Raw genomic sequence first — 123,261 nt, 5'->3', positions numbered from 1 at the left:
CAAGGCTGCAGTGGGTTTGGTGTGTTCAAGGGACAAGAAAAGGGCCATTGTGGCTAGTGGGATGCAACCAGGGAAGAGTGGTGGTAGGAGACGGAGTTAGCCAAGGACAAAATCTTATGGGGGTTTAGTGCTCTTAGTAAAAAGTCTAGATTTTTTTTCTGCCTGTTATAGAACACCTTTGAAGGGTGTCAGTGGGGTTTTAGCAAGGAACCCATGCAATCTGGCTGCAGAGCCTGTGCTTTTAAACGTAGACCAGCGGCTCTCAAACTGCGCATGCATCCACATCAGCTGGAGGGCTTGATGAACCATGGATGGCTGGGCCCAGCCCCAGAGCTTCTGAGTCAGTATTGTGAGGTAGGGCCTGAAAGTCTGCATTTCAAGTAGGTTCCCAGGGTATGCTGCTGCTGCTGCTTCCGGAACCAGACTCAAGAACGACTGCTCAATATAATTGACTTTGAATGTGACTTCCCTATAGCACCTAAGATGGAAGAGAGGAGGGACTTTCAAATGTACTGGAATAGTAATGATATTAGGAACCACGTATGTCACTCTTGCTATTTATTAAATATTTATTTATTTATTGGCTGTGTCAGGTCTTAGTTGCGGCACACGGGATCTTTTGTTGCAGTGGGCAAGCTTCTCTCTAGTTGTGGCCAATGGGCTCCAGAGCGCACGGGCTCAGTAGTTGCAGCACCTGGGCTTAGTTGCCCCACGGCATGTGGGATCTTAGTTCCCCAACCAGGGATCAAACAGGCGTCCCCTGCATTGCAAGACGGATTCTTAACCACTGGGCCACCAGGGAAGTCCCACTCTTGCTACTTAAGAAGACAGAGAAAAGAAGAGTAGAAAGAGGGAGGGAAAAATTTAACATTTACTGGATATCTCCTATATACTAGGCCTGTGCTAGGCAAGTCATATAAACTTCATACAAGAGAATGAGTAGGCTGTGATATCTCCAATCTTACAGAAGAGAAAACTGAGGCCAAGAAAGGTAAAGCCACTCATCCAAAGTTACACAGCAGGAATAACTAAGATGGAAAGAGAATTCAGGTTTTTCTATCCTTGTGATTTTTTCTCTAAGTCATCTTGGAAATATGGTCTCTGAGGGCATTTGGAGAGAAAATGTCAAAATGGTAGAAAACTGAAATCCTGGGCTGCTGTCCAATGCAGGGCATGGGACTGCCCTGAAGGAGAAAGTAGTGGGACTTCCCTGGTGGTCCAGTGGTTAAGGTTTCGCACTTCCACTGCAGGGGGCATGGGTTCAATCCCTGGTCAGGGAACTAAGATCCCACAAGCTGCACATGCTGTGCATGGCGCAGCCAAAAAAAAAAGGAGGAGGAAGTAGTGATGTGAGGAAAGGAAGGGACAACTAGGAAGATGGTGTACCTGCTTTACCTTGAGAGAGGTGGCCATGGAAGAGGCGTCACTTCTCCTTTCAACAGCCTTGGATTTCAAATGTCAAAGGGGATCAGTTCCAAGTAAGAAGGTTCTATACCAGAATCCACATGGGCACGGGGAACAGAGAATGGAAGCAAGAGAAGGAAAGGAGTCCTGGATTCCAGGCCCATCTTTCCCACTTACCTGATAGAATGGTTGGCAAAGTGGTTCAGCTCCCCGTGCCTGTTGCTGCTTCTCGAAAGAGAAAAGATAATGAATAATGTGTGGTTTGACAATGGCGGTGGAGGCTATTAACGTCTGAGAGGTTTCAGTGAGAACACAGGTGTCACCACTTTGTAAACTGTGACGCCAATGTGAGCAGTTGATCCCTTTGATGGTGGCTCTTCTCCAACCACAGATGTGTTCCATTCACAGGCTTCATCCAGATGCAAAGCGTGAAAGTGAAAACATTAAGTTTTTGATGGAACCTTCACCGAAGGGTCTCTGCTGGGCCCCACCAGAGGTTCTGATTCATTGGTTTTGGGGTAAAGCTCGAGTTTGCCTTTCTAACCAGCTCCCAGGTAAGGCAGGTGGGAGGGGCTGATCAGATGGCTCTGTGTCGAGGTGTGCTATGATAGAGACCAAAGCGGACTCCCCAAGCTCAGCCTGTTATCTAAATAATAATAACCCTGAGATCTATTGAAATGCCTATTCAGGGACCGCTTCTCCCTCTGGTGCGATTTGTTAAACCTTCATGTTTAACAACTTCCCCAGGTGATTCTGACGAAGATTGGAGAGCAAATGAAGAGCAACACTGACTTACCTTTGTCAGGCAACCAGATGTTACATGGTTGTACATTCATAGCACCCAAAGCAGAATGCCAAGAAATTCTGCACGTGAGGTCCCAAGCAAAGCTCCACTCCTTTCTGAAGCCCAGAGCGAATCATGTCACCCTCCTGCTTGAGCCACTGATTATTTGGTGCTAACAAATCCCGAGTGGAGCAGTGATGGTTTTCCCAGGCCAGACCCAGGCTACCTTTTCAAGCCTTTCCTCTACCTGACATGCGTCATGTGCTTGAGCCAATCTAAACTGTTTTACTTACCCCTAAAAAGAGCCTTCTGTGTTGCTTTCTCATGTTTCACGTGTCCAGTCGCTTGCTGAGGAACGGAGAGACCAAGGGCAGCTCATGAAGGCTGCACCTCAGCTAAGCTTTGAACAGTAGTGTGATTTAGGGCAGGAAGAGGTGGGGATCAGTGCACGAGGACTCTCATCTGCCGGAAGCAGCAGCTTGAGGAGACTTGGGAAGAAAGGGCGGGCTGCAACGCAGGTCATGTGGTGGTGGCCAATGAGCCTGGAAAGCCAGGCTGGGGCTAAGTGAGGAAGAGCCTCCAGTGGTCGTCTCTGTGTATGAGCCACGTGGCAGCAGCACACAAACTCACTCCTTGCCCTGAACCTAAAAGGATCAAAGTCCAGTGATGATAGAGGGATGAAAAACTTAATATGCTACCACAGGAAAGAAAGAGATGAATTAATACTCAAAGGCGAGGCACTGTGGAAATTAAAATACGTAACCTGTATCTTTTTTTATTTTTATAAATTTATTTATTTTTGGCTGCACTGTGTCTTCGTTGCTATGTGCGGGCTTTCTCTAGTTGCAGAGAGTGGGGGGCTACTCTTCATTGCAGTGCGTGGGCTTCTCATTGCGGTGGCTTCTTGTGGAGCACGGGCTGTAGGCGTGCAGGCTCAGTAGTTGTGGCTCACGGGCTCTAGAGTGCAGGATCAGTAGTTATAGCGCACGGGCTTAGTTGTCCATGGCACGTGGGATCTTCCCGGACCAGGGCTGGAACCCGTGTCCCCTGCACTGGCAGGCGGATTCTTTACTACTGCGCCACCAGGGAAGTTCCCCGTAACCTGTATCTTGATTTAATTTTTGATCACCCACACACCCCTTGCAGCCACCTCAAACTGCAGTGGTTACCGTGACACCTCTGAAGGTGCATTTGCCAGCCCTGATTTCCCAGACTTGACTTACTGGGTGTGCCGCATACAAGGGCAGAAAAGTTACAAGAAAAAAAAGACTTAACAGATATTTTGTACATACCGTGGTCTGTTCCTCCTATCTGAGCAGGCAGTGTTTTCTTAGGTGATAATAATTTTAATAAAGCAATTACATATACATATATAGAGCAATTTGTAAGTATAAGAAAATCAATAACTATGAATCTCTAATATATATAAAATGTAATTTAGGTTTTCATTAACATGGAGAAATTAAGAAATGGATGATCAGGATTTAAAGCTCATCTGAATTATTTCTACTACTATAATCATGAATATTGTATTTATTTTAATTACTTTAGAAAACATAGCACATGTGTTCTCGTTATAATTATATTAAAGCAATTTGTGAATCAAAGAACAGACCACAATAATCAGAAATTGTATAAACTATTCTTTTCTTTTAGAAATTGTATAAACTATTAATGAAAGGGTTCAGCTTTAAATGAGACACATTTCTCCTGAGTGCTGAAAGAAATGCTACCTAATGGCTACATATGTTGTTAATAAATTAGGAAAAGACTGAAAAAGTAATATACAAGTCCTCATGCCCCTAAGGTCAGAGTGATTAATAAACGACCACACTTTATATTAGTTTTCACTTCAAAGAACTAAATTCATCAAAATACAACATACTAAATGAGTGTAAACCATCCTTTTTCATCTTAAATATTAGATGAAAAAAAAATTTTTGTTTAAGACAAGTACTTTCCAGAGTGGATGCATTTATTTTTCAGATGCAAATATATCACCTTACAACACATATACAATAGGTATAATTTCTGAAAATCATGTCTGCCAGAGAGATCTGCAATCTCCTTGATTCATATGCCTTAATCCTTCAATGCAGAACCTCAGCATTTCACACTTTAATCAGAAAAGGGCTCTGGAAAGAACCTGTATCAGCTCAGAAAAGGAGAGAATTCCTTCTACTTTCTGAGTTGATGGAGATCAAACAAGATGACTTCTCTCATTTTACATCAAACATAAAATCTAAAGTAATAATCCTAACAAAGAATAGGTCAGTTCTAATTTTTACTTTTCTATCCATAACTACAGTGTGACAGAACACAAAATTAATGGCCCTAATGTAAACCAATTTTACACATGACAAATATCACATCTAATTTTTTTATCTGAAATAAACAATAAAAAAGGTAATATGGTGATCTGAAATTAAAGGTTGCAAGTCTTAAGTACCCAGTTTTCTAAGATCAATTAGAAAAAGAAAAAATAACAATCAAGTATTCTAAGCATTTTGTATACCTGTAAAACATAAGGTCTTTCTAAAAATTAAGAGTATTCCAATCAAACACACATAAACTACCAACTAATGAAAAGCATTAGAAATCCTTAAAAAACCTGAACACTTTAAGCAAGTATATGTGAATTTCTTATAAAAGTGAAAAATATGGAAAACAAAAATAATTTTTGACCCTATCATGTTAACTCTTAGTGTACAGGATGAGATTTACAGTAACAGTCAGTTAAAATGAACACTGAGATTGCTTTACGTAAGTAAACGGTGATCCTCAAATGACATTAAATAGTTGCTTTGACTTTTTGGGGTTTGGATTTGTAATAAATATGTAATAAATATCTGTAGTACTTTGAACATGTTCAGTGCTATCTTTCTCCATTTGAAAGTCTTTCTCCAGAGTCATAATGTCTTAGAGGCGTGCCAGAGGGTGGGGAGTTGGGACTTTGCAGCAAGTCCACTAACAAAGCAATCTTATTATCTATGTGCTCCTGGAGTTTATATATTCGCTGATCAATGTAGTCCATAAGTTTCTTTTCCATCAGTTCCATATTTTTAGAAAGAATCTTTTCCAAGTAGGAACAAATGGATTGCTCTTCCATTCTAAAAGTAAATTAAAAAAATAATAATGTAACAATTTTCCCTAATATTATAACAAAAACAACCAAACTGTAGTACGATAAAGCAGCCAACACACATTGCTGAAATTTGTCTCCACAACTATACTGTCTCCATACAGCACATTTCCAGGTTCTAAAAATACACACTCAACAGGTGACCGCAATCCTGAATGCCCAAAGCATTCTATTTCTTCAATTCTTCAAACATTTAAGCATACAATTGAAATGAGAATATAAAAATGAAGATGATGGAATTTCTACCCTCAAAGAATGGCTCTTTAGAAAGGGTCCTTTTGATTTTGAGCTCCAAATCTAAAGTAATCTTGCAAGATTTTTTTAAGGTTTTCTAAGTACTTCCCCAAGCAACTGTACAATTTAAATAGTTTTCTTTTTTAATCCACACAACTTTATTAAATTACTGGAAGCTTCTATGAACAACTGTGTACAGGCTTTTGTGTGGACAGATGTTTTCATTTCTCTGGGATGAATGCCCAGGAGCACAACTGTACGTTTAGTTATTAGAAACTGCTAAAATATTTTTTAGAGTGGCTGTACCATTTTAAAACCTCACAGGATTTAAAATGAGATCCAGTTTCTCCACATCCTCATCAGTACTTGCTGTTGTTACCACTTTTAAACTTTTTATTTTAGCCATTTAAATAACTGTATAGTGGTATATTGTCGTTTTAATATGCGTTTCCTTAATAGCCCTGAGGTCAGTCACACATCTTTTCATTTGCTTATTTGCTTTTTGTACATCCTCTCTGATAAAATGTCTATGTCTTCTGCCCATGTTCTAACTGGATTTTTTTAATGTTGAGTTTTGACAGTTCTTTCTATATTTTAGATATGTCATTTGTTGGATACATAATTTGCCAATATTTTTCCCCACTTTGTAATTTGTATTTTATTCCTCTTAACAGAGTCGTTCACAGGGCAAAAGTATTACATTTTCATGGCATCCAATATATCAAATTTTCTATTACCTTGCTTTTGGTGTCATATCTAAGAAGTCTTGTCTTAGGTCCCCAAAGCTTGTCCCCTATGTATTATTAGAAAAGTTTTATAGCTTTATGTTTTACATTTAAGTCAACAATCCATTTTTTTTTTTCTTTTTTTTTTTGTGGTATGCGGGCCTCTCACTGTTGTGGCCTCTCCCGTTGCGGAGCACAGGCTCCGAACGCGCAGGCTCAACGGCCATGGCTCAGCTCACGGGCCCAGCCACTCCGTGGCATGTGGTATCTTCCCGGACCGGGGCACGAACCCATGTCCCCTGCATCGGCAAGCGGACTCTCAACCACTGCGCCACCAGGGAAGCCCTACGATCCATTTTGAGCTAATTTTTATATAAGGTATGAGGTTTGGGTCATGGTTCACTTTTTGCCCTTCGGATATCCAATTGCTCCATCACCATGTGTTAAAAAGACTGTTCTTCCTTTATTGAATTGCTGTTGCACCTTTGTCAAAAATCAGTTGAGCGTACTTTTGTGGGTCTATTTCTGAGCCCTCCATTATGTTCCATTGACCTATGTGTCTGTCCCTCTGCCATCACTACATCATCTTGAATACTCTAACTACATAAGACTTCGACACTGGGAAGAGTGATTCCTCCCACTTCATTCTTCTTTTTCAAAGTTGTTTTAGCTATTCTACCTCTTTTGTTTTCATATAATTTTGAAAATGATCCTGCTTATGTCTGCCAAATATTGTGGTGGGATTTCAATATGCATAATATTAAGCCTGCATATCAATAGGGAGAATTGACAACTTTACTATGTTAGAAATTGAATTGGTAATTTAACAGTTTCCAGGAAAGAAATAACCAGGCCCAGCTGCTTTCCTTAGAGACTTCTACCAAACATCTTAAGAAGAGATAACACCAATTTTACACAATCTCTTCTAAGATGTAGAACTCATCTTATGAGGCCAGTATCACCCTCGTGAAAACCGGACAAAGACAGTACAAGAAAAATACAGACCAGTATCTCTAATGAATTAGATGCAAGAATACTCAACAAAATATTAGCAGATCAGATCTAGCATTGTGTAAAAAAGAATTACAGCCCACAACCAAGTGGGATTTATTCTAGGTATACAAGGCAGGTTCAGTTTTTGAAATTAATGTAATTCACCATATGAACAGACTACAGAAGAAAATTCATGATCATATGAATGGCCATAGGAAAAGTATTTGACAAAATCCTATACCCATCTATGATGAAAGAAACTCGCAGGCAACTAGGAACCAAGGAACACTAAGCCTCACAGTCCCTGAGCAATCTGACTTCTTTCCACCTTTTACAGTCTTTGTATGTTTGCTGGATTATGTCCAGGGATTTTATTGGTAAAGTGGGGTATCTGAGAGAAATGGGGACATTCCATCTCAGCTGGACCCAGGAGCAGTTTTTAAATATTTAGGGTTTTTTTCTTTGGGTTTTATTATTTGTTTGTTTTGTTTCGTCATATCACAAGTTAACACTGATGTAGACTATCAACTATTAAAGACTACTGTTATCCTTCCTTGTCCTGCCCAAGAAAGAACCACTTTTTTTTCAATAACTTATTAAATTCCTCAAATTTCAATGCTATTAGAGACATTAAAATTTCAACCAATACAACTACCTCATTTTACATGGGAAAAATGTCTAAACCAAAAGATTTAAACACTAAGGCAAAACTGTTAAGCTAGAACTATGATTAGAGTCCTGAATTCCAATCTAGCGCAAAATTTGGACACATTACATCTATATAAAGGTTGAGGAACATACTAAACACTTAGCCACCCCTCAATCAAATCAGGACTGGAAAAAATTGGAATTATGAAATCAGGGGATAAGGGCCTGTACACTAGAAATAATTCAGAGCTGAAAAACGTTTGGATGACTCCAAAATTAGCCTAGGTCACACACGATCTACAGAGGAAATGTTACAATGGCTCACTTCATACAATCAGGCAAAAAATGTACATATCGTGGTCACCACAGCTCCTCTCCATTCATGCAGACAACTCTCTACTCTGACCCTATCTGCTGCTTGTACCCCTTCCATCAGATGCCTGAGAAGTGCTCGGCACCTCCAGTTTGACCCACTTCTTTCAAAGCAATCCATCCTACTCTGCTGAGTATTTCTTTCCTATAGTGTGTTAATGGTGAAATGTGAAAGCTCCTACAATCCTCTCTGGAAACATTTTCAGGCAGTAATTATTGAAAAAACCTGCTTTCCTCCACCTGCCTCCCCCCTCCCGCCCCCAATCGAAACCACACTTGTCTTAGACACTCACGTAACACCAACAACGCCTTCGCCGGGCTTGGTGATGCTTTCCTGCCACTTGGTGTTGGGTCCCACACGGAGATGGTTCACTTGACTACACAGATTCTGCAGAACAGGCAGCAACTCAGAGTTAGGTATATGTGAGCTGTCACTTGCTTTCTTTGGTAACAAAGAAGATACTGCATTCTTAAGATCATTCTCAGGAAGAGAATGGTTTTGTGGCACAATTTTACACTCTTGGAGGCTTGTCATATTTCCTCCACCAGCTGGCTGCGTACTTTTATCAATGTAAGCTTTTAAGTCTTCAGCCACGTTTCCAGATGTCAATCCAGTCCTGGAAGGGAAAGGTGTGGGGGATGACTTGTCGAAGGCCCCTGAAGCAGATGATGATTGCAGTCCGATCATGTGCTTGAATCCAGTGCTTCCCAAAAATGACTGAAGCTGCTGTCCGATGGGAATACAATTCTAAGCAAGGTAAATAAGCAAATGTTATTATTAACATGAGTGATAATGACAGGTAACCTCTGGAGTAACTCAGAGTCAGGCAACCTGCCTACTTTCATTTGATCCCCAAAACTTTCACATGGAGTAGGCTATAACTACTATCCCAATATCAAGTTAGGAAACCAAGACTAAAGTTAACTTGGCCAAGGTAACACAACTAGTCAGTGGCAGAAGCAGGACTGGAACCCAGGCCACCAAACTCCAGAGTCAGGACTTCTAATCATTTCAGTAGTTTTGCTAAGGAAAATATTCAAATAAATACAAGCATACTTAGTAAAATTGCATGGGCATATTTTAATGTTTCCACTACAAAGGCCTCCTTAATATATGGTAAAAATGTAGTATTCTCAGCTGAGTCACAGTAATTGATAACTTTCATAGAATTAAAAATCATCTGCCCGCCGTCACATATGGTAAGCCAACCTAAGGATATGCAACTTATTTTCACTGGAAGACAGACCAGATAGTTACATATTTAAAGTATGATGTTATATGAGTACTTCTGTGACATTTTCGATGACTAAAAAGACCTACCTTTTGGCTAAGTCTGCCTTAATAATTTGGAGGGTAATGATTATGTTTTGTGGCCTCAACTCAACCGGCTACGCTACATTATTTCCTGAGAAGACTCAGGCTCACCTTTGAGAGCAGGTTACACTGTCTCCTACACAGGGCCATGTTCTTGCTATGCTCTTCAATTTTTCCACAAGAGAAAAGCAAAACTACCTCTAGCCTATCTAAATGTTAAGTTATACACCTCCATCCTAAATTCTAAACACAGAACTCTACTAGGGATTCTTATAGGGAATATCATCTCATACTTAGTGTTGCTCAGTATCTAGTGAGAGAGACTGAGAAAATTACACAAGATTAGGTGAAGACCCTCAGTCCGTATATTTTCTGGATATTCTAAAAACTGATTCTTGGATTAAGCCAGCCCCAAACTCATTCATTCAACAAATATTCACCACAAATCTACTCTGTGTTAGGTACTGTCTCAGTCACTGGTAATAAGCCAGTGAACAAAACAAATGAAAATTGCTGATCTGTGGACACTACAATCTAGGGAGCAGGGAGAGACAAACAACAAAGAAAAAAAGAAAGAAAGACAATACATCCTGTGAATAGAGATGGTGATAAATACTTTAGGGAAAATACAGCAGGATAGGGGAATGCCGGGAGCAGGGATGTTGGTAGGGTGGGAACAACAAAGGCCCCACGGAACTTCTACTGAACTGCCTGTTGGAGAAACTCTCTTTATAAAGAAATCTTACCTTCTTCTATTGAATGCAAGTTTTGAAAAAATCTTAAATTATTCCTGAAAACGAGGATTACATACAATTATATTTACAAAATTTAAAAATTAGACAACTCTCCTTAGGTGAAAAGGAGCTTTACTCAGTCATAAAGGAAAAACTCAATTATTTTTGGTAGTGGCAAAATTCTGGTACTGCAAAAAAATTTTATGATAGAAAATTGAAAATTCTACAAAACAGCAATCACATAAATAGTGGAATCAATGTCAAAATCGTACGCGAAAATTAATTTGGCAGAAATTATAATTAAAAAATCCAAATGGAATTAAGACATGCTATATGAGTTTTTCTATTTTGATATACAGTAATATTTTATTATAATAAATTCACTGATTATAAAAATTAGTCATATTTTTCTAAGATAAAAGCTCTTACGGTGATTATTTTTCACTTTGAATTAAATGTTAAGAAATTCACAGGTTAATCTATATGGCAGTGCAGTAAATGACCCAACCTTAGTTGCTGATGACTATTCTTCTGCTCCTTTTGTTTGACTTTATTCAATTCTTAATTTTCTTGAGCTGTCGTATGTTGTCTTGCAAGGCACCTCAAACCCTTTTAAAAGTAGGCAGAAGAATATGTATAAAATAATTCATACGTACTTACTGTTTAGGGTCCGTGTCATATATTATGTGAAAAAAAAAATTACAGAGCAGCGTAAAAAAACATGAAAGCATTTATGTAGAATTGTGTCCACATACTTGTACATGTGTATACTTAATTTCATATATGTACACATATACCCCCAGATTTTTGAAAAACTGTTTATCTCTGAACATCTTGTAGGATTTCTCAAGACACTGTCTTTAACTTTTTTAATTATAAAGAATTTGAACAAGTATCACCTTGAAAATGCAAGAAAAAAGATCTTTTTACTTTTTTAAGATGAAAAAGGTAAACAGTGAAAACCTTGAATAACTGAATATATTTTCTTTGAGAAAGTCGGGCACAGCTTTCCCTCAGATAACATTAAATGACAACTATATGCCAGGCACTTTGACTCAGAATTCCTACTCAATTATTCTAAATTGCTAAAGCAAAAACAAATGAAAGTCAGCACATGTGAACTTCAAATACAAGGAAAGAAGAAATCACTTTAAGAAACTTTCCAGGAAACAAGGAACCACAAGGCAAAGGTGAAGCAGGGAGTCTAGAAAGCTGCTCCCCAGGTCCTTTCTTTCCTCATCAGGACAGGCCCTGCCCCAATTAACATATGAAGGTTCCAAACAGTGTGGGTTTACACCCCTTCCATAGAAGGAGAGGTTCTGATCATGAAACATCCCTACTTTATACTCAACAGATAGTTACAGAGCTTAAATGACTTTCCAGGAAGACGTTCCATGGATTCCTTGTTTGTGGACAAAAGCAATCCTAGAGAACCAGGTATATCCTGTGAGAATCATTCATAAATACAGCCTCCCCACGAGAAAGAAGACTTTTATTAGCATGTTTAAAAGACGATTTAACAGGATCACCTTCTTTCTTCCCCAGGGGGTTTCCCAAATGTCCCCATAGATAATGATTTAGCACGTGTGTTGGGGGGTTACAACACACGTGCTGTTGGTTGGAGGACTTGTGTTTCTATATGATAGAAAATGCGACAGGACACACACCAAGCTTGGGAATAGGATGAGAGTTGGGAGAACCGTCTTACAATATACCTTATGTACTTGTGAATGGACGGAAATTCATAGCAAAGAAAATGTATTATTTTGGGAATGAAACAAAAAACCCTAAAAACATGGGCAAAAAACCCCACAAACTACTATTCACGTCATTTCTTTTCCAAAGTCAAGGTTTTAAAACATAAAAATCAGTCCATGAACTGATTTTACTTAATTCATTAACCCTCTCTAATGTTTCCAAAATTTTCCACACACAAAAACTTTGTTTTTAAATGTTTAATCTCTATGTCCACTGGATCCTTCCCCTCAAACATCTGTTCTTAAAATATGCTATGCATAAGACTCATCTGGCATTGCCTGTATAAGTAGGTGAGTCCTGGATCACAAGCTCAGTGTTTCAGGTCACTGGTGAGGGCCAGGATTCTGCACTTTATAAACATTCCAAGGGATTCTGATACCGGCAGGTTCCTTATCTCTATCATTCTTGAAACAACCCACTTTACCCTGGCTACCTCCACATTCTAACTACCCATTTATCATCTAATCCCTCAAAATCTGGTTTCCATCTCATCACTATTCAAACTGACCCCCTGAAGATCTCCAAGGAGTATTTAGTTGATAATCCAAAGGGCATATATATTATGTAAAATTTACTCGGAGCCATAAACTAGACAGACAGGTCGTCTTTGCACAAAGCTTATATCTTAATGAGATACACAGAACAACACATAAACAAAAACAGGCAAGAAAGCGCTGATGAAAACACATGATACAGATGTGGAGGAAAAGGCTAATATTTTAATCAGGGTGGTTAGGGAAGGTGTCATTCAAGATGGAACGTTTAAGATGAGGTTGAAATAACAAGAAAAAGGCAGACTTGCTAAGGCCAGGAAGAGAGGATTCTGGCCAAAGAGAACGGTTAAGAGGGCAAAGGTCCTGAGGTGGGAGCACATCTGGATGTTTGTGGAATACCCACATCAGAATGTCTAGAGCAAGGCATCTAAGGAGATGCAGCAGGAGATGAGGCTGAGGAGGTAACGAGGGCCCAGATCTCAGGTGAGAGCGTAAGGAACCTGGATTAGTTCTGAGTGTCAAGGGAAGCAGTCGGGGGCTTGACACAGGGGACGTGGAGTCTGATGAGGCCATGCTGGCTGCACTGTGGAGAGGGAGCGTGGTGCAGGAGGACCAGCTAGGAGCCTCCTGAGGTATGGAGGTGAGATGCTAGTGCCAGAGCAAGGAGAGTGCGGACGCTGTTCATTTCAGAGCTCTCCTTTCCATGCTTTCCAAGATCATGAGCAACTCTCCTGCTCTCCTGTGTCTGCCTGTCGATCCAACGATCCTCGTCCTAAATTAATATCGGCAAATCTCACAAAAGTTATGCAAGCTTTTAAACTCATATTATTGGTTTTAACTTTCATCCTATGATCTTACCAGTATTATCGTTTAGATTGTAAACACGAAGAAATTTATCCTCAAAAAGAGGAAGCGATGCCAAATAACAGAACTAAGAGCTTTGAATTCAGGTCTCCTGACATCAGATCTCTTGCGACTCTTAAGCACTGCCGTGACCTGCTCTTCTGGTTCCCTTTTCCTCTCCCCGTATTCTTAGCAAACGCACCTACTCTCCCAGGGTCTTCCTTCCTGGCTCCGGTCTCTCCCCTCACCCGCTTCCCCATCATCTACTAGGCATGCTCTTCCCAAACCTCCCTCCACTCCACCAGCCCCACCTGTGTTTCCATAGCCTCACATCATCACCCCAGGGCATGTGTTATTCACATCTAAAACTCAACACTCCCAAATTACACTCCTTTCCCCCAAGTCGCTTCCCTCCTTGGGTTCCATGTATATTATGGTAACACCATTTTCAAAACTTTAGTTTCACGTTTGATTCTGTTTTTCTCCCACAGAACCCATCTTAAGTTAGTTGTCAAGTCCCAATGGCCCCACTGTTGTAGCATCTCACAATCCAGCATCAGGTTACTCCTTCCAAGTTTAGACTCTCATTAACTGTCCTCTGGATGATGGAAATAACACAGAGCTGCTTTCCTTCTTGTAGCCTCACTTTCTGTTGACGCATCTTTCCTACTGACTCATCTTACACATAATAGCGGATTGAATTTATTAAAACAGAGCTAAAAAACACCCACAAACTCTATAACATCATTCAAAATCCTCTAAGATCCAGCCCCAGTCTACCTGAAACTTCCCCTCTCACTTCTTCACTCCAGAGAAATGAACTTGTATTCATTTCCTAACTACATCCTATTCCTCTAGCACTGAAGATTTAATCCATACTGTTCTCTACCTCTTAAGTTGCATCCGTCCAAGTTTACTTGCCTAATCCCACCCTACCTCTTTAAAGGCCTAGACAAAACGCTACTTCCTTTAATAAGCATCTCTTAGCATTCCTCATCATTCCCCACTTAGATACCCTGACTCTCCTAATAAGACTACAAATAAAGATCCTTAAAGACAGGCTGATCTTTGAATCTTCGAAAGTTAACCAAAACAGTGTCTTATACTTCAAGAAGGAGCTTAATAAATGCTTGCTGAATGAATGAGCAAGAGAATTCATAGAAAACTGTGAAGTCTGTACCAAAAACATTTTTTTTGCAAGATGCTATTTTTACCTAAGTCAGTAAAGGTAACAGTCAAATCAATAATAAAAGTTGAGGGACTTCCCTAGTGGTGCAGTGGTTAAGAATCCGCCTGCCGATGCCAGGGACACAGGTTCAAGCCCTGGTCCGGGAAGATCCCACATGCCACGGAGCAACTAAGCCCGTGTGCCAGAACTACTGAGCCTATACTCTACAGCCCACAAACCACAACTATTGAGCCCGCATGCCACAACTACTGAAGCCCCCACGCCTAGAGCCCGCACTCTACAAGAGAGGCCACCACAATGAGAGGCTGAGCACCGCAATAAAGAGTGGCTCGTGCTTGCTGCAACTAGAGAAAGCCCACGCACACCAACGAAGACCCAACGCAGCCAAAATTAATTAATTAAATAACTTATTTAAAAAAATACAAAATTTAAAAACTAAAAAAAAAAAAAAAAAGAATTCTGAACCAAAATAAATTGTTAAAAAAAATAATAAAAGTTGAAAGGAAAAAATTTATGTCACCACAAGTCTTTGTAAGAATCCATTATTTAAAGAATTTTAATGGTATTTGGAAAGAAATCCATTTCTACTCACCTGCTGTTGGAATCTAACCATATTCATCAGTTGCTGAGCTCCAGGTGATAACTTTGACCCCAAGGACTCTATGATGGTTTGGACCCTCTCCAGGTCTATCCTTGATCCTAGAGCAGGACAGCCTGCTGAAGAATTTGCCAAAACTGGCCTCACGTGTACCACAACTTTACTGATGAACACACACTGCTTTTCACCAAAGGACAGCAACTAATATAAAACAAAAGTTCAGGAAAATTAATAATGATAATAAAAACAATCATTATTTAAGGTCACTTCTTGTTAATACTGCAGTAAGACTGAAGCATTCAAGAATCTGAAAATTAACTTCAAGTACATTTTTAAGTTTTCTCTAGTCATAGTCAGAAAAAGGCTAAAAAGTACTACATGAATTTAAAAAGTCTTACTGCAACTAAAAAGTTAAGTGTAAATAATGTTTTACTTAATAATTTAAGGAATTAAGGATAAACTATACCAATCTGAAACCTTAACATACTGAAACTTGCTATAATATTATTTAATACAAAATAAGACTCTCTAGAAACCCATGCAAAGTATTTGCTGAAATACTAAACATAAGTCAGTATTTTAGAACTTAAAAGGAATTCTAAAGGAATTCTAAGAGAATGTCCAGATGACTTAAGAGAGCGCAATGGTTTACATATAGAAAAGATGAGTTCACGATGATTTTCTAACTTGTGAAAAGAGTAAATAAAGGTCAAGCTTTGACCCTAGCTCATCTGGCTTCTATCCCAGTAGCTTTTCCAATGCTTTATGCTTCTTCACGTTGTCCATGCTTCTAAACCAAAAGACATTTCATGTTTGGTGTAGGACAACAAAGTAGCAAAGTGGAACAAACACAGCATTTAGAATCAGAGAGACCTGTGTTCAGTGATGGCTCTGCCTGGGTGACCACGGGCAAATGCCAAACTTGAGTCAGGAGTAAAATGAGTTCACATGGTTGTTATGAGGATTATGTGTTAAAATTTCCAGTATATATCATTGAGTAAGTGCTCAAACATATGCATCAGTAACTATTACTTTTAACTTACGTATACTATTGGCCCAGAAGAAGCTTTCATACAAACCCAAGGATTTCCCTAAATGAAACACTCTTTCACTCCCTGGTACTTCCACAGCACAGTTTCAAATACCATTCACCTTCACAGACATAACAAACCCATATATCACACAAAGACACAGGCGAACACAGACCCATGATCTAAAAACTCAGTGTGGCACCAAAGATGTGACTGTCATCAACAAGTAAGTAAATACCTCATGAAATGTAAACACCCACATTCCAACCTCCATATTATCCCTGTTCTGCTTTTTAACCCCCAAGCCCTTCAAACTAGCGAATGTAGTACCTATTTTACACACTGAGTCAACCTATTATCTGTCTTGCCCACTATAATATTAGCAATGTGAGGGCTCCATTCCAATTTATTTCATAACTGTCAATTCCTAAATGCCAAGTACAGTATCTGGCATCAATAGGCACTCCAGTATTTGTTGGATGAATGAATCACCTTATTTAAATGACTTCAGAAGCTACTAGTATATACACCTAAAACAACATCTTGGGATAATCAGTTCTGTGCTCTTCTGTAAGTAATAATCAGCATAGAATTTTAGAGATAAAAATAATCCAAGATTTATTTTCCTTAGTCCCCTAATATTACCCATGAAGTAGGTCCAAACAGGTGAAGAAACTTGCCCAAGGTTATTCTGCTAGTCAGCAAAAGAGCTCACTTAATAGTCAGGGCTTATGATTTCCAGCTCCGTACCCTTTCCCTAGATCTGATGACATCAGGAAAGTTCACCTTAACAATATTTTTCATGCTGAAGACAGCAGTCCAAATCCCTTTAACTTTGTGGTGCCCTTGTCTGAAACTTCTCTAACTATATTCTATCTTTCTCCATATTTTGGGACCAAAACTGCTTGTGCTTTTTTTTTGGCACCTAAGTTTTATATAAAGATAAAAAATTTTATAAACTTATGTATTATTGTAAATAAACTATACCTCGATTTAAAAAAAATATTTTCATCACAGTTTTTCAAGGCTTAAAAGTACAATATCACTGTATTATCAATCGTACATGTAATGACATTGCTGTAAATAATAAATGTTCAAATTTTGAAAGAGGTAGACAATTATTTAGAAAAGAATTTCTTTTTACATGTTTACTAAGTATTTCTGAACTAAAACCAGGGACCAAGTTGGAATAACTACATTACCAAACCTACAGATAATAAGTATATATAGTAGAAAAACAACTGTAGTTTTCAAATTAGTTAAAATTTAGGAATGACTTACCTTTATTTTACAAGCATGTGTGGAAGACTCCAATTTTAGATATTTTTTGTACAAAATAATCTTTTCATGTTCACTAAAAATAAAAAAGATTTAATTTATATTAAAAAATTACATATTATCACTTTTTAACAGTTACATTTAAAATTAAAAGTTCCCAGGACAATATTTAAATCCTTGGATTCAGTTTTCCTGGTGAGGCGTAAACAGCTGGGACTTCCTACTGAAGTGCACTGGTTACAAAAACAACATCTGCCACTTACTAGCTGTATAAGAAAATGAAATTAGATATCAAATGTATACTTACGTAGCACAGAGCACACTGTAAAGCTCAATAACGTACCCATTATGTCCAACATGCACGGTATATAAAACACTTCATATTTTGATTCATATTAAGGAGAGATTAGGTCAGAATCTTTGTAAGAAATCAGAAAAAAAAATCAACAAGTATAAAAATGGGTTAAATAAGTATACTGGTATGGCTCAGCGTCGGGCTCACGCACTATGTGTAAAGAGTTTCCTACAGGAAAATGTTCAAAGTTCCAGACTGATAGACAACTTAATTTTTGGAAAACAGATCGCTGTGAGTTAAAGAAAACAGACAAGAAACACTTACCAGAACTTCATCTGATCATAGTCTTCCACTAACTAGCTATGATCTTTTACCAACTACTCTCTCTTCCACTAGCTCTCAATTTCCACGTTTATAAAAAGAACTAGGCTGATCTAGACTGTCTTTAAGATCCCTAAAGGTCTAAACTTTTATGTCTGCTGGTATGTTTTTATCTTCTCTCCCCTAGTATCTGGCACCAAGGTCAGATACAATGTCAGAGAATTAATAAATATCACAAAAGCTCAAGAAAATAAAACACTACTTCAGAAGAACACTTCCACACGCATACGTCACAAACCTGTTATCCAGAACATTACAAACATTCTTGCCCCTACTGGTTCCACAGTACTCCTCTCCTGAGTATACTTCCATATTTCTTGCTGAACTTAAAATGCCAATAGAAACGATTTCTTCACCTCCAGGAGGGTCACATCTCAGGTAAAGGAAGCAGGGGTTTTCATCTTGGCTGTTCACGTTCCTTTTCAAAATCACCAGATCCTGGCTGAAAAGAAAAGGAAGAATATTATACAGTTCTCTGAACACTGTCATTAACCCACTTAATGGGCCACAGGGGTTGACATGTTATCCTACTCATTTACATTTGCATTTGGAGACCAAGCGCCTTGCAAAGCACTGACGAAATGCTCAATACAGAACTCCCAAGGAAATGATGCTTTAGAGGTGAGGGCTCTCCACTCTCTTTTCCCTTGACTTCTGTAATACATTCTAAGCGACTTCCTATAATTGCCTGTCCAGTTAATGAAATATATGTACTGTGCAGCTAGTGTAAATTAAAAAACAGTTCAGAAGTGGGTGTGGGGCGGGGTGCAGAATGGAATAAAGGACCAAAGTGTGCCATTTTCAAAACTAAGCTGAGGAAGATTTTCGACATCTGGATTTTTTTTTAATGCCTATTTTGGTCGACAGGAGGTTTTTGTTTCGGGACAGAAAGGCGGTTCTGATCCCGACAGGGGGCCTCAGGAGCCGACGTGACGGACACAAGGGGGAAGGGGGTGAAACGCCGAGTCTTCAGGTCACCTGCCCCCCGTCCCCTGCGCCCGACGCTCACGCCGGAGTCGCCTCCTCTTTCCCGCGGGCCCGCCCCCACCCTCCCGCCACCCAGGACCTGCCCCCTCGCCCTCGCCACCCGCACAGACCCGTCACCGGCTCGGCTCCGGGTCCAGACCCTCTCCCCTCACGGCCCCCGCCTCCCATCTCGGCTCCCCCAGGGGCGTGGCTGGCACCGATCACAACCCCAGTCCCCGCCGGCCCGGCACACCCGGTGGCAGGCGGCGCCAGCAGCTCCTCCCAGTCGGCGTCCCGGGCGCCGAGATCAGACCGGGTGAGATGGAGACTCTGGGCCAGGGCTCCACACGCGGCATCCCAGGAAGAGGCCAGCGGCGGGCGGCGGGTCAGTGGCGGGTGTGCGGTCTCGGCCTCCATCTGGCCACCTACACGCCAGGCCAGCTCCGGAACCTCTCTTACAGCTCTTTAATTTCCGCCAGACTGAGGGACTGTAAAGGAACAGAGCGACTTCCGCCTCGTCCGGCTGCAAACCCCAGAGCCGCAGCTTCTCGCCGGGGTGGGGAGAGAGCAACTACCGTACATGCGCATGCGCACGCCGGCCGGTTTGAGCAGATGGTGCAAAATCTGCGGAGGCGTGCGGGTGAGCTGGAGTCCGGCGCATGCGCACTGACAGCCTGGTCCAGCTGCTGGGCTGTGCGCAGGCGCGATGCGGTGCGCGTGGGAACCCAGTGGTGGCTTGACGTTGGCGCCGGAGATGTCGTGTGGATGCTGGTGTCTGGACTGACCCGCAGGGTTGGTCCGGTGAGGAGAGTACGTCGTGAGGTAGGTGTGATGTCGTGGCGCTCGAGACCTGAAGGACCTCGTCCCGACCCTCGCTGTCTGTGTCGCGGACGCGGAGCATTTCCGCGGACTGCGGTGGGGTGCGGGGGGCTGGGGACGCGGCGGCCGGGCGGTGGAGTCGGCTTTTCAGAAAGTCCTCAGCCCGCTCCGCACACGCGCTCTCTCCTCCGAGGGTGTCAGGTGGGTGCCGGTCGTTCGGCTTTAGCTGAGGAGGAGGTTGGGACGGTGTCGCCCTTGGTGTGGGGCCGGGGCGGGTGGCGTCTGAGGGAGGTCTGTGGCCTTGGCCGCCCTCGTGTCCCCCGGGCCGGGTAGCAGGTGGAGAAAGGCCTGGGCCCGAAGGGGGTGGGGTCTGCTCTCCCGGCCCCGGGAAAAGCGAGCAGGACGGCGGCCTCGGGTCTGCCGTGGAGCAGAATGCGAGCTGGGCCTGGAAGACCCTGAAGCTTTGGGTCCGGGGAAGTGGGAGCGGGTGGCTCTTTCCAGATGCCCCCGGGATAGGAAGGTAGATGGTCCCTCCCCACCACCACTATCTGTCCCCTTCCTGAAGAGGCCTGTGCAGATGAGTTTTCCACCTTTTGAAAGAAAAAAGGGAGTTAGAATATAGAAAAGTGGATTGTCAGAGTTCCAAAGGCCTTGAGTGTAAAGGGCCTAATTTGCAAAGGTGTTTTAATACTGCCGACGCATTCTCGGTTGTCTACATCAGTATTTTTGTCTTATAGTTCCTGCTTCCTATATATTAACTTTAATTCACAGGACCAGCTTTGGACAGCCCAAAGAAAATAGGCTTTTCTTCAGAAACACCTGTGTCCACTTTTAGGAGCCAGGTCAGTACTATCACCTGGACTTTGACTTTCTTGAATAAGGCTGAAGGACCAAGTCAGGAAACTAGACTCCTATTGTCTCCCCTTTTTTTTTTCGCACAGCCAGTAAATCACCAAATCTTGGTTTTCTTAGAGGAAACCTGTTCTATCTTTCTTCGTCTCTGCTTCTTCTGTTTTCAAGCACTAGCTTTCATTTGAACAGTTCCGGGAGCTTCTTTACTGTCATTAGCCTTCGTTCTCAGCCACTTCCACTCCATCCTCTGCACTGCCCTCTTCTCCTTCCGGTGCTTGCTGCTCCCACCTGCCTCCCTGCCCTCCCATCTCCCCCACCTGTGCGCAGACTTTTCCCTCTGGAATGCCTGTTCTTTTGGAACAGGGAAAATCCTGTGCATCGTTCAGAATGAAGCAGATCTCCACTCTGCTATAGAATTAAACTCATTCCTCTGTACTACTCTTATACTTTTAAGTTATGTCAAAGAAAAACCCAAACTGGACAGTAAAAGCAGATTTTATTCAGAACTATGTAATAAGGGAAAAGACCTCAGTGTAGGACCAAGCTCAATTCTAAATACAGCATGGACAAGTGAGAATTTAAAGCCAAGGAGCAGGGTAGGGGGGTCAGTGGATAGAAAATTACTAATGAGAAACCTCAAGGGCCAAGATGATTGTGCCTGAACCTACCTAACAGAATTCTTGCTGGTGAGAGGCCAGGGTTATTAGACATCACCCAGGGGATGATGGAAGATGAGGAACCTGATTAGCTATCAAGGGTGGTCAGATATGGAGGATGGGGGATTTGGAATTAAAATAAGTTGACTAAATTGACTTAGCAGTGTTCTTGCTAAAACTAGATTTTACAAGGAAATGCCCAGATGAGCCTAGGAGAAGGTTCAGGAGCCTGAATAAAGTTTGGCCAGGCAAGAATCTTTGTCAGGTACTATGATTCTCTTATTGTTTCCGACTTTATCGGTTTACATATTTGTGTTCCCTACTATGTAGGCTTGCTGAGGTTAGTAATTATTTTATGCCTGGTAAAGGGGTTGAGTACAGGTTTGTTGTATGGAATTGATAGATTGGTGAGAGTTGGCTGGCAGCTTTATCACAAAATAAGAGATGCAGAAAAAGGCAAAAATAGTAAATTCAAGCTTATGCTTTTTTCTTCACAGCCAGGGTGGTGGTTGTTCAGAACTGACCTCACTCTTAATACGCTAAACTGCTCTCATCATGAATTACAACTGATTTTTTGGCCCTATTTTTCCCCTTGAAATAAATCATAAAATATATGTTGGAAACTTACCACCAATATCACTAGGATGTACTATGCAATTCTTTCACTCACTCATTTTAAAGTTTATTACAGCTTAATGTGTAAGAACTCAATATGCTCTTTAGAGGCATATTTCCAATCTGTTTTCAGAATATGAACCAATGCATATATGAAAGGTACATTTTAGAAAGAAGTGACTTGTGGTATTAATTTTCTTGGGCCCATTCATTTAGTAATATGACAGTTGAGGTGTTGACCATCTTAATTTTAAGTAGAATGAGTTCTTACTGTATTTGCCCTGCCTTTTACCCAGGAGTATACTTCCCAGCAAGGTGGTTTTAGGAACTTAACTTTCCTCCCAGCTGGTACCACTTGAGTTGTACCTCTTCTCCTCCCTTCCCATTCTTTCTGGTCCCTGCAGGCCCTATGGTTGCCTGGAGTTCCTTTTTCTCACCCTGCCTCAATGCTGGACCTGCAATTAAGTTAGAAGCAGGAAAGAAAGAGTAACCTTCCTACCCCTTTTTCCCCAACTTCATTTATAGCTGCTCGCCACCGCCACGTCATTTATAACCTCTGTTCTGGTTAGTCCAACATTGCTGGACTGTATACAGTTTTCAATACAGCCTGGCTTCAGCCTTTCTGAAGACATGTAGAAATTATGGGGAAGCTCTTGATGTGTAGCTAAATCTGCCTACATCCATGATTATCACCTGTGTGACACCTTCTTATCCTAAAGCTGTTTTTGTAGTAAAGGGTTAACTTGTTAAGCGTGGGATGTTCAAAACTTGCCCACATTCCAAAGAAAGACCTGGTTCCTGACCAACTCCTGTCTTATCCTCTAAGCTGCTGGAATATCTGCTTAATAAAATTGTCTTTTTAACTATGGGCCTCAGCCCCACCAGCTAGGTTGTGCTAACAGCATGATGTGTGGTGAGGGCTATACTTTTTTTTTTTAATATAAATTTATTTACTTATTTTTGGCTGCTTTGGGTCTTTGTTGCTGGGAACGGGCTTTCTCTAGTTGCGGCAAGTGGGGGCTACTCTTTGTTGTGGCATGTGGGCTTCTCATTGCGGTGGCTTCTCTTGTTGCGAAGCATGGGCTCCAGGGCACATGGGCTTCAGTAGTTGTGGCACGTGGGCTCAGTAGTTGTGGCACATGGGCTTAGTTGCTCCGCAGCATGTGGCAACTTCCCGGACCTAGGCTTGAACTTGTGTCCCCTGCATGGTCAGGTGGATTCTTAGCCACTGTGCCATCAGGGAAGCCCCCAGGGCTATACTCTTTTAGTTTGGCCTCTGAAGAAGGTAAAGACTAAGAAACTAATGTCAGCACATTGGTGCTCCATGCCTACCTGATTGACCCCCAATAAAAACCTTGAACACCAAGACTCAGGGGAGCTTTCTTGGTTGGCAGTACTCTGCACATGCTGTCACACATCACTGCTGAATGCTTGCACCTGGTTTCTCTTGGACTCTGCTCCATGTGCCTTTGCTTTGCTAATTTTAGTCTGTATCCTTTCCTGTTTAAGAATCTGTTATAAAGGCACAAACAGCAACAAGACGTGAAGAATTGCGCATTCTTCCATTAGTAACAGCAGTTATATGGGGAAAGTAGTAGAGTTTTATTAGGAGATGGTGTGTGCAGCTTTAAAACAGAACCCTGCACTACGGTTACATGCTGTTCTTGCTTCGCTGTCTCTGCCCACTGTCACTACCCTAGAGTCTTAGTAAAGAGAAGAATTAAAATTGGGGAAAAGATTTCTTTAAAGGTACAAATATAGGTATTGGGGGTAAGGTAGGTAGTAAATCCCATAACCATGTTTTACTGCTAACTGTACATGCCTTATAACAGATTCTTAAATACTCTGGGTTTCAGAACCTCTTTATACCCTTAAACTGTTGAAAACTGCAAAGAGCTTTTGTTTAAGTGGGTTTTATCTTCTACATTAAAAAAAATTAACAACCTTATTCTGCTTGGATCTACAGCAATGTACACTAATGTGAACGAATCCAGAAAGAGTGGCTTGAAAAGTAACCAGCATGAATAACATGGTATCATCTGTGGAAAAATCCACTCCAGCTTCAGAATACCTGGCTTAAAAAGAACTTTCATAATGGACCCATTTCATGGGATTGTTTTATCCTGCATTCTTGGGGTCTTAGACTGCTTACCTAGAGTTTTAAGATCTATGTGAACTAACTCTTCTTTTGGTAAGTTAATAATGAAACAAAATAGTATCCAAGCTAAATCAACTATTGGATGTGTTTTATTATTATTATTTATTTTTTGTGTGTGGTACGCGGGCCTCTCACTGTTGTGGCCTCTCCCGTTGAGGAGCACAGGCTCCGGACGCGCAGGCTCAGCAGCCATGGCTCACGAGCCCAGCCGCTCCGCGGCATGTGGGATCTTCCCGGACCGGGGCACGAACCCGTGTCCCCTGCATCGGCAGGCGGACTCTCAACCACTGCACCACCAGGGAAGCCCTGGATGTGTTTTATTATTTTTTGTTATGTTTTTGTGACACTTGTACATTGTGAAGAAGTAACTGAGCAAAAATTCTACATAGTATGTTCACAACTCATTTTGAATATTGTGTGTTTTTTATAAAAATTACCTGTCTTTATGTATAATTGTAGAATTTTGAGGTATGTTTATTAAAGTCCTTCCAGGGATATGTTGTACTATTAGACTGCAGGTTAAGGGGAAGCTATAGAATCCTTTTTACCAGTTTTACCTTTGAGAGTTGTGCTTTTATATACAACGTAATGTGAACAGCCAATGTAAATTTTTAAAATTTGTAGTTATATTTATCTCTGTGCTGTGCACATTTTATTTTTCTCACTTTCTCTCCTCAAATAAATTATGAGCTTTTTTTAACACCAGACGATGTCTTTATTTATGTGTGAATCCCCAGCATTTAAGGCAGTATTTGGTACACAAATATCAAGTGAACAATGAATGGTTAACTTTTGCAGTGTTAAAATACGAGGCTCATTTATTAGGCTTTCGAGGGGGTTGACTGTTTTAAACATCTTTATAATAATTTTAAACATATGACACCATGATGGAAGCAAGGAAACAGTGAGAATCTCTGTTGGAAATCTCTAGGAATTGCTTTCTTCTGAGAAAATTGTTTTGGAAGCTTAAGGAACCAAGGAATTGACATCTGTTTCATCTGTGAGCCAGAGGTTGGTAGCACTCAGATTCTTCTTAGCAGAACTGCTTCTTGTACCTTTGATCTTTCCTCAGACACTTTGGTGGTTCTTAGCGTTAGTGAGATTGATGATTATTCTGGGTCTAAGTACCCACTTTCAGCGTATTAGGTCATTTACTTTGCTTTCATCCTAACAACACCAGGAGCAAAGTGGTCTTTGAGAAATCAGAAAAACGCTAGATACTGTAAAATTAGTTCAAGATTTGGTAACGTTTGAGTATCTGGCTCACACTTTAGGCTGTCTTTGTTAGGTTTTTTTAAAGAAGCTAAGAAGGACAATAAGACTGGTGACATGATGATTCAACTGGAAATGACATTGATGGTGATTATAGAAAAGGAGCGAATAAGCTTATAATTTTTACTTTGGCATAAACTTTAGAGGAGGAGTTGTTGAAATGGGTATGAGCAATACCTCATTGGAGAGTAAAGTAAGGAAGTTCATTTTCACGGACCTATAAGTGGGTGGCAGCCAAGGAGACCAGCATTTACTAAGTGTCTGCTAGGCCACAAAGTAAACACGTATTAGTTAATCTTCTCAGCAACTACAAGTGAGATTTTGGAGAGGTTGTGAACAATGCCATGCTATCAGAGTCATTTTGAGGTTAAGGTAAAGCAGTTCAAAGTCTTTTTAATAGTAAAAATCTGTTTGTGACTAGAAAGGGGTTCCAGAAGGCTTAGCTCTAAGGATCAGTAAAGAAAAGAGAAGATGGACAAAAGTGGTGAGGGATGAGGTCTTATGGCTCTTGCTATGTTTAAATAAACCTGGGCTTTGGCAGTTAGACTGTTAGCAATTTCTGTTAGTGATTAAAGAACTTGAGTGCTGAGTTGGTAGAAAACAGTGTTAAAAGTAACCAGAGGAGAAAATCTGCTTCTGAAGATACTGGGGATGTCAGAAGGTGGAATCTCAGATTTTCTAAGTCCCCTTAAGAGGACTTCATTCATTATACAGATCGGAAGCTTAAACCCAGAGTTGTCACACATTGCTTTTTCTGCTCACTTGCTCTCAGATGAATACAGTTCCCCTTAAGGTCAACTAACATGTTTGGAACAGGCAGCTGGATCACAGTGAATTGAAAGCTCTCATGAGAAGAACAGAATGAACACCCCCAACATGGGAAGATTTAGCTAAAGCTAAAATTGGAACTGGGTGCTGGGTACCTCCTACAGCCCATGTGGTAGTCTAGGTGAGGCAAGAGTCCCATGCAATGCCTGTGGCTGTGAGTGGCAGAACTGATAGAAGAGAACCAGCAAAGTAAGGTCAGTCAAGCAGTCTCACCCCAAGTTCAAAGCAGAGTGACTGCTCCAGCATGAAGGATTACTGACCAGCCTCCATTCTCTTCTGAGGATCAGAAGAAACAGGATGATGACAGCTAACACTGCCCATGTGACATAACCAATCTAATAGTGATTTAAATCAAGTTTAACAATAAATCCTAAACAGGAGTGACCTGTGTGCCTTCACGTTATGTGTTTATATGTGAGGGAAAATGGGTCACAGATGTCTCTTGAGGATGGGTCACTTGACTATATAAATTCTGGAGGAAAGGCAGCAACTCTGAGTTAGATATATGTGAGTTATCACTTGCTTTCTTTGATAAGGAGATACTACATTCTTAAGATCATTTTCAAGAAGAGAATGGTTTTGTGGCACACCTTTACACTCTCACAGGTGCGAAGTATTTCCTCCACTGAAGTACAGCCAAGAGTAGCTCCCTTCCCTAGGGCAAAGTGGTCAGTCCTGGGGCTGAGGGAAGAAGGGAGTGTGTGAAGCAGGACATAGTTCACATACCCAAGTGGTCTGGGCCCCATTATTTGACCCAAAAATTCACGCACCCGGACTCTCAAATATTCTGTCTCTGGTACTAAATGCAATGTTACCATGTTGGCACCCTGCTTATTTAAGAGACCACATATTCAGTAAGTATCTCATCACACGATTGTCCTTTTCTGGGTCTCAGGTGGGAGTGAGGTCTGTGAAGAAAGCTTTACAAATTCAGGGTTGTACTCTTAATTATGGCTCTATGCCAACATCACATGCTTATTTTTGAACCTGTCCTTGAAAAGCATGTCTTTTTAGATAGTGGACACCTAAACTTGAAGTCATAATAGTTCGTTTTGATGTTCTGGAATATAAAACAATTTTTATAAAAATTTTAAAAAATCATTTTGTTCCAAAACAGGTTGTTAAAAAAGATAACTCGTCCAAAATAACTGGTGAATTCTACCAAACATTCAAAGAGGAAATTATATCAGTTCTTTTCAATCTCTGAGAAGATAGAAACAGAGGGAATACTTCCTAACTCATTCTATGAGACCAGCATTACCCTAATACCAAAACCAGACATTACAAGATATTACAACAAAAAAACACCAACGACCAATATCTCTCATAAATACATATGCAAAAATCCTCAACCAAATATTAGCAAATTAAATCCAGCAATGTATAGAAAGGATTAGACACCATGACCAAGTGGGGTTTATTCTAGGCATGCAAAGCTGGCTGAACATTTGAAAATTGATTAATGTAATATATCAACAGGTTAAAGAAGAAAAGTCACAATCATATCAATAGATGCAGAAAAAGCATTTGACAAAATCCAACATTTTCATCATGATAAAAAAAAAACCTCTTAGCAAACTAGGAATAGAGGGGAACTACAGCTTGCTAAAGAACATCTACAGGGACTTCCCTGGTGGAGCAGTGGTTAAGAATCCACCTGCCAATGCAGGTGACGTGGGTTCGAGCCCTGGTCCAGGAAGATCCCACATTCCACAGAGCAACTAAGCCTGTGGGCCACAACTACTGAGCCCGCGTGCCACAACTACTGAAGCCTGCGTGCCTAGAGCCTGTGCTCTGCAACAAGAGAAGCCACCACAGTGAGAAGCCTGTGCACCACAACGAGTAGCCCCCGCTCGCTGCAACTAAAGAAAGCCCATGTGCAGCAACGAAGACCCAACGCAGCCAAAAATAAATAAATAAAATTTCAAAAAAGAACATCTACAAAAAAACCTACAGCTAACATCATACTTAATGGTGAGAAACAAGATGCTTTCCCACAAAGATCAGGAGCGAAGCAAGAATGTCTCACCACTCCTATTCAACATCATACTGGAAGCTCTAGCTAATGTAATAAGAAAAAGGAAATGAAAAGTATACAGATTGAGAAGGAAGAAAGAAAACTGTCTTTGATGACCTGACTGTCTATGTAGAAAATCCCAAAGAATCAACCAAAAACTTCTGGAACTAATAAGTGATTATGGAAAGGTTGCAGGACACAAGATTAACATACAAAAGTCAACTGCTTTCATAACACTAGCAACGAACAAGTGGAATTTCAAATTTAAAACAATATGATTTACATTACACCCTAAAAATGAAATACTTGGTATAACCTAACAACATTTGTGCAAGGTCTATGTGAGGAAAACTGCAAAACTCTGATGACAGAAACCAAAGAAGGATTAAATGAAAGGAGATATTCCATGTTCATGGATAGAAAGCCTTAATATTGTCAACAGGTCAGTTCTTCCCAGTTTGATCTATAGATTCAACACAATCTCAGTCAAAAGTCCAGTAAGTTCTTTTGTGGATATCAACAAAATTATTCTAAAGTTTATATGGAGAGGCAAAAGACCCAGAATAGCCAACACAGTATTGAAGGAGAAGAACAAAGTCAGAGGACTGACACTACCCAACTTTACTGCTACAGTAATCAAGACAGTGTGGTATTGGCAAAAAGAATAGACAGATCAGTGGGCAGAATACAGAGCCCAGAAATAGACTCACACAGGTATAGTCAATTGATCTTTGCCAAAGAAGCAAAGACAATGCAATGGAGGAAAAAAAGTCTTCAACAAAATGGAGGTAGAACAAACAGATAACCACATGTAAAAAAAAAAATGTGATACAGGATTTTTATCTTTCACAAAAATTAATTCAAATGTAATCATAGACCTAAATGCTAAATGCAAAACTATAAAACTTATAGAAGATAACATAGAAAAAAGATCTAGATGACTTTGGGTTTGGTGATGACATTTTAGATACAACTTTAAAGACACGATCCATGAAAGAAGTAATTGGTAAGCTGGAATTCATTAAAATGAAAAACTTCCACTCTGCCAAAGATAGTGTCAAGAGAACAAGAAGACAAGCCACAGACCGGGAGAAAATATTTGCAAAGACATATAAAGGACTGTTATCCGAAAGATACAAACAGCCCTTACAACTCAACAGTAAGAAAATGAACAACCCAGTTTAAAAATGGGTAAAAGATATGAACAAAAACCTCACCGGAGAAGATAGTCATCCCTCAGTATCTGCTGGAGATTGATTCCAGGACCCCCATGCATACGTGCTTGTTAGCAGCATAGAGTTAACTTCTTCCACCTGGTGGGGATTTCAGTATCTGCAAAACAGCTCAAAGGACTTGGCTCAGAATATTATCTATAACCCTTGAGGAGGAACTAAAGGTCCTTGACTTTGTTTAATGACTAAACTATTATTATTTTGTCTTGCTTGACTGTTTTCCTTTCTTTCTGCATTTTCTCACTTCTCTGATTAAATTTACTGTTTGGAACCTGGGGAAGGCCTAGGAGGCTAAAGTGTTCCTACAGACAAGAGGCAGGCGGAGGACATGGTGGGGGGGGGGCGGGGTCTGTTCTGGGAAGGCCCCATAGGGTCCTGTTTGGTTACACTACCCACCTATTAGAATATTTTAAACCCTGACAACACCAAGTGCTGACAAAGATATGAAGCAACAAGAACTCTCATTCATTGCGGTGGGAATGCAAAATGATACAGCCACTTTGGAAGACAGTCTGTCACTTTCTTACAAAACTAACATACTCTTACCACAAGATCGAGTAATCACGCTCCTTGGTATTTACCCAGATACCATAAGTTGAAAATTTATGTCCATGCAAAAATCTGCACACAGATGTTTATAGTAGCTTTATTCACAATTGCCAAAACTTGGAAGCAACCAAGGTAACCTTTGTAGGTGAATGGATAAACTGTGATTCATCCGGACAGTGGAATATCATTCAGTGCTTAAAAAGATACAAGCAATCAAGCCATGAAAGACGTGAAAGAAGCAAATATGAAAAGGCTGTATGATTCCAACTATATAACCTTCTGGAAAAGGCAAAACTATGCAGGCAGCAAAAAGATAACCAGCTGCTGAGGTAGGGAGAGATGAATAGGTAGAGCACAGAGGATCTTTAGGGCAGTGAACCTATTCTGTATGACACTGTAATAATGGATACACATCATCATACATTTGCCAAAACTCATAGAATGTATAACACCAAGAGTAAAGCCTGTGTAAACTGTGGACTTCGGGCGATAGTATGTGTAGGTTCATCGATTGTAACAACTGTACCACACTGGATGTTGATAGCCAGAGAGACTGGGGGCGGGGGGAGGTATATGTGAACTCTCTGTACTTTCTGCTCAATTTTGCTATGAACCTAAAACTGCTCTTTAAAAAGTCTATCTTAAAATAAGTAAACAAACAATAACCATGTTTAAACGAGAAAAAAAAAAGGTTGCCTAGGAAAAGGGGAGGAAATGAGTGTGAGTGTGGATAAGTGATGAAAAATAATAAAGGAGAGGGATCTTGCACTGGGCCTATGACAATAAAATGTCATGAAATGAAAAGTATGTTTAATTCAATGCTCACCTTCAATCCAAGAGAAAGAAAATGAGATTATGTGTACATGCTCTGTAATCACAAATATATCAGATTTAGCATTGGGTTATTGATTATGTTTTGTCCCAGTATACACTGATTTTCACTGACTTGTTCACATTTTAAACATAACTTCATATGACTAAGAAGTAATCTCGTAAAATGAGGTGAAAGCTAGAATATGAATTCAATTTTTCTATACCACATCCCTACAGAGGGAATTTGTTTTATACTTCTTCACAGCTTAGCATTTCTTTTTTAACACTAAAATACCTAGTGTTTTCTGCATGAATGCACTGGACTTGAAGTCTGGGGATGGTCCTTTCCTGCCTTATTTCTTCGCACTTGCTGCCGACTGGCGGCGTTAGGATGCAATGACTACTATTTACTTTGCCCTTCCACCTATCACATCTGTGAGGGGCAGCGGAGCACAGTCGTCGGACCCAGATTCGACTCCTATTTTTTGATTTCCAGTAACTGACCTTCCAAAGACTGCTGGAGGAAAAGACTCGAAGTCTCTTCAGCGATTTTCCTAGGCAAGGGACTTCATCGTAAAAACCAACAAACAAAAGCCCGAGGTGCAGATCCTAATGGTTTGCAAGTTTCCGGAAGGAAGGATGATTCTAACTGAAGTTTGTCTAACTTTACGACCCTTTAGGAAACGTCCAGGTTTTACAAAACGCATCCCCGTGGACTTACCAGACTAGAGGACTCGCCTCACAGAAAGCTTAGTACCAGGGGTTCAGGCGACCAAGGGGACGACCTCGGATACAACCGCGACCACGCATGGTGTTTGGAGCCGAAGGCTCGCCCATTCCTCCATTGCGCCAACAGGCGGCGCAAGAGGGCGGTGGGAGTGTGCATGCGCAGTTGGCGGACATTTCTGTAGACAACGCTCACAGCCACCTCCGGTCTCTCGCGACAGCATGAAGGCAGGCGAGGACGCCAGAGGAGCGCGCAGCGAGAAGCCGAGGAAGTTAGGTCTCTGCGTCCTCTGCGGACTGCCCGCAGCAGGAAAGTCGACCTTTGCGCGTGCCCTCAGCCACCGTCTACGGCAGGAGAATAGCTGGGCCGTGGGCGTCGTCGCCTATGATGACGTCATGCCAGACGCGTTCCTAGAGGAGGCGAGCGCTCGCCCATTGGTCAGTACGGAGGGGGCGGGGCCTAGACTGCTGTAGCGGAGGGAAATCTACAAACTCCACGATACTTGTACTGGGTAATACCTGGTGTGGGAGGTGGATCTCTGATAGAGGAGGGATAGGAGTTCGAGGAAAGGGGAGCTGGTTTAACACAGAATGAGTTGACTAGAAATAGGAAACGATGCAAACAAGCCATCAGCATAAGGTTAGGGTCTGAAGTCAGCGTACAAGGTGGAAGTCCCCCATAATCAAATATCCTCCTGAAAATCCTTTGGGAAAGTTGTTCTGAAAAGAAGGACAGAATCTCTCAAAAATTCCAGCACAGCCAATTTAACATTCAGCCAGGCGAACCCAGGTATTGTGGGGCTTTAAGTTATGCGATTTGGGGAAACCCTTTTAAAGAAAAAGGGTACAAAATTATAAGTGACAGCGTACTTACTAGGGCCCCTCCTGTGACAACAGATTCTGTACAAATGAAGGACTTGGCCTCTGAAGCTGGATCTTCATTCAACTGAGGGTAAACCTGCTTCTGCCAGAATAGGAAAAGATGGCTCTTTCTTAGTTGACCACCAGATGAAGTAATAGGCTTTGTATTTAGGGGTCAGCTTGGGTTCCCAGTACATACTTCTCTTTAAGCCCCCCGATCACCCTCAGCGCTGTGAGATGCATCCCCTTGAGAAAACTGAGACTTCCGCGGGGAAGAGTAGATTCATGTCACCCATCTCATGCTCACTCTAGAGAAAATACTCTTTGATGAACATATTCTGAAAATTTTAAAGTTATTTTTGTCATTTAGTGCCGAATGTAGATGAATTCACATAAATAAAATTCACATATGGTGTGATTCCACTCTAAGTATATATGCCAAAATACAGTACATTTGGCACATGGAAGAATTTTGAACTTCTCCACCAAAGTTATATACTTCCTCATTCTTGGTTAATTGGGAGGTAAATACAGTATCAGGCCCCTGGTAGCACCAGATTTACTTAAGTAATAGTATTTTTACCATTATGGAGAAAGCTGGAAGTTGTTGATAGGGATTGTTGTATCTGCTGGGGTTTTCCCTCACTTTTCTTATTATATTTTTTCCACTCTCCCCCTACAGACCAAGGCCATGGAGCTCATCCAGTCACCACGAGTAGGATATCTCACCTTTTAGGAAGTGATCGTGTTTCTGTTTCCTTTTGAGTGGGTTTTGCTGATGTATTTGTTTTATGTGCCATAATCTCAGTGATGTGGTAGAGCATGGACAGACAGGAGAGGGATCCTGATCTCCTGTCCTTGTGTTTTCCCTCCAGCCTTGACCTCATAACTATGTCAGTGTTCACCAGAGCCTTTGAGTAGTGCAAGACTACTTTTATTTTCAAGCTGTTTATTCTCTTCTCCTCAGTCTGCTTCCTCTATCTTTCCCGATCCCATTCCAATCCTGTTGTTAGCCTGAGGTCTTTTCATCTGGACCCAGGGACCTTTCAGCTGATCCTCTTTCTATCTACAACTTTTCTTATTTCAAGGGCAAATGAGCATTGCTATATCTTAGCTAGACTATTTTATCTTGGCAGGATATTGTTTTGTTTTGTTTTGTTTTGTTTTTGGCTGCATTGGGTCTTCGTTGCTGCACGCAGGCTTTCTCTAGTTGCCACGAGTGGGGGCTACTCTGCATTGCGGTGTGAGAGCTTCTTATTGCGGTGGCTTCTCTTGCTGCGGAGCACGGGCTCTAGGCGCGTGGGCTTCAGTAGTTGTGGCTCACGGGCCCTAGAGCGCAGGCTCAGTAGTTATGGCGCACGGACTTAGTTGCTCTGCAGCATGTGGGATCTTCCTGGACTAGGGATCGAATGCGTGTCCCTTGCATTGGCGGGTGGATTCTTAACCACTGTGCCACCAGGGAAGTCCCAGCATATTGATTTTGGTTCCTCCTTTCTCCTGGATGGTAACAGCTTTTCATTCTTTCATTTATTCACTTATTCATTCAGTCATTTCATATACATTTCTGGAGCATCTATTAGGTGTCTGACCCTCTGCTGAAGCCTGGATATACAGTAGACTATTGATCTAGCAGGGACATAGAGATACCTAAACAATGTAAACCCTGTTAAAGTGGAGACCCAATATACACAGAACAGGGTGTCATGATAGGCAAGGGACGATCTGAGCTGCCTTTTGCATGGTTGAGTCTGAGAAGAGTTCACAGAGAACTAACATCACTGAGTAGTTTTTCAGGCAGAGGGAACAGCGTATATGAAGACATGAGGATGAGAAAGCAAGTTGTGTCTAGAGAACTCCAAATGGTTCAGAAATTATCATATGGAGCAGGGGGTTGTTGAGGCATGACCACTCTACTGGCCAAAGCCTAATATAAATTGCAATTCTACGGTATTTTGCAGCCATCCCAGTGGAAATCGCTTCGCCAGGAACTGTTGAAGTACCTTGAATACTTCTTTCTGGCTGTCATTAACGGGTGTCAGATGTCTGCCCCACCCAGCAGGACTGAAGCCATGTGGGAGGATTTTCTAACCTGCTTGAAGGATCAAGATCTGATATCTTCTTCAGCACTTGAGGCCCAGTCTCACTATCTCTTAACGAAGACTGCTGTTTCTAGACCTCTGCTTTTGATTTTAGATGACAACTTTTATTATCAAAGTATGAGATACGAAGTCTATCAGCTGGCTCGGAAATGTAATTAACACATTTTTTTTCTTAGACATTCGCATATCAAAATCACTACTGTCTTTAGTGAGAACTTGATTGGATTAGGAGGTTTATATGGATTTACTTAATTTTCAAAGCTACACGTTCAGTATTGCAAATGGTCTTTCCTGCTGCAGGTGGGATAACTTGTCTAAGTACGTTTATTTCACATTTTGGAAAAATAGTACCCGAGTAATTTTGTGGGTTTTGGATGGTTTTCAGATTCATTAGGCTTCTGCCAGCTCTTTTTAGAGTGTTCTCTCGAGACCTGTCTACAGAGGAATGGCCAGAGACCACTTCCAGTGCCTGCCGAGACCATCCACCTGATGGGAAGCAAGATAGAAAAGCCCAACCCCGAGAAAAATGCTTGGGAACACAACAGCCTCACAATTCAGAGCCCAGCGTGTACTTCAGAGGCCAGGTAGCCTACTCAAAGGTGTCCTTCACTAGCTGCTTTGCTGAGCCAGGCACTGTGCTGAATGCTTTCCCTGTATCCAGCCGGTTACTCTTCACACAAGCCTTGGAGAAGGACATTATTTCCCCTTTCTTTAGAAGAGGGAACTGAGTGAGGAAGTTTAGTTTGCCCAGAGTCACTGAGATTGTAAGTTACAGGTGAGACGTGAACCCAGGTTTGTTTGCAAATGTGTACTCTTGTTAAAATTATACTGTTTCCCAGAGGTCAGGGCAGGGAGTTCAGAGTAGGGCACATCTCTGATACTCTTGTTGAAGTAGCATAGTCTAAATAGACTGCCCAGTAGTCTTCTTATAGAGAGAAAAGGAGTGGAACTGGTACTAAATCCTAATTTGCCTAAAACCTACACTGCTTGTGTAGATGTGAGGCTTGTGGCTATGGTGCCTAATGCATTTCATTCCTAAACTAGGTCTTGAGAGTTCGAGAGTTCTGGAGAGTTCTAGTTCAGCACATTTCTGATAGAAGTTTCACTGATGATAGAAATGTTCTCTGTTTGCCCTGCCCAGCATGGTAGCTGCTAGCCACATGCGACTGACCATTGAGCACTTGAAGTATAGCCCGTGCAACTTACTACCTGAATTTTAAATGTTATTTTAATCACTTTAAACTTAACTGGCTGCATGTGGCCTGCGGCTGCTGCATGGGACAGTGCAGTTCGAGAGGTATATTGCCCACAGTTCCTTAGTTCCTGCCTGACTGTTGTCCGGAGGGGATCAGCAGTTTTTAAAAGGCTAATTTTTTAAACTCATTCCTCAAAATGTTTTGTTCCCAGGATACAGTTTCCACGGATTTTGTAATACTCTTAACATTCTAAGGAAAAAAGAAAAAATTCGATTTAAGTAACTGTTGTTTATAGGGTTAATGAAATAAGCTATGGCTGAGATTTCTAATTTTAACTTCTCATAATATCTTGAAACTCTGAGAAGGCGAGCATGTAGCCAGTTGATGGCTACTCTTTCTGGAGTACTGAAAATGTTTTCCTTTGCAAGTGAATGGCTGGTTGAGGCATTGAGATACCCCATTTTACCCCATGAGAGCAGTCTAAGGTTAGCATCACTGCTCTGGGGGCCAGTTCTTGCTAGAAGCAAGGAAGAGTGTGAGCTTTGCCAGTGTCAGTGCCAACCCTGAACATAATCTGCAGTTTTGTTTTGGGTCTTAAGAATATGGTCCAGAATAGTCATAGGATGGCTATGACTGAAGTCTGAAGTCTGGTGGCCCTGAATTGGAAGTTGAAAGATGATGTGACAAATATACCTTTCCCAGGCTTCTGTGAAATACTACTGCTGCTGCTGCTGCTGCTACTACTACTATACTACCATCACCACTACTGCTATTACCACTACCATTACTGTTACCACTACCACTACTAATGCTACTACTAGTATACTATTAGCAGGAACAGCTGTCGAGCAGATACTATGTCCTGGGCAAGTTCTGGACACTTTCTACGTATAATCTGACTCAGTCCTCACAACAACCCTTTGAGGGCAGATACAATTATCCCCCTTTCATGATGGGACAACTGAGGCCCAGGTAAGTAAAGTAACATATGCAGATAGTAAATGGCAGAGCCAAGATTTGGACCCATTGCAGTCTCACTCATTCCAGAACCTGGGCTCTTTTCTTTGTGAGAAAGATCACGTTGAGGCGAAGGTTTAATTCAGTGACTTCACTGGCTTACGTTTTTTCAGTGCTACTCCTTGTATCTGAGTAAAATTTAACCTCCTTACCATAACTTGCACACTCTAACCCTGATTTCTTTTTTTTTTTAACGTTCTATTCTTTTACTAAAAATATGTCCATTCAAGGAAGATGTTTTGTTTTTCTACTTGGGTGACTCATGGGGGAAAAGTTTAGGTCAGCAAAAACAGAGAGTGGAACGCTGGGGGGGAAAGAATCTTGTTTTTTAAGATGAGACTATTCTGGAAAACTTAAATTAGAGCTTTACTTTGACATGTAACTCTCTAATGATTGCATTAAAAGTTTTCACTTCGTATAATTAAAAATCTCATCAGACGAAAATCTGCCTGTCATGTACATGATATTTGAGTGACAGACTTCATAATTATATTCTCAGAGACATGACATTCAGTACTTTCTTTTCTTTTCCTTTTTTTGGAATTTTAAATCTGATCCCTAAATTTCTTTGTTTGCTTTTAATTTTTATTGGAGTAGAGTTGCTTTACAATGTTGTGTTAGTTTCAGGTGACAGCAAAGTGAGTCAGTTATAGCTGACTCACTTAATAATATATATTATCCACTCTTTTTTAGATTCTTTTCCGATATGGGCCATTACAGAGTATTGAGTAGAGTTCCCTGTGCTCTACAGTAGGTCCTTGTTAGTTACCTATTTTATATATGGTAGCGTGTATGTGTCGATTCCAACCTCCCAAGTTATCCTCTCCGCCCCCCAGCTCTAATCCTGATTAACTCCCCAGCCTCATGTCCCACGACTCTCCCCTTGCTCCTTTTCAACCACACTGGCCTTTTCTGTCCCCGGAACACGAGAAGCTTGTTCTTGTCTCGGGGCCGTAGTGCTTGCCGTCCCCTCTACCCTTCCCACGTACGTAAGCTTCACTGGCTTCCCTGACCATCCTACCCAGCGGGAAGGGTGTTAAGTAGGCTGGCCAGTCACTCTCTTATGATCATTTTGTTCATTATCTTCACTCACTTATCCACTTGTCACTGTCTGAAACTATTATTTTTTGCTTATTTATTTATTCTCTCTCCCCATTACGTTATCAGGCTTAGGGTAGGGATCTTGCTGCACCCCCAGCTTAGCACATACTTTCACATACATAGTTGTACAACATTTTTCATATATGAAGATGCTCAATAAATATTTGTTAAATGAATTCTACTGCAACCCTCGATGACCTCTTGTCCTGTGGGGAACTTTGCAAATTCACATCCAGTAAATGAGCAGAAGCCAGAAAATAAAGACTAAGCTTCCTTCTTTAGGGAATATAAAGTTCTAGGAGCCTAAAGTTCAGCAGTTAATGAGGGAAAAGAGAGAATGTCTTTTAAAACCATATTGATAGGAGTCTTAGGAAGTTAACATTTTTTACATGAGGGGGTTTGGGGGGCTTATGACTTGTTTTGAGCTTCTGCATTTTAATTTTGCAAGTAGAAGGTAGCTCCCAAATCGCTTTGCTTTTCCCCTTTTCTTCAGGAGTTTGGATATACCACTTTCATTCCTCTAGAATTCAGCTTAGTACCCATAAACACAAGTTCTTTAAAAACAGGTGTTTGATATAAGGATTTATTTTGTCCTACCTTCTCTTATAGACTGAAATTGACTGATTTACTGCTTACTGCTTTGGAAAATCCAATAAAATACGTGGAGGAGAATGTGGAACAAAAGGTAAGTCTTCCAGTTTAGATTTAGTATAAATGAGAAGGACCTTTTTGTAGGAAGATCTTTTTGACCTGAGTGTAAAATATGAATAACACGTGGGAGACACTTTGTCCCTGCCTTGGCATCTTACCAGCATTCAGCTCCTGACACCTGGATGCAGTGGTACTCTGGAGGGAGCTCGCACTGCCTGGTCAAAGACGACTGTTCAATTTTCAGAAACGTTGGAGCCTGTTGACATGTTGGTAGCTCGAAGTGGGCGTGGATGGGAATATTTACGTCGTAGAAATAGACAAAATGCTATGGATAGGTTTGTGTTTTTCTCTTTGACAGCCCATTCTTAGACATTTACCAGCATACTGCCTACGTGGAACCCAGTTTACAACTGGATGTATTTCGTTTAGACCCTCTCCTAGGGAATAATAACTGGAACAGAAAAGTCACGTTTCCTTTTCTGTATCTCTTCACCTATGCATCCCCTACACTTTAGTTATTTCTTTTGTAAAACTAGATAACTGTTCCAATAACAATGTCTATTACCTAGGAAACAGACAGAATTATTTGTTCAACTAACATTCTTCATCAAGCTGATCAGACCCTCCGAAGAATTGTCTCTCAGACAATGAAGGAAGCGAAAGGTGTGTCGAGTGGTTAAGATTCTATTTAGTTGAGACTATTCTTTCCTGCTACTCTTGTTCCGTGGACGTGGGTAGTTTATTTGCTTTCATTCATAAAGTTTACATCATGTTTTCAGTTTAAATATGCAACTTGGTTATATTAAGCTAAAACTTCTACCTCTGGAACCAGGCATTCATCCATCCAATAGGTTTTTATTGAGTGGCTACTCTGTACTAGGCTTTATTTTGGATACTGGGGAGTTGAGAGGGAGCAGAACATCATAGTGAGGAGACAGACAAAAAATAAATAAATACATGAATATATGCCAGTGCTCTGAAGAAAAGTAAAGTAGGGTAAGGCAAGGTAGTGATGGGAGGATTTATTTTTAAAAGGGTAATCAGGAAGGCTTCTCAGAGGACATGGCATTGAAGCAAAGATGTGAATGAAAGGGAACAGCAAGCCATGCTGATGCCTGCAGGATCATTTTAGGCAGTGGACACATCAAGTGCAAAAGTCCACAGGTAAAGTTGGTATGTTCTAGAACAGAAAAAAGGCCATTGAGTCTGGGGTGAAGGGATGGGGAGAGGTAGTCAGGGGCCAGGTGTAAAATCAGCATGGAGTTTGAACAGGCTTAGTGCATTGTCAGTCTGAACTTAGATGAAATATGTGATAATTATAGTTTTATAAAATAATTCCTTTCTGTTTTTTCTTTCTTTTTTTTTTTTTTTTGCGGTACGCGGGCCCCTCACTGCTGCGGTCTCTCCCGTTGCGGAGCACAGGCTCCGGACGCGCAGGCTCAGCGGCCATGGCTCACGGGCCCAGCCGCTCCGCGGCATGTGGGATCTTCCCGGACCGGGGCACGAACCCGTGTCCCCTGCATCGGCAGGCGGACTCTCAACCACTGCGCCACCAGGGAAGCCCTCCTTCAGGTTTTCAAATATTGAACTCTTTGCTATATTTAAAATTTGATTTAAAAAATAACAGCAGCTTAACATTTCTTGAACTCCTTTTATATGCTAAGTGCCTTATAAATATTGTTTCTAGTCTTTAGAATCCTATCAAGTAAGTGTAATTTTACAAATGGGGAAATGGAAGGTCTGAGAGGATAAGTAACTTGCCCAAGGCTGAACTTAACACCTGCTAAATACTGTACCTGGGCAACCTGTGGCTGAGCTAAGTCTGATTCTCGTTGGTGCTTTCTGTCATGTTCCCCCACATCACCAACATTTATTATTAATACCTTTACAAAAACTTAGAACATTGGAAAAATAAACAATATACTAACCATATTGTTTTTCAGACTTTTTTTGAACCATGATCCGTAAGCAGGTTTTAATACTGTAACCTAGTGTGTAGCCCAGTACACAGACACACTCCTGCATAGAAACAAGTTTCACAAAACCTTCACATGTTTAATGAACTGTGTTCTATTTGATTCCATCTTAGTATGCGTTGTAATCCAAAGTCTGAAAAAGAGAGCTGGAACAAAAATGGCATCGGATCAGAATGAAAACAAAAATAGTTGTAGGAGTTCTTTCAACTATTTGCCTGTCCATAAAATGAAGGGAAGGGGGAATAGGGTTATGCCCAAATTACTCTTGACTCTTTTCCTACCCATTAATTTTTTGTGTGTGTGTGAAGGAGGTGGTACTAGCTTCTAGAACTGTGCTTAAATAAAATTTAAAAATTCAGTTCTCCTGGGCTTCCCTGGTGGCGCAGTGGTTGAGAGTCCGCCTGCCGATGCAGGGGACATAGGTTCATGCCCCGGTCTGGGAAGATCCCACATGCCGCAGAGCAGCTGGGCCCATGGGAGAGGCCACAACAGTGAGAGGCCCGAGTATCACAAAAAAAAAACGGAAAAAAAATTCAGTTCTCCTTCCACCAAGGAAGTGAAGGGACAACCCACAGAATTGGAGAAAATATTTGCAAATCACATCTCATAAGGGACTTATATCCGAAATACATAAAGGACTCTCACAACTCAATAATAAAAATAACCCAATTTTTTAAATGGGCAAAGAATCTGAAATTTCTTCAGGGAAGATATACAAATGACCAGTAACCACATGCAAACATCATCAGTCATCAGGGAAATGCTAACCAAAACCACAATGAGACACCACTGCACACCCACTAGGACAGCTAGCATCCAAAAGTCCAAGAGGTAGGATGCGGAGAACTCAGAACCCACATATGCCATTGCTGGGAATGTAAAGTGCTGCAGCCGCTTTGGAAAACAGCCTAGCGGTTCCTCAGACAATTAAATGCAATTACCACGGGACCTAGAAATGAAGACATATGTTCCTATAAAAATTTGCACACAAGTGCTTATAGCAGCATTATTCCTAATAGCCAAAAGGTAGAAGCAACCCAAATGTCCATCGGCTGACAAACAAAATGTGGTCTATCCATACAATGGATTATTCAGCCACAAAAAGGAATGAAGTACTACAACATGGATGAACCTTAAAAACATTATGCAAAGTGCAAGAAGCCAGTCACAAAAGGCCACACATTATGAGTCCAGTCATGTGAAATGTCCACAATGGGGAAATCTAGAGACCCCAAGTAGATTAACAGTTGCTTAGGGATTGAGGGCAGAGAGGGGGGGAATGGAGTTAAGAGGGTGATACCTAAGAGTACAGATGATAAACATGTTCAAAGATTGACTGTGGTGATAGTTGCTTATATCTGTGAATATACTAAAACCACTAAATTGTAGTTTAAATGGGTAAACTGTATGTTATGTGACTTATATCTCTGTAAAGCTGTTCAACAAAAAAATCAGTTCTCAGTCACACTACCCACATGGCTAGTGGCTGCTGGATAGAACAGGGCAGATATAGAGTACTTCCATCATTGTAGAAAATTATATTGGACAACTGTTCTAGGTATTGTCTATCAGAGCTTCAAAGCCAAATTGTCATTTTCTAGCTCTGCTTTTTTGCCTTGCTACCTGTTAATTCAATAAGACTAAGTCAACTTATTTTGTCAAAAGTCCCTTTCAGGTTTGTCTTTTCTGCTCGTGCATGTCATAGCAAGTTATTTAAATGATCTGCCTGTATCACATTAATGTGACCTTTGTCTATATATTACACCAACTCAATTATGATTTATAGAAGAATCTGAATGGTTTGTCTGAAGTAATCAAATTAATTTCCTGCTGTCATCAGTCCAGCTTGATTTAATTTACACAAATAATTTGAGAATATCTTTATTTTAGGTGAACAGTTGTTTCCGTACAACTTGAAACTTCTAGCCGAAGAACTTAACAAGCTCAAAGCAGAGTTTTTGGAAGACCTAAGACAAGGAAACAAAAAATACCTGTGCTTTCAACAAACCATGGACTTATCAGATGTTATTTCTTTTTTTCATTATGAGAAAGATAACATTGTACGGAAGTATTTTTCAAAGCAGCATTAAAACTTGATTTCCAATCAAAGCCATTTTGGTTACGATTTTGCAAACTAATTTAAACAATTCTGTATTACTGGGTGTTTTCTAGGCCAATGATGTGAATTGCCAAAGGGGGGGGGAATCAGTCCATTCTAAAAGATCCATTTGTCATAACAGAAACTACTTCAGTCAGTCACTTGTCAGATGTGACATGGATAATTAAGCATCAGATAATTAAGCATCAGGAAGCATGAAGCCTTCCTCATTTATGTGCCAGAACAGTTGGGGGGGCAGGGGTCACACCTTAAATAAAGAGAAATTAGGAAGGAGACAAGATGCTCATTATTGAACTGTTTTTGCTTTTAACTCATGCAACATCTTCTCATGGGTAAGGCACTCTACAAATCCAAACCAAGGTAGCCATAAAATCAAAAAAAATTAACATTTTACACACTGGAAAATAACTTAAAAAACTAATTGGATCCTAGTTTTCAAAAAAAAATCGAGGTCATTAAAAAGAGTTATTTTTTATTCATATATTACAAAAGCAAAGCTTCATTCACAATATGAACTACATACTAGATAGAGTTATTTCAGCATTAAACTGCTTTCTGGAATCCCTAAACAATAGTGTGTTTTGCAACCATACTCAAGTTTTATGTTTTACATACAAAATACGTTCTTGACATCAAAGTACATATTAACAAAACCAAGTTCTAGAAACCATATACCCTCTAAGACTAATTAATGAAAAGTCCTTAGCAGGGAATTTTTTAAAAAATAATACATCCATTTGATAAATATTTTTGTAGAACTTAAATGAGGTTCATCTCTGAACATTTTTTAGTAATATTCCCTTTGTCAAGCAGTTCTGCAGATGAATGGCAAACACTTATTTCTAAAATGAAATAGCACTGGAAAATATCCAGTGAAATTTTTTCAAAGTAAAAGTCTAACCTTTACTTGAATTTCAAGAAGTTGTAGCTACATACTATATTCATAAAATCTGAAATAAAATTACTCCCTGTTAATCTCTTCACAGTTTCTTAAAAAAATATTAGTGGAGATAAAGTATCTACCAACTTTAAAAATCTAAACTTATGTTCACTGAACAAAAATAAATTTAGTTTCAGAACATTGCCTGTTAACAGCAAAGTATTATAAATAGTGCATGTTAAACTTTTCTGAACTCATTTCTATAAAATATTTGATTAAAAATAAAATGGGAGAAACATATTCAATACTTAATAGAAGATACTAACATCTTTCCAATACAGAATTTAACTCACAAAAAAATTAAATAAAATCCTAAATATTTTTAAAAATACAATACTAAAAAAGTTTCTAAGGTAGATCTGCTTTAAAAACTTTAGTGCATTTAGAATTAACTACAGCTTTCAAGCATCGATACCTTTGGAATACAACTGTGCTCTTTAAGTCCTAGGAATTTTAAAATTATACATTCTAGTTTGCAATTGTGAAAAAAAATCTGTTTGAACTAAAATGTACTTTCAAAACATCTCTCTTTAGTTGTCAGAAAAAAAATGTATTTGTCACTATTTGGCCCAGAATATACAGTTAATAGACTGGTTTTAACATGAGAGCTCTTTTTTGTTTAATGAAAACTTTCATTTTCTATTTTGTGGTATTGCTTTTATATGAAGAATAAAATAGAAGAAAAAAATAACCACAAAAGCTTCCAAATGACAGCAACTTGTTTCTGACAATATATACATATGAGGGCCAAGCTACACATTAGGAAATGGCTGCACTAAAAGTGATCTGAGCAGCGAGCGCTCCAAGCAACAGAGCAGAACAGGCTGCAGACTTTACATTCACAAGCCTCAGACTGACAAGATTTGTTTCCAGAAACTCCTTGATGCTGCTTTTTCAACAATGCGATGGAGATTCGTTTAGATTGGATATTAAACCACAGAACTCATTTTAATGGCTTTCTAGCATTTGGAAGGGAGGGCAGAAGATGCATTAACTTGGCACTGGGGGGTTTTTGTGGACTTATACCATCAACATTACCCTTTCACTTACTATTAAGTGTAGAAGTCCTTCTTAGTTATAATGCTTAATAGTTAGAATACTTGCTTAAGAAGCCAATTAGTAACTTTCAAGATTTGAACCAAATTAAAAATAAAAATTTTGCAAAGTACACAGAAACCAACAGTTAGTAACAATATATTTTATTGTTTGACCAAGCTGTCCTCAGAGTACGCTAGTTATTACACAAAAACAGCCTCCTAGTCAAAACTAATTACTGCGGATTTATACAGCAAGTTTTATTTCTGTAAACAAATTAAGTATCATGTTTAAATTCATTTTTATATCTATTTCCACACTTTTTTTTATCCTCTTCTACTAATGATGATTCAATTCACAGTTTTATATAGTTTTCTTGCTGTACATTAAAGACTGGTAAAACTGCAAATAAGCATTACAACTTGAATTCACAGAAAATATCTTAAATGGCCAATTCTGAAGAGGAGTCCAGAATTCATTTTGGACATATGTTCTCATTTTTGTAAATATCACTTCACCATCACACTTTCCCATGTGTTTCTATACCTACCTTTTCTTGAAAATTATGGGCAATAAATGGATAGAAGGCAGGAAAAGGAAACTTCAGATTTTGGCAGGAAGGACCGCATTTCCTAGGAAAAAGATGGATGACTTCCACTGTACCTCTTTGGTCATCAAAGGAATATAAGGAATAACAGATCCTCAGTATCGTTATCAACCTCCCGTGTAACATCAGAATGAAGATTTAAATGAACAGTTCAGATTAAAAGGAAAAAAGGCATCTTCATAGATAATCCTCTGATATTTCTAGCGTTCTCATATATTTACCTGTAGTTTTAAAAATAAATTACAAGTATAATAAAAAGAATCCAATGGAAAATTGCTGTGTGTTTAAACTACAAGTTGAATAGGCAGGTATTTTAAATATTAAACTCCATTTTCAATTTAAAGTCTTAAGTTTCATTTCTTTTCAGAACTTTTACCTATTTTTATAACTTTAATTTTAAAAGAATTAAATGTTTTTTATTTTCCCTTATGGAAAAAAGAAAGATTTACTACACTGAAATTGCTTTACTATTATCAGTTGAAATTAAACTACTGATTCAACTAAGCTATGTTTACTAAATAGTTTTTAATTAATGGCAATTTTCAAGGCAATTCCTCCACTAAACATTGAAATAAACTGTAACAGATTTTGTAAGAGAAAGTAATTTACCATTTTGAAATTATGGCAGAAATAACATCTAGCTGCAGTGTAGATGTTGAAATCAAGGGTATCTATCAGCCTTGAAGTTTTTATGGACCATAAATGTGAGAAATTTAAATGACCACTTGTAAGATTATCATTGCACTCCAATTCTCAAATGTCTAAATGAAAGGAAAAAACAGACACCAACGTGTCCAACTGTTCTAATACATAAATGACCCTGATGAGGTTTTTATGGAAGAAAAAAAAATTTTTGTTTCCACTGTCAAATTTATACTCTGTATGTATAAGACTTTAAATTAGCAACACCTTAATAGGGACGACACCCCCTACCCCTCCCCTGCAGAAAACAACAGTAAACTACAAAACACAAAAAGGCAAACCAAGTAAAGCATAACGTGATTGTTTCCCATCAGTGTTGGTTATGTTGCCCTCTTGCAAAATGACAGGCAAAATCATACTTGTTTTTACATTTGCATCCACATATGTTACACTGAAAAGGATTTTCATACCCATGACATCCCATATGAATAGTGTAAAGGATATTGTCGGCAAAGTACATGTCACAGTGCTGGCAGTGGTGTAGAAGCTGAGGGTCCTGGACCGGCAGGGTCGGAGCTGGAGTGCTTGGCTGACTGTTTCCCATGCTGGGAGTACTCGTGTGAGCACTTGGTTCACTGCTCGGACCTGCCACCGGACTATAGTTCCTCTGACTATGTGATGGCCGAGCTTCAGGGCTAGTGGGAGAGGAGCTCTGAGGAATACTGGCTGACACGGCAGAAACTACTGCTTGAGCAGAGGGCTGCTGCATCATGAAAGGCTTCTCATCAGGGCAGGGAACTACATCAGGGGATGCGGGGTTTTGGTTTTCAGGTGGCAAACTGGACAACTGTCCTGCTAGAGTTGACAGCTGGTTTAAAGGGTTGTCAACCATGAGTTCCTGGGGGTCCCTTGGCAGGCCACCAGCTGGTGTGGGTTTTGCCATACTTTCATAGGAGTCAGTCTGGATATTCGGGATTTCATGGGTAAAGTCATTAAGGTAGTCTGGCTTCTGAACCACCATGGAAGGTGGGCTTAAGTTGATTAGTGCTCGTCTGCTATAGCCCAGATTGCTTGTTTTCTTCTGTAAAACCCCCCACATCTTCTTGCTGCTTAAGGAAGACCTAGTACCTTTAATTGGTACCATTTTATGCTTGCGCCTTCGATGATGCGACAGGTTACTTCGATCACTGCAGCGGAAGGAACACAATTCACATTTATATGGTTTTTCTCCTGTATGGGAACGCATATGGGCTTCCAGATGACGCTCATAAGCAGATGCAAATGGACATAAGTGACATCTATGAGGTTTCTCACCTGTTTAAAAAGAAAAATGGGGAGAAACTGCAAGAGTAGCTCATTTATGAAAAGTTTCATATATTGTCCATTCATTAGATTTAGAAATTGATCAAAAAATAAAATGCTTTTCAGAATAACACATCTGCAAAAAAATTATTAAAATTTATTAATAAACCTGCATATAACCACCTTTATACTATACGGACTAGTGGAATGAATCCCTTTCACAGAAGGGATGGCTAAGGTGACATCTGAGGGTTAGCAGTGTAGCCTGCAACCGTACAGAAACCTTTTCCCTGGTCTGCAAAGGAAACGTACTTAGTAAGGATAAAGATAAAAACATTTTATCACTTCATGCTGTCTTCAGCATTAACCTGCCCAACCTGAGAAGCAGACAGATGCTGAGATTATTTAGATTCAGAAGGAAGATGGCTAAGGAAGGGGAAGCTGTACAAGGGGCCTCACTTCCTTGGATGCTGCTATTGCTGTGCAAAAATGGAGTCACTTCTCCATTTATTCAAACCTTACATCCACCTTCATTTTCAAACTATCACAACTATTTATATGATAGATCAACCTGCCCGTAAAGAAATGCCCTCTCCAGCCACTTCTCCGTTACCTGTGTGGATTCTAATGTGTTCAATGAGCCGTGCGGTGCCTTTGCTGGCATAGTTGCAGTACCGACACTTGAGCTTCCCATCAAAGGTCCTTTCAAACCCGTCTACTAACATTCCTGAGTTTTCATCCAGGGAAACTTCAACAGATGGGTGATCAAGTCCATTTTGATCACCATCTGTTCCAGCTATAAACAAATATAGCAAAAGAAATTATGCATCTCAGAATCAACTCAATTTAGCAATTTAGTGTGGAGTGGTAGAAAATCTTTCATAAATTGACAGTTTGCTTAGCACAAAAGTTAAATTCACAAAAATCACAGCCTTTCTGAACTGAGGTTAACTTTATACAAAAGCAGTATTCTATTGGGGGATTTCAAATTACTAACACATAAATTATATCAGTCCTCAACATACTTTTGAGTAAGGTAACAAGGTATGGTATTTATTTGACAGATAAGGAGACAGAGGGGGGTAAACAGTGATGGCAGTTACACGTTTAAGATTCTAGCCACTTCTACAAATACAATGGGCAGTCATGATCATCTCCCCAAATCCTAATCTATTTAATCTAAAACAATTAATGTTGAGTTTTGCAGTTCCACTCAGCTTACACATATGTTCTAGATTCTGGGTTGCATTTAGGATCTTAAAATTCTAATTAAGCACATATAGGGCAATATTGTATCTGATACCTCTGAATGTTATGATCTGTAAGAATTTCGGAGTTAAGAGATGTTTGGCTGTTTGCTTTTAATCAAACTACTTCTTTGTATAGATAAAGAAACTGAAGGGGCAAGTGCTCATAATCTGGAAAACCAACACATGGGGGACCACAACCCTGCTCTCTTGGATCTCAGTCCAAGAATTGTACACTAAAGTATTAAGAGTGAAATGTTTGTTCCTACAGCTTCACGGGAAAAGCACTTCTACTCCATCTGCAGGAGGTAGCGGTGCAGGTGCAGACAATTCAAGCCCTTTGCTCTGTTTCCTCTTTCCTTCACTAGGAGAAGTGACTTTGCTAGTTGGTGCAAGTCCAACATCCAACAGGTCCGTTGCATTGGAGGGACAGCAAGGCTCAGTGTCCCCCCTTCTCCCATTGCTTTCCCAAGCCAGTAACTCCTGAAACAGAATATGTATACGAAATCACTTGGGGATTGTATTAAAATACAGCTTCTGATTCAGGAGATTTGGGGTGGCACCTGACGTTTTGCACCTCTCACAAGCTCCCAGGTGATGCCCGGTCTCTGCTGTTGCTGGTCCCTGGATTACAAGGCCCTAGACCACCTAGGTCAAGGGTTAGCAAATTTTTCCTATAAACGTCAGATAGCAAATACTTTAGGCTTTGTGGGCCACATGATCTCTATCCCAGCTACTCAACTCTGCTGTTGTAACTCAAAAACAGCTATAGAAAACAGGTAAACAAGCAAGCATGGCAATGTTTCAATAAGACTTTATTTATGGATGCTAAAGTTGGAATTTCATCTAATTTTCACATCATGACATTATTTTTCTTTTGTTTCCCCCACACCCCAACAATTTAAAAATGTAGAAACCACTCTTAGCTTGCAGGTCGTGTAAAAACAGCAGTCCAGATGGGGCCCACTGCCTGTAGTTTGCTACCTCCTGAGCTAAGTTCACAAATAGATTCCAGTCTTCGTGTAGTAAGCAAACCAGACAGTCTATCTGTAGGTCAGGTAGAATAGGCTCAAGTAGGTCACTGCTTTCTCTACTCTGATTTCTCCTCCTAGGTGGGTATACATGGTTGGCCTTCTCTTCATTTTAAGAGAAGAAACAGAAACCCCTATTTTGTCTCAGGTCTAACCCAGATTTCCTAATGGCCAAACCCCTTGTGTAATGAAGCTGGACCCCCTTTTGGTTCCTTGTGTCTGCTGTTAGTTAGCAGAACCGGGAGAATGGCAAGGGAATTTAGAACCCCTAACCTTCCCACAAGACCATAATGCATCTCTGGGCCACAGTAAGCCCTGCTGGAGCTTTACTTTCCCTCAGCAAAAACTTGGCATGTTTAAAGAAGGGGAAAAAAATTGCCCCTATCTTTCTAGGAAAAACGGAATGATCCACATTAGTGAACAGCAGTGGGCTTCATACTACGGGTAATGACACACAAACACTAATATATTTGTAAAAAGTGAATTATTTAATAGTATTAAGATAAGTCTACCTCCCTGAAGAGCCTCTGCTTCTTTGTCCCCACTAACTGATCCAGAAATCATGTTGACATGATGGGTCTGCTGAGTCAGGTATTCCTGGAAATCTTTCACAAAGTCCAAAGGCTCTGGTTTCTTTTCACCCATCTTTGCTTTTTATTTTTTTTAATTTTTTTTTTTTTTTAGTTTACAGTTCGTTATACCTACGGGGGAAAAAATGAAATAATTTTACGTTATTTAGGGAGATACAGTACGTATTAAAACAACAACAGTGACAAAGATTATTATGTGCCAGGCACTACAAAGCCACAGAGAACACAGTCCCCACCTTTAAGTATCTTATAATCTTCCTGATGAACTAAAGAAACACAAAATGGTGAACAATTAATATATTTAATATTTAAATAAACTGGGATTCAAACTTAGTTTTTAGAGGATAGAAAGAAATTACAAAGAGAGGAAAAAAGAGAAAATTCAGAAGAAAGAAACAGGCATATCAGCAGGGATTATCAATGAATGAGACAGCAGAGAAACCAAGTGGCTCAATCGGGGCCGTGGCAGAGCATTTGTGGATGATGGACATGGAGCATACCTGCGTGTCCAATCCGGTCGCTACCAGCCACATGTAGCTACTGAGGGCTTAAATGTCGCTAATACAAATGACTTGAGTTTCTTATTTTATTAATTTAAAAGTGAAATAGCTACACGTGGCTAGTGACTATCATATCGGACAGCAAATGCTCTTAAAACATAGGGTTCACATGAATGAGTACTCTAGAAGTAGGTGATCTACAACAGGGGGTGGCAAACTTTCTGTAAAAGACCACACAGTAAATATTTTAGCCTTTGCAGGTCATGCGGTCTCAGCTGCAACCACTCAACTGTCATTATAGTTAAAAGCAGCCACAGACAATATGTAAAGGAATAAGTGTGACCGTGTTCCAATAAAGCTTTACAAAAACAGGAACAGAGCCAGGTTTGGCCTATGGGCTACAGTTTCCTGACCCCTGCCCTAGAAATCCAAATCACTACCTCTGCCACCACCCATCATCCAACTCATTCTGACAATAAGGAAAAAAAAAATTTAACAAAAATATCACTGATGCTGATGTACAGAGAATAAGCCTCATGTCAGATTTTGTAGTCATAAACTAAACTGGTCCTCACATAGGTTTATAGCCCAAATTTGCAAATCAAATAACCAAAAAGTTTTCTAGTAAGAACAAGCTGAGGAAGTCTAGCACCTAGGAGACAACAGGTCTTTTTCTTCCAATAAAAATATATTTATGTAAATGTATATGGTCTTCTTAAATATGCCATATGCTAAAAATTACCTTCCCTAAACCCAACTATTTAATGAGTAATTTACTGTCTAAAAAAGTTCTCATCTTTTTTTTTTTTTTTTTTTTTGTGGTATGCGGGCCTCTCACTGTTGTGGCCTTTCCTGTTGCGGAGCACAGGCTCCGGACGCGCAGGCCCAGCGGCCATGGCTCACGGGCCCAGCCGCTTCGCAGCATGTGGGATCTTCCCGGACTGGGGCAAGAACCCGTGTCCCCTACATTGGCAGGCGGACTCTCAACCACTGCGCCACCAGGGAAGCCCAAGTTCTCATCTTTAATAGCCAGTAGCAGGCATTTAAAGCTAAAGATTAGTCACTTCTCTGTATATATGCTTAATCTTTTCTCAAAGCATAACATACACACAGAAAAGCACATCAATCCTGAAGGTAGAGCTCGATGAATCATCACAAAATGAACACATCCCTAAAATCAGCACCAATGTCAAGAAACAGAAGGCTACCAGCATCCCAGGAGCCCCCCTGTGCACCCTTCCAGTACTAATCCCCCCCGTGCACCAGCAAGGGCTCCATAACCCTGACTTCTGAAATTGCTGGGCCACCAGGTTTGCATATATTCAGCTTTAGATAATGCCAAATAGTTTTTCAAAGTGACTGTACCAATTTACACTCCCACCAGTGGGGGACAAGAGTTTTGTTGCTACACGTCCTCACCAACACTCAGGTATTTTTTTGCCTTTTTCATTTTAGCCACCCTGGTGGGTGTACAGTGGTATCGCACTGGTTTTAATTTGTACGGCTTGACAATTAATTAAGCTGTGTACTTCAATTACCCACTTAGATAACCTCTATTTCATACCCAGTTAAGTATCTCTTCACATTCATTTTTCTATTAGGTTGTCCATCTTTTTCTAAGTAATATGTAAGAGTTCATCAAATATTCTGGATATGGGTTCTTTATTAGATATGTATATGTTAAGGACTTCTCCCACTCTGTGGTTGCCTCCTTTTCATTTTAATGGTAACTTTTGATGAACAGACGTTCTTAATATAGTCCAATTTACCCATTTCCCCACCACCACCCTTTACAGTTAGTTGTTGGTGTCCTTGCCTATATTTTACACGCAGATGTTCTCCTGTATTTTCTTCTAAAAATTTTATTTTATTTTTTACCTTTCATATTTTTATCTGGAATTGAGCTTTGTGTATGGTGAAGTAAGAATCAAAATATATTTTTTCCCCAATGAGACATCCAACTGTCCTAACAACATGCATTTAATAGACCAGTCTTTCTCCACTAGACTCTTTTATCACCTTTCTAATCAGGTGATTATATATGTGATTCTACTTCTGGATTCTCTGTTCTTGAGATTTTATAATTTTATAATTGTTGTCTCCTAGGTGCTAGACTTCCTCAGCTTGTTCTTACTAGAAAACTTTTTGGTTATTTGATTTGCGAATTTGGGCTATAAACCTATGTGAGGACCAGTTTAGTTTATGACTACAAAATCTGACATGAGGCTTATTCTCTGTACATCAGCATCAGTGATATTTTTGTTAAATTTTTTTTTTCCTTATTGTCAGACTACCTTGGCTGTGTTGCTACTATAGATCATTGAACTGTGTAACGATCAGTTCCTTATTAGGAACTAATAGGAACTAATTAGGAACTAATAAGGAACACAGGGCTAGTTTTGGTTTCCCTTGTTTACTGGCCCCAGACTGATATATTTTACTTCTGTATTTCTTGTCTTCCTCTCTTCTTATATTTAATTTGTTCTTTACTCTGAACACATTTAGCCAAATAAGAACCTGCAGGTGACCAAATTCTCATTTTTCTTGATGCAACACGTATGAATAGTTCCTTTCCTCCCTTCTTAGAAGATGCCTAGGGGTTTATTATTATTACTATCTCTTTTCACTGTTTTCTAGAAAGTTGAAGCTACTGAAAATCTGTCCTCTGCATCAACAGAATATTATGTTATTAGGTCAAACTTACTAGCTTAAAGACTCTGAACAGGGTCTTCTCTAGCCTTAGTTTCCTACTTTGTAAAATGAGATAATAATACCAATTTGCAGTGCTGTTTTAAGTTTTACAGATATGTGTAAAGTATCTCGCAAGATGTGTAGTTTATGGCATGTTTTCAGATGACAGCAGCTATTTCTGCAGCCAAAAATGGTTATACCTTGGATTAAGAAATTCCTCACTGTCCCAGATTCCAAGTGTCTTATGTTACCATTGTATATATCTCTTTTTTAGTTACAATGAAACAAACATGGTATGGTCCACCTTAGTCTCAATTATTCACATATCGCAATTTGCAATTTCCCAAATCAATGTACAATTTCCCCAACTCTTCTTATTTTACTCTTTTAGGCCACCTCTTTAAATCACTTGCTTTAGTCTGGCTCTGCTTTCTCAATCTTAAGGATTACTGCTGGTTTCTGAACAAGTTTGTTTCAGTTGCTTCTTTTCCCATCTTACCTAGCTGACTTGAACTGCTCCTGTTTCCTAAACACTGATTAGTATTCGTTTTATGACTATACTTGATTTTGCCGATTATCTGTCCTTTAAAATTTGCCCTCTGGTTAGGGAGGAAAAAAGTGGGCCAGTCGGCTCCAATGAAAAAGATTACCAAGAATAAGATTTGTGCCCCGGTCCGGGAAGATCCCACATGCCGCGGAGCGGCTGGGTCCGTGAGCCATGGCCGCTGAGCCTGCGCGTCTGGAGCCTGTGATCCGCAATGGGAGAGGCCACAACACTGAGAGGCCCGCGTACCGGCGGGGGGAGGGGGATAAAATTAAAAAATAATCTATAATAAGATTATATCTCAACAAAACTGAAAAAGGAAACCCATACCTCAAAACATACAGGGATGGGGAGCAATGTAAAAGTATACATAAAAAGGTAAGAAATATAGCAGATAAAGATGAAGAATGAGTTCCGAAAAGACAGAGAAAATAAAGAAGAGAAATGCTTTTTAAAAAAATGATCAAGAAATTTCCAGAATTAAAGATTCCTTTCAATTCAATCTGAAAGGGTTCATAGAGTGCAAAATAGATTAAATAACAATAAATAACACTTAGACACATTATTGTGAAATTTTAAAATCTCAAGGTCAAAGAGAATAATATGAAACTTTCTAGTGAGGAAGAGCAGCCTATCCACATAAGAAAAACAATCAGATATTGAGTATCAAAGGCAACACCGGGTGCAAGGAAACAACAGAGCAATTTACTCCAACTTAGAATTGTTTTCACTTTCTCAAGCTGCTAAAGGCTAGCTTCCAAAAATCTACATCACAATGGAGAAAATCTAGATGCATTCCCTTTAGAATCAAAAAGGCAAGGATGCTTGCATCACTACAGCTATTCAACACAGTACAGCAGCAGGTAAAGACCCCACAATATAAAAAGGAAAAAAGTAATAAAAGGTGTAAGGACAGGGAGATACCTCTCCCCCGCCCCCCAAAAAAGAAAAGAATAAGATGTGGGAAGTTGTTTTCTAAATTGTAAAAGCTGTAAGGCCCTACAGATTGTCTGTGTTCTAATTATAAAACCTATAATTTAGAAAGAAATCCTGGTATTTCATTGCAACTTTGCATCACCTCTTGCCAATCAGTTCACATGAAAACTGATGTTGCCACTGGAAAATATCTGAACATACTTTGATAGGCTTCAATAAGCAAGATCAATCTTACCAAATCCTGATTAGAAAGCATAACACTGCTAAGGTACATGTGATAATGCAGAAAAAAAAGGCACAGGACTGCCATTAAGAAGAAAATGATATTTTTATACATGCATCTCAAGTTTTAAGAACTCAAATAAGCCTAATCACAGAGAACGACTGGCATATTTTGACAGTCTTGGCTATTATCACATTGTCACATTATAAGTTTCACTGTGTTCCCCGCCAAAAATTGCATGCCGATTTTCAATCAAAATGCATGATGGACTTAAAAAAAACAACAATAAAGGATGCCAATGAAAAAAGGGAAGATACATTGTAAACTTGAGAGAAACTCTGTTCTTAAGAATTTTAAATATACTGATATGGTTTATAGTTGTAGACATTCTGCAATGATTTAAAATTTGTCTTTCCATCCCTAAGCATTTTTGTGCCCACTTGACCTACATCACCTCCCCGCCATGCAGCATTATAGGCCCTTGCAGAGCTCAAGTCTGCAGAAGAGATGAGTATGCATGAAAGATGCCTAAATCCGGAGGGACACTATGGTTCAAACCCCAGCTTTCTCCATCTCAAGTCAGTATTTCTAAGCACAATAAATAGAAAAAGAATAATTCTGAAACTACAGAAGACTTCTTGATATCAAAAAAAAAAGTTTTGTATCCAAACCATCTTCCTGTCTTTAATAAAGTAATCATCAGTCTTAGGACCAAATGTTTAATCTAAGAACTCCATAAATTAACTGGTATCTAGAGATACATCTAAGACAGTGATAAATTTTAAAACCTTTATGAATGTAACATAAAAATCTACGTTAGGAATCAGCAAACTATAATGCTCTCATTCCCATACTTTATGATTATCATTTCTTATGATACAGCAAAATTTCTGAGTCCTCCCTGTGATCCCTCTGATTAAAGTTAAGTTGGTATGGTATTCCATGGGGTATAGATACATGTCTATAAAGAAACTGGCTAGAATGCACCTAAATTATTTTTATGCCAATAGCTCTCCCAAACCATCCATTCAAAACTCACAAATAAGGTTCTTAGAAAACAACCAGAGACTACCCATGCTAGCGAAGAAAGAAGCATTTGAGAAATAAGCTTTGATATCCCCAAAGAACAAAGAATACAAAAACTTCTTTATCTTTAAGCAGGTAACAAACTATTCTTGACCTTCCTTGGGTTCTGATATTCAAGTCCTCTGATCTTCAGTCTCATAAAAGGCAAGTTGTCCATCAATACACACACAACCAACTCCTCTTAAGCAGTAGCAAACAATGTAAAACAGAGGCATCATGATGCAAATTAGAAGACAACCACAACTATGAAATAGAGGTGATATAAGAACCAGAAAGGGCTCTTTAACCTACCCTCCTCCCAAACTCTAGATTTTGAGAAGAACATGATTAGGCAATAGTAGGATCTATTTTATTCATCTACCATTTCTGGTAGGGTTATTAAACATAAGGTAACTAACAATTAACTTCCTTATACAGTAACTTAATTTGGGGTTTAGGCAGGCCTACACACATTAAGTGACTGCAGTTCTATTGAATGTGTTTACTTTTTTTTTTTTTTTTTTGCAGTACGCGGGACTCTCAGTGTTGTGGCCTCTCCCGTTGCGGAGCACAGGTTCCGGACGCGCAGGCTCAGCGGCCATGGCTCACGGGCCCAGCCGCTCCACCGCATGTGGGATCTTCCCGGACCGGGGCACGAACCCGTGTCCCCTGCATCGGCAGGCGGACTCTCAACCATGCGCCACCAGGGAAGCCCCTGAATGTGTTTACTTTTATAGCTTAATAATTATGGTCACTGAAAGATTTACTCTGCCATAGAATACGTATCAATGGAGAAGTCTAACAAATGAGGTTTCGTTTGTACAGAGAATAACATGGACTTCAAAAAGAATTAGAACACATTTCCTCTGATTACATAACCATCAAAAAAACAATTCTCTGAAGGCAAAAAGGGACATTATGAGGTGCTGAGAAATCAGAAAACATAATATAAAAGTAAAACTTAAATAAATACAAGCTGGGAAAAATAAAAAAGAGGAGTTACACAATCTAACCTTTTCACCCCAAATCAGTTCCTCCTTTTTCTTGCCACTCCAACATGGATGAAATGTAGAGTAATCGAAATTTACTCTGGAGATACACCAAAGGACTCCAAAAGGCCATGGAGGGAATTTCAACTAAAATTGAAAAGCCATACAGAGGTCTGCAAAGAAAAATACACCACAAATCAAAACCTTTGTAACAAAAAATTAGGATCTACGGGTTTAATAAGCTAACAAAATAACTTGTGCCAATTTTACCACTACCAGAAAAGAAAACTAAGCTAAGAGACAAACAACAAAGCAGCAGGTTCACTTCAGCAAAAGCTCCAAGTAATCACCAAAGAGTAACATGCATCAGTGCGACTATCGTTTTTTTTCCACTGGTGGATTTCATTTTTTGGCAAAAATGTTACTGTCTTTCCAAATTAAGTTATTAACTTCATTTGTTCGTAGTACACTTCTAAAAGGCTCAGGAGCTCAGGCTTAGTACTGCTGAACAGTTACAATCGCATAAAAACAAGGTACTAGCCTAGCCCCACGGAAACATTTGTGAGAAAAGGTTTAGAAAAGAAAACCCACCAGGCACGCCCAATAACAGCACATCTGATTCCCATCTTTATTATCCTCTCTATCGCAACTCAAAACACTTAGGGTTTTCTTGGGAAACACTTGGGACCCCTGGGGGTAAAAAACACAAAACGTCTCAATTCGCTGCAACAAACTCCCAAACTTGTATTAACCTGTAGCTGTGTTGAATGCACAACATAAATCAAAATTAAACGGGATTTGTAAAATTGTTAGTCCAGACGTTTAAAAAGTTGTTCTAAGGAAGTTGTGTTTCTTCCAAACTGAAGTTCTGTAGAGCTCACAATTTAAAACGGCTTTACTTCTCCCACTTGTCACTCCTCTTCGTGCCTAAACAGCACACTAAGGGGACACTAAATGGGCCACGTGGTTAGTGGCAGCTGGAACCGGTTTAACTTCTATTTAGATTCAATTTACCCAGCACTTACTAGATGCATGGCTTGACGACTCGCACGCCGGACAGTTTATTAAAAGACAAATCCTTCACGAACTTCAACAGTTCTTCGCTGAAAAATCCTCCCCAAACCTCACATCTCCCCAAAATTAGAGTGCACAAGCAGTAGAAACGGATCTAGGAAGGACCACCGTCAGATAAAAGACGGAGGCTTTAAAAAGTCCTCCCAACGAGTAGCCCGGAACTGGCGTCGGGGCGGCATCCTCACCAGGATTCGGAACACCTAGGAGACCCGCACCTCGGCTGATCCCCTGGCCCCAGGACCCGGTGAAGACGCAAACCTCGGGGCGCCCCACCACCACCACGACCACCTGTCAGAGCGAGAGACAGCTCCCTACCCAGGAGCCGCCAAGCCCCTACCAGACGGCGACGCCACCGCAGGGACCGCTCGCTTCCTCGGGGGCTCCCGCGGCCAGACACCGCACCGTCCGCGCTCGGGCCAGGAAGGTCCTGAATCGTGACCCCTGCCGACCAACCGACCACGCCCGCCCCTTCCCTGAGGCTGAGTTCAGGGCGGAGTCAGCCTCTCGCGAACACCCTGCTCTCTCCTCCCGCCGCTCCTTCTTAACCGCTCTCCTCCTTAACCGCTCTCCTGAGCCGTGTCACCGCCGTCCGAGCCTGTAACCAGCTACTTACCTCCTGACAGGCGCACCGAGTAACCCCTACCGCCTTGTTCAACGCCGCTGCTGTCGCCGTCGCCCCCGCCGTCTTCGTCACCGCCGCCATGTTTGTTGTGTCTCCTGTTCCCTTACCGCCCCACGGCCTTTCCTAACTCTCGCGTGAGCAGGGCGAAAGCGGAGAGGGAGCTGTTTGTCTATCTCGGCTTTCCGTAAGGGCTAGGGGGCGGGGCAAGGGAGTTTGTGGGCGGGGCTCTGGCTCCACTCGCCCCCAGGCATTGGTGTGCGGCCCGGAGGCTCGCCAGAGCCGCTTCCCGGGGTTCTTGAGGGAGCTTGCCCTGGGGCGCAGATGGAGGGAGCCACGGTTCGGCTGCTACGCGGCTGCGCGCTGGTAAGTGCGCTCGCAGCGGGCGTCTTGGGGGCCCCGAATGACCTTGGCCCCGGCAGCGGGGTCTTCCCCTGACGGGACTGGGGCGCCCGGTCCACGTCCCGGGCCCGCGCTTCCCTCCCTCCGCCGGGTCTCTCTCAGACCCCTCACCGCGGGCCGGCCCCGACCCCGACCTCTCTCCAGGCCTCTAGCCGAGCCGGCCTCAGTTTCTGTAAGGAGGGCTGGGAGTGGCAGCTGGTGAGAAGGGGGCTATGGGCTGGTCTAGAAGCTTCTTTGACGGAGCAGTCACCTTGCATGGAGTCGGAGAGACACAGCTGTAAGATATCTTTTGCAGGCCGTTGGGTCCTGAAAGCTGCCGAGTCTTGAATCTTTCGAGGCATTTTGTAGAGATGTCATTTCTCTGATGTCGCTTTTCCCCAATGATTACATTTCCCATTTGTCTTGATTCCTTTCTTCCTAAGTGCTAGACCAGGGTTTCTTAGCTTTGGCACTGTTGACATTTGAGGCCAAATAATTCTCAATTGTGGGAGGCTGTCCTGCGCACTGTAGGATGTTTAGCACCCCGGAGTTGTGACAACCAAAGGCAAAATTGCCCCTGATTGAGTACCGCTGGTGTAGACCTGTACTATTGTGTGCTCCAGAAGGGTGGGAAGAAGGGACCATTCTCCTTACAACCTGATAAAAAACTCTCAACCTATTTGCTGTACCCAGTTTGTTGACTATACGAATCGATCTCCAAGATTCCAACAGGAGCGGTTGAGATTCTGAGGTGCTGTTTGCCAAAGAGTTTTACAAGCTAAATGGTCAGTAGCTTGCAGAAGGAACTCAAAAGCACAGCTACCACTTAGACCCATTTCAAGAGTTCACCTGTGGTGTAACAAGGCCCTCAGCTAGGGTGATACCACCGACGGTTAGCGAGGAAGATACATTAATAGACTTGAGAAGAGCTGCTAATTACCTTGAGATGGAGGAATTAGATGGACTCCACATTTTCTAAATGGAGTGGCTTAGTGGTGGGCAAAGATTGGGATGTCTGGAGGAAACGTAGTTTAGGGGGAACAGAAGGAAAATTAATTAATACTCTTTTAGACTTTAAAAAGTGTCAGTAAAATGTACCCCTGGAGAGTTTTGGAAGCTGGGCAGGAGGAGGATCTGGGGACCAGCAGAAAAATAAGAGCTAGAGAAGTAGGAGACAGGCAAAGCCACAGATGAGGGATGGGGCGTGTGAGGGAATGGAAGCACAGGAGGGTACAAGTCAGCCTTTGGAGTACATTACAGACCATTCTGGGTAAATGGTGAAGAAAGGCAAAGCAAAAGGAGAATAAATGTAGGATATCAGAGGAGGCTTTGTGACAAACATGCTTTATTCAGAATTGGAGCAAAAGAAGTAGAGGGATATTTCAGTCCTTTCTTAAGAGCAAAAGTACAAGCAGAGTTTGTGCCATGTAAAGGAAACAACCCAAGGAAAGCAGAGGCAAGTGTTTTTTGAGAAGTTCAAAATACAGCCCCCTAACCCAGCGTCAATTTATGGAGATACGGATTGAAAATTGAGGCAGCGCATGAACTTGGTCCATTGAACCATGAAGAACTGCTTGAGGTTCTGGTGCTCCCTTGACTCAGTTTGGTGTTCACCTGGGGGCACTGGAATATGCCACACCTGGTGTGGAGCTCAGGTGTCCTTACTTCTATCTTAACTGTTCTTTCTACTACCAGCCTGGTTTCCCTGAAAAGGAGGGTGGGTCAAAGAAATTCCCAGTACCTGGTAAGGTATTGGACCCAAGTTAATTGCACAATTTTAAAAAAAAGTTCATTAATAATCCCACCTTTTAAGATTCCTCTGGAAATAAAGGGAAGTTAGTCTCTGGTTTCGTTTTTGTACACTGGTAGTTTGGGAAAGAGAACTTGCTGACTTGGCTAAGGTCACACGGAAGGCAAACAGGTCTCCTTTATGCTGGTTCCTGGCACTGTACCCTGTCTTGGTTTATTTAGCCTACTCCTGAGGCAGTCTACTCTTCTTCTAGAAGGTGGTGATACTGTTAGGAACTACTAGGGGCTGGAATGAGGAGCCTGAGACTGATGGAAGGGAAAGGTTACCTGTTTAGTAGTTTTCAAGAATACCTGAAAACAGAAGCTACTGTTTCGGGAGGAAGCAAGCAGGGATTAGAGAGATTCTGGTGCCAAAGTTTTGGCTTGGGCATATGAAAACAGAAACGATCAAACTCTTTTTTTTGGTTGGGGGGGCGTGGGCTGTGTTGGGTCTTCATTGCTGCACGCGGGCTTTCTCTAGTTGCAGCGAGCGGGGGCTACTCTTGGTTGTGGTGCACGATCTTATTGCGGTAACTTCTCTTTTGTGGAGCACGGGATCTAGGCGTGCGGGCTTCAGTAGTTGTGGCTTGCGGGCTCTAGAACGCAGGCTCAGTAGTTGTGGCTCGCGGGCTCTAGAACGCAGACTCAGTAGTTGTGGCTCGTGGGCTCTAGAGCGCAGGCTCAGTAGTTGTGGTGCACAGGCTTAGTTGCTCCGCGTCATATGGGATCTTCCTGGACCAGGGCTGAACCTGTGTCCCCTGCATTGGCAGGCGAATTCTTAACCACTGCACCACCAGGGAAGTCCCAGGATCAACTTTTAAAATCTAAAGTCAGGTATGCAGTACTTAAGTCAGATCTTAAAATGGACATCCCAGGTTTAGTCAGAATTCAGTAAAGTGTTGCTTAGTAGAAGACTGGGAGTCCTTGAACTATTAGGGCATAGAGAAATAAGTATTGTGTAATTTACTGAACAAAAACATATAAACCCTGAAGGATAAAACAGCATTAATAAGTATAGGGGAGGAAAACTGTTCCCCTTTTCCCTTCTAGGTTCTTTAGCTGGTCTGATAATTAAATTGGCATGACAGATTAACAGGAGAAAAACAAATTTTGTACTTAAAGGAGCCCATAAAAGATATGAGACTCAAAGAAGTGACCAAAACCTGAAGCTTTTATGCTCTTTAGACAAAGAAACGGTACATTTGTGAAGAATTGACAAGAAAAAGAGGTTTGGGCTTGGGGTAGCTAATTAGTGAAGAAGTAACAAGCTTTGTTTATACAGCCTTCTCTGCCCTCAATTCCGTTTCTGGTGATGAGGATGCCTTCTACCCTCCTGGTAGAGGGAGAGTACCTTTCACAGGGGAGATATTTCCTGTTTTCAGGGGGGACAGAGGAGGTCAGTATCCTTCTTGCACTGCTGTTTCTTAAATATCTTTAATTCAAAATGATCAGTGTGGGGACTTCCCTGATGGCGCAGTGTTTAAGAATCCGCCTGCCAATGCAGGGGACTCGGGTTCGAGCCCTGGTCCAGGAAGATCCCACGTGCCACGGAGCAGCTAAGCCGTGCGCCACAACTACTGAGCCTGCGCTCTGGAGCCTACGCGCCACAGCTACCAAAGCCTGCGTGCCTAGAGCCTGTGCTCTGCAACAAGAGAAGCCACCACAATGAGAAGCCCTCACAGGGCAATGAAGAGTAGCCCCCGCCCGCTGCAACTAGAGAGAAAGCCCGCTCACAGCAACGAAGACCCAACACAGCCAAAAATAAATAAATAATTATTTTAAAAAAATGATCAGTGTGCCAAAGTGGCATATTTAGGGGTGGCACATTCTGCTCGCCTTTATAAGCAAATCCTCATCACACCTCCTCATCATCATTCTTTGCTATAAGGGAAATTTGCCTCGGCATGACTCTGCCTACCTCAGCACCTAAGGCAGTAGGAGAAAGTGTGTCCAGTGTAGTTCTGACATCTACTGATTACACAGTGAGCCATAGCTGTCAAATCTAAATTCTGTATTAAATATTGGCCTATTGCAGAACTGTTTATATGCAATGTTAACCCTTAACATCCACGGAGCATAAAAGCATCAGAAAATCACTGTTCTCATTTTGCTTAGGTTAATTACCCTAAAGTGGTAACAAGCGATGAGCATAATTAAGCACATTGGTGTTTAATCTCCTTTTTATTATATAAAAACTTGACATGAAGGACCTTCTTTCTACTACTTCCTTTTTGGAATACCTCCTAAATATATGTCTTTTAAACAACCAGTACACAGTATTTAGCATAAGAAATAAAATGTTAATTCATTAATTCTTCTAAATCATTGATATAATTCTCATAAACCATACCAATTCCTGTAATTTTAAAGCTACAACATTTGGTTTCTCTAATTTTAAAGGAATTTAATTTACTTTTTTGGGTGTGGGGGAGGAGTGATACAATTCTTTAAAAGTATTTATTTTCAGTAGATAATTGTAGAATCTCATGCAGTTATAAGAACTAATACAAAGAGATCCTGCACACCCTTTATGCAATTTGCCCCAAAGGTAACATCGTACAAAACTATAGTACAGTATCACAACCAGGAAATTGACATTGATGCAAACCATCAATCCTTTTCAGGTATCTCCAGTTTTACACATAAATTTATACACTTCTGTGCAGTTTTATCACATGTATGCACCACTACAGTCAAACTACAGGACGGTTCCGTCAGCACAAGGAGCCCTAGTTTTACCCTTTTTTTTTTTTTTTTTTTTTTGCTGTATGCGGGCCTCTCACTATTGTGGCCTCTCCCGTTGTGGAGCGCAGGCTCAGCAACCATGGCTCAGGGGCCCAGCTTCTCCGCAGCACGTGGGATCCTCCCGGACAGGGCACGAACCCATGTCCCCTGCATCGGCAGGCGGACTCTCAACCATTGCACCATCAGGGAAGCCCTGTTTTACCCTTTTATAACTACACAACATCCCTACTCCGCCACCCCACCTGTTTCTAACCCTTGATAACCACTGATCTGTTCCCCACCTGTATAATGGTATCATTTCAAGATTATTAGGTAAATGGAATCATGTATTTGTAACCTTTTGGAATTGGCTTTTTACATTCAACATAATTATTATGACATTCAAACAAGTTGTTGCCTGAATCATACTTGGTTCCTTTTTATTGCTGAGTAGTATTCCATTGTAAAGGAGGAAAAAACAACTACTCTCTTGGGTTTAGCGTGTGGAGCCTGCAAATTAAACTGACAGAAGACAGATTAACCTGAGGAAAAGGTTTACTTGATATGCATAGGGAAGCCAACAAAAGAAGTAGCTTCATTAAATAAAGTTAAAGGTTTATATACTTAGTAGGGAAGTGGGAGGGGGGAGAAATTGATTCTATGGGAAAAACAAATAGGGTTCTTTAGGAAAGACCAAACAGATTTTTGAACAGATATGAGGTAAGAAAGATGATAACAGTGTTTAAGTATGAGTGGTCTTTTCCATAAAGTCCCCCAGGAGGGGATTTACAGTAGCCTCATTTCCCAGTGTTGCTTCTTTTAGTCAGATAAGAAGACTTTTTTCTGCATCTGTTGAATCTCAAATGTCTTTGGCTTGGAATAATCTTTATTGGAATCTGAGGTTCCATGTGGGTCCCCACACCATGATAGGGACATGCCATGGTTGCTTAACCATTCACCTACTGAAAGACATCCAGATTGTTTCCAGTTTTTGACTATTGTGAATAAAGCTGCTATGAACATTTGTGTGCAGGTTTTTATTTGAACTTAAGCTTTCGTTTCTCTAGGATAATACCCAGGAGTACAATTACTGGATCATATGATAACTGCATTTTTATAGGAAACCACGAAACTGTTTTCCAACTTGACCTCCTACCATTTTACATTCCTATCAGCAGTGTATGAGAGATCCAGTTTCTCCTCATCCTTGCCGGCAGTTGGCATTGTCGGTAATTTTTTTATTTTAGCCATTCTGATAGGTGTGTAATTATATCTCACTGTGTTAATTTAATTTTAAAATATTCTTTAGTTTCCAGCAACTTGGAGAATGGTTATTTGAGCTAAAAGATCCTTTGAGTATCTTACTGTTAAAACAACAAAATTCAGCTGAATAAATTTTAAAGATTTTATTGGCTTTATTCAACAGCTCATGAATTGGGCAGCCTTCCATCTAGTAAACAGAAGGAAGCTCCAAAGAGCTATACAAAATAAGACTTACAGGCAGGAGGGGGTGGGGCTAGAAAGTTGCTAGCAGGGAGATGATTGGGGCAAAGTCACCTTCCTTTAGGGGACAGCAGGGTCTGTCAAGCAGATGACCTCACTAGTGCTGACCAGGTAATTCCAGATTGACTGGTCTAAGATTCCACTCCTGGGAAGAGTTGAAACTAATTAATTTAGGTATTAAGTCTGGTTTGGTGATGTGGGCTTAGCACAAGTGATTCCATTTGGGGCCTGTTGTCTTTTTTTTTTAACATTTCACATTTAATTATAACGTAATATTATTTTACCTTTCCTTGATCTGTAAAGTTGCTTCATTGCAAGAGGACATTAAAAATACCATCAAAATGTGCTTACCAAGAGTGACCACTCTAATTATCTAGCTCTGGAATCATCATATGAGCTTTTTGGACTTATTAAGTCAAAAAGGACTTAGAAGAAAAATTTTGTTCATGCATCTGTTATCTTTAGCCTATATAAAAACTCAGATTAAATGTAAAAATAGAATGCATAAAATTCTAAAAATAAACATGGGTAAATCCCTTTATTAGAGTAAGGAAGGTCATCCTAATTTAAAGCTGGAAGGCACCAATCAAAGAAAGGTTGATAATTTTGACAACATAAACATCAAAACCTTTTGCGTGACAAAACAAAAAAACTATGCGCAAAACCAAAAGACAGATGACAAAGTGGTTGAAAAAAATTTGCAGCTCCTCTGTCAACTTAAAGAAAAATGCACAACATGAGAGTTGTGAGATCAGGGACTTACTGATGACTAAACCTGGGAGATAGCCTCTCAGTGAGTAGCTCAAAACAAAAGGTAGGGGAGGAACCACCATATATACGAAGGTTTCGGCAGGGAAAGACATGCAGTCAAGCATACATCTTGATAAAAGACTAATACTAATCACAAGGAACAAATACCTCAAGTTAATGATTTTAGTGCTTTTTTTAATGCACAGGAAGAATCTGGGGTCATTGAAATTCTTCCTGAGATAATATATCCATCTAGGGACCCTTTTGTAGAAAGCACAGATTGCTTCATTGAGCCTGCAGGTTTTTTAAAAAAGTCTGAATTACGTTTAGGGTACACCGTTGGTGGGAGACTATAGTGGGTTGCGACTTTACCCTCGTGTAACTGGATGATGAGGGAAGCGCTGTGTTTTGCTCACACCTGTCACCAAAGAGCTAATTTCCTTAATTTATATTGAGCTCTTAGAAATCAATAGGAAAAAAAAAACTGAATAGGAAAAGAGCACAGGACATGAATAAACAAAAACAGAATTAGAAATGTTCTTAAATGTATGAAAAGGGGTGCAAACTCGTAAATGAAAGACAGCTATAAGAACACTTTGTGATACAATGTTTTTTTACCAATGAGATGGATGCAGAAATAAACTGGCCTACAAGCTGTTTTGGCAAGATTCTAGGGAAACAGGCACCATTATATATTTGCTAGTGGGCGTGAGAATGGTTTAACTTTTACGGAGGACAATTAGAGAAAATTTGTCAGTATTTTGAATTTATTTTTAACATTGACAGAGATTTCCCTCTTCTAGCTTGTGCTACAGATGTGAAATAATGTACGTCAAAAGTTATTCATTGCAGCATTTTTTTTTAGAAACTTTACTTTGCAGTATGTAATTAGATTCATAGGAAGTTGCATAAATACAAACAGTAGAGAGAGGTCCCCCCATCCACTCAGATTCTCCCATGGTTGTATCTCAGTAGTACAGTTATTGGAACCGGGAAATTGATATTATTGTAACGCCAAGGAAAGGATAGCCCAACAAAGTGGTATGAAAATTACTCTAAACCTAAAACATTTGACCATTCAGCAGCCACAAGAAAGAAACATTATCTAAATTTAAACAAAGCCTCCTGAAAGTACATCTGTAGATATAAAGAAACTATCTTTTCTCCTATAAATCCATTTATTGTCGGTCATTTCCTACCCCCCCCCACCCAACCTCTACCATTAGAACCTAAGGCAGTAGAGAAGTTTTCTTCCCAAGAAATGTGTACATATAGTTCTGTGGTACTTCATCACTTGTAGATTTGTGTAACCAAGTCCACAGTCAAGATACAGATAGACATTCACAACAAAGAGCTCCCTTGTTACAGCATTACTTATAATAACAAAGGGAATTCTGTTACATGTTAGAAACATCTCCAGAATATATTGCTACATGGGGAAATAAATAAATAGATAGATAGATAGATAAATAAATAAATAAATAAATAGGCCAGAATATGGTACATAGTATGCTCTCTTAGAAGGACCAGGAGGAAAATAAGCAACTATATTTCTACTTGCTTATGTTTGTATATGAAGAATACCAAAAGGATACATAAGGATCTCCCTTATCCCCTATGGAGGATGTTGAAAGTGGGCTGGATGGGAAATAGGGCAACAGCTTTTTTGAACATAGTTACCTGTTCAAACCAAAAAGTCTTAAGTAAGACAACTGGGGGCATGGTGAAGGGGGAGCAGGGAAGGTGCAGTTGTGGATCATTTATTCAACAAGCGAATAATTTGGCTTTTGAAAGTTATAAGGGGTGACATGAGTCAAGCATGTAAACACAGATTCCAGCTCATGCTACATATGAGAGTCACCTGTCAACTGAAAAAGTGCACAACCTAAAAGATGAGAATTCTGTTTTATTCAGCGGACATTCTGAGGACTTCAAGCTGGGGAGACAGCCTCTCATCACTCTGAGGGACTGCTCCAAAGAGGTAAGGGAGGGGCCAAGATATATAGGGGTTTTTGCACCAAAGACCGGGTGGTAGGAACATCAAAAGATTGCTGATAATTAAAAGAAAACCAGACATCTCAAGTTAATGAATTTAGCACTTTTCTGTGTATGGGAAGATGCAAGAGTTTTGGGCACACTAAAATCATTCCTTTGATATGCACCTAAGCTATCTGGGGCCAGTAATCCAGTGCTGTCTCCTGAGTTTCCTCAGGGCTCACCAATGGAGTGGCTGTAATGTGATGGCTGCAACATCCTTTGTTTACTGATTTGGCAGGCAACAATTTTTTTTTTCCACTCACACACCTCAGGGAGCATTTTAGAAATGCAGAAGCCCAGGCTTCATCCTAAGTCTGTTAGATCAGAGTCTGAATTGGTGGGGCTGAAATCTTTTAGTCTAAGCGCCCGCAGGTGATCTGGGTATGTAGCCAAGAGTGGCGACCCCTGATTTAAATCTCAGGGGGACTTGTTTCAAAGACACTAATAGAGTCATTGGTAAAAGTTCCCAGGATAAACTAGTTTCTTTAGTTTAATTATGTATAATTATATTTTGCAGTTAGGTTCTTAAGAAGTCCATAAAATTGTTCTGTAGTGTGATGCTGAACATATTATTTAAGACCTACATCTAGCATTTTTAAAAACAAGCCTACTTTGAAAGCCCGAAGAATACGTGGTTCAGGTATTCATTTTAAAACATCAAAATTTTTATTATTAAATATTTCTAATAACACAGGTAAGTGTGAGAAATAGTACAACTGGCACCCATTTCCACACAAGCTGCTTTTGCTGTCTTTTTTAAGAAATAAAACAATTCCGACATAAACCCTGCACTTCCACCCTCTCCACAGAAGTAACTTGTAACCGAGGCCCAGCAGTGAGGCCAGTTTTGGATCACAGGACCGGAGATCAGACAAAAGGTAGCTGATCTCAGTTTATTGCACACAATTAGCACACAGCACGGGTTAGTCAAAGTAGGGAAACTAGACAAGGGGATAACAAGCACTCCCAGAAGTCCGGAAAGCAGGTGTTTCAGCATGAGTGGCAGTCCTGGTCCAGCAACGGGTGTGGAGACAAGCATGGAGGCAAAGTCGCCTTCTGCTCCAGCAGGGCCTTCTGGCAGCGTCCATCTGCAACAGCCCAGCAGCGAGGAGTCAGGTCCTCCAACCAAGACCCTTCAAGTCATCTCAGTGTTCTAAGGAGTCGGCCAGTAGGTGTAATGGTCATGGTGCCCAAGGGGTCTTGTCTCCAGCAGTTGCTCCTTCTGTTTCAGTGATGGTTTTCCTCAGGCTTTACCAAACAAATTCCTTAACACTCTTAATTTATCACACTAAGACGCTGGGACTCCACATTTTCTGCCATGACTCCATCTTGACTTACTGAACATACCTCAACTGCTGTGAGTTTCACACAAGGAGAGTGGGAATCCTAACACAAGAGAAATCACAACATAACGACACTCCTGAGGCTGATGTGTATGCTTCCTGTTTTTAGACTACATCTGTGTGTATCAATGAGAATATATACTAACATTTGGTGTTTTTAAAGTGTGCATTAACGCTGTCTCCCTGAATAAATCCTTTTGCAAAGTACTTTTTGTGCTTAATATATTTTCAAGACTTATCCATGTTGATATATGTAGCTCCCTAGTTCACTTTAACTGTTGTAAAATATACTGTTAAATCAATATACCACGACTTATGCATTCCTTTGTTGATAATTAGATTCTTAATTTTTCACCATTTCAGATGTCATTTCATTCTTCGCATGTTTATAATTGTGCATATGAATTCAAATGGAATTGCTGGGCCTCAGGACATGTATGTCTATCTTTACTGTCACTTAGGACAGTAATTACTGTAAGGAATGGCACCAAAAACCGGAGGAGAGCTTAAGCAAGCTTTATTTGGGAACGCTCCCAGGCGAGGTTCACTGGTCGGAGAGAAAGGGGCCAGAGAAGTCGCGCCCGGGCGTGGGCGCGAACAAAATTTATAGGGGTGGACGCAGGGGAGGTGCTTGCTGTGTGAAGCAGCCCTTTTTGGGTGTTGTGGCAATGTCAGGTGTCGGTTGCATCAGCCACTTTGGCGGGGATTCTGTCTGGCTCCCTGGGCCCTTCCCCGGACCTGCTGGCCTTACATCCCGACTTCTTTGGTGTAATGGGGCGACGTTTGGTCTCTGGCTACTTCCTGCTGTACGGGGGCGCTGGAAGGGAGCGGTCCGGAGGTTAGGGGAGGGCGGCAGCGGGGGTTTCTGTGGGTAGTAAGGCTTATGGGTGGAGGAGCATCTGATTCACTGCCACCCGAGAGACTTCTTGTGTACGTCTGCGGAGAAACCTGAGTAAACAGGGTGCAAGCATGAATAGGATGCAGATAAGGATTAAGGGGCCTAGGACTGGTGTCAGCCAGGTATAGAGGGTGGACCGCCACCAGTCGGGGATGGGGGAGGTGGATTGTCGCTGCCTGCGTTGGAGTTCTTTTAAGCGTCGGAGAGCATCTACATTGTCTTCAACGACCCCTGTCTCGTTGATGTAGTAGCAGCACTCTTCCTGTAGGAAGAGGCAGGCACCTCCTTTGTCGGCTGTCAGAAGGTCCAGGGCGCGTCGATTTTGGAGGGCAACTCGGGCTACTAAGGTGAGCTGGCGCTGGAGGGAGGCGATGGAGGTGGCAGAAGCCTCGATGGCTAGCTGGAGTTTCTGCTCTAGGTCGCGGGATGTTGCGACACTGTGTGTTAGGGCTCCTCCCCCGATGCCCGCAGCGACGAGAGAGGAGGCGAGGGAAATGCCTACGACCATAGGGAGTAAGATGGCCCTTTTCTGTCGGCTAGAGAGTTGTGTGGTAAGTGAGAGAAATTCGGCTTGGCCATATAATGTGAGTTGTGGAACAAGGGTGACGGGGATACATGGGAAGGGGGAGGAAGAGTTGACCTTTTTTGTAAGGGAGCCATTACACCAAAAGAACAAGCCTGGTGGGGCCCCCATTGGCGTAGTTACAGGGAGGGATGAATTGCAAGGGAGTGCATCATTAGTTAAGTTTGGGCGGCTGCCATAGCAAATTGTGAGGTTCTTTTTTTCTAAATCAAGAAATATGGGGACTCTTAAAGGGGGAAAAGGTAAGTTCTGGGAGGGAGAGGTAAGGGGTTCTTGGGGGGGTTTCTTTAGCAGCCAAATATAGGGGTTTAGCAAGAAGAGCAAAGTTAGGGATCCAGTGTCGGAAAAATCCTATTAGGCCCAGAAAGGAGAGAATCTGGTCAGCTGTCTCTGGAGGTTGGAGGTCGCAGATGGCCTGGGTGCGGTCGGCTTTGTTGTGGGGGTAAGGTGAATCCCCAGGTAGGTTACTGAGGGTGTAGACAGTTGGGCCTTGGTTGGCGAGAGCCGAGATAATTGAGGAGGTCAGCAGTGTGTTGTTTTGAGAGGCTGAGAGATGGGCTACAGAGGAGGAGGTCATCCACGTATTGGAGGACTATACTGGGGGTGAGAGGGCAGGAAGCGAGGTCCCGCGCCAGAGCCTGGCCAAAGAGGTGGGGGGCTGTCGCGGAAGCCCTGGGGAAGAACCGTCCAGGTGAGCTGACGGGAAGCCTGGGTATCCGGATCTGTCCAGGTGAAAGCAAAAAGGAAGTAGGAATCAGGGTGTAGGGGGATAGAAAAGAAGGCGTCTTTGAGATCGAGGACCGTAAAATGGGTGGTGGACGGGGGAATATGGGAGAGCAAAGTGTATGGGTTTTGCACAACTGGGTGGAGGGGAATTATTGCTTCATGGATCAGTTGGAGGTCCTGGACCAGGCGGTAATCTCCTGAGGCCTTGCGGACAGGCAGGATGGGGGTGTTGCAGGGAGAGTCCATGGGGATGAGGAGCCCCTGGTCTAAGAGTCTGGTGATAATAGGTTGTAAGCCCCTTAGATGAGTTTCAGAAATGGGGAATTGGGGCCTGGATGGAAACTTGGAGGGGTCTTTTAGACGGATTAGGACAGGGGGATGGTGTGTCGCTATTATGGGTTTTGAGGTATCCCAGACCTGGGGGTCTATCCGGTTGGGGGAGATGAGAGGAGGGAGAGGGTTCCGCTACCAGACAGAGGAGGGGGAGCAGGAGTTGAGAGGAGGGGGCCTTAGGATCAAGCCTGGCCAGTTGGAGAGGCCCCTAATTGGAAGAGAACATCACGACCTAGCAGAGGAACCGGGCAGGACGGTATGACTAAGAAAGAATGAGTAAAAGGGAGCCTCTCGATGTAACATGAAAGGGGGACGGTCTGGAGGGGGAAGGACGGCTTACCGTCGATGCCCATAACCGAGATCTGGGAAGGAAAAACTGGCCCAGAATATGTAGGCAAGACCGAATAGGTAGCCCCCGTGTCCACCAGGAATGAGATGGACTTACCTGCTACCTGTAGCGTTACCCTGGGCTCGGCGCGGGTGATGGGGGTCTTTCGAGTCCGGGTGATGTCAGTCGTCAGCCAATTCCAGGAGTTCGAGTAGTAGAGCCATCGGGTCGGTTCGCCCTCCGCGTGGAGGCGCTGAGGGAGGGCCGGCCGTAGGGCAGTCACTTTTCCAATGGCCTGCTAGCCCGCAGCCAGGGCAGGGCTTGGAAGGAGGCCGGGGATTGGGACATTGGCGAGCCCAGTGCCCCTCTTTTCCGCACTTGAAGCAGGCCCCTGGTGGGGTTGCCTTCGGCGGGTCCCGTGGATGTTGTCCATGGGAGATGGCCAGCCGCAGGGCGGCTACGAGGGCTTGGGTCTGTCGGCTGGACTCTACCAAATCTTCACGGGCATTGTAGACTTCAAAGGCCATTTTTACCAGGTCTCGGATGGGAGTCTGGGGGCCGTCCTCTGCCCGCTTAAGTTTTTTTCTGATATCAGGGGCTGATTGGGTGATAAAGAGGGTGGCCAAGACCGTTGCGCCTGCGGGGGTGTCAGGGTCCAAGCGGGTGTAGAGAGTTAGGGCCTCTGTAAGGCGGGTGAGAAAAACGGCTGGATTTTCATTGGGCTCTTGGGTTATCTCTTTTAGCTTTTCGAAGTTGACAGTCTTGTGGGAGGCAGCCTGCATACCAGCCAAGAGGCATTGGATCATTAGATCGCGTTTGCGGCGACCGTCTTGGCCGTCCTGATAACTCCAGCCCGGATCGGTGCCAGGAACGGTGCCAGGAACGGCAGTGGCTCCGACGGGCATAGAGTTATCAGTGAGGTGGACCTGATCTGCGTGGTTTCGGGCAGCAGTTTGAATTCGTTCCCTCTCGTCGGGTGTCAGAGTGGAAGATAGGATCACAAAGATGTCGTGCCTGGTTAGATCGTAAGCTTGAGAGAGGTAGCGAAATTCTTTGATGTAGCGGGAGGAGTCGGCGGAAAAGGAGCCTAATCGCTTTTCTATTTGAGAGAGATCTTGAAGGGAAAAAGGGAACATGAACTAGAAGGTCTGGGTCCTGGGAGTCGTGGTGGTGGGAGGGGGTGTGTGAGCTGACTGGCGAGGAGAGGGGTGATGAGAGAGAGACGGAGGGAGAGGAAGCGGGGGAAGGGGGGGGGCTAAGGGGGAGGTTGCCGGGGGGAGCGGGGGAGCGGTGGGGGGCGATGGAGTGGGCTCGGGAGGGAGAGGGGCCGGTCCAGGGTAGGGTGGGGGTTGGAGAGGAGCTCTGGACGGGGGAGAGGCGAGAGATTCGGGTGGGTCGGCTAGTGGAGAGGGGTCATCGTCAAAGGAAATTAGGGGCTTGGATGTAGGAGATGTCTGTTTGGCAAGGATCTGGAAAGTGGAACAGTCGACGCAGAGGGAAGGGCGGGAGCGTAAATACCAGAAGGCCTGGACGTAGGGGACCTCGGACCATTTGCCCGTCCTGCGGCAGTAGTTATCTAAATCGCGGAGGATGTTGAAATCGAAAGTTCCTTCAGGAGGCCATTTAGATTGATTGTCTAGAGGGTACTGTGGCCAGGCCTTGGTGGAATAGAATGTGAGCCGCCTGCGGCGGAGATCTTGAGAAAAGCCGAGTTTTGTAAAGTTGGCCAGGAGACACCCCAGGGGTGCCTTAGGATCTGGTTTGGATTCTGAAGTCCCCATGACCTCCGGTCTGTCCCCGGGTGAACAGAGAAAGAGAGAGACGTCTCTGGTCTCAATCTCTGGTCACGGTGGATCGGAGAGCAGTCAGGCGGTTGGGACGTCTCCACAATCGCCCGAGGCTCGGAGGGAAGACGGAGGAGTCCCTGACGCGGCCGCGGTTAAGGCCAGGGAGTCCGGTGGGTAGGGTCCCCGGGGGTCCAGGGGAACGAAGGAGGGACTTACCCCGCTTCTGCCAGATCGGGTGGGTGAGCAAAGGTCCCCGGTCGGGAGGGGTGGTCCCGCGGTAATTTGTGGGGCTGGGTACCCCTCCCGGGTTTCGGCACCAAATGTAAGGAACGGCACCAAAAAATGGAGGAGAGCTTAAGCAAGCTTTATTTGGGAACGCTCCCGGGCGAGGTTCACTGATCCGAGAGAAAGGGGCCAGAGAAGTCGCGCCCGGGTGTGGGCACGAACAAAATTTATAGGGGTGGACGCAGGGGAGGTGCTTGCTGTGTGAAGCAGCCCTTTTTGGGTGTTGTGGCAATGTCAGGTGTCGGTTGCATCAGCCACTTTGGCGGGGCTTCCGTCTGGCTCCCTGGGCCCTTCCCCGGACCTGCTGGCCTTATAATTACATCAGTTTTTACACTAACCCATAAAGTATAAGGGTCCGTCCATTCCCTTCCACCCACTACAACAGCTTGTTAAAAAAAGAAAAGAACTAGTTCATGACCCTTGTAAAAGATGGTAAAGAAGACTTTATTCAGGAAGGGACTACTGCATTGGGGTTTTGCAGTAGGGATGTGAGATCAAAGCTCAACTCCAAATACAAGGACACATGGATATTTATAGCCAAGAAGCAGGGTGGGGGTCAGTGGGTGGAAAATTAAAAGAGAAAACAGCAGAAATCAGGGGGATTCTTGCTAGACCCACGCTCTACAGGATCTTGCCAAAGGTGGACCAAAGTGTTGAGATACCAAGGATAGGGGATTTTCATTAATCTGTCCCAGCAGGATTCTTACTAAAACTGGATAGAGGGGCACTTGAACTCAGCCCAAGGTTGGGACCTAGCAGAAAGAGGAGCTCGACTCCTTTGGTTAAGGAGAGTCTTTGTCAAACTTCCCCAACACTTCAGGGTCAAATGGGGCGCAAGGGAGAAGCTAGAGGGGGCTGAGGAACGTGGGGCGGGAATGAATGGGAAGAGAATGAGAGCCGAGTGTCCTGGGAGTCGGAGAGATGGAGCATCTGAAAGGAGGGGGCGCTCAGCTGAACTGAGTCAGCTGCAGTGAATAAATTGAACTCCGAAAAGCATGGAGATGTTTGATCTTGAAGGGAGGAGATCCTGCTGATTGGTGGGGGGCAGAGCCATGTTGGGGTGGGCTGAGGAATGAAGTAGAGACAGCTAGTAGAGCAACTCTTCAGCAATGTGTGGCTGTGAAGGAAGGAAGGGGAGAGGCTGGTCACCGGAGGCAGATGCCAGGCTCAAGGATGGCTCACATGGTCAGAATTAGAGCAGGGAGAAATGGAAAAAACATGGAAGACAAAAGTATGGCTGAGCACCCTGCAGAGGTTGGAGGGGTGGGATCCAGAGAAGAGGTAGAGGGACTGGCCTTAGGAGGGAAGAGAGAAAATAGGTGCAGGTGCAGGACAATGTATGGGGTTGGTGGTGAAAAGTTGAGGCGGTTCCCATTTGTTGGCATTTATTTTCTCTAGTAGAAGAGGTTATAAGCTGCCAGTGAGGGGTGAAGCTTTGAGTGCTCTGAGATAATCATTTCAGAGAACGAGAAAGACCAGGTTGAGGTTGGTGACTATAAGGCTGTGAGCGTGTGTGTGTCTGTGTCAGTCTTCTGGATGCAGGCTTGGAAAAGGTAATCATTGGACACATTCTTGGTTAGAGTTTTGATTGTACTTCCAACGAATAGGGGAAGGAGTTGATTACAAAGTGGGCAACATGAGGGAATTTGGGGAGGGATGGAACTATTCTGTGAGGAATTGTGTTTGGATACACAACTCTGAATTTGTCAAAACCCATGAAACCATACACCACAAAGGTGAATGTTATTTTATATATAAAAATAAAATCGAACCAGCGTGTAGAGGGAAGATGGAATTCAGGCTGTGGTAAATGAATCTCACTGTATTACGAGTTCTGATGTTGTGATTTATAATAATGTTAAAAAACAAAATTCAACCAAGTAAATTTGAAGATCTAACTGGCTCTATTCAATGGTTATGAATTGGGTGGCATCCCATCTAGTAAACAGAAGGTCATTCTTAAGAGCTGTTCAAAATGGAAGGATTTTCTACAAACAGGAGGGTTGGGCAAAAGAAGAGAAAGGGCTATTTGGGGTCAGGACATGTGAGAGAAGGCGTGCACCCAGGTGTTTTTTTTCTTTTATCAGGTACATTGCTGCTGCTTCCTCTTGGTGAGAGGGATGGAGAGGGCCCAAGTGACAGACAGTCTCATTGGTACTGACCAGAAAATTCCAAATTTTCTGGATTATACTTCCGGGGAAGGTCAAAACTGCAGTTACGTCACGTATTAAATCTAGGTTTGATATCATGCACTTTAGCACAAGTGATGCCATTTTGGACCTGTGGTTTTTCTCTGTAACAATAAATGTATGTTTTGGTCTTTCTCCACGGTTCCTGGCTCACAGCTCCCAAAACGTTGGGATTTCTTAGGTAACAAGAGCAATGGGAGCATCTTTTGTTAAAATATTTGGTCTCTTGTCCTCAGTTCCTGAAATCACTTCAGAGCCTTAAAGATTAAATGGGTGTCTTGTTATTCAAAACAAGCTTCTTTCAACCGCGCCTGAGTTTATGTTAATGAGGTGACTTGGGAAACACCCAAGAATGGGGGCTGGTTGCCAGGGAAATGAACCACAGGATTGGAGAGTTGGAACTTTCAGTCCCACTCAACCTCCTGGGAGGGAAGAGGGGCTAGAGGTTGAATCAGGGGTCACATGAAACCCCCATAGAAATCCAAAAGGACAGGGTTCTGAGTTTCCCAGTTGGTGTGAGTACATTGAGGTGCTGTGAGTGTGGTTCTCTTGGAAAGAGAGCATGGAAGCTCTGATACCTGTCCCCATATCTTGCCCTATACATCTCTTTATCCTGTTACCCGAAAAACTGTTCACCTCTTGGTGGGTGTTGAGCCAGAAGACACAATTGTAGACTGTATGGGAAGATGCAAGAGTCTGGGCTCACTGAAATCATTCCTTTGATATGCACCTCAGCTAGCTGGGACCAGTATCCTGTATTTTCACATCCTGAGTTTCCTCTGGGCTCACCGTAGGGAGTGGCTGCAGTCTGATGGCGGCTGGGTGGCAGGTATTCTTTTTTCCTGAGTTCCCTCAGGGCTCACCAGCTCACTTTGGAGGGCTGCAAGTGCTGATGACTGACATCCTTTGTTTACTGATATGGCAGGAAATATTCCATTTCTCACAACCAAGCCAAAGATCAGGAGAAGGATTTATTATTTGCTGCTAAGTAAGGAGATCTTTCCCAACAGCAAAATTGGGGAAGTTTTATGCTAAGGGTACCTGCATATTCATGAGGGGGCTCGAGCAGAGGAGAATTAACATAGAATTGGGGCAAAGGTTGATAGAGTCCAAGCTTTAGTTGACTGAAGGGTCAGATAAGGTCAACATCATCCTCTTCTTGGATGGGGCCCTTAGTTCCTGCAGAACTCAAAGATATGTGTCAGTTTGTGATGCATATCCCTTGAAGAGGACCTTGGGACTATTTTATCACTGATCTATGGATTCTTGACTTCTTTTCCTTTTTTCCTGCATTCACTCACTTTCCTTAAGATCATTAGTTAGACATGTTTTAGTGCAAGCATCGTGGCCAAGCTTAGATCACAAAATGGCTTAGGCCAAAAGTGGCTTCTCATGTCAAGAAAGCCATACCTGGTTCTCTCTCTCTGGGGACCTCCTACTCTACCTGCTTACAATCTGGCTGTTCCTGAGTAGTATCCTTTTATAACAAACCATTAATCCCATAAGTAATATGCTCTTCTAAGTTCTCTAGAGCTGCTTTAGCAAATCAAATGAACCCAAGGAGGGGGAATGGGGACTTCCCATGTATAGCTAGTGGGTCTGAAGCCCAGGTGACAACCTGGGCTTGCAGTTGGTGTGTGGGGATGTGGAGTGTGGGCCGTCGTGGGGCTGAGCCCTTAACCTGTGTGATCTGACACTGCAGTCTCCAGGTGTCATCCAACTCAGGGGCAAAGAGTTTGCCTTACAGATGGCGGTGAATTCCTTGCTTCCTGAGGTTCACAAAATACCTTGAGATTTTTGTATCTGTAAGGAGGTGGCCTTCCTAATTTCTCTGATAAAGCTGCTGGGAACCTAAGAGTTCCCAGTCTCTGGAAGGATCAGACAGAAAAAGTAAATGTTTCAATTCTGCTTACAAATGGATAATTTACCAAATTGCTGTAAGTCATGATGAGCTTAAGGGAAAGGTTTCCTTACATCTGGAAAAATACAGATTAAAAGCCAGTAGTATTTCAGACAAAACCAAAAAAATTATAACCATATTCAGTTTACTCAAGTTTATGTAACTAATCCTTTTTTGTTAACAGTTTTATGAAATCAGAGTTTCCATTAGACTTTTTGAATATCTTACCCAGTTCAGCAGTATGATTTAAAAGTTATCAAAAAACTGGACTTGTCAAAAAGTCCTTTCTATAAATCTTCTTGAAGATGAAGCAGTTTTGCCAAGCATCAGTTTAAGTATCTTTGAATGATAAGGGACTTAAAAAGTCAAGGTTAAAGATCTGATTACAATGTTTTTGACAAAGAAGCTTAACCAAGTTGCTGTGACATACGACATTTTAAGATAACAACTAGAATTATAATATACCAGGGCATATCCAAATTTCAGAAATTTTATATAATTTTTAGAATGTCTGTATTAATAGCATTTATCCATACAGTATATTCTAAGTAGTTTTATCACTCGTGGTAATGCTCTCCATGTAATTTAACATACCAAATGATACTATTAAATAGTTCTCTCTGAAATGCCTCAAGGCCCCTCTGAAACATCCCAAAGTTAGCTGGAGGGCAAAGGAACTTTAAGTAGATATTTGAGAAGTTTGTGAAAGATATCAAAAAGTTTCAAAACTCTAGGTAACCAAAGTGACAAAAGATTTCAAAAGCAAATACAGATCACTTAAAGGCAAAGAAACTCACACAATCTGTTATCAAAAGCAGCTATCCAAGAAAACTTTTTTCTCTTAACAGGCAGAGAAAACCAAGTCCAGTCTTCACTTACTGGTCCTGGAGCTCATAGCTCATCCAAGTGCACATTTCCATTTCCACTGACCAAAAGTGAAAATTGGCAGCTGGCCAAGCAGGGGGAGAGGCAGGAAAAATCCCTGGAATGAATAGTTCCTTCCAGCAGCTGCTGGAACTTACTTGAGAATCCCGTGTCAGGGCTGGCTAGCCATGAGCAGCCCGTTCACCGAGGTCAACCCTGCAAGTCACTGCAGCTGGCAGCTCCAACTCAGGATTGCCAGAAGCAACTAGATGCCCCAAGAGTGCAGCCCCACGTTTGGTGCCAAAATCTGTTACAGAACTCGGGTTCGGCTGCTCACGACTTAAAAGCCAATAATTGAGAGGCAAGTGTCAGAAGGAAGGAAAGATGCTTTAATCAGAAAAGCTGGAAATCTGGGGAAAAGGTGGGCTCATGTCCCGAGACCAGCTCTGAAGATTCTGCTCAGCCGTGACAGTTTTTAAAGGGAAAAAAGGGGGAAGAATCTCAGTGAATCATTGAGGCAGGAGGTTGGATTCTGCATCATTCTCCATTGTGTGCAGGCTCTCTGGTTCTCTTCACTGTTATCTTGCCCAGTGATCTGCCTGCAGGATTGCTATGGGGGATGTTGGGGGTAGGAGCTAGTTATTCTTTCCAGGAAAAGAATCAACAGGTTAGGCAAGGCATGGTGTGCATTCAGGAGAGCATAAGCCAGGAGTTAGGTTAAATTGCCTAGTGCTCTCATTCCTGTATTTAGGTTTTTGAAGGTTAGAGGCGGGGAGGAATGGGGCAAAAGAGCTGCTTTCACAGGTAGATAGTGTCAGAATTGAGTTGAATGGTAGGGCACTCAACTGGCGCTGGAAAACTGCTTGTTGGTGTGGGGAAGCCTCTCGAATGTTGGAATTGGTCCCAGAATCATTACAAGTGAATCACACAACCACACTGAGATACAGGGGTGGGGAAGAAAGAACTTTCAGAAACAATGTTTTGACTGGGAACCATGAGGCTAAAGACAGAACTGGACACAGCTCTCTGATTAATTTGATTCTCACAGTGGTATGTAGCAGTTCTGAAATGATTTTATATGTGGACTAGGTTTGAATAAGCAAATTCATCCTAGATCATGAGTCATAGGCAGGTTTCTCAGTGTCAGAAGTTACCATAAGAAAATCTGGCTAGAATGAACCCTGTGAACTCTGGTACTAGAATGGAATCAAAATACGAAAAAAAGAATACACATTCATGCACACATGCAGTGAGGAGAGCCAGGAGGGCACATGTGGTGGGAACCAATGACTGTCGCGGTTTAAGGTGAAGCCCTCTTGTTTTATCAGAACTTGTCCTTTGGAAAAGCCGAGGTGGGTCTTCGCAGTTGATCGCAGCACCTCTCCTGTGTCTTCTTTTTACCATTCAGACATGCGAAAGCTTCTTGACTTGACGCGCTTTAAGGATGTTTTGAACAGTACTGGAACGTAATGGAGAAGGATTGTGATCCACTCACATGAGTTTAGCAAAAGTTTCACCAGGACACTCAGCAGTCAGGTGTTCTTAACCTGTTTTTGTGCCATCTGTGGAAAGTAAACAGCAGTGCAGTCGAATTTTTAGACCTTTTCTCAAAATGTTTTAAAATTCATAAATTTAAATATATAGGATCACAGAGGAAATCAGTTACAATAAAAGAGATAAAAATATTTTACATTGCGATATAGGACTATGTGCTTCTTAAATAAGACCTGACAGCAGTTTGAATAACTACTATAATTTTGAAGTAGTGATGAGCACCAACAGTATTTCAACTGTTATTTGATATAAAAATATCTGTAATTTCTTTTAGTGACAGTCACAGATAACTCAGTACTACTGTAACTTGTTGCCTACATTCATAATCAAAGGGAATGCTACATTTCAGTTAGAGGTTCATGAAATAAAATATAGTTTTTCCCCCATCCAAGTTTGTGGACTTTGTTGTTCTGCCTTTAGGAGTCTGCAGACCCCAGATTTGATCATTAGGACTTCTGGGTGCAACAGAACTCTAGGCAGTTGAGTAGGAAACAGATGAGACTCAAGCTTCGAAAAGTATTTGGCAAGGCATAAATAACCATTATTCCATTCAAGTAGCAATTGCTGCTCTATACAAAAAAATGTGATGATGTGGTACAATGGCTTATAACTGTGGAAAATCATTTTGATGGAGTGGGCACCAAATCTGCAGAGGCTGAGGTCAACACTGAAGGGCAGGGGACAGTTGAAAATCATCGTGGAAACCTTGGGCTGAGCGGTTAAAGGCAAGACAAGGAAACATCTCCTTTATTAAAAGCTGTCATGTTAAAAGGAAATTGTTTTTCTGCCAAAAAGGATAGGTGTTATCTTTCAATGCTTCGGTTAAAAATGGATTCCATTCACTTAGCGTATATAGCCACTGTATTTTATGATAAGTATCTTCAATAGTCTCCCCCTACACTTGCATACCACTTTTTAAAGTACATTTGCTTCTTATCTTGTATCTAAAGTAATTGCTCTGTGTTGAACAGTCATCTACTTTGTCAGTAGCAATATTGAGACTAAGGGGGTCACAGTTGTGTCAGCAGGGAAAAATGGGTGTCGTGAGACCCACTGGCTTGTTTCTCAGTGCTGGGCATTCTGCTAAAGATAAACTTCGGTAGAAAGGTGATATATTGACAAAGAGACACAACGAATTCTGTAGTGAGTTTAGTGAAGTAAATCTCCCCTAGAAATAAGAAATGTGTGCAATGTATTGCAGCTTTTGAAATGTAATAGGCAAGTTTCATGAGCATTTTGTGGAGAAGATGGCCTGGCCCATTCTTTCATTCATTTGGATACATATTGAGCGCCCCATCCAGCCACTGAGCAAAATCGCACCCACACTTAGTTGCATCCGTTCTCCCATTCTTCTTCCCGCTTTGTGCCTGCTGCTGTTGCTGATCACTCTTTCTCCTCCTGCTACTTGGCACCACTCCCCTGCACGTCCCCTCGCCTAGGCCCCTTCACATTTGCATTTCTTACCTGGCTTCTCCTTACCCTGCTTTTTCATTCATGTCATCTGTTTCATCAGGAAGAGGACAGTATCTCATGTCTCCCCCTTCCTTTTTTTAAAATATTTATTTATTTATTTTGGTTGCACAGGGTCTTAGTTGCGGCAGGTGGGCTCCTTAGTTGTGGCAGGCATGTGGGATCTAGTTCCCTGACCAGGAATCGAACCCAGGCCCCTGGCATTGGGAGCACAGAGTCTCATCCACTGCACCCCCATGGAAGCCCCCGCCCCCTTCCTTTTAACTAGTCCAAAGTTTTCATGTCCCAGCTCTGTCTTTTAATGAGAAAAAAATGTTCCATGCAACTTTGCCCTGAATTATCTGTCTCCTTATTCTCAAAACAAAATTAGCTAGAAAAATTGAGACAGACACTTTTTTTTTTTCTGTCTGGCCAGTGTTCCTTTTTCCCAGGTGAATCCAAAGCAGAATATATCTAAGACACAGAACTGCAAAGATTGACCGATATGTAGGGGAGATTAACAATGGTTTCAAATATGGTGACTCTTGCTTTTTTTCTCTTTTTATCAATAAGCTTTTCAGTGTACACTCAAAACTATTGAGAAAATATACTGCAGCATCTTACTACATTTGCTTTTTAATCTGCAAAGCTTGGCTTTGTTTCTTGCCTGTTCCATGCACTGTATCTTGTCCTAACTAGATCCTAAGCTTCTCAGAAGCTGGTGAACTTCATCCCTACATGTGCTCTTAGGCATTTGACAGATGCTCAGTGTATTCTGGGTTTTTTTTTGGTGAATGAAAGGAAAACACTAGTTTTTAAAACAGCTTTATTGATATATAATTTACAGAGCAATATAATTCACTATTTTTAAGAGTATAATACAGTAGTTTTCAGTAAATATACAGAGGTGTGCAACCATCACCACAATCCAGTTTTGGACCATGTCCATCACCCCAAAAAGATCATTGTGCCCTTTTGCAGTCACTCTTCATTCTTACCCTGAGCTCCAGGCAACCACCACTCTACTTTGTGTCTCTATGGATTTGCCTGTTCCGGAAATTTCTTATAAATAGACTCATATAATATATGATATTTAGTGGCTGGTTTCTTTCACTTGGCATGTTTTTGTTTTGTTTTATGTTCAGGGAAAGACTAATTCCTCATTTGTTTCCCCTGTACTAAAATTCTACAGAATAATATTGGGAAGGTATAACAAGCATTCAAAATTGGATGGTCTCTTTTTTTCAACAAAATTGTAGCAAATCCTTTGCTGACTTGAAGGATTTGGGGCCCTGCAACAGGGGGACACACTAATGGCAGGAAGAGCTAACCTTGCAGTTTAACTAAGTTACAACCATGACTCCTGTTATGACCACCACGACTGTGTTCTTAGGGATCAGAGTAGAATTAGTCGTTTCCGTTTGCTGAGCCCTTATTGTACGGTGGGTCCCACACTAAACCCTTGTTGAGGATTGCTTCATTAATTGCTTTATTAATACAAAACTTTCCAAGGAAGGGAACTAAGACTGAGAGATTTTAACTGAGAGGTTAAAAACCACTTGCCCAAGATCACATAGTAAATATCAGACTGAAACTAGTTCTTTCAGGCTCCAGAACCCATTTTCTTCTTAACCCATATGCTCTCTTACTAATGAGAAGCTGAAAAAACAAAACTGGCCATGGAAACCAAAAAACCACAGCTGCCTGCAGCCAGGCATGGTGGGCTGGGGCGCTCTGCTCCCTCAGTTACCCCTGTGCCCTCACTCATTCCTGCCCCACGAGAGAATTCTCTTCACAGTGGGCAGTCAGTACTCTTAGAAGTCCGGTTTCCCTTATCCAAGAAGTTAGAGAAGTATGACATTTTAAGAATGAGTTCCACCCCTAAAGTTCTGTTTCCTTGAAGGTAGAAGTTAATTATCTGGGAAATGTGTTTATTCAGAACAGCTCATTGCCAGATAAAGGAGATATATGTTAACAAACCAATTTGCGATTTTGGTTACAAGACGGTGAATCTTAAAATAATGTGCCAGGTTAATCTCCCTTATTATTATGATTTTTTATAAATTTATTTTATTTATTTATTTTTGGCCGCATTGGGTCCTTGCTGCAGTGCGCGGGCTTCTCATTGCAGTGGCTTCTCTTGTTACAGAGCGTGAGCTCTAGGGCGTGCGGGCTTCAGTAGTTGTGGCTCACGGGAAGAGCGCAGGCTCAGTAGTTGTGGCACATGGGCTCAGTTGCTTCACGGCCTGTGGGATCTTCCCAGACCAGGGCTCGAACCCATGTCCCCTGCATTGCAGGTGGATTCTTAACCACCACGCCACCAGGGAAGTCCCAATCTCCCTTATTTTGCTGAAAGAAGTTATAAGAATGGGTTATAAAGTTATTCCCAAAGAAACTGATGTTCCAGTACTTTTCTTCCCTTTTGTGTGTGTGTTCCTTATTCAATGGGGACTGTTCCTACAGCTAAGAAGAAACTTCCCAATTTGCCTGTCTTCCTGGAAAAATCCTCCTCATGTCCTAATATCTTCCCAGTCAGAAGCTGGACTCAAAACAACAAATAAGGCACAACCCTATGCCCCTCTGCAAACATTTACAGATGAGGAGATGATGATAAAGAGCGCAGGTGAGTGAACTTCTCAATTTCACCACAGTATTCCTCTGGTCATTACTTGGGCCTACAATGTGAGATCACATGACATGTGACATGATTGGGAGAGATATTCATCTAAGTTTGTGAATGGAATTTTTGACATTAATTAAAAAAATTTTTTTGAAAACAGTAATACATGTCATATTAATAAAATAAAGACTTAGCAGTATTTTTTTTTTCCCTACAGTTAAAAAATTTGCCCAGGAACAGATTGCTCCTTTGGTTTCAAAAATGGATGAAAATTCAAAAATGGAAAAATCAGTAATACGAGGATTATTTCAACAAGGGGTATATAATTAATGATTCTTCCAATTTCAAACTTTCATAAATACCTTCCAGTGTTAAAATGTATGCATACTTTTAAATTTAGGAATTGTAATGATAGCATAATTTCCTCATCAGAATTATCTGGGATCTCTTTTAGATTGAGATCCTAGTTAAAAAATTTTAATTGAATTAACATTTTAAATTAGAAATACTGTGCTTTTTAAGTAAAAGGCTAGAAGCAAGAGCGATTTCTTTAGGCCAGAGGTATTCAACCGGGGGCTGTTTTTGTCCCCCAGTGGACATTTGGCAATGTCTGGAGACACTGGCTGTCACAGCTGGGTGTGCTGCTGGCATCTAGTGAGATAGAGGCTGGAGATGCTGCTAAATATCCCACAGTACACAGGACAGCCTGCCAGGACCGAATTATCCAGCTTAGTAATGCCAAGGTTAAGAAACCCTACTTTAAACTTCATACCAGCACATCTACCTGAATCCCTATGTTTGTGGAAAACTTAAAAACAAGAGGTGATATCTGAATTCCGCATTAACCAAGGCAGCCGATTTCTAAGGGAGAGGTTATCAGCACGGGAGCCCCAAGGAGAACATTTCAGAGCCACTGCACTCTTCATCTCTCCCTTCTCTATAGGTGTGAAGATTTTGTATTTGAAATACCAAGGCTATCCCAGAACTAATAGCTCCTACCCAAAGCCATTGGCTTAAATCTTGTCCTGTTATCCTGTTTGAAAATTAGCCTTTTCCACGTAACTGTTTTATTTCTTTTTTTAATAATTAATTAATTGATTAATTTTTGGCTGCACTGGGTCTTCATTGCGTGTGGGCTTTCTCTAGTTGCGGTGAGTGGGGGCTACTCTTCGTTGCGGTGCGCGGGCTTCTCATTGTGGTGGCTTCTCTTGCTGTGGAGCGCAGGCTTCAGTAGTTAATGGCTCACGGGCACTGGAGCGCAGCCTCAGTAGTTGTGGCGCACCGGCTTAGTTGCTCCGCGGCATGTGGGATCTTCCTGGACCAGGGCTCGAACCCGTGTCCCTTGCGTTGGCGGGCAGGTTCTTAACCACTGCACCACCAGGGAAGGCCCCCTGTTTTATTTCTTACTGTTTAAAAGATACCAGCTTTTTTTTTTTTTTTTTTACTACCATGTATTGTAGTGATTTTTCCACCTTTCTTTTAGCAATGAAACTTGGGAAAATGGAATCTGATGTGGAGCCACAGTGGGTCAAACGGCATCTGTGAGTCCACTTCTCAGCCAGATTTCATCTTCATTGTTTGCAGAACCTCTAGGCTTCTCTGAGAGGTCTTGAGCAACACTCTCCCGAGGGGCAGCTCTTGTAGACAGGGTCGCACGCAGCGACGAGTTGCCTGCCACCTCCACAGCTGCTCCTGTCTGCATGTCGTACCCCGTGGAGGGTCTGCGTTGCACATCCTGCACCAGCTATTCTCGGCCTCATGTGACTCCTGGCTTCTGTTGTCCCACTTCTATGAAGGTCACCTGCCATAATAACTGACAAATATTTCCAGTGTAGGGGAATTTGGTGACCTTTTTAGAGAAGCAGTGTCTCTGACAGCTGTTAAGGATACGATAGTCCGATATTCTCATGCTGGCCCCAGTCTTCAGGCACACCCCAATCCTTGGATTCTTCCTCATAGAACATCCTTTCTGGTTCCCTCAGCCTTTCTATCCTCCCCCATGTGGTTCTAACTTCATATCAGCTAAGTTTCCCATCAGCTTAGAATATAACAGCAACACCCAGACTGCAGCGCGTGTGACTCTAGAGTGCCTGGAGAGGATAGAAAGAAGCATTGCCCTTTTACCTGTTCACAGCTTTGGGTCTTGAATTATGTGTGCACACATTCTCCTTCTGAAATGAGGACACTTAAAAATGGAGTGTTACGGACGTTTCATGTTCCGGACTTAGGACTGGTTACTGAACAGTCAGGCAGTTACTGGAAAGCCTTGACCAGTATTTGGCCATGTTTACCAGGCACCTGGGCCTTGTCTAGTGTGGTTCTAGGAAACACCACCACATGTGGTCTGCTAACCATCTGGACTTGCTAAAATGGCCCAAAAGAAATGGTCATTCAATTATTATCTCGGCTGAAAGAGTCAAGGTGGGGGGCTGACTCGAAGAGATTATGCTAAATGAAACTAGATATTCCACTGCTCTCTTCAGTTTCTTAATTATATATTTTCTCACTATTCCATTCCAGTATCCTTCAAAGCATTTTACCTCTCTTATTTTTGTTTTTTAGATCCCAAAAGGAAACAAATGATAGTTCTAGCATGTAATTTTATCCTTTGCAAATATATTTAGTTTCTGTTATAGATTTTTTTGTTACTTAGAGTGAAAGAGCCATACCAAATTAAAGAAAAATATACATACAGAATTTTAAAATTAAGCTGATGTGGTTACAAATTATTTTTGAACTTGTTCTTGCAAGGAATTGTCCGATATAAAAATAGCTTTCTTAATCTATGTTTCCTTATTTTTCCTTTAGTTGATGGGTGTTGAAATTGACACCAAATATGGAGGAACAGGAGCTTCATTTTTTTCCTCTATCCTAGTGATAGAGGAATTAGCCAAAGTTGATGCGTCCGTGGCTCTGGTATGTGATATCCAGAACACGATAATTAACAGGCTAATTGGAAAATACGGAACAGAAGAACAGAAGGCTATCTATTTGCCCAAGCTAGCTACAGAACAAGTGAGTTGAGATGAGTTATTGAAATGGATCTGATCTTTTCTAAATATAGGATATTTTCAGGAGAAAAGCAGCCGCAGTGTTGGCTTTTCTATTCAGGACCACAACACAGCACCATTAATAACTCAAGCAACGCTCAATAAATTAATGCTACTAGAAAAATACACACTCTGCCTCTCATTTGCCACTTGGAAATGTAGGGAATTATCATTGGACAATAAAATTATTTCTTTTTTGGTCCCAATTATATTGTCTAATACCTTTGTTGGTAGTTTCATTTACATTGAGATGTCTTTCTCCTGTAATTATGAAAACCAATTTAATTAAGCTTAACATTGAATATGTGTGCTTAGGTCTTTAAATCTGCCTTAGACAAATAGTGGAGTATAGTTTGGAAAATAATACTGTCAGAATACCATTACTATTTTGATACATACAGGCTTTTAGAAGTAGCTAAAAGTTTGATTTTCAAATGTTTATTTTGCTATAAGTGGGTATTTGTTATGCAAAGTTTAAATATAGGTATTAATTTGGAATTTTTTCTTTGCATGTGTAGATGGGAAGTTTCTGCCTTTCAGAGGCTGGAGCAGGTAGCGATTCATTTGCTTTGAAGACCAAAGCTGATAAAAAGGGAAATTATTATGTCATCAACGGGTCAAAGATGTGGATTAGCAATGCCAAGGATGCCGGGCTCTTCGTGGTGATGGCAAGTGTAGACCTTACTCTTGTAAGTTTGAAAACAAAGCTGCTCCCCATTTCCCTCCTAATCTTTTCATTTCTTTTTTCCTACTTCCATTTCGTTTTTAGGACATAGTCTTAAATTCTTCATTCTCCTCAGTACTGAAAAGGTTAAACAACTGACATCTTTTCATCCTCTGGTTTACTAATATCCTAAAATAAATATTACAATTAACATGAATAAACATTAGCTACATGGAGGATGATTTAATTAATCTCCTAAGCTGTTATATAGGAGGCTAATCTTAAATTTTGTAGAATTTCAGATTTTCTATTTAATAATGAAGAATTTACCTATTTAATAGTACATTTATTTTTAAAAATGTTTTATTCAGTTGGAAAATAGACATATAGCAAAATGATAAAGATATCTTGTGTTTTTTGTCTAGTGTAGCATTTAATTGAATTAAATTTTAAAACTAAAATATGTAATAAAATTAAATTGAAAATGTGGAATTCATCATGTAATACTTCAGTGTCACTTAATAATTTTAATAGCCACAATGGTTTCTGAAAGAGTAAAATAAATAGTAAGGTTCTTGATTTCGAACCTAATGCCCTCCCATACTTCTTGTTTCATAATACACATGTTGCAATTCTGAGTCCATTAGTATTTACTGCTAAAGTCTGTTTTGCTTTGTTTTTTGTTTTTTTTGCTGCACTGGGTCTTTGTCGCTGCATGCAGGCTTTCTCTAGTTGCAGCAAGCGGGGGCTACTGTTTGTTGTGGTGAGTGGGCTTCTCATTGCGGTGGCTTCTCTTGTTGTGGAGCCTGGGCTCTAGGCATGTGGGCTTCAGTAGTTGCAGCACGCGGGCTCAGTAGTTGCGGCTCATGGGCTGTAGAGCGTGGGCTCGGTAGTTGTGGTGTATGGGCTTAGTTGCTCTGTGGCATGTGGGATCTTCCCAGACCAGGGCTCGAACCCATGTCCCCTGCATTGACAGGCGGATTCTTAAGCACTGGACTACCAGGGAAGTCCCTCGTTTTCTGTTTACTTTGAACTCTGGAAACAAGGGATCTTATCAGTCAAAGTGATTATAGCATTTTAAATCTTCATTTCAGGGGTATAAAGGAATTACCTGCTTCTTGGTAGATCGTGATACTGAGGGCCTTCATATAGGGAAACCAGAGAATAAAATGGGAATCAGAGCTTCTTCTACCTGCCCATTAACGTTTGAAAATGTCAAGGTGGGTATCCTAGATGTGGAATGGCTCTGCCTGGAAGTATAACTGTGCGAGAAAGGCGTCGCACTATTAGGCGTGCATAGGAGAGTACTTTGTAAAACTCTTGAACGATGATCTTAGGTTAGGTTATGACCTAAATGTACTTCCCACGAGAGTTTAGGCCAGAGGTGGAAACCTGTCTGCCCAGCAGCTGGCCTCAAGAGCCAGCCCGAGGATTAATCTCATTTATACTTCATAAACCCGGTACTTGCGCATCACACATAGCTTCCGAGGAGTGTGGTGTCGGCCCAGCAAGGCCACAAGATGGGGGTGTTGCTCAGTGAGAGTGGAAAACAGCCAGGCAGCGCCCACAGTTTAGAGTTGAGTCTTAAAAAAAATGAGGAAAAGATAACTAGAATGCTGTGCTTTAGAACTTTACATAGGTCGGACAGGATGTGACCTTTTGGCTCACTGGGGATTGTGTGTGTGTCTATGGGGTGTCCTTATGGATGTCGTGTGAGCCTCACTACTGCACCCCAACTGTCTTTCTTCTCCTAATTTCCCTTTTCTTTCTCCGTTCTGCCCACTCTCTCTCCTAACTGCCCATATTAAGAAGCTAAGTGCATTTTCTAAAATTACCTGGTCTAGATCTTTTTTCAAGTAAACGGTTGAATAGTTTTATGTATTTCTTCTCTCCTCCTTTCTGTTTGGTACACATGCCTGTGTACACACACACACACACACACACACACACACACACACACACACACATAAGCACACGGCCCTCAGCTGATTTTGGTTGTGATAATAGTCTCAACAGAAGAAATGTTTCTACCCTTATATGTTTTCTGCTATTCCTAATATTTTATCTTACATTGTAGCATACAGATAAGAGTTCGGGGAAAATTGTTACTCATTTATGATATTGATTAATTGTATGAGATTTCATTTTTCTAGATTCACCGAACGTCTCTGCTGGGCTCTGGAGGATGCAATAGTGAACAGCACGGACTTGAGTCCTATCCTTCTGAGAGCATGTGGGAGACAGTTTAGAGGGAGACAGAGACATAGCAGATAATTTCCTTGGAGTTTAATAAGTACCATGCTAGAGAATTATCACAGAAATTGGGAGTATATGTGCATTAAAAAATATATTACCAAAATGAATTATGTTAAATTAAATTGAGAAATAACTGCACGTTTTTCTTTTCAGGTTCCAGAAGCCAATATCCTGGGACAAATTGGACATGGCTATAAGTACGCCATCGGGGGTCTTAATGAAAGTAGAATAGGAATTGCTGCACAGGTGAGTCAAATTTTAGTCCTTTAACTTGACTCTTCCACACACAGTCAAAACGTAAAAAGAAAAAATGCAGTGAAACCAATGAGTGTTTGGAAGCTTGTGAACACAAGATGGCACCCTTCCCTTCCATGAGGTAAAAGAGTAGCTTCTGGCTGTGATTTCTTTAAGATTCCACTTTGGTCAATTATATCATGTCCTGAGAACCAAACAACGGCTTAGTGGTAACAGTTTTTCTGCTTTGAGAGCGTTAAAGTATTATCTAATACCTGGATCGATAACTTCTTAAGTACATTATAGATTAAATGTCTTTTTTTAAATCAACTTTTCAAAGTATGTGATTCATTCTGAAATTTTTATAATTAAGAATAAGTAACATTCTATTGTGTAGTAAGAGTCTCTATAGATAATAAAAGATTTGTTGCTTAGTGTTTTGCATGTGAAAATCAGACAATTTTTTTGATATGGCAACAATTAAACAATTATGTATGATGAAAACTATTCAATTTCTTACCAAATTTGCCCTTATAGCATATTAAATTTTTCTGTTAGGTGATAGCAGTTATTTCCTAGAATCACAAAATGAATAAAGTCTTTGGTTTTATTATGACTTATTTCATTTTTGTAATGTATTTATTTTTAATCAATGAGTATCCAAAATTCAAAAACTTACAGCTTTTAGATTTTGAAGATGTTGCATATATTAGCTCTTTGGAGTATTTAAATTGTAATTGTACTCTAGTTTTGTTTTTGTTTTTTTTTGCTGCTGCTGTTAATTTGCTAACAAAGTATTCTCAGATCAGAACTTAACCCATGTTTCCCACAAAACTAGATAATCTTTTTAAAGTTTTTCTGTGATTCAACTTCATCAGATATGACATTAAAAACTACAACACTGGATTTCTTTATTCACAGACCTGTAAATAATGTAGATGTCTGGCAGTAAATGCACAGTCTGGGCTTTAGTCTAATTACTCCAAGTTATCTTATAACCGAGTTAAAAGTTAAGGTCAGAAAAAAAGAGAGAAAAAGATGAGGTCTGGTAGTTATTATTTCCTGGTTAATACTGTGGATGCTTTTTGGAGAAAGAGGCACATGTAACAGTGAACTGGAGGCATCCAACCTCAAGACTCTGTAGTTGTAAAGAATTTAGTTTTTCAGTATTTATAGTGAAAACATTTTACACTGTTTTGGAAAAGCCTGTTTTGATTGACAACTGATAATTACGGTTTTTGTGTCGATATACCATATTGTTGGCATATTGTAAACTTTAGTTATAAGGGTTTAATGCCATCATCTTCTCTCATAGCCAAAAGTGCAGTGAGTCGCTGTCTCACCTTAATTTACTTTTGGGGTTTTGTTTTGGTTTGGTTTGGATTTTGTCCTTTAATTTTTAGCGTAATATTCCATTCTCCAGAAAGTTCAAAATAAAAGGCTAAAGGAAAATTTGAATGAACACTAATGAAATATTGATAAGTTTGTGGGCATTTCCCCCAAAAGCTTTAACTATTGATTTTTCTTTTCCTTTTTCTAAAACCTACATGGTTTGGCATAATTAGATAGTGATTTTTTTTATTAGTTATCTATTTTATACATATTAGTATATACATGTCAATCCCAATCTCCCAATTCATCCCACCACCACCCTCCCCTTTCCACCCTTGTTGTCCTTACGTTTGTTCTCTACATACATCTGTGTCTCTGTTTCTGCCTTGCAAACCAGTTCATCGGTACCATTTTTCTAGATTCCACATATATATGTTAATGTACAATATTTGTTTTTCTCTTTCTGACTTACTTCACTCTGTATGACAGTCTCTAGGTCCATCCATCTCTCTACAAATGACCCAATTTCGTTCCTTTTTATGGCTGAGTAATATTCCATTGTATATATGTACCACAACTTCTTTATCCATTCGTCTGTCGATGGGCATTTAGGTTGCTTCCATGACCTGGCTATTGTAAGTAGTGCTGCAATGAACATGGGGTGCATGTGTCTTTTCGAATTATGGTTTTCTCTGGGTATATGCCCAGGTGTGGGATTGCTGGGTCATATGGTAATTCTATTTTTAGTTTTCTAAGGAACATCCCTACTGTTCTCCATAGTGGCTGTATCAATTTACATTCCCACCGACAGTGCAAGAGGGTTCCCTTTTCTCCACACCCTCTCCAGCATTTGTTGTTTGTAGATTTTCTGATGATGCCCATTCCAACCAGTGTGAGGTGATCCCTCATTGTAGTTTTGATTTGCATTAGTGATGTTGAGCAGCTTTTCATGTGCCTCTTGGCCATCTGTAATTAGATAGTGATTTAATGGCTACCTAATGTTAGAATTTAGAAACAATTTCTAAGGTTGAGTCATTCAATTGTTACGGAGGTTAGTTTGCAATGAGACAGTCTAGCTAAAACTGTCACCACATCCTGATTAGTTCTTGAAATGTATAAACTGATGTTTTTACCAGCTCCTCTGTGCAGTTATCCTCAGCTCTAGCTGTGCATTAAAACATTAAAGAGTTTTTAGAATGCTGGTGTTTAGGCCATACTCACCACCACCACCACCACCACCCCCATTATTGAGCTCCCCGAGATGATTCTCATGTGCTGCCAGGGTTGAGAAACCTGCTCTTTTATGTTCTGATGCCCTACCCACCAAAGCTCTTGTTAATCCTGATCATATACAAAAGAAGACCAGAAGTGACCTTGCACATTTGACTTCTAGAAGGACTAGAGGCAGCTACTCTACAGTCTTCGAGGCCAGTCTTTGAGCAAAATTTCTGAGGCTCACTTTGTGCCTGGAGACTCAAGCCTAAGGGAGAAGAATCCCAAAAAGTAACCTGGGTGCATGAGCACAGCCACACCAGGAGATTAACTCCTGGAATCAAATGTGCTCTTCTTCACAGGAAATTACTCACATTTTCTCCCAGGGCTTCCCCAGTGGTGCAGTGGTTGAGAGTCCACCTGCCGAAGCAGGGGACACGGGTTCGTGCCCCGGTCCGGGAAGATCCCACATGCCGCGGAGCGGCTGGGCCCGTGAGCCATGGCCACTGAGCCTGCGCGTCCGGAGCCTGTGCTCCGCAATGGGAGAGGCCACAACAGTGAGAGGCCCGTGTACCGCCAAAAAAAAAAAAAAAATTTCTCCCAATTACTAGAACTTAAGTTCTATAAATGCAGTGGATGAAGGTCATTAACATTAGACCTCACCATCTCGGTATCTCTAGTCCTTTCCCTACCCCAACTTTTCAATTTGCCTGTAAAAAGCATTCATAACTTGAATAACTTCATAACTTGAATAATTAAGAGCATAAACTTATAAAAAATAAGAAATTCTGATTTTTTTTTTTTTTAACAGATGCTGGGACTGGCTCAAGGATGTTTTGACCACACTATTCCATATATTAAAGAAAGGGAACAATTTGGCAAAAGAATATTTGATTTTCAGGTATATAATTATTACCATCTTTCTACAGTGCTGTGCTCTCCCTCTTCCCATTAATGAAGAGCTTCGTTACAAAGCTGTAAGTGAATCCCCTCGGGGATTTTAATGGGAGAGGCACAGAGAGGAAGGAATAGATCTTGGTGCGTATACTTGTGCCTACCTTGACCTTCTCCAAGGGCAGAGCAGTAATCCTTGAGGCCTGGCTATGGCATGATTCAGGATACCTTGGTGAGCACTTGGGAGCTGCCTCCTCACTGCTTCAGAGTTCCAGGGCATGGGGTCTGTAGTCAGACTTCCTGGGTTCAAATCCTGGTTCTTTGTCTTACTATTACTAACTTTAGTTACCCCACCTCTCCAAACCTCAACTGCCTCATCTGTAAAATAAAGATAACACTCTGTACCATCTAGGGTGATTCAGAATCAGGTAAATGTTTCAAGTGTTTGACACATTATTAAAAATAAGTCAAATTTTTAAACCTAATTTTGTGATCATTTATTTTTAAAATCTTGGCAGTTAACAATTACCTGAACTTTGAAATTTTTTAAAGAAGCAATACACGTAGTGGTTTATTTTATTATTTATTTATTTATTCATTCATTCACTCATTTATTGTGGCTGCGCAGGGTCTTTGTTGCGGCGCGCCAGCTCAGAAGTTGCGGCATGTGGGATCTTAGTTCCCCGACCAGGGATCGAACCCGGGCCCCCTGCGTTGGGAGCACAGAGTCTTAACCTCTGGACCGCCAGGGAGGTCCCTGTAGTGGTTTATTTTAGATTGCAGATTTTAAACTATTCTTGCGAAATGAATGTGAATTTTTGGACGGGTATATTTTGAATCTGTCAGTGTTCCACATCCAGGCAGGACTTTGACAATGAGCTGTTTTCAGAAATCACAGTTCTCTACCTTGGGCCTGAATGTTACAGGGGCTCCAGCACCAAGTGGCTCACATGGCCACCCAGCTAGAAGCTGCAAGATTACTCACATACAACGCTGCAAGGCTTTTAGAAGCTGGAAGGCCATTCATTAAAGAATCATCTATGGCCAAGTACTATGCATCAGAGGTAAAAGAAAAAAAAGTCAGTCTTTTTATTTTTTAAAGATATTTATTTATTAACCTCTTCATTTAGAAATGTTGGTTATGCATTTGTTTTTCAAGTAAAATAACATGAACTTTCTAGTTTCTACACCAGAAATGCAAAAAAGTAAAGCTGCCATAGGGAGGTGCTTTGATTCTGTGAGGTCTCCATGTTTTCATAGGCTCTTAGATGGAAACCGAGGCACCCAGTTCAGGTAGAAGGCCCACCATAAATCCCTGGATGAACCTCAGCTGAACGATGGTTGGGACGAAGTGAATGCCCTGGAGATAATGTGAAATAAGAATGCCCAAGAAGGGACTGTCCATGTGTTGATGCTTCCCGCTCATGCATATGCATTCTACACGTAACACACTGGACTTTGGTGGAAACTTAGCCTCTTCACTGGGCTGCTCTCTCCCAGCTTCGGCAGTATGTCTTAGTCATTCCCTGGCTTCAAATATTTATTTAACATCTTCAGCCCCCAGATTTAATCTTCTGCCTCAGCCTCCCTTCTGAGTTCCAAACTAATAGATCCCGCTTCTGCTTTACCTACCCACCTCTCCCCAACCCCAGTCTCAAACCTGAGTCTGCTTGACACCCTCCTTTCTCTCATCCCCCAGTTGAATCCATCCTCAGTTTTGAGGATTCAACCCCCTAAATATTTCTTTTTTTTTTTTTTTTTTTTGTGATACACGGGCCTCTCACTGTTGTGGCCTCTCCTGTTGTGGAGCCGGACGTGCAGGCTCAGCGGCATGGCTCACGGGCCCAGCTGCTCCATGGCATGTGGGATATTCCCGGACCGGGGCACGAACCCATGTCCCCTGCATCGGCAGGCGGACTGTCAACCACTGCGCCACCAGGGAAGCCCCCTAAATATTTCTTGAATTTGTTTTTCTCTCCCTTCGTACTGCCACCTGTCTAGTCCAAGCTGTGCCGTTTCTTTATCAAACCACTGGACTCACCTTCTAGCCTCTTGTTTTCCCCTGTTGCTTTCTCCCATCCAGTGTCCCTTTTCAAGGTGTCCATGAGGCCATGCCAAGCTCCAGCTTTAAACCCTTCAGTGGCTCCTCACAACAAATGGGACCTTTTTATTTGTTTCTATTGCTACTTTTAACAAATTACCAAAAATGTAGTGGCCTAAGACAGTACAATTCTATTATGTCACAGCTCTGGAGGTGAGACGTCTGAAATGAGTCTCACTGGGATAAAATTAACGTGTCAGCAGAGCTGCCTTTCTGGAGGCTCTAGGGGAGAATCCATTTTCTTTTCTTTTCCAGCTTCTAGAGCCAACTCTGTTTCTTGGACTCACAGCCCCTCCCTCCATCTTCAGAGCCAACAGCGTAGGGTGTTCAGATCTGACTGCTTTCTGTTTCCGTGGTTACATCGTCTTCTCTGCCTCCCTCTTTCCTTTATAAGGACCCTTGGGATTACATGAGACCAGCCCAGATAGTCTGGGATCATCACCCCATCTCAAGGTTCTTAACTTAATCACACCTGCAAGTCTCTATGCCATGTAGGTGATGAACATTTACACTTTCTGGGGATTCTCCTGTGGACATCTTTGGGGGCCAGTACGTTATTCAAACTGCTCACCATCGTGTGCGGCCCGCCTGCACCCCATTCCCTTTTTACAGGTCACCCCGATCCCAGCCCATTGGTCCTCAGGCCCTTGAGGCTGACGAACCCATTTTCCCCTTGGAGCCTTTCCACGTGTCATTCCTCAGCTTGAAATGTCCCCTAACTCATCCTTTAGTTCTCAGCGAAGCTGTAATTTCCTCACCTGTCCTCCATCTAAGTCACGGCAGCTTCCCTAGCGGGCTCTTCTCTTGCCCCATACAGTTTTTCAGTTTCGGTGATTGCTATTCAATCTCTGTCTCTCTGAATGACCAGCAGGACCAAAAGGGCAGTGAGTGACTGGCCACCCCTCACCATTGTGGCTGGCAGAGTGGGTGACATAAGAAGGCCCTTGATTAACATTTGCTGAGTAAATGATACCTGTCGACAAGTATGAGTCTAAACAAATACCCTAATTTTCTTAAGAAAATAAGAGTTTTGTGAACTAATAGGGTATTTTACATAAATGGTATGTATAGAGAATGGGACTAAGGAGAAATGCTAATTTATAAAATGACTTCAATCCTTCCAACTGCCAATAACAGTGAATCCACGTTACTAAGAGTATTCTACAAGAGTGTTTGTAATGCATAAGTTATGTGGCTTCAACATGTGATTTGCTGCTGCTTTTTGGTAGATTGCGGGCCTAATAACTGGCAAATGTATCGAGTGGATGGGAGGAGTAGGCTACACCAAAAATTACCCCATGGAAAAGTACTTCCGAGATGCGAAGATTGGTAAACAGAGTTTTTACATTTATTTTGTTTTGACTGTGTAGGTGTTTTAGGCTGTTGTATCTGTTTGATTTTTTTAACTCCTGGTACGTAGGCAAAGGCAATTTTAATCTCTTCAATTATTATGTTTATTGGCTCTCCTTTTCTTGTGGCTGGGTTGTTTTCCCCTACTTCTTCCTTCAAAAAAATAGATTTTTATATATATTTTTTTAAAACATCAGATTTCCTTTTTAAATGCCCCAAGGCCTCTGAAGGCCTTTCAGTGAAACCACAACAAAATCTACTGTCTTAATTTTTCTTTTACTAAAAATGTTAATATTTTCTATTAGTTTAATGCTGTTGCTTGAAGCTCAGTTCTAGTTTTAGACACTAAGTGCCTGCCCAAGCCTGAGCATTCCGCTGCTTCACTGCCAGGTGGGAAAATAGAAACAGCAGTTATGAAAGCTGCCTGTTCCTGAGGAACCATCCGGGCTCGTGTGTTGATAGTTTAGGAACAAAAAACTTCCAGCTGTTTAATACTGATTCTGGAAATCTGTAAACCAAATAGAAAATTGTTATCTCTTAGGCAGAATTACCTTGTCAAATAGTACCATATTCAGGGGACATTGGACAGTATTCCTGGTAAAGTTTTACAGTAAATGCAGAGGTAATGTTTGCAGAGCTGTTTCTTGTGTAGACTCTTAACCACATCTCCACTCCTAATTGTTCCTTTTCTCCCCTTTGTTTAAGGTACAATATATGAAGGAACTTCAAATATGCAGCTGAACACCATTGCAAAGCGCATAGATTCAGAATACTGACAGCCACGGGAGTAGGACCCCTCCCTGGTGCCACTGGTGTAAAATTTCAAACTATTGTGCCTTGTTGGGGGCTGCATTGAATGATTTTATTTAGGCCCTTCACCTTGGATCTGGAGGTAGACCTTTCCTGTCTCCTCTTTCCAATCTGCTTAGCTTAGGTGCAGAAAATCATTTTTAAATTTTGGGAAGAAATGCATCCATATTTTCTCCAAAACTGTTTTTAAAACTCTATGTGCATTATCATTTTAGCTTCAGGGTATATAGAATTTCACTCTATTGGAATTTGGAAAAATAAAGACAATATAAGTATTTCTTGCAGACATGGGTATTTTATATCCCTGTCATTGTGCATCAGTCAGAGAGACGTTTGTGATAGTTGGCAATTCTATAGAAGAAATAGATTCGATTCTAAGTTGCTAAACTAGGTAGCAACTGATAAAAATTTATTTAGAAAAATCTAAAAGTTTTAGTTCTGAATATCTGAAAATGAGTGGAAAATGGAGGGTATAACTCTGTAGTTTATATAATCAAAGAAAGCATTTCAACAAAGGAAAGCAATATAATTTGCTACTATAATTGACCAGTATGAAACCAGTATGGTTTCAGTAGATCTTTTTTTTTTTTTTTTTTGCGGTACGTGGGCCTCTCACTGTTTTGTGGCCTCTCCTGTTGCGGAGCACAGGCTCCGGACGCACAGGCTCAGCGGCCATGGCTCACAGGCTACTATAATTGACCAGTATGAAACCAGTATGGTTTCAGTAGATCTTTTTTTTTTTTTTTTTTGCGGTACGTGGGCCTCTCACTGTTTTGTGGCCTCTCCTGTTGCGGAGCACAGGCTCCGGACGCACAGGCTCAGCGGCCATGGCTCACAGGCCCAGCCGCTCCGCGGCATGTGGGATCTTCCCAGACCGGGGCACGAACCCGTGTCCCCTGCATCGGCAGACGGACTCTCAACCACTGCGCCACCAGGGAAGCCCCAGTAGATCATTTTAAAAACAAGTCTCTACATTAGTTTTCAAGTATGAAATTTAAATAATTTTGTTTAATAATTAGAATATACTCAATATTGTAATATCTATTTTTTTCTGTCTTTAAATTAAATACTGTTTTCTCAAACTTAGTTATTGAGCTTTATCATGAATAGTAATTCAGAAATTATATTTTGGTTCAGTGATTCTCAAGAGGAGATGTCTTGTCCCCATAAAGAAGTGTATTAAAATCTTGTAAGGAATGAGGGATAGAAGGGAGCTGTGGAGTTCAAAAAGCATATTTGGTAATAGAAAAAATGACATTTCTGGGAAGGCAAAAATAAATCTGTTGTTTTACAGTCAAATTATGGAAAGGCAAAGCTCAACATAATAGACGGCTGGCGATGCCATTTCTTCAGTATCAGGGATTCTCAATCAGAGAGACCTTGTAGGGTACAGGTCCTCAGTCCCCTCAGGAGGGAGGAGGACAGTGAAAGGTGAGTGTTTTATATTTTCTGGAAGGGGGCATGGGTTAGAGATGTTGGAAAATGTTTCAAGGCTCATACAGTTGCTTAAAGTAATCACTGCTGTCAAAAGGGAAGCACTTTAGTACTTTAATGAAAGGATAATGCTTATTAAGAAAACTTGACATTTTCAAAGTAATTTTGCTTTGCGCATTCATGTTCATTGAATTGGGTTAATTTCTATAATGAATACCATAGTTAAATATTCAGAATTGTGTAAATACGATTGAGATAGGAATTACATTAAAATATTAGGAAGAAATACGGACAAATTTAGACCTTAGGTCAAAAGAGATAAAGTCTACTTGATTTTCAGATAGGGCTGATGGAAGCCAGTCATTCAGTGTTTTAGAACAAAAAGACAGTAATCTGATAAGGAAAGTAGGGGATGGAGGAAATGCCCTAAAGGGGGGCTTGGACATCTTTAATTTCTGTGATTATGCGAGAGAGGTGGGCTTTTCAGGTAACGGAATAGAAGCCAATGGTTAATAAAAAGAATCCTAGCTTCCTCCTGTAGAGTTACAAACACGTGAAACTACAATAAGCCTCTTTCAGATTAGTAGCATGAGAGAGGCTCCCATGTACATCTAGACCTTGAATTTATAGTTCATATTGATACAGTTCTAATTGTGTGTATATTTTTTGTGCAGGTTCACAAATAACAGTTGAAAATTAATTATGTACTGTAATTAATATCTGTACCTGCCTTCTATTACTGAATTGTGTTATTGTGCCGTTTACCAAAGAGGATGTTGTGGGTTGTCCCCATAGTTCTTCCATTATAGCTTCTCTTAATAACCATGACTTTGGGGGTCTTGAGTTTGTGTCTAGTGGAGGACGAGCTTGTTTACCTCCTGAAGCCTGTCATTACTGTTCGTTAATTTGAGGATAGGGCTGTCACGGGGCTCAGAAGGAAGAGACTTGAACACAAGCAACAAGTCGTATTTGTGTGGCAGAGCTGGACGCAGCTCTGGACTCAGCTGGACTGCCAAGGTAGTATTGTTAGACATTTCACTTTACAACACAAAAATGAATTGGTGTCAAAGATTTTAGAATTATGGAAAGCTAAATCTAGAAAGAGTTTAGAGAACCATCCAGCCAACTCTCTCATTTAAGAGTGAAGGATTCATGTAACCCAGAATACTTGCCCAAGGTCATCCATCCATCCAAGGCCAAAGATAAGACAAGGATCCAAATGTACTAGGTCCCAATTCAGTGCTCTTCCTACTGTCTACTGCTGTCTCTGTTCAACAAATTTTGGATTTCATCCTTGTTATGTTTCAATACTCTATTGATTTATTTTAGGTTTAACTGATAAAGAATTAACATTTCAGAAGTGTTAAGATTGATCAGTGTCGTTACTTACATATATCAATCACCTGCCAAACACACTGGCTCTCCTAGGATGTAGCTGGTATGTCAAATGTAAAGATTATTGTGTGTGATCACTTGGTTTTATGATTATGATGTGTTTTAGTAAATGCACTAGTTATATCCTTGCTGATGTATTTTTGCTGATCTTTCATAAAGTGAAACTTTTGTTGTAATGGTACGTGTCAGACTGTAATCAGTGTTACAAAATCAGTATTCTATGGAGAATGAAAAAATAAAGCACCAACTGGAGACTTTTGCTACTCTAATAAAGCAAAATTGTTTGTTATACATACAGAAGAAGTAAGAAAATAATGTAACCTTCCTGCAAGATAGACACAACACCTCTGTTTACCAAGCTGATAGCTTGACTCTCATGTAAACCAATTTTGTTTGTTTTCAGGGAAGAGGTCTTATAATTTAACTTTAAATTCTTGATGTTAAATAAAATTTTACCAGAGGGACTCCCTTTTTTAAAAAACAAAATAAGCAGCTCTTCGATAGAGAGGTCACCTCTTCTGAGCACATCTTCACAGTATAGCTCTTATCTAGATGATATTTATGCCCATGTTTATAGTAGTACTTCTGGAAATTTTATATCGTTGAACCTTTTACTCAGTAATACGCTATTGTCTAACCTTATAGGAGATTTCAGCCTATCTGTTCCCCATTATTTCCTACATTATTTTAGAAATCTAGGTGTTAGTCCCTGTTTTCATTGGTCATTCAGTGACCTGTGCCGAGCAGTCATTCAGTGACCTGCGCCGAGCAGGGGCCCAAGGTGCTATGGGCTCCAAGCTGCCATGCAAAGATGAGTAAGACCAGATTCTTATCAAAATGTATTTATGTCAGGTGTCTTTCTTCTGTTCTCATTGTTGTATCTTCACACGTAGAAAACCACCAAGGCCAACCTTATGCAAAAGTATTTCTTTAGATCTGTTAGAATGATAAAAATAATGCTAAGCTCTCTTGAGCTCTTATCATGTGCCAGCCATTATTCTATGCTCTTGACACATAGTAACTCACAGCCCTATAGAGTAGGTGCTCTTGTTAGCCTATTGTAAAGGCAAGGAGACTGAGGCATGAAGAGGGAAATAAATTGCTTATTGATACGTGACAGAAGTGATTCAAACTTGGGCAGTCTGGCTGATGAAGGCCCTCCCAGATTCATTCCTTTGGGTCTTTAAGGTTTGTTAATTTTCAGGAGTCTTCTGGTAAAATGCCACTGCCAACTAGCCCTTTATTAGCTAATAATTCTTCAGGATTGTTTCAGATCTTTTCAAGCAGAGAAGCTAGCTGAGAACATGGCCTGTAAAAGAAATAAATAGATGTGGTGGGATCATCTGTGTTCTCAGAGAAAGAATGGGAGAGTAGGTGGATAGGGCAGTAGGAAGATGCAGTAGAGCAGGGGTCCCCAACCCCTGGGCCATGGACTGATACCGGTCCTTGGTCTGTTAGGAACAGGGCCGCACAGCAGGGGGGGAAAGGCAAGTGAGCGAGCAAAGCTTCATCTGTATTTATAGCCACTCCCCATTGCTCGCACTACCGCCTGAGCTCCACCTCCTGTCAGTATTATGGTGAGTTGTATAATTGTTTCATTATATATTACAATGTAATAATAGAAATAAAGTGCACAGTAAATGTAATGCACTTGAATCATCCTGAAACCATGCCCCTACCCCACGTCCGTGGAAAAACTGTCTTCCACGAAACCAGTCCCTGGTGCCAAAAAGGCTGGGGACCACTGCAGTAGAGGGATGAGAAAAGTACTGAAAAGGGAATTACGGAAATACCCCCCCACCAAAAAAAAATCATCTCCATCACAGCCATCAAAAAGCCACCCTGAGGTAGGAAGGATGACAAGCAGGATGCAGATCTGAGTGGGTGTGGCTGTAGGATGTTTGACTTGCCATCACTTGTATGGATAGCTCACATTATACAGGGGAAAAAACCTAACTTTACAAAACTTTTTTTTTTCCAAAGAAATCGTGGGAAGTGTAAAACAAAATAAGGCAGGAATATAACCAAACATAGTAGGACTTATAGGTATAAATGGGTTAAACTCACCTGTTCGAAATAAAAGATGTCAAGATGGCACAAAAGGAAAATTTAAATCCCAGCTACATAACATTAGAAACACCTAAAAAAAGCAGCACAGGAAAGCTGAGATAAAGAGAAGGAAAAAGACCATACAAATGCTACTAAAAGGAAAGCAGGAACAGCAATCAAAACTGAATTAGGGGCTTCCCTGGTGGCGCAGTGGTTAAGAATCCGCCTGCCAATGCAGGGAACACATTGCCACAGAGCAACTAAACCTGTGTGCTGCAACTACTGAGCCTGCACTCTAGAGCCCATGAGTCACAACTACTGAGCCTGTGAGCCACAACTACTGAAGCCCGCGTGCCTAGAGCCCGTGCTCTGCAACAAGAGAAACCACTGCAATGAGAAGCCTGCGCACCATAATGAAGAGTAGCCCCCACTCGCCGCAACTAGAGAAAGCCAGGACGCAGCAATGAAGACCCAACGCAGCCAAAAATAAATAATTTATTTTTTTAAAAAAAGCTGAATTAAAGGCAAAAATAATTTTAAAGGACAAAAAAAGTATATCTCATAATAAAACAGGAAGACTTCACCAAGAAGTTCCAATAATCATGAAGTTTATGTCTCTAACAACATGGTTAGGAACTATATACAACAAAACAAAAAATAAAAATACAGTGAAAACATTGACAAAGCCATAATCACAGCCTCTGACTTAGAAATCAACAAGTCAAGTAGGAAATGGTAAGAACAGATAGAGAGGGATTGGGTAGCATAATTAACAAGTTTGATAATATATATATATATAGAGAGAGAGAGGAAACTTTTTCTTTTCAAATGCAAATGAATTGTCTAATCTAGAATTTTGCCACAAAGGAAACTTCTACAAACTCCAGAAAGACAGACAGGCAACATTCACTGTACACAATGAGAAGTAAATAACCAAAATATAGGATGCAAAAAAACTCATCATAACTTTAAATAACCTTGGTTAATTAGAAAATAAAGATATAAATTACAAATTGTCAATAAAAGTATGGGAAACTGAGCTGTTTTAGTCAGTGCTTCTGGGAGGATGGACAAGAAGGCATGTCAGGGACCTTAAGGACAGCATAGTTTGTAGTAGTGAAAAATTAGAAATGGCTAGGTAGGAGAATATATAAATCATGGACATACACACTATGCAATCCTGTGCAGCAGTTTAAAAGAATAAGACCCATGTTCTGAGGTTAAATCATCACCAGCTTATATTGTTTAAGAAAATAACAAATCACATAAGATTTGTGGAGAACAGTACAAATCTATATATTTCTGTAAGTCCAAGCATGTATATAAATTCTTAGAATAAACTGGGAAAATACAGTCATCACACTGAGGGCTGCGCTGGGAGTGGGGGCCAAGAAGACGGCATGAGAGTCGTTGGCATCATCTAGATTGTTTGAATTTTTATAATTTCATAATATTGTGCAATTGTAATAAAGTAAATATAATCTTGTGTAATTGAAAATAAATTAAAGCTGTGTATAGGGTTATGGAAAATTTTCACTCTTGTGCATCAATTCCCCTTTAACCAACTTTTCTGCTTTTCTCAAATAGCCACAGCCACGTAGGCAGCTCCATTCGGCCACACGGGAGACAAAGACTCTGACACAGAGAGGACAGAAAAGGGGGCTGACACCTAAGCCCTTGCAGGTTTGACCTCTATGGGTAAATAGCACTGACCACGTTGAAAGACCCTCCTACGAAAAGCAGTGTGTGTCTTGCTTTGCTGAGCGGGGACTTCCCCGGGTTGGGTTGGGTTGGGCGCATACTCGGGTATGAACTGGACCGTCCGCACTGGCCCTGGGATTAGCATCTTGTCTTTAGTTGTAATTTGATTTTATGTGATTCAATCTGAGGTATTGAAACATAATATTTTCTTGGACAAGAAAAATAAATTTCAAAACATCTCAAGTCCAAGGACCCAGGTTTAAATTGGGTGAGCAAAACTAGGGCCTATGACCTGCAAACTAGATTTTTTTTTTAACATTTTAAATGGTATGTAAATATGTGCATAATCTCCTTAATTTTGCCTCTTGCCCACGAGGTGTAAAGAAAAGTTTGCCAGCCCATGATGAAAGTAGTGCCTCGTAAGTCTGATTTTACTCAAGTTGGTCAGTCAGGGTGTCACACCAAAAAAAAAAAGAAAAGAAGTCCTCTCCTAGGAACTCAGGTTATTATTCTCTCTGAATTTCATTTGTAACCTTTCTAGCCCGATTGGCTCCTTGCTTCAATCTACAGAAGTGCTCGGGTCTCCCCATCCTTAAAGGATAAGCTTCCGTGAGCTGCTGCTCCATTCTCCCTGCACCAACCCCTCGTACTCATCGCCTGATCCTTTAATCCCTTTTTGCTTGACGTTCACTTTTGTCAGTGAGTTTAAACCACGTTCTTAAAGTTATCTTTTTACCCTTAATTCGTGGCTGATTATATCCATTCCGAACATAGCTTTGGATACCCCTCTTCTAAGATTCTGCTTCCTTTACTTTTTGACAAAATGTCTACTTTTGGCTGACTCTTGGTTTCTTTTACCATAAGTGGAAATTCTACCATTTATCAAGATTCCACGATTGCAGCTCTTCTATCCTCCACACTAACGTCCTCACTGTGTTTTAGAATAACTTCTAGTCTTTTTTTTTTTTTTTTTTTTTTTTTCCGGTACAAGGGCCTCTCACCGTTGTGGCCTCTCCCGTTGCAGAGCACAGGCTCTGGACGTGCAGGCTCAGCGGCCATGGCTCATGGGCCCAGCCGCTCCGCGGCATGTGGGATCTTCCCGGACCGGATCTTCCCGAACCCGTGTCCCCTGCATCGGCAGGCGGACTCTCAACCACTGCGCCACCAGGGAAGCCCCCTTGCCTTATTTTGCACTCAGTCATACAACAGAAACCTATCACTGTATAATGTATGTACAGTTCCTTTGCACATTAATACTCCATCTTTACAACCCAATTGATTTTTCCAAGTAGACAAAGGCTAAGGATACACTTATTGATTGCTGCTAAGCTCATTTTAAATGTATTTTGTAATAAAGGGCATTTTTGAGACTGAAACAACCCTGCACTTGTCCAATGGGCAAGAAGTCTTGGCAATTACTCAGATTGAAACATACCAACATTAAATTTATTTTTTAAATTTTATTTATTTATTTATTTATTGGCTGTGTTGGGTCTTCATTTCTGTGCATGGGCTTTCTCTAGTTGCGGCGAGCAGGGGCCACTCTTCATCGCGGTGCGCGGGCCTCTCACTGTCGCGGCCTCTCTTGTTGCGGAGCACAAGCTCCAGACGTGCAGGCTCAGTAGTTGTGGCTCACGGGCCTAGTTGCTCCGTGGCATGTGGGATCTTCCCAGACCAGGGCTCGAACCCATGTCCGCTGCACTGGCAGGCAGATTCTCAAACACTGCGCCACCAGGGAAGCCCAGAAATGTACCAACATTAAAAGCTGGCTAGATTCATCTGTACCATTTTTCTAGGTTCCACATATATGTGCTAATATATGGTATTTGTTTTTCTCTTTCTGACTTACTTGTAGAGCAGGAATAGAGATGCAGATGTAGAGAACGGACATGTGGACATGGGAGGGGGAGGTGGAGGGGGATGAATTGGGAGATTGGGATTGACATATATACACTACCATGTGTAAAACAGATAGCTAGTGGGAAACTGTATAGCACAGGGAGCTCAGCTCAGTGCCCTGTGATGACCTAGGTGGGTGGGATTGGGGGGTGGTAGTGGGAGGGAGGTCCAAGAGGGAGGGGATATATGTATACATATAGCTGATTGACTTCGTTGTAAAGCAGAAACTAACACAACGTTGTATAGTAACTATACTCCAATTTTAAAAAAGTTATACAAAAAAAAACTGGCTAGATATAGAAAGGCATGGATGTTGTTTTTTCAGCATTAAAAAATGTAGGCTCCGTTCATCTACTGTCGTGTTCTAAGAAGGCATCATTTGGTGGACATTCATGCTGTCTTGGGGTTAACACACTTCTCACCTCAGTTGACCTATACAAATGTTTGCCTCATTCCAGCAGATGTTTTGGTCTGAAATTTCCACTGGGCTTCAGCAATCCAGGGCAATCTCCTGAAGAGTAAAAATTTCAAAACAAGTTTATTTCTTCATCTCTGACTAATAATGTAGATGAAGAAGAAGCTGAATCCAAATCCAATACTGTAGTGTTCACCACTGGCCCCTTAGAGGAAGGAGCTTCATGTGATTATGCAAAAGTCAGAAGAGTCCACAGGCATCTGAAGGGAATATCTCTTGAAAGAAAATCCTCATGCTTCCTTGGTACCATCCGGAAGAGAGTGCTCTCAGATAGGTGGGTTGGTTTTGAGGCTTTTCTGTAATTTCTCTCAAGACCCATTTTTCTCTTATGTTCTTCTGAAATTGTCCTATGCCCTTAACTTCTAACATTTTTCTGGCCCCTATTTCCTCTTGCATTTTTACTACCTCACTTTATGGGTTTCCCACAGTAATTTCAGCATGCCCTGTGTAAGAGAGAACATCTCCCCCGCCAGCATTTCTGCAAGTGTTCTCTGAAGGTGAGGAGGCCAGGCCCTGATGTCCCTTGGCCTGGGGCTAGCCTACCACCGGAGGCCCAGCTATGGTCTCGTTGGGTTTTTTTAAATTAATTAATTAATTAAGTTTTGGCTGAACCACATCGCTTGCAGGATCTCAGTTCCCTGACCAGGGAATTGAACCCTGGGCCACAGCAGTGAAAGTCCAGAATCCTAACCACTAGGCCACCAGGGAACTCCCCTAGTCTTATTGTTTTAATCGGTAATTACTTTTTTAATTAATAAAGAGGGTGAAATTAATTAATTAAAGAATGTACCTTCATAAAAAATGTAAATTGAAGTTAAGGCAAAGTTTAAAATTTAAATTCTTCTTCATCTGTTTCCAAAAGTTATTTTTCTTTTAAAGTACTCAAAATTATTAATATTAAAAGGCCAGGGACTTCCCTGGTGGTGCAGTGGTTGGGAATCTGCCTGCCAATGCAGGGGACTCGGGTTCAATCCCAGGTTTGGGAAGATCCCACATGCTGTGGAGCAACTAAGCCTGTGTTCTGCAACTACTAAGCCCTCGCACCACAACTACTGAGCCCACACGCCTAGAGCCCGTGCTCCGCAACAAGAGAAGCCACAGCAATGAGAAGCCTGTGCACCACAACGAAGAGTAGCCCCCGCTCACCGCAACTAGAGAAAGCCCATGCGCAGCAACAAAGAGCCAACACAGACAAAAATAAAAAACAAATAAATAAATTTTACAGGCCAAATAAAATTCCAACTTATATAAATTTTTTGTTATTTAAATAAAACTTAATTTTGATTTTTGAAATTTCAATTAGTTATTAAATACTTTTTATAAAAAAGACCATTCCCAATTCTAGTATTCAGTGTCCATCAGTTAATGTAATGAATTGGTGTCACATGCCATGCATGTTACATGTAGACATACGTACATAAAGTTAAAAGTCATGTGAATTATTAGTATTACAAAATGTTGTCAGCCACCATGTAAAACAGTTGGAAAGCTATGCCAATTCATGGGAACTTCTGGAACTGTCCATTGGAACACAGAGAAGCCAGAAAAGGGAAGCTCTGCTTTGGGAAATGATCATTGGTTATGCAAGGATCTATCCCACTCTTGTTTTCCAAGAGGAAGGATTTGACAAGTTAGTGAATTTGTCTTTTCCCTAAGCAAGTCCTCCTCACCTCCAAAGCAGTATCTCTCTCTGATATTGTCCTCGTCAGGATTCAGGCTCCTTTTGTTTCAGGCACTTTGGGCAGAGGAGATGTGGTCCCCCATGACTTGAAAGGTGTTAGTCATGAGAGTGGATGCTTAGGGCTCAGGTCACCATGTGCCAGCATGAGCACCAGATCCCAGTGAATACAGGGACTGTTGTGTGTTTATGAAATGCAGGGCCTGGGGCAGCAGGTCCCCTTGCCCATGTCTAAGTGCAGTACTAACATTGAGAATATCCGTACAATACTTGCAGAATACATCATTCTGAAATGCTCTGAGACAACTTGCCAAATTCTTGGAACTGTGATGAAATAAGTTAAACTCCTTTATCTAGTTTTAAAATTGCTTCTGTTGCCACATCTTCATATAGGTTGTTAGTTCTAAGATTTGGTTCCTGACACAAGGAAAGCAGAGCTGGATACCACCACAGCCATTCCCAGTGTATGAACCAGGCATGTGGTATCTGAAGCAAAGCTTCTGCTTCTCAGCCTTGACTGGGAGGTCAGGTTCAAGACCAGAGAGAAAGTGGAGGCTCTGCCCCCTTTTCCCGTCCAGCTTTATCCTAAAAGCAGCTGATAGCCTTTGGGTAGAGGTGCAGGTACTCTGAGGAAAGGAGTCCAATGCTTTTATTCTTTTGTTTTCAGCCACGCTGCACAGCACGCGGGATCTTAGTTCCCTGACCAGGGATCAAACCCGAGACCCCTGCAGTAGAAGCACAGGGTCCTAACCACTGGACCACCAGGTAAGTCCCCCCCCAGCGTTTTTATTCTTGACAAGGGAAGGATGAGATGAGACCTGGAGCCAAGAATCGTCAGGTACTGGCTTTAAGATGTGGGGTAAAAGGGAATCAAAATCTTAAGAACAAGCAAGGAGGCAAGCTCAGGAAGCTAGAAGGAGTCAGGAAATGCCCAGTGGTGCTGACTGGGGGTGGGAGGGAAGAGAAGAACATTCAAAGGGAAAGCCTCCAGCACTCCTGGCCCTGGAGAAGGAAAATGGACTTGGGAGCACGTCCGTGGGATACTCCAGGCACTGAACTGAAGGTTTGCCTGCAGCTGAGCCTGAGTTCATGGGCACTGAGTACATTTAGACCAAAGGAGGGCTCAGTTACTCTTATTAGGGAGGAAAAAAGGAGGAGAAATATGTCAAAATAAGTTTGCGGAATTAAAAGTCGGGTGGGGGGCTTCCCTGGTGGCGCAGTGGTTGGGAGTCCGCTTGCCGATGCAAGGGACGCGGGTTTGTGCCCCGGTCCGGGAAGATCCCACATGCCACGGAGCAGCTGGGCCCGTGAGCCGTGGCCGCTGGGCCTGCACGTCCAGAGCCTGTGCTCCACAGCGGGAGAGGCCACAGCAGTGAGAGGCCCGTGTAACGCAAAAAAAAAAAAGTCAGGTGGGTTGTGATGACTTCTGAAATTAGGAGATACACTTTTTTTTCTGGATGAGAGGAACTTTTGAGATAGCCAGGGACAGAAGGGAGAAGCAAGAAACCATGAAAAGTTGTGGTGGAATTACCTAATTTGGGGTAAGAGAGAAAGAATCTTTCCCATCTGCTATGGACTGAATGTTTGTGTTCATATATTGAAATCTTAACCCACAAAGTGGGTTAAAGTATTAGGAGGTGGGGCCTCTAGAAGGTGCTTTGAATAGGATTACTGCCCTTATCAAAGGACCCGGCTGAGACCCCTTGCCCCTCCAGCCATAAGAAGTTACGGTGAGAAGACGGCTGTCAATGAGGAAGCAGGTCCTCACCAGACACCGAATCTGATGCCATCATAATCTTGAACTTCCCAGCCTTCAGAACTGAGAAAGAAATGTTCGTTGTTTATAAGCCACCCAGTTGAGCCTGAACAGACTAAGGCATCACCCCTGCCCCAGCCTCCAGATGCTGAGAAAACGTATCTGCAGGATGGATGGCCAGATAGGAAGCGCTCTTTGGGTAGTGTTTTTTCTTGAGAGAGGAGCCGCTTAGTAAATGTTTCTCCTTTCTTTTACTCACTCTTCATTCAAGTGGGGGCCACAGCTGGGAGTTGCTGGGGACACTAAAACATCATCTGGAAAATCAACCAGATAGGGACGATGGCATTTGCCAACACTCTTCTCAAGGGGTTTGGAGTTTGATAAACCACTTGGATGGAGGAGGTATGAGCCTTGTCTCAGTCACCTCACAGAGCTTGGAACCCCAGAGTCCTGGGGGCCTCAGGGCTGTTTGATTCATCAGCTCAGCAAAGTTATCAGGCCCAGGGTCTTCCCATCTCTATACTCTGCCGTCCTTCCACGGACATCATCCTCAGGCAGGTATAGCCAGGGTGCTGCCACAGCTGCAGGTGTTACCCTTTAACGCAATAATGTCCAGGAGAAGAAAAGCTTCTAGGGATGATGGAAGAACGTCCTCCAGAGATTTCTCTTCTTATCCTCTGGGCCAATTTTGAGTCCCATACTCGTTCCAAAATCATCCCTGGCAAGAAAGTAGTATTACCTTTAGGGCAAAGGAGTACCCACCCAGGAAAGGTCCACTTCCTTAGGTACATGGATACTGGAGGAGGGTAGTTACCAGAGCAAAATCTAGGTCTGCTAGGCAGGAACAGGGAGTGGATGCTGGCTGGATGACTCTATTTCCCGGGGCTGCCGTAACAAAACACCATAAACTGGGTGGCTTAAAACAACAGAAATACATCCTCTCAGTTCTGGAGGCCAGGAGTCTGGAGTCAAGGTGTCAGCAGGTCCATATCCCCTCTGCAGGCTCTAGGGAAGAACGCTTCCTTGCCTCTTTGAGCTTCTGGTGGTTGCCAGCAATCCTAGGAGCTCCTTGGCTCGTGGCCGCACAACTTCCATCCCTGCCTCCATCATCACGTGGCCGTCCTTGCTCTATGCGAATGTTCCTCTTCTTTCAAAGACACCAGTCATGTTGTATTTAGGGCACACCCTAATCCCGTATGACCTCGCTTTAACTTGATTACATCTGCAAAGATCTTATTTCCAAGTAAGGTCACATTCATAGGTTCCTGGTGGACATGAATTATGGGAGACACTATTCAACCCAGTACATATGGCATATGCATCCCCCTCTGAGAGAAGACATGTCCTCTTTCAAGGGCTCTGTGAGGATTAATGAGTGGTTCAGAAATGACCATTGAGAGTGGATCTGGGGCTTCCCTGGTGGCGCAGTGGTTGAGAGTCCGCCTGCCAATGCAGGGGGCATGGGTTCGTGCCCCGGTCTGGGAGGATCCCACATGCCGCGGAGCGGCTGGGCCCGTGAGCCATGGCCGCTGAGCCTGTGCTCCGCAATGGGAGAGGCCACAACGGTGAGAGGCCCGCGTACCGCGGAAAAAAAAAAAAAAGAGTGGATCTGTTCAACTGCAAATGGGGTCTTCAGAGTGGCATGCAGAAACCCAGTAACCAGTGGGCCTCCTCCACCAGTTCTACCTCCAAAATAATTCTTAATGTCTCTAGATCTTTCTACCTCTGCTAGTACCTTAGTCCAATCGGAAGCATGATCTCTCTCTGGGAACAGTGTAGTCACCTCCTAATTGGCTTCCAGCTTCTACTTTCCCCAGTAATCCAAGCCATTTTCCATAGCAGCCTGAGACAGTCTTTTAAATGTAAGTTGGGTTATTATCACTCCTCTTCAATGATTTCTCTAGAACTATTCTGTCCAGTATGAGAGCCACTAGCCATATGTGGCTATTGAAATTAAAATTAAATAAAATTAAAAATTCAATTCCTCAGTTGTTTCAGGTGCTCGTTAGTCATGTTTGGCTAGTGGCTACCATATTGGGCCGTGTGGATATAGGGCATTTCAATGATTGCAGAAAGTTCTATAGGTCTCTGTGGCTCTAGAAGATGGAGCAGCTGCTTCCGCAGAAGAACAAGTGGCGTCCAGGGCGCCTGGCCAAGCTCACTTTACTGGTCTCCAAGAACTTGTGGCTTTGAAGCAGTATGGAAACATTAATTTGGGGAGCTATTGCTCTTTTTTTGGCATTTTCTCCTTTCTCTTCTCCCCACTTATGCAGGTTCTATGTTCTGTGCCTCCCACAAGCCTGGTAGCAGCACTTTCCCAAATTTTGTCCCTGTTTTCAATGGACAAAAGGGGTTTGAAGGAAAGGAGAAACCTAAATCCAATGTGGAAAATAAGTCTTGAAGGGAATTGCCCCAGATGAATCTGCCCCAAATTAAAGAGGGATTTCTTCAGATTGGAAGAGGAAAGAGAGGCCTTCCATGCCCCACATGTGGCCTAGACTAGCACGTTGGAAATGTGTGCCAGAGGGAAAGGTATTCAGGACACCAAGAGGCTGAATGTTGGGCAGAGCCCTCTGGCCTCACAAAAGATGCTGAACCACAAGCAGGTTCCAGACGTGGCAGAGGAGCCATCTAGAAGGAAGGGCCCGGGACCAGGAGAAGAGACATCTCTCGTGGAAGCGGGTGTTGTGGCAGAGGACGGAGGCACTTTGACCCTCTGAGACCCCAGAGCCCAGACAGAGGTCCTGAGAAAGGAGCCCTGAACAAATTGGACACCCGGCAATTTGTTGGGATGGGGCTCAGAGCTGACATCACACTGATTGATGGCATCGAGGGTGTAGGATGTGATTTTTCCCTTTTCCAGAACTGGAGCCAGAGTCCAGAGGTGCTCGAGGATCAGGGACCATACACCTCCGTCTCCCCAGACAGTCCTAGGTCATGTCTGCTGTCTCAGAATAATTTTTTTTTTTTTTTTTTTGCGGTACACGGGCCTCTCACTGTTGTAGCCTCTCCCGTAGCAGAGCACAGGCTCTGGATGCGCAGGCTCAGCGGCCATGGCTCACAGGCCCAGCCGCTCCGCGGCATGTGGAATCTTCCCGGACTGGGGCATGAACCCACGTCCCCTGCATCGGCAGGCGGACTTTCAACCACTGCGCCACCAGGGAAGCACTCGGAATGATTATTGATAGTGCCATCCTTCATTTTCAAAAGAGCCTTCCAATTTGGGCAATAAATTATAAGGTCACCATACCTAAGTATCTCATATTCTGAGTTCAGAAAACCCCCAGGGGTAGGACCAGCCACCTTCCCCCAGGGCCTCAGAGAGGCACCAGTTCAGTAAACCACCTTCAAAATGAGGGGAGGCCACCCACCAGAGTGGAGGAAGGGGTGCTTTACCACGTCAAATCCAAGGTTGAGGATCCTACAAGAAAGGCAGCCTGGCATTTTGTTCCCAGTTGGACACCTTACTTAGCCAGTGGGTTGTTGATCTTCCCCATAAAAGCAGGAGAAAAGAGATCCAGGAAACCATGGCACAATGGGGGAACCCCCAAGAGAGGGTCAGGACCACCCTGTCTTGAGTTCTTGGTTCCAAAAAGTTAAGGAAGATGGATCCTGCTTGTGCCCACAGGCCGGAGAGCTGGCACAGGAGGTAGATGAGATTGTGTTATACCATCTTTCTCTAGACTCTTTTCCCTTGAGGACAGAGAGGTGTGCACGGAGGAGGAATGCAAAGAGGCAGCAGTAAAATGCAGCCACTCTTGCAAGAGACCCCCAGGGCCCAGGAGGCAAGTCCCCTTGACAGCCAGCCGTCATTCATAACATGCACATAGAGAAGGAACACAAGGTCAAGGAGGGGAGAGACAGCACCTGCCCCGGCCTCCCCCTCCTTCATCCCCAACCCTAACCACCCCCAGCGCCAGAGGGAGAAGGGCAAAAGTCAAGAGAGACCCTGCGCTCTCCCTCGTACACGCGCGCTCACACACACACACACACACACACACACACGCACACACACACACACACACACACGCCACAAACTGTTAGAGACACGAGACAGGCAGGGCCATTGCTGAGATTCGGGACACACGAGCCTCTAAATGGACATGACTGCAGGTTTTAAATGAACAGGGCTAAGTCTTAAGAACAAACCGAGGCTGTTCGATGAACCAAAAGTGACTGAATTTGTCACGTTGAACTGAGATCTACTACTGCCAAGGGAGCAGGAGAGAGGGCTTGGGTAGAGGGTCATTTGGAATGATTATTAGAAAATATCCCCGAACGCTGAGCCTCAGTGCGCTGCTTCCCTCGTGCTCACCTGAGTCGGTGGACCAAGCTCCACACCCATCACCTGTCACTGGGCCACATCCTGGCAGCTTCAGCTGCCTGTGATCCTTGGGTACCCGGCTCTGTCCTCTCTCTGCTCTGGGGACTACATATGGCTTCTCAAAGGAAGCCCCCCCAAAGCAAACTAGCTGCTTCAACAAGATAACTTGAAAGGTTTTCTGAGAAGTCTCGTAGTGGTAAATGTCGAGCTGCTTGAGACTCTAGGGCTTTGTCAGCTTACCCCCTTATTTATGTCCAGGGAACCTGAGTCTGGAAAGGCCAAAGCCCCTGCTCTCATGACCAAGAGGTTGGGCTTAGATATCAGACTGCAGGGTACGGATGTCTGGTCCCCGATGTCTTAATTATACAGACCGAGGTAGCTTACTTGACCTCTCTAAGGTTTGATTTTCTTGACTGTAAAATGGAAATGATAATACCAACGCCCCCCTCGAAGGCTTGCTGTGAGGAATGAGATATACAACGCGTGTGAGCCCCAGCCAAGTACCTGGCAGATAGTAAGCCATCCAACAGACCTTAGCTCTTATTACCAGCTGGGACCACAGGCTGGTCTCATGGCTCCACATTCAATACCCTTGTCTCATAAAGTCAAATCAACTGCTAATGAGCAGGTCAGAAAGTAAAGTTGAAAAACTTCCGAAGTCCCACTTTTTCTCAAATTATGGCAACTCCTTTAGCCAAGTGTGGAATACCCTGACCCGCTCGGTTAGAGGTTAGCCATCAAGGCCACTGCCGCATCTGGCTGTGCAGCCAGCAGAAAATGCGCAGGCCGTTCAAGCTCTTCGGCTTTTCCCACTCCAAGATGATCTGCATGACATTTGGGTCAATCAATTTAGAGATAATGATTCTTGCCCCAGAGCTGTGCATGTCCAATCACAAGAAATAGGGGTCCCCAATTGATTTTTGTGGACTGGTTTCATTTTCTCAGAGAGCTTTTCAGGTCAAACATTGGCCAGAGCTAGGGTGCTGATAGGAGGTGGCATATTTCCATCTGCTTTTGCCCAGAAATGTCTGGCTATCATTGCGCTCTGCTGAATAAAATTGAAATCATCAAACCCTTTGAGGCATTGCAAGCAGGACTTTTAATCCAGGGGGATGGGGGAGGGACCCAGAGCATCTGCCTGGAGGAGATACACACACACACACATACATGTGTGGGATTTTTTTTCTTTTCCAGAATAAATTTCTCACAGCAACACAGTGAGATTCAAGAACCTGGAGGGGGCGCTCTTTTCCTGTAATGTGTTTCCACCTCCACGTGTGGACTTCATTTATAGCATCTTTAAAATTAAAGTATAAGGAAGCCTAAATGATAGTTAAAGGAGTAATTAAAAATAGGAAAATGGCTTTATTTCTCTCCTAAACTGGTTGATTTATGCCTTGTTGTGTTTTTTTTGAGAACACAAAACTATAAATTTATGTGTGCAAAGAACAGTGAATGAATCCTAAAGAGCGCTGCAGCCTTTAAAGACCTGAATCATATGTTGAGCTCATTTAAAACTTGCATAGGAAATTAAGGGAGAATAAAGCCCTTTAATTTGAAAAGTGTATCTATAGTTGCCGTCCCTAGGATATCTGCAGGGTCATTATTCAGAAAGATTAAGGAGGACTTTATTTTTTTATATGCACTATGTATTTCCCAGTTCCAGCTCACCATGGTGCATTTCAACTTATAAAGAGAAGGAGATAACATGGGGGGAGGGGAGCTTTTTATTCACTTCCCACTTAATTTCCTTGCCGCCCGGCCAGTCCCAGCTTAATGAATGTAATTGCTACCTTTGATGAAAATACTATTATCAAGATCACACATTACATTGGAAAACAGTTTTTCTTTAAACACAGCTACTGCAGTCTCTAATTATGCATGTAACAAGTGTCTCCCGAACAAAAGAGCATGTTGTCTACAATTGCTAGGAATTGGAGCAAGGCAAATTCGAACAAAGGACAGATTAGATTTGCTCCCCGCTCCACAAAGCCCATCCCTCTGATTAATTTCCTGCAAAAACTAAAACAATTCTCTTAAAAGGCGCTCACCCTCTTCTCCAGAATGATCCATATGCCATTTGGGTCTTTCTATAGGGTGATAATGGCCCCTGATTTGAACTCGTGTTAGAAAATAAGAAAGGGCTTTTATGAACTTCCTCTTTCTAATGTAAATGAGCGACACAGGATCTTGAAGGATAATGAGCCCCCCAAAAAGTGACTTTTCAGTGGCTATAAAAGAGCTCACTGGTAGGGGAAAGTCTGCATTGAGCATGTTCAACCCAATTATTTTATTAGTTTCAAGAAATGAGGCATCTTTGAGAAAATACTTCCCATGCCTGAAACTGAGAGACACCAGCTTTTTCGGGGTTGAATTCCTAAAAGACGGAGAGTTTCTTGACTTACGCACAGAATTTTCAAAATGGATTCATGAGTGAACATAAAGTGCCCTTGTTAGTTTCAGTATAGCACTTTGCTATTGATTTTGGAGGCTGCATTTGGCAGGTGTTCTTCCCTTATCAAATGTGGGGCAGGAGCTAGATTATCCTATAACAAGTCAATTCTACACCCCCCAGCATTATCCAAACCCAGAAGAAAAAAGCCAAGTTAGTTTCCAACACAGTATTAGTTATGAGTATGAGGCCTAGAGTCAGACTTCCTGGATTCAAATCTCAACTCGCAATTTATCGTCTGTATGATCTGGAAAAAAAAAACAATCAGCTTTCTACATCTTTATTTTCTTAACTGTAACTTGGGGGTAGCACTTAAAGGGTAGTGAGAATTAAGTGAGATAATACTTGTGAAATGTTTGCATCAATGCCTGGCACATAGTAAGCACTCAGCACATTTTACTTATTTCTATTATTATTTATTATTTGACTTGGAAGACCACAGGTGTTTAATGAAATGGATGTCCCTAAATATTGCTCACCACTTCCTTGGGTCCTGCAGCCTGGTGCCCCCAGGGAAAACGGCAGGAAAGTGGCATCTCAGATTGAATCCTATGCTCCGTCCAGGGATGAGAAGGCTGCCGGAAACCATATTAAGGAGGGTATGGTTAAATCTGGAGCTCTTTTTGATAGAGTTGGCTGGTCCTTTTCAGAGGCTCATGTACCCTACCAGGATGAGTCCCAGATGTGGTCCAGGAGGAACCAGCAGAGACCAGGAAGATGAAGCATGTTGCCTCCACTACTCTTTGTGGGGAAGGATCTGGATACATAAAATGAGGAGCACCACACATGGGTCCTTGTTATCCTGGGATTCAGTACCTGAGTCCCCCAGTCACGTAGCTTCCTTAGGGCAGTTAGAGACATCATAACACGGTGTTCACTGAAAAACTGACCATCTATAAATGTGGTGCCCACCCGACACCCCCTTCTGCTAAACTCTGGTGTCCATCTTTGCCCACCTATGCAAAACCCAAATGAATTGATTGCAAAGTATAAATTGATTGCAAGGTGAAAATGCGAATTGTGCCAAAGTTACAGGATTTCATGAAGTGAAAACGATGCTGAGGAAGCATTCAAATTCTATGCAAAGCCATTGATAAATGAGGATCTGGCCATTCTTGATTTGAAGAAAGAAAAGGGCAAAGGTGATGACACAGCAGATACTCAAAAGGGAACGAGTTGACTGCCATGGATTAACGAACACCTCTGTGAAAAGGCATGAAGCCTTTGGATAAGCCTTTGTCATTTGCAAAAATGACACCTGGTAAGACCATGCTGTGAAAATCAAGCACAAAGAATGGCTACAGAGTGAGCCGTGACACAATTTTTGGCTGAAAAATTTATACCCCCCAAATCAACATTTGATTCATTCTTTGCTCAAAGATTATGGATGGAATTATAGCCGTAGCTTAAAACACAAGATAAATTAATTTTAATAAATTGTAATACAATTTATAAGTTTTAAAACAAATTTAAGATTTAAGACAAATTCCACATCAAGTCTTTTTAGTTTTCACCATTTACTAAGAAAGGAGATCCCTGTTTAACACAGATCCATTTAAAGTGGGCCTTTTCCAGCACCAATTTTCCTAGGATGAACGGACTTTGTATACCCCAGGTGAGGTCTCAGGAGCCCCAGGATAAAAGGTGTACATTCTTTATGTTAGGGGTTCAGAGCTGCAGAGATGCATCACTTACATACCTTTGCCCAGAGTGAGTGAGGGACAAACACACACACACACACGCGCGCACACACACACACGCGCGCACACACACACACGCGCGCACACACACGCACACGCACACGCACACGCAGGAGTCATTTTCCCGGAGTTTTCACCTCCAGGTTCCAGATGGAGCCAGCCACTGCAGGTCTCTGTTATCTAGGTAGGGAGGGCTTTCCCAGTATGGGTGCCTTCCCCATGGCAAAGGACCGTTGGTTGTTGGAAAGAAATGGTCCCAGGAGGACTGGACTCAAGCTCACAGTACTGGGGCTCCAGGACTGGGACACAAGAGGGATTGAATGGCAGACAAGGAGGCAGCCCCTGGTTTGGCCTCAGGCACGTTCCAGAATCTGAGAACCGAGCTCTGCACATCTCAGACAGCACTCTGGCCCTACCCTCATCTACCACCCCATGAGCAAGGAGAGGGGCCACCTCGGGTCTGAGAGCCAGCGCAGAGTCCAGAAATGCCCCCTAGCCACAGCAGGAATTCTGTTCTCTTATAAGAGCCTTTTGGCCCTGGAAGCAGCCCGCCTGCCTGTTGGTCCAGGCCACAGCCCTGGGAGGGAGGCCCCATGGGCAGAGAAGCAGAAGTGGAGGTGCTGGGACTGCCCCAAGGGCACCCGTTCACTGCTGGGACCCCAGGCAGTCTGAGTGCTGGCGGAGGGCTCCCTCCAAGGCCCACACATCCATCACTCGCCCCCTCCTCCTGCCGCCTGCATCTCTGCAAATTGGCTGGAGCGATCACCCTGAGGATCCTCGACAGGGGGACAGCATTAAAGACAAGTGAGCTTTGAGGCAGCATCTCTGTCTGTTGATGGCGGCGCAAATAATCGGCCATTTCCTGGTCCACTGGTTAGCGGAATTAGCATACTGTGCGCGGGACAGCGTCCATCTGCCTCCTGCGCTCTTCATTACTGGCGGCAAGCTGGAATCGGCAGCTAACCTTTGAGTCCATGAAGGGTAATGCCCCCCACTCCTGAGAGGACACTCTCACCTAGGACGGCCCCGTCACGGGACCCTGGAACATCCTCGCCGGGCCATCCGGACCACATCCACGTCTGGTGGAGCTGGCGTTTACGGAAGGCTTGGGGTTAAGGTGGACCCCAAGGGGAGCTCTGGGTTTGGAGTCGGGAGGCCCGGCCTCTCTCTGGCCTCATCAGTGACTCACGGGTTGTCCAGGCAGGTCCTAAAGGTCCTCTAAGCCCCAGCTCCTGGGCTCCCTCCCAGGAAGGCCTTTCCAACCCTGTCCTCACTTTCTCCAAAGTCTGGGGGAAGCAGCCACTCCCCCACCCCCAAGATCCGTGATGGCTCCCCCACCCCCACCCCACCCCCGTCAGCTAACTGGATACTCTGGCCCTGCCAGGCTGCAGCCCCAAATCTGCTCAGCCTCTCCCCTTTCCTCAGCAGGAGTAACTGGCCGTGGCTTCATCCCTGTGTTTGCTTGTGGCCACAGACTGGATTGGAGGGCAGAGACCCCGGGGGAAGGAAGAGAGACAGTTTGGGAGAGGGGTCCTTCCTGCACCCCTGTAACAGGGTCCCTGAGAGACCTTGGCCATCTGCCAGGAGCCCCCTCCTAGGTCAGCTGCAGCCATATCCTCTAAGGTGGTTGGTGCTTGTGGATGGCTGCTAAGCTGAGCTGCCTGGGGCTTACAGCCTAGGAGGGCTGAGGTCTGTGAACAGGGGATTGGACCACTGCCGGAACGCCCCAAACAATTGGTTGCAAGGTGTCATATATAACTTTCGCTGAGTATAATTTCTGTTGTTGATTGCACAGGAAGGCTCCGTGTAGGACTGGAAGGCCAGGGAACTGGGGTCCAGCAGCGCTGGACTGGACCAGGCTGTGGAATGTGACCTTTGGCGAGGTTTTCCCCTCTCTGGGACTCAGTTTATTCATCAGTTAAATGGGCGGTTGGACCAGATAGTGGCTGAGACCTTCCAGCCTCCAGATTCCAGAAACACTGGCGGCACTGGAAAAATTGCCAACTCAGGGCCCTTCCAGCTTCGTTTTGCGAAGTGTTAAGTTTTGGGCAGAGGAAGCTGGACCATGAGATTCAAATGCCCTGACTCAAGCGTCTCCTTCTGGAATGGGCTCAGGGCATGACTGCATAACCAGAAGCAGGGAAATGCCATCTGGCTCCCAAGTAGTGCTCTGTCCACCCTGTAGAGACCCCCGAAGCCTCCCTCGATCTGGCTTGCTCCCCACAGAGAGGAGAGGAGGGGCTGGGGCCAGTCATGCAGTGGGGTGGCCTCAGCTGTGTGATCAGCTTCATTCACTCGTCCATCCATTATGGCTGCATTCACACGTCACATGCTTAGTGAGCTCCTATTTATCCCTCAAGACCCCACTCTGTTGTTGGCCTGCCCTTCCCCTTCTCCTCTTCCTGTCCCTGTAACATCATCATCACACAATCCTACCTCTATGCTGGCATGTGGAAGACTTCATCAATGGGCACTGAGTCCATAGGCCCCTGCAGGGCGGGCCCTCTGTTCCCTAGTACATGGCACAGAAGATTCTTAACCAGTTTGCTGAATGAATGAATGAAGTGAAATGAGCAGGTGTGTTGATGAGGACATTCCAGGATGAGGGACAGTGTGGGCAAAGACCAGAGGTGGGAAACAGCCCAGTGTTCAGGGAATAATCAGTATGGGCAAGTGTGGGGGAGGGGAGAACCCATGCCCCCTTTTTCTTACTCATCTCACTGGTACTTGGGTATTTGTCTTAATACTCGTTTTACGCACTGGACTGTGAATCCCATGTGCCAATCTGCCTGTTTTCACAGGGCTTTGCCCAAGACTGAGCACATAATAGTCACTTGTATAGATGCTCATTAAATGAATTAATTAGATAAAATGGGAGGTCTAAATGGACAGTCCGGTGCTTGTATGGCAGGTCCACAAGCACCAGAGACCCAGGCCCATTACGGGATTGCCATACAAAATGCAGGATGCCCAGTTAAATTTGAATTTCAGATGAACAATAAGTAATTTTAAAATTATAAGTATGTCCCCAATTTTGCATGAAACATACTAAACCAATCGTTCATTTTTATCTGAAATTCAAATTAAACTGGTGGTTTGTTTATTTGCTTTTTTTTGTTTTGGTTTTTCGTATCTCATTTTGTTAGTTTGGTTTTTGTTTGTGTTTGCTAATCTGGCAACCTACCCTTCCCTCTTTCCACTTTCCACTTATCCCTGGCTTGTATCCTCATGATGGCTTCAGAGTCACAAGATGGCTGCTGGGGCTCCAGCCTTCATGTTTATGATTTAGGAAGGCAGAAGGATGAAGCACGGAGGGACAAAGGACACCTGCCTCCCATCTGAGTCAGCTTCTTTTAAAGAGATTTCCTAACTTGAATTATGGGCTGGTTAATACATGAGTAAAAAAGAAGCAAACATGGTAAAATGTTAACAACTATTAAATCTGGGTGATGGGTGTATATGGGCGTCCATTACCCTGGTCTACCTTTCTTTCATGCCTGAAGATTTTCTTTTTTTTTTTTTTTTTGAAGATTTTCTTAATAAAAAGTTTGTTTCTTTTAAAGGAAAGACTTCCTATAATCCTTGCCCAATAACTTTTGCTTTCTTCTCATTGGCCAGCCCTTGCAGAAAGGAAATCTGGGAAATGTAGTCTTTGAACTGGGCAAACTGATACCTGG

General features: G+C 42.2%; 4 protein-coding genes and 1 long non-coding RNA gene across 11 annotated transcripts; 3 read left to right on the top strand and 2 right to left on the bottom strand.

Moving 5' to 3' along the window:
- Window positions 1–4,940: 4,940 nt before the first annotated feature.
- LOC309971106 (ATPase PAAT-like) lies at window positions 4,941–19,601 on the bottom strand (the record flags this gene model as incomplete). The annotated part of the gene is made up of 6 exons (XM_082853916.1): window positions 4,941–5,298; window positions 8,596–9,050; window positions 15,228–15,434; window positions 17,546–17,618; window positions 18,457–18,660; window positions 19,438–19,601. 6 exons carry the CDS (start codon window positions 19,599–19,601, stop codon window positions 5,064–5,066), a joined length of 1,338 nt encoding a protein of 445 aa, XP_082710042.1. The 3' UTR covers window positions 4,941–5,063.
- A 323-nt stretch (window positions 19,602–19,924) lies between these two features.
- LOC309971071 lies at window positions 19,925–24,559 on the top strand. Its single transcript, XR_014326717.1, has 3 exons — window positions 19,925–20,006; window positions 20,775–20,845; window positions 24,093–24,559. It is a non-coding gene; the product is annotated as an uncharacterized lncRNA (long non-coding RNA).
- Window positions 24,560–31,922: 7,363 nt separating this feature from the next.
- PSTK (phosphoseryl-tRNA kinase) lies at window positions 31,923–42,870 on the top strand. Its single transcript, XM_082854300.1, has 6 exons — window positions 31,923–32,159; window positions 34,541–34,832; window positions 35,067–35,265; window positions 38,605–38,680; window positions 39,216–39,309; window positions 42,513–42,870. Exons 1-6 carry the CDS (start codon window positions 31,944–31,946, stop codon window positions 42,710–42,712), a joined length of 1,077 nt encoding a protein of 358 aa, XP_082710426.1. The 5' UTR covers window positions 31,923–31,943; the 3' UTR covers window positions 42,713–42,870.
- Window positions 42,871–43,294: 424 nt separating this feature from the next.
- IKZF5 (IKAROS family zinc finger 5) lies at window positions 43,295–58,878 on the bottom strand. 3 transcript variants are annotated; one of them, XM_082854294.1, is made up of 5 exons: window positions 58,771–58,875; window positions 57,108–57,256; window positions 50,058–50,246; window positions 47,881–48,063; window positions 43,295–47,279 (listed from the first exon to the last, which is right to left on the bottom strand). In XM_082854294.1, exons 3-5 carry the CDS (start codon window positions 50,188–50,190, stop codon window positions 46,336–46,338), a joined length of 1,260 nt encoding a protein of 419 aa, XP_082710420.1. In that variant the 5' UTR covers window positions 50,191–50,246; window positions 57,108–57,256; window positions 58,771–58,875; the 3' UTR covers window positions 43,295–46,335. The 3 variants fall into 3 exon arrangements, with proteins under 3 accessions (XP_082710420.1, XP_082710421.1, XP_082710422.1); XM_082854295.1 differs by lacking the exon at window positions 58,771–58,875 and adding an exon at window positions 58,495–58,587; XM_082854296.1 differs by lacking the exon at window positions 57,108–57,256 and having other exon boundaries at window positions 58,771–58,878.
- Window positions 58,879–59,046: 168 nt separating this feature from the next.
- ACADSB (acyl-CoA dehydrogenase short/branched chain) lies at window positions 59,047–99,272 on the top strand. 5 transcript variants are annotated; one of them, XM_082854741.1, is made up of 11 exons: window positions 59,047–59,142; window positions 84,662–84,821; window positions 85,036–85,136; window positions 87,627–87,833; window positions 88,387–88,557; window positions 89,627–89,752; window positions 90,942–91,034; window positions 94,378–94,467; window positions 95,387–95,524; window positions 97,791–97,890; window positions 98,617–99,272. In XM_082854741.1, exons 1-11 carry the CDS (start codon window positions 59,101–59,103, stop codon window positions 98,685–98,687), a joined length of 1,299 nt encoding a protein of 432 aa, XP_082710867.1. In that variant the 5' UTR covers window positions 59,047–59,100; the 3' UTR covers window positions 98,688–99,272. The 5 variants fall into 5 exon arrangements, with proteins under 5 accessions (XP_082710867.1, XP_082710870.1, XP_082710869.1 ...); XM_082854745.1 differs by lacking the exon at window positions 59,047–59,142 and adding an exon at window positions 73,975–74,127; XM_082854744.1 differs by lacking the exon at window positions 87,627–87,833.
- Window positions 99,273–123,261: the final 23,989 nt, after the last annotated feature.

This window comes from Leucopleurus acutus, assembly GCF_964270905.1.
Source record: "Leucopleurus acutus genome assembly, chromosome: 14".
Taxonomy (NCBI): domain Eukaryota; kingdom Metazoa; phylum Chordata; class Mammalia; order Artiodactyla; family Delphinidae; genus Leucopleurus; species Leucopleurus acutus.
This window is presented reverse-complemented; position numbering and strand designations above follow the sequence as displayed.

Coding starts and splice junctions, on each gene's coding strand:
- ACADSB (XM_082854741.1), top strand. CDS start 59,101: ATGGAGGGAGCCACGGTTCGGCTGCTACGCGGCTGCGCGCTG. Junction 59,143..84,661: donor TGCTACGCGGCTGCGCGCTG/GTAAGTGCGCTC, acceptor CTGTTCCTACAG/CTAAGAAGAAACTTCCCAAT. Junction 88,558..89,626: donor CAAGTGTAGACCTTACTCTT/GTAAGTTTGAAA, acceptor TCTTCATTTCAG/GGGTATAAAGGAATTACCTG.
- PSTK (XM_082854300.1), top strand. CDS start 31,944: ATGAAGGCAGGCGAGGACGCCAGAGGAGCGCGCAGCGAGAAGCCGAGG. Junction 35,266..38,604: donor GCGTGTACTTCAGAGGCCAG/GTAGCCTACTCA, acceptor CTTCTCTTATAG/ACTGAAATTGACTGATTTAC. Junction 38,681..39,215: donor AGGAGAATGTGGAACAAAAG/GTAAGTCTTCCA, acceptor TCTATTACCTAG/GAAACAGACAGAATTATTTG.
- IKZF5 (XM_082854296.1), bottom strand. CDS start 50,190: ATGGGTGAAAAGAAACCAGAGCCTTTGGACTTTGTGAAAGATTTCCAG. Junction 48,064..50,057: donor AGCAGAGGCTCTTCAGGGAG/GTAGACTTATCT, acceptor ATTTGTTTATAG/CTGGAACAGATGGTGATCAA. Junction 47,280..47,880: donor ACACATTAGAATCCACACAG/GTAACGGAGAAG, acceptor CTTTTTAAACAG/GTGAGAAACCTCATAGATGT.